The 144,179-nt window shown below is 37.8% G+C and overlaps 1 protein-coding gene across 1 annotated transcript; it reads right to left on the bottom strand.

Moving 5' to 3' along the window:
- Nucleotides 1-5,499: 5,499 nt before the first annotated feature.
- LOC149167107 (E3 ubiquitin-protein ligase RKP) lies at nt 5,500-94,671 on the bottom strand. The gene is made up of 11 exons (XM_089432869.1): nt 94,440-94,671; nt 92,166-94,072; nt 63,534-64,349; nt 40,252-40,415; nt 17,822-17,960; nt 17,568-17,651; nt 7,362-7,637; nt 6,975-7,106; nt 6,558-6,757; nt 6,169-6,373; nt 5,500-6,079 (listed from the first exon to the last, which is right to left on the bottom strand). Exons 2-11 carry the CDS (start codon nt 93,291-93,293, stop codon nt 5,705-5,707), a joined length of 3,519 nt encoding a protein of 1,172 aa, XP_089288995.1. The 5' UTR covers nt 93,294-94,072; nt 94,440-94,671; the 3' UTR covers nt 5,500-5,704.
- Nucleotides 94,672-144,179: the final 49,508 nt, after the last annotated feature.

Raw genomic sequence — 144,179 nt, forward strand, 5'->3', positions numbered from 1 at the left:
GATTTTTTCCAACTAATTAACTCAAGATGAATTAATTAATTATTTTACAAACCACTGCTAAGATCAAATTCGAATTTTAGTTCAGGGACTAACTAAAATTGGAATCTATCCCGAAATGCTATTTATAGCAAAGCTATTTTTAGCATTTCTATTTTATCATTCGTTGTTGCTATCTCCAACACTGGTACCTGAAATGCTATTTATAGCATTTCTATTTTTAGCATTTCTTATTGCTATTTTCAACAATATAGTCATAGACTTACTTGAGAGATTGATGTTTGCATCCTCCTTAATCTTGATGTTGATAGAGGATTTGCTTCTTGAGAGATTGATAAGAGAGCTTGATTCATGATCCTCCTTGAATAATTCAGTCCAACTTTTTTTTTGAGGATGGTTTCTAGAGCCTTGAGAGTGTAGATTTCTTCGATCTAGGATTTTGAAGATCTTGACCTTGGTAGCCCTTGAATCTGCTATGATCTTTCTTCGATGCTTGATGTCTTCTTGATTGGATGGCTTGGTGTTCTTCGACTTGCTTTGATCCTTCTATGAAGCTCGATTCTCGTGTGTCAACTTGCTTTGAGTGCCCCTTTCTGACTTTAGCTCCTAAGCTCTAATACCATGTTGAGAAATCTAGGGCATGAATAGTTAAAAGATTTCTCTACTTGATAATTGCTTGTGATACACTTTTTACTTCTTAGCTTTTAGTATTTTCCTCTTTATGTTATTATTATGTTATTTTCATCAAGACAATAACCAATATGCACAATAAGAGACAAGTGACACAGTATGTAGGCTTGTCAGCGAGGGCCAAAACCTCTCACCCCTTGAGAGGAAAACCCAATCAAAATTCTTCTTTTAGATCTTCAATTGACGCGTACCAAGACCATGACACAGACCCTTGACTCTAACATCCTCCCAAAAACCTTGTCACTAACTTTGATGCTCTACCTCTTACCTATCTCGACTTTCTGCTTGATCTTGAACTGCTCTCCTCAGCGCCTATAGAAACTTCATCTCTATACTTCACAGTGCTTCTTCTTGACTTCCTCTAGAGAATCTTGATCTCTAGGCTTTCACTGGCTCCTCATAAAACTCAATCTCTAGATCTCTATCTCGATCACCTAGAAGAATCCTTCTTCGTTGCCCCAAAAGAAACTTCTCTTTGCTACCACTGAAGAAACTTCCTTCTTCGATGCCCAGAGGTAATTCTACTTCGTTGTCCCAAGAAGAAAGTCTTCTTCGTTGTACCCAAAAGATAGTCATAGTCTCCTTTGCTATACCTAGAAGATAATCTTCATATTCTTTCTTTGTTATTCTCTTTGTAGCCTTTCTTCTTCGTACTTCTTCACCGAATGTATGTCGAGTTGCTTGTACTGAAACAGTGTGTCTTATATATACACCTTTCATCATGTCTTTTAGGCCAACATGATCACTTGTGTTTAGATCGACTTCTTCTAGCAATTTGACCTTTTGCAAAGTGTAACATGACTTCATTACATGACGACGACTCTAACATTTTGTGACTATATGACAAATAAATCCTAAAGACTCTCAATGGAAGTCTTGACTCAAAAATAAAATCTCTTGCTCATGAAACTCATGAAGCAAGCAATACAATAAATGTATTTTTCTTTACATCACATTGCATAAAACCATATTTACATGTTATTATGAAGACCGAACCTAGTTACACTTTTCAACACAAGGCACAAGATTTGTTCACCACAACCTAATAGATTTCACATGAAAGTGGACCGATTAACGGGGGGGTGTGCTAACTACCCTCTCAACATCACTAGAATGCTTAGGTAGTACATGTCTTCAATTTTTTATTCTATCGAGGTTCTCAAAATTTTATAATGAAAGGAGGCACTTTATTAGCCCTTCTTGCTAGTAGAGACATTGGGTTGTTTGTTGCTAATGAGGGGAGGTGTTGAGTGTACTGAAAAGTTGGATTCTCTTGGGTTTGTTAAAGCTTTTGTAGTGTTTGGTCAAATCCCAATACTCATGGCATCATTTACATTTAAAGGGCCATCGCTTATAGTTAGTTGACATTGAATTCGAGCATTGAATAACTTCCAGAAGACCCATTTTGAAGATTTATTTTGACATACATGCAAGCTCAACAATATAGATTCCCCTTGGGCATTGATCCATCTATATATCAACAAAGTAAGCACCCAATTGCCTTGAATGTTTGATTATCCCAATACACAAAGGGGAGATGTCATAACTTGGCTCGCACTAGTGCTACATAGGGCACATCATTTCGTGTTGAAATAAAAGGACTAACAATTTGTGTAATAGCCCTCTCAATCCCTATTAATGATATGAAGTATGGGTTCTTATGGAAGATGAGGAAATCATGCCCACACTGTTAAAGAGGCATAATAACTACAGTGGCAAATAAAAATATATAGGTGTTCTTTGGTTCAATGGTATTAGCTTTTATGCCTAACATTTTCCATAGATTGAAGGTCAAAGTCTTGTGAACTCATTGATCGAGGCTCTCTCCAAAGAGATCATAGCCTTCTTCCAAGGGAGGCTAAAGGGGTCTTCAATGCAAGTCGTTCGATTTATATTTTAACAAAACGACAACACTCTAGTCACTTTGTTTTAGCTTTTCTTTGATGCAAATGTTACAATCAACTAGGACACTAGAAGTATGCAGAAAAAGGAACCTCAAGAGGGGAACAATGAATGTCGCTTCCACCATCAAGCATTGCCATGATAGACATTGCAAACTCTCACAATGGAGAAACATAACCACAATAGAGGGGAATGTGATCACTTTCATTATTTTGTGGTTTTAAGCTTTTATAGTGTATTGAATTGTTCATATTGTCTTATTTCATCATTTTGGTTATTATCTTATATAAATTAATCTTATAATGGCTATTTAATTTTCAAATGGAAAATATGAATTCTTCATTACAAACTACAAAGATTGGAAAAAATTGTCTAACAATATTGGACACAAACCAATTATAACAAGTACTAAGGTAAATTGTTGGAGCCACATTATAGCATCAATCAAATTGCATTAAATCTTTTGCTTCAATCTCAATGAAATAATGCCCATAGATATGGTATTCAATATAGTGCAAGCAAATCAAATATTGGTGCATATAGTTATTTTCAAGTACCAAAATGGATACCATAAGGTGCAAGTTACGCATTGCAACAAATATGCATCTTTAAGTGCATGTAAATAAAATGGCAAGGTACAAGATACTATCACCCTCAAAGTATAACTCATATCCTAATAAAAGTATAACTCATATCCTAATAAGGCATATCTTCTCCCCAAGACACACAAGTAAAACTAATTAACTTTCATTATTCACCTAACACCACTCTTCCCAATAAGAGATGATTTAGCGAGTGCACCCAAACATCAAAGACTTTAAGAAGAATCATAAATAGAGAATCAAAAAAATTTATATTCTTGATATCATTGTCCTAACCCACTACGAGAGCATTGGTCCCTAGTAGACAGAGTCGTCCATTTCTATTTTTAAAAATGTATTGATGAATTTATATCCTTCAAGCTATCATTCAAATCTTTATTTAGTACTCTCACTTACGAGTATAATTCAATGCTAATTTATCAAGGCTCAATTTATTTCCAATTTTCAGACATGAGCTTGGTATTTCACAACATACAAAAATTACTGGACGTACATCTCAAGATCCATTATCCTTGTGCAGTAGCTTCTCATCCACCACCCTATTATCTGGATCTTCTTGGATGATTTTGTTTTATCAAATCTGTAATCAATTGATGTCACACCACGTGGTGCCTTTGGACAATACCTTGAAATCTTTTGATCCATTAAAACTTTTAAAAGTTCAATTTTTTTGTTTGTGACGTGTTGGAATTCAAAGGATAGAAGAATAGCATGCATAAATATGATGAGTGGTTACACTTGAATTAGAAAATATTTTTAGAGACTACATTATATTCTAATATTGTTTATGTCAAGAAAATGCCGAGGACTTTTTGGAAGTAAGATTGCCGCAAATCGTTTTACACAAGGCAGTCCCATATATGGCTAAATGCCACAAATTTATTTTCATTTGATCAAAGTTACTTTGATTATGATACAAATCAAAAGAAAATTTAGTTTGCCAAAAGTTTCGATTAAAATCACAATACAAATCAAAACAAGAATTCGGTCTCTTCCTTTGATATGAAAAATTAATTTGTTGAAATTAGAACAGGAAATCCAAACATAAACTAGTGATTAGTCAGTTCGCCATTCCTTCAAACAGTATGCACTTAAATATACCTTATGAACACGGTACATTCAAGTAAAAGAATTAACATTGTCTAACAATGTATTTTCAATGGGTCATCTAATAAACTAACATTATCTAACAATGTAGTTTCAATGGGCCATCTAATACAAAAATGTTAACAAGTTTTATCGCCAGTCAAGTTCCTTTTTAATAACCCCAATTTTAGTGATTGCATTAATTCAAAAAAAAGTGATCTTCCTTGTTCGGTGAAAACTTGCACAGACGTTATTACAACTAAAAGCTGGTTGGTCCCAATATTCAAAAGCAAAGTGAAACTTGTGACAATTGAAATTGATTATAATAATCTTATTTCAAGGAGACATCGAACATATAAGCTCCAATATCTTTTATTCGCATTCAAGTTCCTTCATGCTCAATATTTCTGTGAATTTGATGTCATTCACCCCTCGTAAAGCACTGAAGACTGTCTCTACTATTTTGTCACTTGAGAATGGTTATTGCCACAGGTTTCACATATAGAAAGTGAAACTTGTCACGGCTTAAGTAGACTGAATAGCACTACTTGATTTATGATGAGAATAACTAACAATATTGTTCATTATATAGCAGTACCCGAAATAAATTTAAAATTGTGGTATAATATAGTTGTTTGTCCAGCTTTGAATTCAAAACATAATCTAGACAAAATCTAGGAATACCTCAACGTTTTATGCAGTTCATCTGCCGACATAGAAGCCGCAGCATGTCAACAATATTTCTCTGACTGCTTTGTTACCAGAGATTTCTTGTCCAAAGAATTTACTTCCACCCAAACCTTCAAGAATTACAGCCCAACAAACTGGTTGAACAACGAATTCATGAATCTTCAATATCTTGTTTAAACTATTTATTCAAATAATGGAAGAAATTTGCAAGCTCTTGCAACAATTTCAATATGCAAGTTGCTGTGTCCAGTGCCCTCTAAAGCCCATTACCTCTTACCTTGAAAATACTATGCCGTGAAAAAAGGAAAAGACAATTGAATGTTTTAAAAATGGGCACAAACAAGTACCCCCGCATAGTTGTGTCCAATTTTCAAAACCTTCCCCTGTAATAGACCGAGAGAGGCATACTGAACAACTTTGCTCCAAAAATATATCCTTTCATTTACAACTCATACGTACATTATAAAACCTTCATGGTGGAAAAATTTTCCAGGGAAAAGAAAGCAGTGTGCTTCAACAGTACTAAAATCTCTAGCCTCAAAAAGTGAGTTGGCATTTCACAATATATTTACAACAACCTCAATGTTAGACAGCTTCACTAGTCAAACACTGAACTTGTGCCACATGTTCAAAACCCTCAATGATAGAGGATTGGCAGATATCTAGGCTTTGCATAGACTGTATTGTACATTTTAAAGTACACATCAACCACCAAAATATGAAAGAAAAAACTTGTTTTATGTTGGATCTTGCTTAATTAAAATTCCACCTTCAGCCACCAATGTATCTGTTCCACCTGAGCCTCTATACTGACTATCATCTGTTGAAAGGGTACTTGACATGGAACAAACCTCAGAAACAATGGAGTTACAGAAAAAACAGCGCTGGTTATTCAGCAGGTGCCGTGAAATACACCGAATACAAGACTTGTGGTTGCATGGAATAAATAGTGTGTCAATTTCACAGGCATAGCAGATGCAGCAAGTTTCTCCGTCCTCTCTGTTTGAATTTGGTATTTGTCTATCTGCTTTTGATTTCGATTTGACATTTTCTATAAAGCACCTTAGTTCAACTAACCTCGCCAGAGAAGGATCACCTTTGAAAACACCAACCTGAACGAACAAAGCAGTTCATCTAAATTGTAAAAAGACCCAAAAACATTCTAATTTTTTGAAACAAGTATCTAGTACACAGAACATACCCAGTTATATTCCAGTAAATACTGTAAATTGGATTCAACTTCTGGTGAGCAATCCATATTCACGAATGCTTGCATCAAATCGTTCTGTACACCATGACATGATGATACAGTTTTGTCTGCGAGGTTCAAAATCATTCCTACGAGGGGTGCCAAAATCATTCCCCGGTTTATTTTTTCTAAAGATTGACCCTGCTGTTTGAGTGTACTACAAGCCAGATAAGCATAAGAAAATGTCAGTAGCCAGACAAAGCAGTAGCAGAGGTACATATCATCAATGCATCAACAACTAATCAGATCATAAAAACAGGCAAATCATGTAGTATAAGCTTGAGAATGTGTGTGTTTGGTGGTGGTGGATAAAACCAATGTAATAGATGTCCACAACATACTTGTCAAAAAGTTCAGCATCTGCAGTTGACGTTGTATGATTTAGCACAAAAACAATTAATTCAGTCAACCTTATCATATTTGTTTCAGGCCCACAAAGAAAGGCTTGTGGCATTCCACAAGTGAAAAACTCAAGAACCCTTGCAAGATTACAAGAAAGCTCAAAAATGATGGTGCATTTCCTTTGTTGCAAATCTGGGACCTGCAAATAACACGGATATGACAAAGCGAATATAGAATAGGAATGTGAAACTCAAAATAAAGCTGCATATTCTGTAGAAACATTCCACACCTTAAGATAATCAGTTATTATTGTTGTACTATAAAAAATGGTGCAATAAATTCATCAAAATGAACTTGTATATAGTTTGTTACGTGACTACCTGTACTTTTCTTTACAAGTACAAATAAGTGTATACCTGGTAATGTTCTCCCATCTCCTTAAGTGAAACAGAAAACTCAGTAATAGTCCAACTCAGGGTGTTAAACAAGCGATTAAGGAAAGACGCAAACAGCTTTTCATCCAAGTAGCACTTTTTCCGCAGTAAATCCTTTACATCCAATTGAGCCAATCATAACATAGCATATTAGAAGGCAAACACTTGGCAATAGATATCATTATAAAACAAAATATCTGACACTCACAAAAGCAGTGAGCAGAAAATGCAGAATTTTCAGACTATTCTACAATGATCAACTCTGTGAATATAAATTATTCATGCCATCTCCAAATGTCAGATCTGTCAATAAAAACAAACACTCTACAATTTTAGAATATAAGGTTTTCCAACTGTTGACTAAATTACCTGAAAGAGATTAGACCAAGATTCTCCATGTTTTGATGTTCCAAATCCAGAACCCTTACAAAGCCGCAGAAGAATGTTTGTTACTGGAATCCAAAACCGATTATCAAATGCTGAAAGCAATGCACCAGGCATCCTTTCCACTGCTACTTCATTTCTTTCAAAGGCAACCATGTACTCTTTATATTGTACTAATACTGATATGGACTGCAGAAGAACATCTCTTAGATCTGCATTTGCTATCCTTGGATCGTTGAAATGTGTAACAAGAAAAGTCACCTGAGGAAATGGCATGTCGATTTGAAAAGTAAAATAAACAAATGTTACCCCAAACAATGAGTAAAAAGAATTTTAAAAGTTTCACTGTATGATTTCATAATTTGTTTTTCGTACTTCAATTTACAAAATGAATAACTGACTGTGCATACATAAACAGCATTGATTAAAAGAGAAAGCACTTGTATATCAGATCTAAGCTTCAACTCTATAAGCCCAGCTCACACCTGAATTGTTCAAAGCAAGAAAGTCAAAGAAACAACACTTACCAAATTCAGTATAGAAATGGATTTACGACAAAGGATCCCTACAACAGCCGGAAACTTTCAACTTACTCTAAATACCTCGTTGGATTATTCTAAAGCAATTCACTGATAAAAGCTCATGAAAATTAATAGCTTTCGGCCAGTATCCACCAGTGATGCAATAGAAAGATGTTATAAAAGGCCAGTTAGCTAGACAGTACATTCCTATAGAGTTATACCCCAGGCACAATACACTATATATATGTATATAAGATGACCCTTTCATCAGATCCTAGGGGTTCCCAAGGGTTAATTGAGACATCTAAGTATAAATGTTATGAGTCATTAAAGCCATTATATGTGGTCACAAATGAAGTTAGGTCACTGAGGCCAGTTTGAGTTCAGAGTCCAGACATGTTGTTAAACACCTATGATATTATTTTATTATGTTTGGGTGTGTCAGCAATGATCTTTGGGGTTAAAATCAATGTTGCACAAAGCAGGGACAAAGTGGGTGCATTTCTGAGAAGCGAAGCATCGGAAGCATCACTTGCCAAAAATCCTCAGAAGCAAAGCGCCCTGAAAGCATATATATATATATATATTATTGCATTAATATTTATAAAAGAAAAACAAACAAAAACATCCAGAATGCCAAATTACTTGCAGAACATATGAAAACATGCATATTTGTATAATTAGTTAAACCTTGTTTAATTATATCTTTAATATTTTGTTTTGGTTTCATTTTTTTAGTTAGTATTTAATAAAAGTTTCCATTATTTTAAATATTTAAATTTAGTTAGATTAAATAATAATTAAAATACAAAAAAAAACCCACAAAATTTGTTTTTTTGAACATAGACCATTCATCTCAGTTCTCTTATGAATATGATTAAACACTGAATGCAAATTTTTTTTTTTAACATAGACCATTCATCTCGGACCAACGAGCCCACAAACACACCCCACACTTCATTTTTCTCGGCGCTTAGGCATAATCCATGCCACACCAAGTATCCCAGCTTGTAAAGAAAAATGTAGTCTACTGATGCACAATTTACAGAAAGTTAGGCCTCCAAAGTCCCACCTGCTTCCTGTAACGGCAAACACACAAGAGTTCACACAAAGAACAAGTCCTAAGAGGAAGAACAAGTCCATTGATGAGACTGCTAAGTCTCTAATTCATGACATGAATTTTCCCATGTGTTTTTGGGTTGAGGCTTGTGACACATCCATCTATATCTTGAACAACTGTCTTCACAAGAACTTGAAGAACATGATAGAACAGGAGGTATTTACTGATTTGAAACCAAATGTATCACATTTCCGTGTGTTTGGTTGTCCAATTTATATTTGCATGCCGAAGGAGAAGAGTACAAGATTGGAATTGTTGTGTATCAAGGGTATCTTTTGGTGATACAATGGGACTTCCAAGGATTAAAAGGTCTATATTCTAATGTAGCGAAAAATTAGCAAGCAAAGGCATGGAATTTGATGAAGATGCGGTCTTTAAGTTCTCGACATTCTCCCTCAATTGTTGAGGAGAATAAGGTGGTTGTTTTTCCAAACATTGATTAAGAGACTCATGATAAGTTAGATCCAAGAGTGAATGAGGTGAGATTAGGATTAGCAATGCCCTCATAAAAGGCCTGGGGGAAAGTATGGGCACCCAGATCTTCAATGAGGGAAAGTATACCTCCTAGAATATATGCTAGTCATATAGCATTGGTTTCTTCCACCCATAAGCCTTCTAGTTGTCTTGAGAAGGAGAGGTGTAATACCTTGATGGAGGATGATGTGAGGTTGATTTCATGTTTGTAACTAATGTGAGTATTGTAGTGTACAAAGGCAATGTTGTTGGATTATCTCAAACATAGGGAGATGACCGTGATCTTCTTCCTGCTTCAAGATTCTCTCTAGAGGTATTTCTGTTGCAACAGATTTTGAAGTGCATGAGAGGCACTTTCATTTTTACAGGATAGTGGTAACCTTGCATGGGTTGTTAGTCATACCACAAGCTTGGTATCTCATGATTGATGAGTCAACTCATGTAAATTTCCATCTATATGACTTTGATAGATGTGATCCACTTGTCTTGGTCTTATATAGACATACCATTAACTTTGCATGACATTGTGAACAGATCTTGATGTGTTGTCTAGAGATTTTAACCCATGATGCTAACTTGATGGAGATTGGCAGGTTGTTAATGGCCCAAGGTTATGTTCCTCCAAATTCATAGGTGGTCAATTCTTTAGAGGTTCAAAATGTTGTGCTAGCATCCTATGACAGATGGCTAGAAATCCATTTTCAAGAGGCAACAATTGATTTCAAGATTGCAGCAGGTACATATCTACAGATAACAGGGTTTGGTGGAGTTGAAGAGGGAGTACACAAGGTGCCGACGAAAGCACTTTCCTTCTAAAGAGGGAGACTTAGCTTTTGGGGTTACACCGCAAGTGTTTACCTCATGTTTGGAGGTGCTTCATGAGATTTACAATGCATGGTATATGATTAACCCCTAGATGGTCCGTGATGAATTTGCACATTTCAAATGGCTTACTAGGTGGTTGCTTGACCTCAATTGTGTGCTTCCCTGAAAAACTTGATTAGGGCATTAGAGATATTCAAACAGATTGGTTATATTCTACACTTTGGCCACATGGACGAGATTACTTGCTTGGAGAAAACCCTCCATTAGAGGAGCAATATTTGGCATTTTGGAGAAGAACACTAAACCCTAGACAACATGGGGCAGCTTGGATATTGAATATTCCCATGGAGGCATTGGGAAGAGGTGTGCTAGTGTTGTGACAGTGTTCATAAAAGGGAAGCACACTAATGGAGTACATGGAACCATTGGAGACTTGGAGGACAAACATTCAACACATCTCATTTAGTGCTCTTGCATTGTACCTTGGAGTGTAGTGACATGTGTACCCTTTGAGTGTAATGCTCCACTGTAACTGCAATTCGCTCAATATGTAAGGGCTTAGGCCCATATATGTATTGTTGGCCTCCCTTACCTCTCATATATAGAGAGGAACTAGATAGTTCTTTCATAATTCACCTCCTTATTCATCTTGTGTTAGAGATGCCACTAAGAGGAGCACACTTTGTTAGTTTTTCCACAACCTATCACCTAGTATTTAATTCCAAGCAATAAATTACTGAATAAACACAAAGCTAGGTTCATAGAAAAAATATTTAGTGGTAGTAAACAATGATATGGACCACATGAATCACAAACAGATTTTTTCCCAACAAATCAGTTCATCATTAATAAAACTCAAAGCATACTTGGGCTTCCATCCTAGAAGAATGGCCCAACTAAGAAAATACAAACTACAATATTACAGACCTGATCCAACAAATCTACTCTCTCTTGCATATCTAGATCTCTAGATTCTCTGCACTTCCACAAACCTAGAACCTGCTCATTGAGATATTGCTCTCAATTTTATGTTCTTGTTGTATGTCATCTCTCCACAACCTTGTTTTTATAACTTTACAATGATATAAAACCCTAACCCTAATCTCAAAGTGATTGACAACCGAGGTTAGATCTTGCCTCACTTGAAATTGATGGCTAAGATTAAAACTTATTCGCTAAAGTAAATTAGTTTACTTTTCCTAAGTTTATATTAGCTCAATAACCCAACATATTAACATGTGTTTTTTCCTAAGTTAGACTTAGGCTAAGTTACATCAACAACTTGCTCAACCTAGAATAAGTGTTCTAAGGAGATGTGGGTGACTTTTGCACACATAGACACAATGCCTATGCAAAAGTACCTGCGTAACCTACAAACTTCAACATTCCCTCTTAGTGAGGACAGTAATTCTAGACGAAGCTCCTCCACCTAGATCTGTCTCCAATACCACCACGTCATCCACTATTGTAGTTGTTCCCTCTAAACTGGAAGGCTTCCCCGCTACCTACTTTGAAATCTGATTTTGAAGACCTGTTTCTCCCAACCATGCTCCTTGGTGTTAGAAAATCATTAAAGGCGGAAAGATTTTCTTATACTTGATAATTACTTGTGAGATTCTTGTGTTCTTATTAACTTTCTTATGTTCATCTTTTATCTTAGTTTATCCAACAATTACCAAAACAATAGCATGAAGATCAAGAACACCAAATGTAGGCGGACAGCCAAGGCAAAACCCCAATCTTGAGGAAAACCCAGTCAACAACTCTTCCTTCAATAGTTTTTCTTGAGATAATCCAAGACTCTTGACATAGACACAGACTTCCTCCACACCAAGTCATCCCTTTCCTTTTCCAGCGGATGATCACTTTCCGGTATTGTCATTGACCTTGATGCAGCAGTAGCAGCAACAGCACTTCGATGCAATAATATCTTTGACCTAGCAACTTCGATTTTAATGCAACAACTTCGACCTTGAAGCACTTGGCTCTTCAACCTTGAAGCAACACTTCTACCTTGGAGCATCACTTTGACCTTGACTCTGGACTTCGGCCTTGATGTCGTACTTCGACATTGATGTTGTACTTCAACCTTCATGCATAACAAAACTTCTTGATGTCATAGCAGAACTTCGACCTTGATGTCGTAGCCTAGAAAATCATACGTTTGAGAGAGAGAGATAACCCAAAACCTTTGATCCTTTAATTCTCCTTCTTCCACTGCAACTTCGCACTTTTTCAAGGCTTCTTCTAGGAGATCGAACTTGTGTCACTGATTGCCCTCCAAACGAATCAAACTGCTTCAATATATAGGCTTCTAGCGAGGTCAAATTACCTTTCTTGAGGTCAACTTGATCTTCTTGAGGCCGACTTGGTGTGGAGGTGACATAATTCATTTTTGAATTAAAAATAATTCTGTTTACATGATTAAAAAGCCCAAGAAGGGTCTCTTTAAATGTACAATGACTCTATTGACTTAGAATAAATCCTAGAAGTTCTCAATGGATACTTTGACCTAAAACATGATGACCCAATCTGAAACCCATGCTTTAATAAGTCATAATAATTTTCATTCTTTTTCATAAGTACATTTTATTATGACTCATACAATTATGAAGACAGAACCTATTTACATTTTTCAACACTAGGATCCTGCTACTAAGCATCCATCAATGTTAGCTCATACCAACTAGTCCTGACAGATCTAGAAGAGGCCCCCTACCCATCTTCCAAATTAGAATGTTGAGTCCTTGGTATCAACTCAGTCTTCAAAGCTTCCTGCTCAATATTTGTCACTAACATCGATCTTGTCCTAAGTCCTTCTAGCACTACTATGAGTTTGTCTTGGTCCTTTGAGACAGTCACGAATTCTGTCACCAATCCCCCACTGGTATGGTCTCCCTCTCTCCCTTTGAAGGTTGACCTCTGCCAATTGTGCTAGCAAACTTGGTAGTGTCCTTTGTACCATGTTGCTAGCTATAATTGCCAATTTGTGCTTGTTGTGGCAGATTCACTGCCCAGCGACTCTGCACATTATTTAATAATTCCATCAGGGACTCCTTGCTAGCCACTACATCATGTAGTTATTCAACCATTCCCAGCGCAAATATTTTGCCCGCAGTACGATCCTCTGCAACCAACCCTGGCTACTCCAATTGACCTACTACAATCAGTTGGCACTTTACCCTGTGATGACTATCTCTACCCTTACTACGCCCAGCAACACTTTGTTGAAACACGCACCACTTTGCTTATGACTAGGTCCCACTGCACAAACCCTTATCTCAGCTCGTCTCTACAGGTCGATACTTTTTGTAGCTGCATCTTTGACCTCTCCCTTCTACCACACTACTATAGCATGTGCTCAATGCGTCACTTAACATGCACCTACACATAAACTCAACAGTTGTTTTGGGCTCCTACAACCATACACAGTCCGCACTACACCGTGTCTGGCTATCAACTAGTTGGATGGACCCTATGGCACCCTTTCTTTGAGCCTTGTCTATTAGACATTGACTAGGTTCAATCCTCTATAAGACCCCTACCACAATCCAACCCTATATGCTCTTACAAGATCCACCCACTTGCGGCTAACTAGCTACACTCAACCCTATCTACTCCCCACTCGTGGCTTGCTCCTCGCGATTGTCTTTGCCCTTGTTGTTGATGGCTCTATCCACAACACAGTTAGCACAACATTGTGGATAGAGCCATCAACAACAGGGGCAAAGATAATCATGAGGAGCAAGCCACGAGTGGGGAGTAGATAGGGTTGAGTGTAGCTAGTTAGCCGCAAGTGGGTGGGTCTTGTAAGAGCATATAGGGTTGGAATGTGGTAGGGGACTTACAGAGGATTGAACCTAGTCAATGTCAAATAGACAAGTCGCAAAGAAAGGGTGCCGTAGGGTCAAATCCAACTAGTTGATAGCCAGACACGTTGTAATGCGGACTGTGCATAGTTGTAGGAGCCCAAAACAACTATTGAGTTTATGTGCAGGTGCATGTTAAGTGACGCATTGAGCACATGCTATAGTAGTGTGGTAGAAGGGAGAGGTCAAAGATGTAGCTACAAAAAGTATCGACATGTAGAGACGAGCTGAGATAAGGGTTTGTGCAGTGGGACCTAGTCATAAGCGAAGTGGTGCGTGTTTCAAAAATTGGTATTGTCTGAGGACGACAACTGCAAAATCCTCTACTTGGCAACTGCATTCAGCAGCTTTTCCTCATCCCTAGCGCACCTCAACAAGTGGCCCAGTTGTCTCCCCATGTTGGTTGAACTCAACGATCTACTCAACCAACGCTCAACTTGTCGCAGCTTGTCCTATAGGCGGCAACTCCTTATGTGACCAACAACCAGTTCGTCGACCTTTCTTTGCCTGTAGCAATCACTCTACCCAACCTGACGTTGGCTTCCACCTGACCGTTCCCTCGACACTCGCCTCAGTCGGTAATATCCTGCAACGGCTACAAACTCAACGTGTGTGACTACGTTTCATCTATCTTCTCCCATGCAGCTACAGTCTTGCAGTCTACCACAACCTACATGCTTTGCGTCCTGCGAGCGACTATCTTAGTGGTTGTTGGACACACACCTTTGATGCCAACTACTGTCGTGGCTCCCACAACCATTCGCATGGCTTTTCAGCATCCACACAACCCTCGGCCCCAACCCCTTTCTCCTTTTTTTGCTTCGGCCACAGGCCCCAACCATGACTTGACCCACGATTTTCTACTGTCAGAATGTCTTTATGTTAGGTGTGCCTTGTGCCAGTTGTAGCTCAAAAAATCGGCAGCTCAACCCTGTAGCATGACCAATCCTTTGTGTGCAGTTATCCTTGGCCCCCTGCAACCATTCCACGACGGCTTGTCTATTCAATGTGGCCCATCAGCTCTACACACCTATTACCCACCATCATTTGCTACACACCTCGGACACCCACAACTTTGGTTGTTGTTGTTAGCCTCGCTTGTATCTGCTTGTCGGCTTGTCGGGCCTTCTTCCTGTGTCAGCCACTGTCAGTCGCGGCTCGTGCCATATACCAGTTGTATATTTGTTTGCATCGGTTGCTATGGATGAGTCAGATGGCCCACAAAGGGCTATCAGTGACCCAAATCACCTCCTTTTTTTATGAAATCGTGCCCCCCAAAAGCCTAGTAAAAAAAAATTCTCAAGGAGCCAATTTACTTTGGCGCTTAAAAAAAAACAAATCGTACAATCACAGTCAAACTTGGCTCCGACCATCTAGTACAAACTCGACACCTATGATTCCAAGATTGATTCAGAGTTTCAGCATTGATACCATGTTAGATTTTCCACAACCTAGCACCCGATATTTAACAAAAGAAAATAACAATCTGTATCACTTGAATCATAAACAGATTTTTGCCCAAGAAATCAACTCATCATTAATAAAACTCAGAACTTGCTTGGGCTCTCGTCCTGGGATAATGGCCCAACTGAGAAAATATGAGAAAATACAGATTACAATATTCTGGATCTGATCCAGCAAATCTACTCTCTTATAGATCTAGATCTCCAACCTCTCTGCACTCCCTTGGACCTAGCACACGGTCATTGAGATATTGCTCTCAATTTTGTGTTGTTGTTGTGTCTTCTCCTCTCCTCAACCTTGCTTTTATAACTTTACATTGAGCTAAAACCCTAGCCTTAACCCTAACACTAACCCTAATCTCAAAGTGATTGACGGCCGAGATTAGATCTCTCCTCACTTAAGATCGATGGCTAAGATTAAAACTTATTCACTAAAGTAAATTACTTTACTTTTCTTATGTTTCTATTAGCTTAATAAGCCAACATATTAATGTGTTTTTTCCTAAGTTAGACTTAGGCTAAATTACATAAAAAATTTGCTCAACCTAGAGCAAGTGTTCTAAGGAGATGTGGGCGACTTCTGCCTAGACACAAACCCTATGCAAAAGTGCCTACCAGAGCTACAAACTTCAACACACTTCCTCTCTCTTGTGCATATTTATTTAGACTTTGTCTCTCTTTTCTTGCAATCGCGAGGGTTTCTTGGAGCTTCCTAAAGCATCCTGAATACAAGGGTTACGGTTCCATTCCTTGGAGAATTAGAGAATAGTGTTTTGAAATGAAAACCTAGGTTTTATTCATTGAGGAGAAGAAAAAGAGATGTTTGGCCTTAGAGGACATGCTTGTGTGATGATAGCTTGTTGGAGCTCCTTGGTGTTAGCTAAGGTTTCATTGTTCCTAACTCGAGTTTTGGAGAGCTAGAGGATTGCACTAGCCTTGGGACAATGTTATGGTATGTACATGGGCTTCATATTTATACATATATGTGAATTTTTCAGCGGTCCAAAATTATCTCTATTGCATATTTGCTTTTCAGCCATCTATTTTGGTAATTTTCAGAACTTGTATGCCTTGCTTATTTGACGTGACTTAAAACTGGAATTGTGAGTGATTTAACATTGAAATTGAAGAAGATAGGGAAGATTTGTTGTTGTATTTATAGCTGTCATAAAGTGGATTTCAGATCTGTTTTATACATGATAAGATCGCCCTAGAGGGATGAAACGTGTCCACACACTTTGGTGTCTTTTCTCTTGAATTGCCTAGATAATTGGGAGTATTAAGACGTGAAATATTGTCTACCCTTGCTGTTGTTTTACTTATATTTCATAACATCGCTAAGGCTGAAAATTCACAGGGTTAACATCCGGTAAACCTTTAGGAAAGAGGTGGAATTTTCTGAGTTGCATTAAATGCCCTTACACCGGAAAACCTCTACAAAATATGGGTACACAGCCGCACCAGCTAGTCACCCACTCAGTCATCCGTTCATCATAACCCTACTAGAAAATGTGAATAACTAATCAGTTAAAATCACCTCAAAGGCATGAAAGAAATTTATTATATTTTATATTGAAGGTGTCAATGTTGTCTTATATTATCTTTGATGCATCTCACAGACATAATTCGAGATAAAAATTAAACCTCAAGTTTCCATATCCACTAATATCTAGATCCATATTTGTTTACAATGTGAGGCAGAACGGAATCACAAGCCCAAAACAGACAAGCAAATAGTACTTTTGCTGGATGATAACACCTAAGCATTAAGAAATCTAATTGTTAGAAATAATGTTGCAGTTTATTAAAGTTATGAATAATTAACCATGGCACAACTCACTACATTATAGTCAACATATGATACACATCTAGCTTGATAAAGAAAAAGGGTAACAAGGGGTTAGAAATTAATAACATACAAATGAAGAGAGTCCTTGCTGCAAAAGAACTACCGGAGGAACAAAAGGAGGATCACTCCTGCGGAGTGCATGGAAACAATCTACCTGAGGAACAGAACGCTGTGTTTAGTTGATAATAAATTTGATACATTCTGCATCATCACAAAAAATAATCTATGCATGATTTGGTTATCTGAATTTTCTCAGGCACGTGTACAAGACTTGGCCATTCTAGATAATCTTAAGAACATAATCTGACAAGATCCAATGCATACCAATGTTTCAACATAGAACTCAGGTACGTAGGGAAAAACTTGATCAAGTTTGCTAAGGATCAAGAGTAATTGCACTATCCACATGCATGTTGCATACATTCCCCGTTGCTTCCACCTGGCTAGTAAAGAAACTTTATACCTGCAAAATCCAGTCATCGATAACCATAAAATGAAGTTAACAATTATTGAATTATGCTGAAGTTTAAGAGGCAAAAGTAGGATAACCACTCTTATCAAAACCAGACTGACCATCAAACTGGTCAACCCTAAAAATGTGAACTGGACTGGAACCGGGAAAAAAGGGGAAAAAAGAGTCAACCAAAAAATACATAAAATATTCCAAATTTGAGGAAAAACATATATATTCATGTGCATCCATATTAATCCATAACATTATGCACAACCATGCAAAACTTCTCATAGCAGGTAAGAGTGCATATAACCAAAATAGCATAAAGTGCGATCCATCTCTATACCAAAAATACATCAACAAAGAGAATCTAAATAGCCTCTAGAGTCCAAAAAACATCATGTTGCACCAAATAACTACATATCATCAAAATCATTGCCCATCTTAGGATCCTCATCATCAATACCACCCTCTAAGCATTAAAACAAGATAGAAAACGTTTAGCATGCCAAATAATTGGTTTTGCTCGAGTGAAGGATTACATTTCTACCAAGTTCATGGTAGAGGAGTTCAATAATCAACGCCACCAACATCAAGGTACATAGAGGGCTTGGTGCTCTTGATTAAATGTCAATTCCATACCTTCATACATGACAAAATCCAAAATGTTACAATCTTGCCACTCCTGAAATCCTAAAAACTGTCAAGTCTGTTGAATTATGAAAAAGATCTAAAACTCTACTTTCTCCATATGAAATCCAATGAGGTTGGAACCACTCTCAAACATCCTGAATCAATTAACGGCAATGCTAAAAATTTACGTAAAAGGATGAAAATGAAAGATACAAAAACAATGTCAACTTTTACTCTAAAAGTTGACATTCTCTTTCATCTTTCATTTTCATCTTTTTACTTTAAGAATTTAATATTGTCATTAAGTACTAGGGTGAGTGAATTGTAGGGTGGGGGATTCTCTTTACTAATGTTTGTAGGACCATAGCATTAGGTATTGGCTTGCAAATAACTTAATTTATTACTTCTTTATTTAAAATAGGCTTTGGGGGCCCCTAGATGCATCGTACAACATTGTACACAAATGGCCAGTTCAGTGCTTTAAGGCCCCAATTTGGTACGAAAATAGCTGATTTAGTATGAAACCGACCAAAAACGGTCCAAAACCTCAAACCTGACCATAGTGATCATGAAACCATTCAGATCAATATATAGATCCAGTTATAATAACACTGTGCATAGATGCATTTTAAGCCTTAGGCACAAAGTGTCACTAGCTGCCCAAATAGTATGTGAAGCCAAACTTGTAGCAATGAAGGTTTACTTTAAAGTTTAAACTTCATACAATGCCAGATAAGCACTGAAAGTTAAAAAGGCATTCCCTAGCCTAAATCCTTCTATATATAGTGGGGTGTAGTGCACTCATTAAATCATCACTTCATCATAAAGTGATCCAGTCTCAATGTAGTAAAGATTTTAGAGTGGAGTTTTATCCCCCAGAAGCGTTTCTCCACTAGAAATTGGTGCTTTCTTTGCTTGTGGATTGGCCTTCTAGATTGTGTATCTTGTGGGATTGCTCAAGAACCTTTTGCATTTTAGTTCAAATTCCAACATGGCATCGCAAGTGTTTCAAACTTTCAACACATCATGGTATCTAAGCTTTCAGATCTATAACGGTATCAAAACTTGACAGCAATCATTGACAATGTTAGTAGATTGTATGCATCTCGCCATGCGATAGATTGAGTCATGGATTCAAGACCTTCTCCATATACAAGTACTGAGGAATTGTGTTCTACTTAGCATTCTACTTCAACCCTACAACATTCACCAAAGAATTCAGTGTTTCTAGGTAAATCCCATTTCTAGCACCTTTCAAGGGACTTTCACCACACTTGGGCTTAGTTTAATATTGGAAGTTTTAAAAGAGACAATTTCATTTGGGGAGTGTTGACCACTACGTGTCAACTACCCATAGCAGTACACCCCCTTTTCTTCGCAAAAAGGGATAGCGCTTGATCGACATGTCCGTGCCATTCGACAGTCATCGTCGACTTGATCATATTATGTTGTAAACCCAGTCTGCATGTGTGAATTGTAAATAATCTTAGCAGATATGAGTCATGTATGTAAATTGCCTAGGTGGACCTAATTTCCTAGTGATAATCTACGTTCCGGAAGGTTTTTTGTCTCACCGATCTATGATCGGCAGAGTTTTCCTTCAGCCTAACCCCAAAGCCGGAATGGATTTTGTCATTAGAATCTTAGGAGAATCCTAGTGTGTTAATCTGCTAGATTATAGTTGTGTCGCAAAACTGGGTGGTTTATGAGGGTCTATGTCAAATGGGTTCTCCCCCTCGAGATGTAAAGTTGTAAAAGTCATGATGTAAAGTGTCTTGAGGGTTAGAAAATGTTTTAATCCCCTCATAAGTCCTAAGTCCTAGGTGATTTTTCCAAAGGGTAAGTTTGAGGATCCATTTAAAAATAAAAATAAAAATAATAATAATATTTTTGAGTAAATAAATGCAGAATTTCAATTTTTAATGCATTAAAAAATTCGACAGATGAGATTAAGAGATGTCTTGATCCTCATCGATGGTCGAGATCATTTTGACGTGGATCACTCGAACTAGCCGTTGGGAATTTTTCCTTTAAATAGGGTGCTAGAGGTCATTTGAGATCAGATTTGATCTGAGAGTCTGGTGCTAAAGAAAGCTCTCTTGTAGTCATATTTTGTGCAATAAAAGAAGACTTTGGGGTTAAAAATCTTGCTGGTGTTACTCTTCTGGAAATGTTGTAAGATTGTTTTATTTTTCTGCATAATTTTATTTTCAGCCATTGAGGATAGCTTAATGAAATTGATCTAGGCACAGGTATCTTGTCTGATCTTTGGAGTTTGAATGATAGTTTAGATTCTGAAATATAGTGGCAGGTATCTCCATTTGATCGGGGTTTCACTATCGTTTTTTCCCTCTATGTTAATGGTTGATTTTAAGCTGTGCAGGAAATCCTTTTTTTTAGATTACTGGGCATTAGGGGAAGTTCTCGGCTGAACCAGCCAACTTCCGGATTGTGTTTTCTGAAAGAGCCCAGCCAGTTCTTGGTCCCGGGCTAATCATTCGAAATTTTTTTATGAATGCATGCAGGGTTTTCTGAAGCGTCTTACATTAAACTTATACTCTGAAAATATTATTGTGGATTATTGACAAATCTGGCTGATAAAGAGTCGAAAAAAGGGAGTTATACTAAAGTTAAAGCTCATTTTATGCAGATACCAAGGAAGGGTATCGATGCTTGCACTGGAGACCCAGATGATCCCACTATACTCCCTAATGCACAAAGAGATCAACAAAGGGCTGATGGTAAGGCAGGCAAGGCAATCTCCAAGCCATGTTGGAATGTTGATGAAAATTATGAATCTAATGAAAAAGAACTACCATGATGATGAAGTTCAAGTTGGTGATGAGCATGTGTCATCTAGAGTATCAAAAAGCACTACCAGTCAGGCACGCAAGAAGCCTAAACTTGATGGCCTTTATGACATGTTTGATGTGAAGGGTAAAGAGGGTGTTGATCTTGCAATAGTAAGTTTTTTCTTACATGTGACATTCCCTTCAATTCAGACCATTCACCCTATTTTGAGCAAATGGTCCGCGTTATTAATGATGGACCTCCAAAGTATAAAGCACTTGGTTATGAGAAGCTTCAAACTGTTGGTGAACAAGGAAAAAGTTTGTCTTGAGAAGACAATGCCACCCTTAAAGGCATCTTGGAGTGTAGATGGATGCTCAATTGTCATGGATGGTGGACTGATTGTAGGAATCGTCCATTGATAAACATTATTGTCTATTCCATGTCCGGTCCTTATTTTCTCAGGGCCATTGATTGTTCTAGTCAAGAAACGAACATTATGTTTTTGAAAGACCAATTATGTGATATCATTGCAGAGGTGGGGCCATCCAATGTTGTTCAACTTATTACTGATGCAGCTCCAGTGTGCAAAGCAGCAAGGGCAGTGGTTCAAAAAGAGTACAAGTTAGTGACAAGTTTCAACTTTCAAATTTGATTTAGCTTACATTTAAATTACATGAGTTACATTTTTTATTTTAAGTACAAGTTTGATTTGTTTTCTAATTTTTAACAATAAACATTTTGATTTATTAAAATTTTAATTTTGTCCTTGATGTACCTAGGCATATTTTTGGACACCATGTGCAGTGCATTCTTTGAATAATGTACTGAAGGACATTGAGAAAATTGAATGGATTCGAGCATTAATTCAAAATGGCCGCAAAATTCAAATGTTCATATGCAACCATCATCAATCACAAGCCATTTACCGCAAGCATACCAAAATGGAGCATCTTAAACCAGTGAATACCAGAATTGCAACTTACTACATTTTACTTAGGCAGCTTGTGGAGATGAAGGAGGCTTTATCTGCCACAGTTGTCAGTGATTTATTGTGAGAACCAAAGCTATGTGAAGCTTTCAAAGAATCCAGTGTTTCATAACAAGTAGAAGCACATTGAGATCAAGTACCACTACATCCAGATCATTATTCAGAAGTGAGCGGTGAGGCTCCAATACATATCTACTGATGAGCAGGTTGTTGATATTCTTACAAAGCCTTTGCCCCAAATAAAGTTTATCTACTTCAGAGATAGGCTTGGAGTGGTTGAGAACCCCTCCCTCAGTGAGAGGGAGTGTTGATGTTGTAGCATCAAGGGGCAAATAATCTCCCTTTGGTCTTGGACCATGAAACCATGTAATATGGTTGGGGAGATTGGCCTAGTTAGCATCGAGGCCTCACAATGCTCCTGCGATCAGTGGACCATATTGACATGGGGTTTGTCTTGTCGGTTGAGCGAGTGCCTTATAAGATCGGGCAAGTATTTTTTTACCATTCAATTGCATGTGACAACATGTGGGAATCGTAAATGGGCCCCAAGTTTCACCATGGTTATGGTGGGGTTCCTGACAAGACCCCAAGTGACGACTTGGTAGATTAGTGACCTAAGGGTTTCATCATGGCTCGGGAAGGGTACCTGACATGACTCCAAGCGATGACTTGGAGATTGGTGACCCTAGGACTAGAAGGTGACTAGTTCCTCTATTTGATGTTGATGCAGGGATGCTTTAAATCTTTTCTTAGAATGGATAAATTTATTCATCATATGTACATCTATGAAATTCAAGAAGAATACCTCCCTGGCTAAGAGGGAGTGTTGAAATTATGTAGTTGCAATCAATATTTAAGTCAACAAAGTCAAAGGGAAATAATTATTATTTTAACTATTCAAGTCGGCTCCAACATGATAGGTCAACCCCACCTCTTGAATGGGTTTGAACCTTGGTCAAAACCCACTTGGTTCGACTCATATATATTGACATTCGATCCTCCTCATTTGGCATCATATCATCACCAATTCGGATTGTCTCAAAGATTTTTGCACACATGTGCAAAGGCAGAAGAAGACAATTTGACCGGCAAAATTTAACTTATTCTACTTTTGTTTGACCAACATTGACTTGGCATTTTCTAGGTTGCATTGACCAAATCTTTCATTGGTTTCTTGCAGTGAATATTTTGGCATCTTTGACTCAAGGTTGACCAATTTTTTGGAAAGATATTTTGGCATTGACTTTTCTATTTTCGCTGACTTTGACCACATGTCAAACTGGACAATTTGACCAAATTTTTTTGTGGAGCAACAGGGTCAAAATTCGGCCCCTTTGACCTCAGTTGACTAAAAGTAATAGAAGGTCAAGTTTCAACTCCTTTGACTAGATTTGTCTTGTGAGAAAAAGTGACTTTCTCTTTACTTTGACTTCGTTTGACTTGGGATAAGGTATGGTCAATGGGATGATATTTCATTGAAACATCAAATGTGCATTTTGATTAAATTGAACAATTTCTCCTATGAAAAGATTTGTTGGGTTTTTACTTGGTTCAGGTTTTCCCAGGATAGATTTTTGTGTCTCTTGTGTATCATTGTTTTACTATGATCTCGATTCTCTACTGCCCTACTATATTTATGGTTGAAATTCTCTGAAGTGTAATTGCTTTATCATCTGAATTCTGCTAAATAAGTAATTATCTAGCAGAAAATTTGTACTTGTTCTAATTACACTATAAAAATCAACTATTAACACCTCAATTCTCATATTTTCACTTTTTCCAATGTGAACACACCCAACTAGTTCAAGATATTCTAGATAAGTCTTAAGCCTTAAGTTATGTGCTTAAGTATCAGCCTATTAGTACTTTAATGTCCTAATTCTTCATTGAAGCATTTTCCCTAAGTTTCACTTGATGACATGTCACTAGGAGCCATAACTTAAAGTCCATGTGGTACACATGAGACTAGGTGCTCTCCCTTTGTCATGTGTTGAGGTAACATATAAAAAAGCTAATTCACCCTAGCCTCAATTTAGCCTTGCTCGCATTTGCTAATTCCTTCATGCTTTCTTACACATTTAGATACATCTGTAACCCTAGGAGAATTTGTTTCTCCTACATTGCAGCTTGCTAGCCAACAGCCCTACCATGCTCCACAGATAGCCAGCCTTAAATTCCTCTCATCCACAATTTGGTTAGTATATTCATTGATCTAGCCTATTCATCCAATGAAGGTTGGTCATATCAACCATTTTTGCATTCAAGTGCTTTCATTTAATGTTTAAAGTATGGAGAAGTAGTTGAAATTATATTATAGATTGTTATTGGTTGTGTACTCATTCCCTTACATCACCTTGGTGGTTATCACGTATCCCCACTCCAATTTGACCCTCCTGACGACCTTTTCTTTCACTCTCTAGGAGGGGCACAAATAGTAAGATTTAATGGTGGTAATGCTCCATGTTATTCATACTTAACACTTGTCAACATTCCCCTATATCTATTATCCCATCTCTTGATTGGTCATTGTCAATCGCTCGTACTAGTTCATTATTGGCCTTCTCCTATTATGAGGAGTTGAAGATATCTAAGGTTGATGATGCAATAAGAATGGTAAGAGCATGAGCAATGTTGAAATTCCCTTACACCCTAGGTCTGGTCTATGGCTAGAATAGCACACAAACCCACTAGGAGTGCTCAACGAAAACAACTTTGCATAGCAGAAATATAACAATTGTGAAACCAATAAAGTATATAGATATATATATGGCCCAACGCTTGTTTTACTAGTCCATCAATAAACAATCATAGGGCTCTCGTACCAGGGATCATGACCCTTTATGAAACTTGACACAAATTTGTATACACAATATACAACTAGGGCTTAAGGTCAACTCCTTTAGACCTTCAACCTACCCAACAAATCAAAGACAAAACTCACAACGTAATTGTTGGTTGAGCTCCCTTTTCATTCAGCGCTTTCAACACTGTTGTCCATAAAAGACCAACTCCGCTTGACTTTTGTCCTAGTAGTCCTTTGCCACCAAATCTCACAGAGAATTCCTCCTTTCAATACCATAGTTGTTCAACTGCTCACATTGGGCTAGTCCTTCAGTCAACCGTATAAATCAGCTTCATAACATGTTGTTCAAACCTCCCTTTACCAAACAATCTTCACAAGCATACTCAGCAACCCTTCATTATCAACAACCTATGTTGCCAGGAAACGTGGGTGCGGGGACGGGGACGGCATTTTTGGAAACAGGGTGGGTGGGTTCGTCGTGTAATGTAATAATATTAAATTTTAATAATTATATTTTATAAATTATAAATTTATAATTAATAATATATATGAAATTTGAATTTGTATATTTTTTCAACTTTAAACAAGAAAACTTTAATGATAATCATTTAAACATGTTTAGTCTCTCCCATATAAAAACACAATTTTTTCATAGGAGATTCTTCTCAACCTGATAGTGGTCTAGACTTTTCTTGATGTCTAATCATCCACCTGCCCCATGCATGGTGTGCTCTGTGGTAAAGCAATCCCAAAAAGTTAAAACAGTGACAGCCTTACCCTTCCACAAAACACGCTTATTCATTTAGGCATATTTTCCTAGTTTTAATCTTAACATGATGTTATCAGAATGCTGTGAGAAATTGGCAGATTTTGATACTTAATTTAGCCATATTCCAAAATAGCCCTTCGCCATTTAACAGCGTCAGCTGATTACAGCTTATGGCTGGTCTCAATCCTACTTTCTATTTGACCGAAAATGTCTGAACCTGTATGTGTGCATTTACAGTTTATAATTTGATGGTTATTAACTTATTTGGCTCGGGAATAAATGTTTCATAAATTCATTCCAAATTGATTTACAAGAATCTGTAGGCTCAAATTACAGAGTAAGAGGTCTCTTTTCCAGTTCTGGTTTCGATGCCATATAATATTAAAGGCATTGAAGATCCACAAATACAAGAGATTCATAATTTACATTGAGACTCTAACAAACCTTGGGCATAAGTTTAGAAATTGTTTTTATAAATTTATAGCATAAGACTAATGGAGAGACTGATCATAAGAGTCTCCTGCGGTAGGAAGGGACTCATGAAAGTGCAAACAACTACCCTTTTTTTTCCAACTATGGTCATCACCTTATTAAATATTTCCACAAAGATACAGCCAATATGATATGATATTCTGCTTGTGGGATTGTACACCCATAATGTTCCTTTTATAATATTGAGATATCATAATCATATATGATTTCAGAATACTGTGTCGCTCATAAGTTTTGAAAAACTTATCGTTGTTGATAAATTTTTACAATGATTCATTACCCTTGAGCAACATGTCATGCCCACAGAGCAATGCTAAGGCATGTGAACAAAGACAGTCTTTGGAAACTGTAATCTTTGGAAATGATGGCAAAAAATTTCCTTGAGAAACATTCAGAAGACCTTACAAACATCTCTGAAGGACAATCCAGACCAATGACCATCAATGACTCCAAAAATGATATCATTCGTTTATGGCATATATTCTATATTCTATGGCATATCATTCGTTTATGGCATATCATTTTTTAAATTTCAATAAAAAAAAATTATTTGAAAATTAAATTTTTAATATAGTTTTTTTATGAAGAACCCAAAGAACCCAACCCGAAGAACCCCAAGAACCCAAGCACACGAAGAACCCGAAGAACCCAAGAACCCAAGCACCCCAAGAACCCAAGAACCCGTTAAAGGAAAAGAACCCAATTTTTTTTTTTGAAGAACCCGATTCTTCTGGGTTTGTCTGGGAAGAACCCGTACCCAAATCTGGTACTTGGGTGCGGGAACTCGGGACGGGTTCGAGAACCCCACCCCTGGGTGCGGGTACCCGTGCAACACAGTCAACAACCCTCCTTCACTACCTTATTGACCTCTCCACAACCCTGAGGCACCTCAACCCTGCTCTATAAGGCTCTAAGGCCTCTCTGCCCGCGACCTACCTCAGACAGGGTGCGACCTAGTCTTTTTACCTGCAGCCCTCTCTCTATACGTCGGCCCTCCTGCACATAAAACCGAGGCCAAACAACCCTGCTGGCCTTTTTTGTGACAAACTTGAGGCCTCCTGCCTCCTTCTACGGCTTTGGCACCCCTTCTTCTAGAGCAGAACAAACTCGGCTAGCAGATACCACATTAAACAACAGACAAAATACTAATGTCCAACATTCTACTCTTCCTCCAACACACAAACAAAACTCCATAGTTTGCTTCTTCTCAAACAGAAACTTAGGAGGATACTAGGCCTCCTCCAAGACAGACCTTCTCTTGCACAGAGACAAACTCAACTCATCCTCCTTTTGTTGATATGCAGCTCTTTTCTTAGGCTTGTTGTTCTCACAAGATGGATTTCTATGATGAATGACTTCCCCATTGGTCTCACATATTTATAGTTCTCTAATTAGTTGTCTTAGGAGCCCTTAGATCCATTTAAGGTGTCCTCCACAACAACTAGAATAAAATATCAATTTCTTTGGGTTCTAAGCCCACAATTTTGGGTCCAAACCCACAAGTTTGGGTACTTTGTGTTGAAATATGTAACTAGGTTCGGTCTTCATAAATATGAAATGTACAATTAATTCTTTTATATTGTAAAAAGAAGGAAAAATTATTATTATTATTTTTGTAGCATGGGTTTCATGCTCAAGGTCATTTTATTTAGAGGTCAAGCACCCATTGAGTGCTTCTAGGGTTTGTCATAGAATCAAGAAGTCAATAAAGTCATTGTCATATGAAGAAGACCCCATTGGGCATATTGTAACATGTCAAAAGAATTATTTTTTTAAAGTGTCAAAATACCCCTCCAAGACCAAGTCGACCTGGAAGCTAAGAAGTCGGCCTCATTAGGGCATGTCGTCCTCCTTGGAAGCCTATATATATGAGAGAACTCGACCTCCTATGGACACACACTCATTCCTCATCATCCAAGTGAAGAAGAGGAAGAAGAAAGGCAAGCAAAGAAGGATAGAAGAGAGAAGGACGAAGTTCGTGGGTTAAATTATCTCTCTCTCTCTCTCTCTCTCTCTCTCTCTCGTGCAAAGATAAGGCTAGGGTTTTGCAGCGACAACATCGAAGTTGTCAAATTGCAAAAAAGAGTTCGAAGAAAAGACTTTTAGGTCACCCTCTAGCCCTACAAAGAGAAGCAACCCAAGCGAAGGAGCAAGGAAGCCTTGGAAGCTTTAAATTCACTCACACATGGGGAAGCAACAATTGTTGCAAGGCCGAAAATTTCAGACCTATAGTAGAGGCCAAAATTCTATAGTTAGGGGTCGAAATTGGGCAACTGGAAAAGATTTGACTGGGTTTGACTTGAATAGAAGAAGCACATCATCAAGGTTTGGCATGGTCTTGGAAGGGTATTGGCCTTGGTCTAGAGGTCTTGGAATTCGTCATTTGAATAATCTATAAGAGAAGAGATTTGTGGGCTTTCCCCTCAAGAAGAGAGGTTTTGGCCTTGGCTTGCAACCTACATCCTGTGTTCTTGTGTACTATTGCTCTTTATGTTTTGGTAGTTGTTTGATGATAAGAACAACATAATAATAAGTGAAGAAGCTAATAATCAAGAAAAAAAAAAAAATACATCAGAAGCAATTATCAAGTATAAGAGAAATCATCCTAATAGTAGCCCTATCAATTTCTCAACACTTTTCCCACAAAGTGGGTCTTCTCCACACAACTCAAGTACACATCAAAAGCAATTATCAAGTATAAGAGAAATCATCCTAATAGCAGCCCTATCAATTTCTCAACACTTTTCCCACAAAGTGGGTCTTCTCCACACAGGTCAAGTACACATCAGAAGCAATTATCAAGTATAAGAGAAATCGTCCTAATAGTAGCCCTATCAATTTCTCAACACTTTTCCCACAATGTGGGTCTTCTCCACACAAGTCAAGTACCCAGGACTTGTGGGAGTACCTCCCAAGATACACTATTTTCAACAAGCCAAATGCTAAAATGCAAAATAATGGCAAGGGATGTAAAGCAAGTAAAATCATAAGAACCCTTCTGGCCTTCTCTGTGACAGACTTGAGGCCCCCTGCCTCTTCTAGGGCTTCAGCCCCCCATCTTCTAGAGCAGAACAAACTCAGCCAACAGATACCACATTAAACAGCAGAAAGAATACTAATATCCAACACGTAGACAAAACTCCATGGCTTGCTTTTTCTCAAACAGAAACTTACGAGGATACTCAGCGTCCTTCTACAAGGCAGACCTTCTCTTGCACAAAAATAGACTCAACTCATCCTTCTTTTGCTGATTTGTAGCTTCTTTTCTTGGGCTTCTTGTTCTCACAAGATGGATTGCTATGATGAATGACCTTTCCATTGGTTTCACATATTTATAGCTCTCTAATTAGTTGTCTTAGGAGCCCTTAGATCCATTTAAGGTATCCTCCACAGCAATTAGAATAAATATCAATTTCTTTGGGTTCTATGCCCATAGCTTTGGGTCCAAAATCCACAAGATTGGGTACTTTGCCCACAAAGAGGGTCTTCTCCACACAAGTCAAGTACCCAGGACTTGTGGGAGTACCTCCCAAGATACACTATTTTCAACAAGCCAAATGCTAAAATGAAAAAAAATGGCAAGGGATGTAAAGCAAGTAAAAGTCAATTTTTATTTGAGATCTACCCACTTCCTATATATCCACTTATCCTGAAGAGTATCCATGCAGATCACGCCTGTCAAAGTAAAAGGTACTCCCTGTAAATATCCCAATAATGATGAAGCGATAAACTACCCATCATTAAAGGGGGATTGTATGATTATTATTGATAAATCCATAAAGCTTGTTAAACAAGCTATATCAAAGAAAGACAGAGAAAGGAAATTATTGGAGGCTTGGAAAAACAAAGGTGATGGAAGGTAACTCAAGCCACTAAGTGTTCCCTCTACAAAGGCACACTAATGAACAATGGTTTTCATATCCTAGTATAAGACTATGACAGCTTTCATGAAGTAAACACCAAGACATAACACCTATTACTTGCACCTGTCATTTGAAAGGGTCAACCTACGAACTATCCCTACCCTTAAGATTTGGAAGCACCTAATAAAGTCATATGATAACCCTCCCATACTTAAGTGAGGTAACTTGTACACAACCATAAGTTGTTGGACATTTGAAAATGATCTTTATGTGAAGTACTTTGATGGCTTTGGCATTCAGTATTGTCCACCTTGATGCTTCTATGGTTCTTGTACCCATGATGTTGATCTCACTTGATTCCTTAAGTATGTGATGAATAATTCCCATTGGTGAAACTAGGATCCCATAAGGGATGAGTCATGCTTCTCCAACACATTGTAGGATGTTTCTAGCCCCATCCCATGATGTTTATCTCACTTGATTCCTTGATTGTGTGATAAAATATTCCTACTGGTGCAACCAAGATCCCTTGAGGGACGAGTGATGCATTTCCAACACATTGTAGGACGTCTCTAGCCCCATCCCATGATGACACAGGCATCTAATGGAGAATGTTGGAGCCTTGTTGAGGAGTGTTAACTAGGGTGATGACTTTGCATTGATAATAAAATAATCCTCCAATCCAAGAACCTTGGACACTTAGTACTGGAGTTAGGGCATTGCCTTTAGAAATGGTACACCCCTAAGATGACTACATGCCCCCAGGCTGGCATTGTACCTTCTTGATGGAAATTGCACTTCTTGTGATGGTGATTGACGGTGTTGAGATGCACCCTCCACACATCATCCTAGATCCTATGCTATCCCTTGAGCACATCATCCTAGATCCTCTTTTGTGACTACATGAGTGCATTTCAGGATGACATGGGCTTTGGACAGCTATTTCAAGATATGACACCTTATTTGGATGGAGATCCATAACTTAGGGGATAAAACATGTCCCTTAAGTTGTTCCTTGCACCTTTTCATGCAGAGATATGCCCTTTGGAGAACATTAGACTCACACTTCTAGGATAATTAAGGATTAATATTATGTTATTTCATTGATTTTGCTATCATTGGGAGTCGTCCTATGACCTATTCACTTTGTATCATGGTTGTAATTATATTTTTAAGGCTTTTTAGTCTATTTTAGGGCAAAGTAACTTCGCTACCCTAATATAAATAAAGGGGAGTCAATTTCCCTTCGATCATTGTCACACTTGGATTGTTACACTTGTTGAATAGTGCTCTTCTCTCTAGTGCACAATGGAGGCCTTTTAGGGTGACTTGTCTTGTGTGGAACTTGGATGTGATGTGATATTTTTCCCTGGATGCTTGTGGTGGATCTTGGATGTTGAATGGTGAAGTTGATTTATTTGCTTTATCTTAATATTATGTTTCATGGGACGTATGTCCATCTGCTAAATTAGTTTATTCGGTACTTGCTCCATTATCCCTTGTTGAGCTAAACCCTTCCTCCAAGTATTTGAGGAATGGAAATAGGTTTTTCTATCCCTTAATCATCTAGAAAATTGAGAGTTTAAATTACAAACACTAGGGTAAGTTGGTTTATTTGCCTTAGTTTGTTTTGATTTAGAATTTCTCCTAGAGAAAACCTATATTGGCTTGTATCCTAGATTCCATTTTCCCTAGATTAACAAGCCACTAATCTTTAACATTTGTGGCATTCAATTTCAAACCGTAAATTCGTTTTATTTTTATTTCATTGTAAATTTGGGTTAATTTTAAGCAAAATCTTGTGTTATTAGCATTTAATAACTTGTTGATGTTTGCCTTAGAGACAGGGTTTGTTTAAAAGTGCATTAGAGAAGTTAATTTAAAAACTGTCATGAATTTTCTAGGGCTAACGTCATTCTTTCTTTGTTGTTATATTCTATTTGAACCATCAAAATTTGTTGCAAACGTATCCTTAATTTGCTCTTAAATTTTATCTTCATTTCATGTAATTTTATACAATTTTAACAGTGGAATTTGTTGTTGTTGTAATCTTTAGTTTTGTTGTGATTTTTTGCCTTAAAACCGCAGTATATAGCAGCCTTCTAAAGTCAAATCAAGAGACATCTTCCATGCATGATAATCAGACTTATCATGAAGCTTATCATCAGGTTTGAAGTAGGATGTGGAGGCCATTGACTCTTGTCCTTGTCCAACAAATCTCAGTGATTGCTCTTTTCATGAGCTTTGTCTTCACCTCAGCTTTGATACCATGTTAATTTTAGATAACAATGGTATGTTCTATGCTTAAGAGCAATTTACTTCAATTTTATTATTAGCCCAATATTAATTTCCAATTTAGTAGAAGACAAGCCAAGACAAGAGGACACAAGATATGGCGCCAGCCAGCGACAAACCCCAATGTGGGGAAACCCTTTGATCAATTCTTCTTATTATTCTTCAAAAGTTTAGCAGAGACAAAGAGTACAATATGTAATATTCACTTGCCCAATCAAAGTGAAGTTTGTCCAGTGAAACAGCAGCCACAGGAAGCCCTAAGCAGAAAGTCAACATTGGTCAACAGGGCAGAATTTGACCTCCAAAACTACTCGGCCAAACCCAGTCAACTTGACCTCCAACAATCCTCTAAATTAGCCTAAAATAGTCTTGAAAATGACAGTCAAACTTGCTCAACGCAAAAGTCAAACCTGCAGTCAATTCTCTACAGTCAACGTTGGTCAAACAATACGGATTGCCTCGATTTTTGTGCCCAAAAATGTGGCCTGCATAAACAGAATTTTCCCCAACAAAAATGCGGTTCAAACAAGTCAACATTGGTTGGTCAATGTTGGTCAAAACCTTCCTGAAATTTGGTCAACGTCTGAAACAAAAAATTGTTGTCCTTTCCTTCGCACGTGTGGAGAGAGAAGTTGCCCATAAATCTGTACCCAATAAGATGAGGAGAGAGATGTGTGAGAGGATGAGTGATGTCCAAATGAGGCAAAGGCACCTTCTATTTATGTGCAAACGTTGAGGATGAATAGACGTGACTGTTGGGCTTCTGAGCCTACATTAGATTGTTGGTTGACCTTGACAATTTGTCCATAAACAAAATAAATTCATAATTCCATTTGTACAAGTCATAATGAGATCTTTAGATCAATCCTACACCTCTCAAAAAGAGGAATCCAATAAAAATATCAGTTGCATCATATGAGTTGTCCAAGGTGGAGTTTGGCCTTAGTTGCCAAATTTAACACTCCCTCTCAACTAGGAAGAACTTCCCCTCCCCAACTGTCTGACAATCTGTATCATCCCTGTCTCTACTTTGCTCTGTTGAACCATGAAGAAAGAAGAAATGATCGAGAATGTATCATACCATTCTCCACTGACTGAAGTCAGTTTCCAATAATAGAGTGTGTCATACCACTCTTAACTTACCCGAAGTCAATTTCCATTGATCCCAAATCAATATCAACATCCTAGCATAGGGAGTACAGTAGTACACGATGCATCCATCGGTAGTACTATGGTCCCTATCCTGATTTCCTTACTCATTGGCCAAATGAGAGGTACTTCCCATGAGTCTTGGATTGTATGGGCAGTATGTGCTGGCAGGAGAAGGTGAACCACTCATCCTAATCATATGCCATAGGCGAAGGTGAACCACTCAACCTATGCATATCTCAACATGGGGTATCACGGGGGAAGGTGAACCACTCACCTTGTACATCGCGCACCCTTAGTGGAAGGTGAACCACTCACCCTATGGTCACTCATCACTCCAATAAGTACCCCAAGCCCCCCGGAGCTCCCAGAGCTCAACATCCATCTCATACGGGACCCTCATAAGAGGGTCTCTCCACGACTCCAAGTCGTTCACAGAAAGTTAAGAATTTGACCTTCCCCAGGGGCTTCGTAAGAATATCTGCGACCTGATCATCAGTCCCAATATGACAGAGCCTTATTGCTCCCCATTGTACCATATCCCGGATAAAGTGGTACCTGATATCAATATGCTTGGAGTTGTCATGAAACATGGGATTCTCATAAAGATAATCCACTTTGGTTGTCGCAATAGATAACGGTGGTATCCAACACATGTCCAAACAACTCACTAAAGAGCTTCCTCAACCAAATAGCTTCACAGGAGGCCACACAAGCAACAATATATTCAGCTTCAGTGGTGCTCAAAGCAATCGACTTCTACTTCCTGCTCATCCATGATATCGAAGCAGAACCTACATAGAAGCAACATCCTGATGTGATTTTACGATCCACCACATTGCTAGCCCAGTCTCCATCAGAGTAACCATGGAGCCTCACATTCTCGGCAGTGTATCTTATTCCATAAGTGATTGTGCCCCGAAGACATCTCAAGAGATTCTTGGCAGCTATCCAATGTATGTGATGAGGCTCGACCATAAACTACCTCAATGTATTCACTGCAAAACAGATGTCCGAACAGGAGTTCACCAAGAACATCAAGGCCCACACGAGTAGACGATACTCAGAAGGATTTCCCAAATCGAGCCCAGCAGCACTTCCACATAACTTCTTTAAGTTAAGTTCTATCGGAGTAGTCATGGACTTGTAGTCCACCATTCCAAATCTTTCGAGTATCTTCACAATGTATTTTCCTTGAGAAAGGAAAATCTCTCCTGGCTTTTGCCAGTCCTCTAACCCTAGATCGTAATGCATCAGTCCTAGGTCCTTCATCTTGAATTCAGAAGCCAACTCCCTATTACATTGATGAATGAGAGGGTTTGCACCTATCCGAAAGAGATCGTCCACACATATAGATCCAAGATGAGAGGTCTATCATTCTAAACCTTAAAATAAAGGTTTGGATCAGCTTCACTTCTCGTAAATCCCAGCTTCATCAGATAGTTGTCAATCCACTCATACCAAGCTCAGGGAGCTTGCTTCAACCTATAGAGGGCTTTCTTCAACCTGCATACATGTGTCTGACGATCTTGAACTTCGCACCCCTCGGGTTGTTCTACATAAACTTCCTCAAGTGAATCATGCAAGAAGGCAGTCTTGACATCCATCTGGTGTAAATACTAAATTCCATCCTTGCAAGGCAGCAAGGGCTATAATCGAATATACGGTGGTATATCAGGCAACAGGTACAAATATATCATCATAGTCCACACCTTCCTTTTGAGAGAAGCCTCGAGCAAAAAATCTAGCCTTGAACTTTTCAGCACTTCCATCAGCTCCATGCTTGATCTTGTAGAGCCATTTCGAGGTGACAACAAATTTTTCCTTGGATCCAGGGACCACATCCCAGACATCATTCTTCATAATCGACTCATACTCTTCGTTAATAGCATCCTTCCAAACTTGGTGCTTCACAACTTCTTCGAATGTGCAAGGCTCAGATTGAACAATAGTGCTCATGGCAGTTAAGTACCCTTGGTACCTATTCGGCTTCTTACTTTTACGAAATGTCCCCCTTGGTAAAACATGTCTCTTGGCATCTTCAAGAGTTTCCCTAAGCCATGAGGGTCTCCTTTTTGAGGAGGAGGACTCATGAGGGGGTGGATCAATGGGATCCATTGGTCCTTCAGCATCAGGTATCGGCTAATCCTGCGGTTCTCCCTAATTTCTTGAATTTGCTTCTTTGTCCTTCCTTGGAATAGAAAGGTTACGAATCTTCCCAAGGGTAGCATCCTCATCGAAGGTGACATCTTTAGAAGTTTCACTATAACCCACAAATGTTTCTTTCTTCCCAGAAGCATCCAATTTGGTTCTCTTTTCTTTCGGCACATGAAAATATATGGGACTACCAAAAATTCTAAAAGTGAGAAACATCAGGTTTCTTATCGGTCAAAACTTCTTCGAGAGTTTTGGAGTCCAATGCTAGATGAGGGCATCTATTTTGAACATAGATGGCAGTATTCGCAGCTTCGGCCCATAAAACTTCGAAAGGCTCTAATCATGAAGCATGGCACGAGTGGCTTCAATAATAGAACGGTTCCTCCTTTCAACAACACCATTTTTCTCGGGAGTATATGCGGTAGTAGTCTCCCTCTTAATGTCAGCTTCTCTACAATAGTCATTCAACTCATTTGATTCATATTCGGTTCCATTATCGGTCCTTAATATTTTGATCTTCTTCCCTGTTTGATTTTCGACCAAAGCTTTGAAAGAATGGAACCATGAGAATACTTCGTCCTTCTTCTTCAATAAATAAATCCAAGTTTTGCGAGAGAAATCATCCACAAAGATAACATAATATAAGTATCCTCCCAAAGAGTTCACGGGCATCATACCAAATAGATCAGAATGAACCAATTGCAATATGTCGATAGTCTTGCTATCACTAGAGGGGAATGGTCCCCTTGTATGCTTTCCTTCGACACACCCCTGACAAACACCTTCATGTTCTACTTTAAATTTGGGCATACCTGTCACCATCTTCCTCACATCGGGTAGAGCCTTATAATGTAGATGGGCAAACCTCCGGGGCCATAATTCGGATTGAAGAGATGTGTCGCAAAACATAGGTCCCAATGGAATTCCTCTAATTTGATATAGGCTATCAACCCTGAATCCAAGTGTAAATGAATCTTTGAAATTTTTTATTCCATTATCGAGATAGATACCAGGTTCTTCTTTAGATCGAGTACATATAGTACTTCTTGTAAATGAATGGTGTTACCTTGATTTAATTGAAGAGTAACATTCCCAACTTCCTTCACGGGATAGGTGGCATCATCTCTAAGGACAATTTCCAAATTTGTATCATTTTCAATCAGATTTGAAAGAGCTTCCTTATACCCAGTGAAGTGCCTTGAGGCACCACTATCAATCAACCAATTTCCTAAAGTGTCCGAAGGAGAAGCAGTAGAGAGGGAAAATATAAGATAAAAATATTTTTGGTTGTTATCAACAACATTAGATTCATCATAGCTAGAGTTTCTTGATCTTTTGGGAGGGTAACCATTTCCATGTTGAGTAGCGGGAGCATTCCTTTTTCCTCTGTTGTTGAATCTGCCATTCCTGTGATTTTTGTTGCCCCAGAAATTGTTGTTGTTGTGGTTGTCATCATCATGAGGTGTATCCCTTCTATTAGGACACTCCCTATCATTGTGGCCAAACTTGTTGCAGATGAAGCATCTTCCCTTCCTTCCATTCTTGAAACCCGGTCTTCCTTGACATTCCTTCTTAGAACCTCCATTGTTCTTCTTTTTAGCACGAGTGTAGAGTGCAGTAGGATCATTCCTATTTGAAGGCATATCTACGTCCATCATCCTTGTTTCTTCTTGAGAACATATCGTCAGCAATTCTTCAAAACTTGGAATCTTGTCGTTGTTAAGAATAGTAGTGTTGAACACGTGCCATTCACGAGAGAGTCCTCCAAGAGAAATGACAGTAAGCTCCCTATCAGCAAAAGCTTCTCCAATCGAAAGAAGATCATTTTTTATCTCAGTAATCCTCATGAAGTAGGATAGAATGCCTTCACCTCTTACCTTCTTTATATCCTTCAACTTGTTCTTGAGAAAGAGAACTTGGTTTGCATTGCTAGCTTTGAACATGCCAACCAACTTGTCATATATCTCCTTTGATGTGTTCAAATCGGAGACGTAAACAACTAAATGCTTATGAATAAAATCCCTTATGATCTTCTTTGCTTTGACTTCACCCTTCTTGTACTTTGTCTTAGCAGCAGCAGATGCATTAGAAGGAGGTTCAGTAATCTTTCCCTGCACATAGTCCATAACATCTTGCTCTTCTAAATTCAAATCAAGAGACATCTTCCATGCATGATAATCAGACTTATCATGAAGTTTGTCATCAGATTTGACGTAGGATGTGGAGGCCATTGACTCTTGTCCTTGTCCAACAAATCTCAGTGATTGCTCTTTTTACTCTTTCTTGGGTTTTGTCTTCACCTCAACTCTGATACCATGTTACTTTTAGATAACAATGGTATGTTTGCTTAAGAAAAATTTGCTTCAATTTTCTTATTAGCCCAATATCAATTTCCAAATTAGCAATCACATTAAAATGACAGTAAATGAAGATAGTACATAAATAAAACAGTAAAAGACAAGCCAAGACAAGAAGACACAAGATATGGCGCCAGCCAGGGGCAAAGCCCAATGTGAGGAAACCCTTTGATCAATTCTTCTTATTATTCTTCAAAAGTTCAGCAGAGAGAGTACAATATGTAATATTCACTTGCCCAATCAAAGTGAAATCTGTCCATTGAAACAGCAGCCACAAGAAGCCCTAAGCAGAAAGTCAATGCTGGTCAACAGGGGAGAATTTGACCTCCAAAACATCTCAATCAAACCCAGTCAAATAGAGTTGACTGCAGCTAGGGCTGACCACACGTGGATTGTTTGACCAGACTTTGACTGGGCTGAATTTGACTGTTTTGAGGGCTGTTTTATCTTGCTGTTTGGAGGCCGAAGTTGACTAAAGTTAACCAATTTGCTGAGGGTCAAACCTGCCCTGTTGACCAGCGTTGACTTTTCTGGTTAGGGCTCTTTTGCTGCTGTTATAAATTATCAGATTTGTAAATTGTACTCTCTCTCTCTGCTGAACTATTGAAGACTAAAAGAAGATTTGATCAAGGGTTTCCCCACATTGGGGCTTGTCCCTGGCTAGTGCGACATCTTGTGTCCTCTTGTCTTGGCTTGTCTTCTACTGTTTATGTTTATGTTCTATCTGCATTTCACTGTCATGCTGATGTGATTGCTAATCTGAATATTGATACTGGGCTAATAAAGAAATTGAAGTAAAATTGCTCTAAAGCATAGAACATACCATTGTTGCCTAAAATTAACAGGAAGCCCCCTTGACTTAGGTCCACCCTTTGTCTAAAGTGCAGAAGAGTGTCAATGGGCAGACAATGACCAACTTCCTAGTTCCACAAGTCTTCTCTTGCGTGTTACATCTTTGGGTCCGAAATTTTGCGGTAACACTGTCCAAGACAGCTTAACATACCAACAAGGAGAAAATTTATGAGAATGCTTCCGAATCTGGAGCATACATGATCATTAATTGACAGAAACATGAATATTTTATTAATAATTTGAATGCTGATGTTACATAGAAGGGCCCTTGGCTTACATATACCGCCTTGGGTGCAAGGGCATGATCTTCTGTTCGTGCCCTTTTGCCTAATTAATCTAAAATTACAAAATTATTAATTTTTTTACATAACAGAATCCAAATTTTCCTTGTCAAAAAGGTAAAGCTTTGCCTTCTTGACAAATAATGTGCCTTACATGAGACCAATTTGTAGTTTCCCCTCTCAACTTGCATCAATAGGTCGTTCCTATAAAATCTGACACTGTAAAAAGCATAAAGGGAGCAAACAGAGTACTATTATACAAATCCAGTTTCAGATGCAGTTAAAGCATACAGGTTCATCAAAATTTTGGCAGATTTTATCCGAAAATTAAAAAATAAAGGATGATCTAGTGCAAATGAAATGGGTTTATACATTCTTAACATAAACTAGCGTAATTCTTCCATGCAACATTAACATAGCAAGCAGTGGAAGATAGATAGGAGCATAAAAATAAAAATCTCAAGACACCTTTACAAGCTCATTATTTTTGCTGTATGAAAAATGAACTAAGGAAACAAAATTAGCAGAATGAATAGAAAATCAGAAACTCAGACAACAGTAAGTTCATAAATGCCTCTCTTCAAATGTTCCCATATCATCAAAGAAGAAAAAAAATTGCCCAATGATATACACTTTCCATCACTTACTTAGGAAGCCCCTCAGACCTAAACAGATTGATAAAGCTGCACATATAAACATCCACTCCTCAAGATTTCAAAAAATGCAACTTTGACTACACACCAAATATATGTTGGACAGGTGAAAAGATTGAACAGATCTTGCGACATTGATACAATCTCCAAACCAACATTTAAATAAAACAAAAATAACCAGAATAAAGCAATACAAAGCATAATTGTAAGCTTACCAAGTACATTGCCGTATGCAATCAACTAAATCCTCTCTATACACACTCCTAGCTTCTTTTAGACGCTTCAAATGATCATGGGAAGTTTTATCTGCTCTGATCTGCTTATCTGTGTCGTCCAAGAGAGAAATTGACTGCGACTGATGAGACATATAATATGATGCCTGCATCCAGGAACAAGGTGTCCAGTTAAATTACCCAAAAGAAAATATTAATAACCAGTGAAATTTGTGGCATAAACCTTTAAGCCATACTAACGTGAGTTAGAAGCAGATAGCACAGTGAAGAAGCTAATCAAGCTACCATATTTAACAGAAAATGACACACAGAATCCTGAACATTCATGGGAGATACTTTTACAACAAAGCACGAAAATTGAGGATGGAATGGAATTTTTCATTAGCTTTGTGAAAAGACTAACTCAATTTTATCAATCCAATATGCAATTTTCATAAAAAGGCATAGTATAAGAAAGCCCTTCTAAATTATGAAAATAGGTTATTTTAGTTTATTTTAGTCCCTGCATTTATATGAGGGATGCCATCTTCAAGAGAAGGGAAAACCAAAACGACTCAATCAAGAAAATCATCAATGCCCATAATGGGAAGTGTAGGATTTCTCTAGTTATTGCCCACCAAGCTAAGGGATTTATTAGCTCAAGAAAGAAGCATGTACTTCTCTTCTTCAGATAAAACCAGAAAGGCACCTAATAAATGGGTGTGAAGACATCCTTGGAACGATGTGTGTAAGAACACAAGTGTCAATTAAAAACGGTTTTACAGCCATAGCAAGAAGTATTCCAAGAGTCAAAAGGCATGACAAGTAAGGCAGAAGTGGAACACAAGATACATATACAGCTAGGTTCTCCCTTACCAAACATAGCACTATATAGAGAGTCCATAATATAGTTAGAGGAGGTGAAGAAGCAATTGCAAGAGTTGTTGGAACACGGAATCATAAGACCAAGTAGCTTTCCATGTGGTTCCCCTGTTATTTTAGTACCAAAGAAGGATGAGACTTGGAGAATGTGCATTAACTATAGAAATCTCCACAAGATTACTCTCAAGAATCGATACCCTTTGCTTAGAATCAATGAATTTTTAGATCAATTAGAGTATGCAAAATACTTCACCAAAATAGATTTGAAACCTAGAGACCACCTTCAAGACGAAGCACGTTTGTACAAATGGTTAATTAAGCCTTTCAATTTGAGTAATGCACCAACCACCTTTATGTGTTTAATGAAGGATGTGTTGCACCCATTCATGGATTCATATATTCTAGACAACATTTTGATCTTTGGTTCTGAAGCAGGGGTTATAAATATGGAGGAAACAAACCCTACTAACAAACATAAAAAAAAGTGTGAGTTTTCTAGGCAATAGCATTCTTAAGGCATGTGATTGCTGGAAATGAGTCGAAGATTGGTCCTGCAAAGATAGACGCCATCTTTAAATCGCCTACTCCTAACGATGTTATTGAAGTTAGGAGTTCTGTGGTAATTGCACCATATCCAAGGGAGTTCATAGCATCATTCAGCTATGGCAGCACCACTTCATGACGTGACAAACAATGGTAAGAGTTTCTGGTGAGGTAACAATCAGCAAATCATTTGAAGAACTGAAACAAAAGATTAGTCAAGCCGCAATCCTAGCTCTACCTAACTTGCAGAAGGCATTTAAAATGGACACCGATGCCAATGGGTATGCTATGAGTGCAATGTTAATACAAGGGAGGCAGTATGTCGTGAAGGTGTGGAAGCATTATTTATTAGATAAGAAGACCAATAGATATATATTGATCACCAACCTCATGTAATACTTGAAAACTCAGAAGTAAGCTCCATCAAGCAAACAATTTTAAATGGATGCAATTTTTGTAATAGTTTTATCTTGTGAGTAAATATAAGGGCACTGCCAGCAAGTTGATTGCTCTGTTATCAAGATCACCAACAAGAAAAATCATGGTACTGGGAGCCATTGTGCACATATAACCATTCACCCACAAAGCATGCATAAGGGAGTATACAAAAGACGAGGACTTCAAGGGGGTTTATTGGCACCTGCAAGATCAATGGGAAGAAGCTAACTTAGGCAACAAAGTTGATTACCACCTCCAAGATGGATTACCTTATAAGATGGAGAAGCTTTGTGTAGCAAACATATAAAGAATGATGTTGATAAGGGAGGCTCATAACTCAAAGTTTCCTTGGTGTTTTGGTGTCAGCTTGTAGAGGTAAATGTTTATTGGCCCAAGATGCAAGAAGAAGTCGCTTATTTTACCACAATGTTATTAAAACTGGCCAATCCAACCGGTTCAAGAGCTATAGTGATCTGAATGAATGGAACCAAAAAATATCTCCAGGCACATACCAATGCAATTTAAAGAGGTCCCCACCCTCTATTTTACTTACAAAATTCATTTGAACAATTTGAAATTCTTAAGTCAAGCTTCTTGAGCATATTCCTCATGATGGTTTAGAAAAATTACATATTTGCTTAAAACAGTTTTGATGTACATGATTTTTTTTTTCAAAAATTGAATATTTTATGTAATTTTGGTCTTCAACCGGATTTGTATTCCGGCTTTTGTCTAGTTTCGGTTCATATTTGGCTTCATGGCTAGACCGGTTCAGTTACCGGTCCGATTCTAATAAAATCGGTGCATTGGAGGTTGTATATTATGTTACAACAACAAGCTTGGAAACATGAAGGAAGGAGTATCGTCCACTTCCAATCGCTATAAGGCAACGGGAAAGCATAACCAAAGTCTTTGATATGGATTTTTCTAACAGCTCCCTATATATGGTAATCAACATGCTCAATAAGATGTGTGTTTTGATAGCTTGTAAAATGACCATCAAAGGACAAGGAAGCAATAAGCTCATCGTTTGAAAGCGTTTGACCACACTTTGGAATACCAAGGAGCATAATTTCTAAAAAGAGATACTAGAATTCTTAGTATCTTTTGCACTTCATTATGGGAGAAGTTGGATACTAAATTGAAGCAATCCATTGCGTTTCTACCTATTAGAAAATCAAAAAGATTCTCTTATGTGGATAATTACTTGTGATATTCTTGTAGTTTTATTAACTTTCTTTATGTTCTTTTATCTTCTTTTCATCAAGCAATCATCAAATCAAAACACGAAGATCAACGACACCAGATATAGGCACTCAGCGAAGACTAAAACCCAATGTTCCACCAAGACTCCAAGACAGGGAGACGCGGGTGCGGGGAGACGCACAAGGCGGACGTGTAGGAGTGCCCTCAAATTTTAAGGAAATTTAGAGGGGACAGGGGGGACATCGGGTTATATAATTTTTTTCGTTTTTAATATATATATATATATATATATATTTCAAATTCATATTCATATTCAATAATGAAAGCATAAATACAATGATACATACATAATTGAATTAAATAATGAATACATTGATCCATACTCATAATCCTTACTTATACAAACATGATTCATCCATAGACCACGAGATTCAATAATGAAATACTCTGATCCATATCCATCATTTTTATTCACCATTGAATAATCTAAATTGATTTATAAATTAAATTCATCATTCATCATTCTAGATTCTAAATTGATTTAAAATTAAAATTCGTCATTCAACATTCTAGAATCTAATTAGTATTAAGCAAAGTAGACTATAATAGACACTGAAATATGGGTTAGGATATTCCGACACATAGGAAATAGTTAAGTACAACTTGGTCTAGTATAGACTTAGGTATAGAGTTAGGTAAAGTGTGTTTCTTTACTATGTACATTTTGTAACTTACAATCCGACGGTCACGATATGTAGTGATCCGACGGTTCATTCTCTCCTCGGTATTACCGACACTTGATCTGTGGCTTAACACCCGATTGGTCCATGATCTCTATTTAAAGAGCATGGAGGGTCATTTGTAGGGTAATCCGTCTATGAGAGAAGCATATGTAAATTTTCATTCTTTTATTAATAAATTGCCTGAAGTGGCCGCGTTGGCTCAGGCCGTGGACTGTTTCCCTCTTTGAGGGTTTTAACCACGTCAAAATACTGGTGTATTGATCTGTGATCTGTTTGTGAGCAGTGTCCTTCGGTGTTCTGTCTCAGGAACTTATCCTATAAATTCCTACATGGTATCAGAGCTATTTGAGGGCCGCGTCTGTTGGTGATCCAAATCTGAAGCCGGTAGAACTGCATCCGACTACCGTTTCCTAGATCTACTGTTTCTGACTGCTTTCGGGCCGAGAGGACTGCTCTGTTGTGTTGGGAGCATCTGTTCCAGTGAGGAACCCCTTTCATTTCATGCGAAAAGGTTTCTGGTAGCCCTAGCTGCGTCATTTTTAAGATCTGGAGGTATACAGTGTTTATTTGAAGTTTACAGTTATTTTCTCTCTGTTTATTTCGGTTTTCGGTTTATTTAGCATTTTTTATTACCGGATCTATACCTTTCATTTCTGCATATGCTCTTTGCCCTGCGACTCTGTGCAATCTGGGCAAATCAGAAACAGAAAGGAAGGATTTTTCTCATGCGTATGCTCTTTTCCGCTGCGCCTTAGTGTGATCTCGGAAAATCAGAAACATTGAGGAAAATATTTAGTTTCCGGCTAAAGCTAACTTCGAGCCGCAAGGTTCGTTTTTTTTTTTGTATGTCCGTGTTGGGTTTTGTGTTTTTTGTTTTGTAGGGAAAAAAAGCTTTCTCAAAGCAAGCACGCAACCCAAAGCATCAACCCCCCCCCCTCTCTCTCTCTCTCAAACTTTTTTGTATAGCTCACTTGGTGCAAAGCTAATTTATGAGAGTAGAGGTCTTGGGTTCAAGTCTCAATTTTGTGGGGGCGGATTTTTCATTTCCGCACATTCCCGCACTTCGTCAGCGACTTCATCAAATTTTCTTCAAAAAGCCATAACTTCTTCATCCGGAAGCCATTTTCAGAACCGTTTTTTTTTAAACAGCCTAATTTTTCGAGATCTTTCCATTGAAACACTTAGTTTCAGCATTTATAGCTTCAGTTTTTTTTTTAAATAGAAAGTCCATGCCAAGTTATTCTTGACATCACCAACTACTTCCAATGGTGGTCCTACATTGTGGATTTACTTAGAAGTAAAGGTCTTTACAGAATAGCCACAAGCCAAGAGACCAAACCGAAAGATGAAGACAAGGCAGCTAAATGGGAAAATAGGCAAGACCAAGCACGTGGGTTGATAGGGATGTATATTTCTCCAGATCTTAGATTCCATATTGCAGAACTTGATACTCCTGATGAAGCAATGAAACAGATTACTAAAGTTTTTGGAATTAAAAATGAACTTAAAGCCCATCAACTTGAAAATGAATTGCTTACATTGGACCCCAATAATTTTTCTTGCATTGAAGATTTTTTGTCCAAGTTCAAGACCCTTAGACTTCTCTTGGAAGGTGTTAAGGTTAAGAAAGAAGATAGTAGTCTTATCTACTCCATTCTTACTAAGTTGGGACCAGCCTATTCTGTGTTTGTTTCCACCTTCCATTCTACAAGAGAAGCCTTCATTTCTCAAGGACAAACCTACAACTCCCCTTCCTTTGATTCCTTTTGTGATTCTTTAATAAGAGAACAAGAAAAACTCTAACACCTTGGTCTTCTTCATCTTGGAAACTCTTCTAAGAAAGCGTTAGCCGCCCAGCAGCAACCAAATCCAAAGAATCCTAAGAAGTTGTATCCTAAAAAGAATGGTCCTAAACCAAACAAGGGTCCTAAGCAATTTCAGCCTCAAAATGAAAAATCATTTCAACAAAATGATAAGACAAATAAAAACAAAGGGAAGAAGACTGATAGACATTGCAACTTTTGTAATCGAGATGGCCACTTAGAATCCAAATGCTTTAAGAAGATGGAAGCCTTGGAAGCAGCAATGAAGAAGCATAACATCCATTTGGAGCACTCTTCAACTTCAACTTCATCTTCAGGAATGGCACTTTCTGCATGTGGTTGTCAAGCATCTCGGTCTGGCTATGCACTAAATGTATCTTCTTCTTCTCATTCTCATGAGTGGCTCATTGATTCTGGAGCTTCTTATCACATGGCCAAAAACAAAGCCATGTTTTCTTCTTTAAATGATTGTAACACCAAAAATATATATGTTGGTGATGATAGATCTCTTAGTGTTGTAGGGACTGGAACTGTTCATCTAGACAATGGTCAGTTTAATGATGTATTATGTGTTCCAACCTTATCCTGCAACCTTCTATCTGTGTATCAGATAACCCATTCAGGTGAAGGTAAAATCATTGAATTTTCACCTCACGATGTTGTAATTAAGGACCTAAGAGATCCTAAACAGATTTTAGCTACTGGCATTGCTGATGATTCTACAAGGTTGTATAAGTTTCACAACTTTGGGTCATCAAATCTTCCCTCAGTATTTGTTGCTCATAATGATGAGGTGAGCAAACTTTGGCATGAGCGATTTGGTCACTTAAACTATCGCTCTCTTCAGAATCTATGTAAAGAAAATATGGTGACAGGTCTTCCAATGGTATCTTGCAGAGATGGTGTTTGTTTCGGATGTGTACTCGGAAAACATCATCGGGACAGTTTTGAAAAACGTGTCTCCTGGCATGCCTCAACCCCTTTACAGCTCGTGCATAGTGATTTATGTGGTCCACTTCCAGTTGCTTCATTCTCTGGCTACAAGTATTTCTTAACTTTCATCGATGATTTCTCCAGACGCACTTGGGTATACTTCTTAAAACTCAAGAGTGAAGTATTTAACATGTTCTTGGCCTTTAAGGCCTTTGTTGAAAAACAATCTGGACATCAAATTCTTAAGCTAAGATCTGATAATGGCGGAGAATATGTTAAAAACACATTCATCAACTTTTGCACTGAGAATGGAATTCAAATGCAACATCTTGTTCCATATACTCCACAACAAAATGGTGTAGCTGAAAGGAAGAATCGCACCTTAAAGGAAATGGCTAATTGTATGCTTCAATCTAAAGGACTTAGTCTTAATTATTGGGCAGAAGCAATTAACTGTGCAAATTACATAATAAATCGCACTCCTACTAAGGTTTTAAAGAATATCACTCCAGAAGAAGCATGGAGCTCAATCAAACCAGATGTAAGTCACTTTCGTGTTTTTGGAAGTGAAGCATGGGCCCATATTCCAGATGAGAAACATAAAGCTTTAGAACCTAAGAGTGAAAAATGTATTTTTGTTGGATATTCTGAAGATATCAAAGGATATAGACTTATTCCGCTTAAGTCCAAAAATGTTATCATTAGAAGAGATGTAAAGTTTGCTGAAAATATATCGGCCTGCGAGCCTAGTTCGGCGGATGTGCCACCTCTCCCTATCTCTTCTACTTTTGAAAATATTTCTTCTTCAGATGATGAAAGCGAGGATGAAAATCCTCCCCCACCTTCTCAAGATCCTCCTTCAGCTCCTCAGCTTCTAAAATGGGTCCGTGCTACTCGGGATGCAGCAAAGTGATCTTGTCGGTGATCCTACAGATCAGCGACGTACACGTTCTCAGTTTGATAGAGCCTCTTCTTTACTAGCTCAAGCTTCAGTGAATTATGATCCTGACACCTTTGCAGAAGCTTCAGGCCATCCAGATTGGGAAGCAGCTACGAATGAAGAATATCATTCATTATTGGCAAATGATACATGGGATCTTGTTCCTCTACCAAAGGGACGAAAACTTGTTAGATGCAAATGGGTTTACAGAACCAAATATGGACCAGATGGGAAAGTTGATAAACATAAAGCTCGTCTTGTTGCTAAGGGTTTTTCACAAGTTGAAGGCATTGACTATACTGAAACCTTCTCCCCTGTTGCCAAAATGAACTCTATCCGCCTTGTTCTTTCCCTTGCTGCCTCTTTCAAATGGGAAGTCCATCAGATGGATGTTAAATCCGCCTTCTTGCATGGGGACTTGCATGAAGAAATCTATATGGAACAACCTATTGGCTTTATACAAACAGACTCCAGCCTTGTATGTTGGCTTAAGAAATCCCTTTATGGTCTCAAGCAAGCTCCTCGAGCTTGGTATGCCAAAATGGATAACTTTATTTTAGAAAATGGCTTTTCTAGGTGTCATTCTGACAATACTGTCTACACCAAGAAAGTGGGCAAGTCTCTTATCATTCTTGTTCTTTATGTTGATGATCTTATCCTCACTGGTAGTGATCCCAACCTTATAAACCATGTGAAGTCTAGCCTTAAAAGGAAGTTTGAAATGACAGACTTAGGACACTTACGTTATTTTCTTGGTCTTCAAGTCTTGCAATCCAAGGAAGGTATTTCCCTTTCCCAATCCAAGTATGCCTGTGATATTCTATGCTATCTTCACATGGAAGACTGTAAGCCAGCCCCTTCTCCCTTTCAGTCTGGAGTCAAACTTTCAGTCACTTGTACCTCTCCTGAAGTTGATGCTACCTTATACCGTCAACTTGTAGGAAAACTTTTGTATCTAACCCATACTCGTCCTGACCTTTCCTTTGTTGTTGGCCTTGTTGCTCAGTTTATGCAAAACCCACGTGAAAGTCATTGGAAAGCAGCTAAAAGAATACTTCGTTATGTTCGAGGTACAGTTCAGTTTGGGATTCATTACAGTGCCGAAGCATCCCCTCTATTGGTTGGTTTCACTGATTCCGATTGGGCTGGTGACCCTGATGATCGGAAGTCTACTGCAGGTTATGTGTTCACTCTTGGTTCAGGACCTATTACATGGGCTTGCAAGAAACAAGGTGCCATTTCTCTTTCTTCAGCAGAAGCAAAGTATCGTGGTGCCGTAGAAGCTAGTAAGGAAGCCTTGTGGCTTCGTCAGATCCTGTCAGAGTTTGGCTTTCAGCAGCAGCATCCGACTACACTTTGGTGTGATAATCAAAGTGCCATTCAGCTATGCAAAGATCCAGTCCAACATCAGCGCAGCAAACACATTGAACTGCACATGCACTTCATCAAAAAGCTCATTCACGACCATGTTCTTGAAGTGCAATATTGTTCAACAAATGATCAAGTTGCAGACATCTTTACAAAGGCTCTCACAAAGGCGAAGTTCACTAAACTTCGATTTATGGTTGGAGTTCAAGAAGTTGTCACTAAGGGGGGATAGGCTCTAGTGCCTCCTTCCTTCTCCTATTGTGTCATATTTGTAAATCCTTCAATCCTATCCCAAGTTGTTCTTAAGGGGGGATGTTAGGATATTCCGACACATAGGAAATAGTTAAGTACAACTTGGTCTAGTATAGAGTTAGGTAAAGTGTGTTTCTTTACTATGTACATTTTGTAACTTACAATCCAACGGTCACGATATGTAGTGATCCGACGGTTCATTCTCTCCTCGGTATTACCGACACTTGATCCATGGCTTAACACTCGATTGGCCCATGATCTCTATTTAAAGAGCATGGAGGGTCATTTGTAGGGTAATCCGTCTATGAGAGAAGCATAGACTGGAATAGTAAATTGATATAACTAAAACTCAAAAATAGTGGAGTGATGAGTCTAAAAGCCACAATAAGTACACAAAGGGCTTGGTGCTCTTGATTAAATACTAATTCCATACCCTTGTACATGAAAAAATGCAATGGAAACATTGCAATCCATCGAATCCTGAATTCCTGAAAATTGTTGAAGTTCGCTGGATTTTGAGTGAGATTTAAAATTCTACTTTCTCCATATGAAATCAAATGAGGTCGGAACCACTCTCAAACATCCTGAGTCATTTCATGGTAATGTTAAAAATTTAAGTAAAAGGATGAAAATGAAAGATAAAGGAGAATGTCACTTTTACTTTAAGAATTTAACATTACCATGAATTGCATAGCATTAGTCAAATATGGTCAAATACTAGGTTTCCCCTATCATAAATCATTGTTTACAAACAAATTTGAGGGACTCAGCCCATTTTGAGGGGGGACGGCCAGTCGTCCCCCTTTCGGGGAGTGGGGAGTCGCGTCCCCCACACTAGGGAAACGTCCCCCCCCCCCCCCCGCGTCTCCCCAAAAGGGTGACGTGGGGAAATGTTTCCCCAAACGTACCCTCGTCCTAGGTGCGTGGGGTGCGCGCACCCGACCCTGGGAACGCGTCCCTGTGGAACACTGCAGTAAAACCCATCTATAGGGGAAAACTCGGTCAATATTTTCCACTAATCAAATTGAAACAAACCAAGACCTTAGACCAGACCAAAAGACCCTCCTCCTCCACCAAGTCAGCCTCCAAGATGATTATGGAAACTGCAGTAGTCTCCTCTTGTCTAGCAGCTTCAGCGCAGCAACAATCCACAATTTTGGCCTCCCGACTTTAGAATTTCAGCCCTACTGTAGCCCGAGAACTTCAACCCTTTGGCAACTCCAAAATTTTGTACGTGTGAATCACAAGAGAGAAAATGGTCTCGAAACTTCTTCACTAAGGTTTTTAACCTTCTTCCTTGAATTTCACACCCTCTTTTCTTCTCCAACAACTGCAAATCAAACTTGTTGTGTATGTGCTCCAAATGAGGTCGAGTTGTTGCCTTTATATAGTTGATTCTGCCTCTTAACTAGGCCGACTTGTCCAGGTTGAGGCCGACTTGGTGGAGGAGGCCTAAATGACTTATTTGACACTAAAATAAATTTCTTTCATGACTGATGAAGCCCAAGAAGAGTCTTTTACATGATGAAAAGGATGAGGATTCTTGATATAAACCCTAGAATCCTACAATGGAGGCTTTGACCTAAAGATCATTGACCCAAGCATGAAACCCATGCTTTAATAAGTCAATTTCTTTTACAATAAAATTTAGTTTTCTTTCTTTTGACAAATACATTACATTATGACTCAAATACAATTATGAAGACCGACACTAGTTACATTTTTCAACACCACCCTCAAAATGATGGGAAAACGAAGGTGGTGAATAGGACTTTCGTTGAACTACTAAGAGGCTACAATCAAAAGCGTCATAATACTTAGGATGCAAATTTGATTCCTATAACTGGACTATCCACACTTCCATCGGTAAGTCCACTTTTCAAACCTACTTTGGATATTTTCCATCATCGCAATTAGATATTGTATATGGAGTTGGACAACCTAAAACAAGGACATCACCCTCAAGTAATGCATTGAAGGAAAAGCCCATATATAGAATCATGTAGATGCATACACAGTTTTGAAAAGGCCTTCAAAGTGTTGGAAAAGTAACTAGGTTCGGTCCTCATAATTGTCTTTGCACTCATGTCATTATACATTTCTTATATAACAAAATAAGAAAGAAAATATTATTTTCTAGCATGGGTTTCGTGCTTATTTTAATTGGTCAACTAGGTTAACCATGTTCTTCATGCTTTTAGGATTTATCATGAGTCAAGAGAGTCAATATCAATTGTATGAGACCCATTACCGCATATTGTTTCATATCAAAGAATTTATTTGAGTCTAAAAAGTCATAAAACTCTCCAAGCATCAAGTCGGCCTAAGTCAAGAACAAGTGGACCCAGTTATGGTAAAGTCAGTGTGGAAGAGACCTATCCAAAGATGCATGTATATAACATAAAGATTCGACTCATTTGTGCACTCATTGTTTTTGGTTTTGAAGTATGACAGGAAAGTTTGAAAATCGAAATAAAAGCAAGGAAAGAAAGCAAAGAATGAGGGCTAAATTATGGATTGTCTGATCACTTGTGAGAAGAAGATTGGGTTATTCTATTATGTTGCAGAGCCGAGGTTTTAGGCCAAATTGCAAATGTGAAGGTGCAGAATGAGACTTTGCAGATGAGAAATTACAGGACCGAGACTTTGACTAGAAGGTTGACTTGATGCTTGAAGGAGATTCTGACTTTGGTGTTTGGGCCTTGAAGGTCTCATTTTAATTTGATTCTATAAGGAGATTGTTCGGGTTTTCCCCAAGTTATGGGGTTTTTCCCTAGTGTGGAGCCTATATCTTGTCTCTACTATCTATTGTGATATTCATGTTTATATTGATAATTGTTTGATGAAGAAAATAAACACAAAAGAATTAATAAGAAGCCAACAAAGTTCACAAATAACTATCAGGATAAGGAAAATCATCATATAATTACATTGTCTTTTATTTTCCAACACAAAGAAGGAAACAAAGTTTGGTTGCACCTAAAGAACCTTTTGAAGTATTGGAGAATATAGACAGCAATATTCAAACTCAATCTTTCACCCTATATGCAACTTCACTTCAGTATAATGTAGAGAACCTAGAAATATAGAAGTTGTTGTATTGTTTCTCGAAGGCAGTTCCTGGCTACGAAACTGCGTTGAGAAACCAACTTGACCAAATTTTAGGTTCAAGCTGGCCCTCGAACCAGAGGAGGTTTTTAAATGTTGTTCATTATTCCTGGACGGCAGCCTATCAAGCACAACGGCCAGATCTAGGATTTGTATAGGTGGTTGTTGATGAGTATCCAATCTTTGCTCATAATTAAATCCCTCTCTTGCAGAGGCCTTATCAAAGTGCCAACGTCCAACTTCGACGGAATAACATAGCTTTAAAGAGTTTGGTAGAAGAATAGAATAGCTCAAAAGGCGAGAGGTTTTGGCCCTGGCTCATAGCCTACAAGTTGTGTCTCTTGTCTATTTATGTTCATGCATTGGTCACTGTTTGATGAAGAATAACACTAATAATCTAACAAGAAGAAGATCCTAATCTAAAGAAGTAAAAAGCATTCACAAGCAGTCATTAATAGAAGAGAAATCACTGAATGCCAATGCCCTAGATTTCTCAACATGGTATCGGAGCTAAGGTGACAATCAAGGAAGGGCATCTAATCAAAGAGACACTCAAGGATCAAGTTTCAAGGAAGGCATCAAAGCAAAGTGAAGGATCAACAATGAAGAATCAAAACCTAGATCAAAGGAGGAAGTCTACTTCAAAAGAAGTCTTGGGATCATCAAATAATTGAGGCCAAAGCCTTATTTCTACTCAAGGCAAACAGATCTACAAATCAAGGAAACTAGAAGTCTACACCAACAAGAGTGTTGGATCTTGTAGTCTTTAGCAAAAGACTACAAATACCCTCATCAAGTTATCTACAAAGCAAGGTAGCTCGAAGTACTTTAAAGACAAAGATCACATCATCTTGGAGAAAGTAAAAACGCTAGAATCATTTTTTATCTGCACTCATTCACTACGAAAGAAGTCGAAATATCTTGAAGGCAAGAAGGCATTATCATCATCTTCAAAAGCTATAAGGCAAGCTCCCAATCATTGCAGCAAAGATGTTAAAATTGGCAACTAGGGCCAAACTCCATGTGGATCACCTCATTTATGGCTTTTGATATTTTTCCTAGATTCCTCTCATCGAGAAGTGTAGGATTGGTCTAAAGATCTTATTTATGGAGATATGAATTTATTTTGATTATGGACAAATTGTCAAGGTCGGCCAGCAAACTTATGTAGGCTCATAAGCCCAACAGTCACGTCTATTCATCCTCAACGTTTGCATATAAATACAAGGAGCATTCTCCTCATTTGGAACAATTGATTCACTCATCTTCCCTCTCTCTCCTACATATAAAAGGAGCGTCTCTCTCTCTCTCACGCGTGTGGCTAAAAGGAAGACGTCCTAGGGCAAGGAAGACACAAAAAGAAGGACGCTAGGGCAACAGGTCATCTCTTTGACCAGTGTTGACCTTCTAGAAGTGCAGATTGGGTGTGGTTGCTTCTCCTAGGCAAGCCACAATTTTTGGCACGAAAATCGAGGTGATCTGACCTTTGGTTTGACCAGTGTTGACTGCCCTAGTTTAGGGCTGCAGTTGACTTCAGAAATCTGCAAATTGACTGAAGTTTTGGGGTTGTTCAAGGGTTGTTTCTTTAGGCTGTTCGAGAACAAGTTGACTGGAAATTGACCAAGTATTTTTGAGGTCAATTTCAACTAGTTTGACCAATTTTGACTTTGCCGATCTAGGGTTTGCTGCTGCTGATATAAAATTACAGAATTCGGATTTTGTACTATTTCTCTCTGCTGAACTATTGAAGATAAAAGAAGATTTGATCAAAGGATTTCCCTGCAATGGGGTTTGTCCCTGACTAGCCACCACATCTTGTGTCTCTTGTCTTGGCTTGTTTTATGTTGATCATTTAATGTTCTATCTGCACTTTACTTAATGTATATGTGATTGCTATGGCTAATAAGAAGAAAAATAAGTAAATTGCTCTAAGCATAGAACATACCATAATTTAACAAAGCATCCCCTCCTTATCCTTGAAGAAGATCATCCGAGGAAGCATCAAAACATCCTCATCAATCACCATCAACAAAAGAAGCTAGATCTAAAGGCGTTGACATCATAAAAGGAGCAATCTCCTTTATTGAAGAAGGGCTTTTTGTTTGGAAGAAGATCATCCAAAAGGGGGCACTAATACATCTTCTTCAACCACCATCAAAGCAATCAAGTTGAAGATTTCACCTCTCAAGTAAGTATCTTTCATTCTATAGTCAAATTTCGCAAAATGACTTCGTTTTGTAAGGAGATCTATAAGCTGGTTGGGTCATCGAACTTCCTTGCATGGAAAAGGAGGATGGACATAGTCCTCGAAGAAAGTGAAGTCATTGAACATATCAATGGAAAGGTCTCCTCTGAATATATGGAAAGGGATCAAAGGTCTCAAAGGATTCTTATGAAATCAATTAAAGATCCCACATCCCTATATAGAAGGATTGGAGACATCTAAGAGATATATGATAAACTAGTAGAACTATTCTCTGAAGATGTGATAAAGAAAAGGCATATCACTTAAATTTGATCTACACAAAATGAAGGCATCAAAGGATGAAGGGATATCTTCATAAGATAATCATCATTGTTCTACATGCACTAAATGATGAACAAGGTAACAAATGTCTACGAGGATAAGAAGGTTATCCCATTCAACAACTTGTGGTTTCTATGCAAGATGGAAGAAGACAAGTTGAGGGCAAAAAGTATTCAGACATTTGCCGAAAGAAAAGAAGATCATAGCTAAGAATCAATGCTATACAAGAAAGATTGTCCTAAGCTTAAGAAGGGCAATCACATGGAAGATAGAGAAGAATTCCATTTCACTGAAGAAGTGGAGGAAGCTGAAAGAAGGAAGTCCAAGGAAGAAGACAAGCATTAGAAGTAAGAGTTTGTGACATCACCATATGAAACATGAAAGATGTTTGATAGTCAAATATGAAGGATATAGCTCTTGAGAACCTCATTGGAAACTGAAGGAAAGGAAGAAGTCATCTCAGACAAGTCTCATCATACATCAAGTCAAAAGGAAACATTTGTTGGATAGAAATATGCAAGATCCTCAAGATTCTCTAATGGAATCCTCATCGGAGGATTCACTAATCTAGAGTGGAAGCAAGTGTTTCATCAGGAACTCCAACATGTAGAATTCATGGAATGATGGTATGATGGCATATGAAGCAGATCAAGGAGTTGAAGATCTTTTCAATCAGAGAAGTTATTGAAAGAAGCATAGATGACATAAAAGTAAATGAGGTATGTATGCTTGTATTAATTATTATAAAGTCATGTTGTATGGTTGCAGGGAACATGGATCACAGCTCTATCTTGAGAAGCATGATCAAAGGTTAGGAATATCCTATGAAAAGATGTCGGAAGGCATGGGTCGCACTAGATGAAATCAACATAATATGTCCTCATATGAAGTATGAGGTGGTTGACTGCAATTGAGGAACTCTGACTGGAAGCTCTTGGGAATGGAATAAAATGGGTGAAGAAGGAAGAGATCATGAGATATGCAACCATGGTAAAGGAAATCAACATCCGGATTGCCAAAGAAGACTTGACTAGGAAATCTCTCAGGAAGATATGAAGACTCTGATGGAAATCTGGAAAAGATGGAGACCCTTGACAATGGATATCTTTGGGAGATATATCAACATGTATGCAAGATGTTGATGCAACCTGGAAGATGTCATGATGAAAGACCATCACAAAGGTAATTTTGATTTAAATGTTCATTTCTTATTTTTTAACAAATATCTGCATGGGCTTATGCAGGACTGCCAAAGGGAAGAACTGCGGCTGACTTTCAAGAGGACCATATAGAAAGATGTAAGATCCTTCCAAAAAATATGGCATGAAGAAGGCAACATGACATTAAGCAAGACCAAATGAAGACTAATAGATCACTTTATGATGAAAGGAATAATGACACGACTAACCCATGGATGAAAGTGATGGATGGTCTGTGCCCTGTGAAGAAGCCACAAAAGATGAAGACTCCTTGACAAAGAAATTCATGAAATCGAAGGAAGAAGCTCTTCAAGCAACTGGTTGAGGAGTTGTTGTAGGTCCCTAATTAAGAGGGGACCTTGAAACAAGCTTCTTACTTGGAAGAATCTTGGAAATTCCTAAGCCAAGAGGAAGCTTAGGTACATTCCTACTGTCGGAATGAGTACATTCCTTTATTGGAAATGGTATGTCCTCCCTAATTGAGAGGGAGAAATAGACATATCATTTTGGTCTTCACCTGGGAAGACAAAACGGAGGATTGGGTAATCATCTAGCATTTGATACTCTTTGAGGATGAGATAGGGCATCCAAGATAAGAGTAGTCATGGACCGATATTCTTTGAGGACTGGCTATCCAAGATAAGAATAGTCCAAAGAAGGTCATACTCTGTGAACACCCAAGTGAAGTATGTACCTTGAGAGACAATGATTATTGTGTCTATGAATCATTGGTCTTGCCAGCATTGTGCTCTGATCATATGGATAGAATTGTTAGCCAAGGCCTTGCTATGTGACAATGTTGGTTGATATGATGCTAGACATATCGGTTACTAATCTGACTCCTCTTATGAGAAATTCTTTAGATTGAGAATGACCAAGTACCATTATGAACACCTCCCTAATTAAGAGGGAGTGTTGTAAAATGTAACTAGGTTCAATTTTCATAATGACAAGTAATTATGATCTTTGTAAATGATGAAAAGAAGAGCTAAGTTGCACGAAACAAGGAAACGGGTACGAGTTTCCGAAATGGGAAGCGATACAAAACGTGATCTCCCCAAATTTTGGAAACGGGGAAACACGAATATATATATATATATATATATATATATGTGTGTGTGTGTGCAATCAGAAAGCATAAATGATACATTATAATTTATTACACTTAAACATTAAGATTTAATTTACATCACATTTATTCATGAATGATCACATAATGAAAATAAAAATATCGGAATATCCAAAAGCAACCTTTATTATATATCCAAATCTCAAAATCAGCGTTTATTTATATTAATATATGAAGCTGCAAGTAGAATAAAGACTATAAGGTTGCAAGAGAGATATCCAAATCAGGATTTTCTGCATCCACATCCCATTCTTTAGAAGGACCACTGTTGTATTGGGAGTCTCCTCCTGCATAGTCGAACGACCTTAGTGCTCTTGATTAAATACAAGTTTCATACCCTAGTACCCTACATGATCTTGATTATTGGGAGTTTCCCCTGCATAGAGGGCTTGGTTCTCTTGATTAAATACAAGTTTCAGACCCTAGTACATGATAAAATCCAATGGAAACATTGCAATCCCCCCAATCCTGAAATCCTGAAAAACAGATAAGTCTGCTGGATTTTGAGTGAGATCTAAAATTCTACTTTCTCCATATGAAATCCAATGAGGGCGAAACCACTCTCAAACATCTTGAGTCATTTCATGGTAATGTTAAAAATTTAAGTAAAAGGATGAAAATGAAAAATAAAGGAGAATATCACTTTTACTTTAAGAATTTAACATTACCATGAACTGCATATCAACACTAGGGCAAAAATTCACTTTTATAACTTTAGACACGCATCTAGAAGCAACTAGAAGTCACTAACATACCCTAAAAATAAATTAAAAAAACAAATTAAGTAGATAAAACAAACAAACAAACAAACAAAAACAAGTTAATGAGGAAACGTGGGTTGTACGGCCGTGAAACGCGTTTCCGGCCGTACTGCCTCGTTCCCCTTTCGGGAAACATGGCAGTACGGCCGGAAACACGTTTCACGGCTGTACCAAACGTGTTTTCGTGTTTCGTACCAATTTCCGTACGGAAACGAACCTCTGTACCACGTTTCCTGCAACATAGAAGAAGAGAGTAAAATTATCTTTGTAATGCCTTGCTTCATGGGTTTCATGGGAAAGAGATTTTATTTAGATGGCTCCCATTGAGAGCCTTAGGATTTGTCATTAAAGTCAAAGAGTCAATTTCATGTATGAAGAACCCTTCTTGGGGATATAACAATGTATATGATTCTATGAAAATGTCTAGAAGCCCTCCAATGACAAGCACTAGTTTTGCTCTTCAAGCCAGCCTCAAAACAGAAAGGAGCTCATGTTGGCTCACCTTATAAGGAGACACATCTATTTGAAATGTAAAGTCGGCTTATATTGATGGGCAAATGATTATATATAGGCGTGTAGGCAATCCGCATTTACAGAGTTCATAATTTGGATTCCTCCGTGATTTTCGGATGTTAACTACAGTTAACAAGTTCGGATCTCCACAGGGAGTCAAGTTCAGATGTCACTGAGATTTCGGGCGTATAGTAATAGTAAGAAGTGCAAGTTATCTTTGAGATTCGGATGTCTGTTTCGGATGTCTGTTTTAGAATAGAAGTTTCAGTGTTCTAAACAAAGAAACACAATTCAGTGAAGTTCTGTTCTCCTATATAATTCGGATCACAGTGGTAGTGACAAGGAAAGGAACAACAATTTGGATTTCAGAAGGAGAATCTCAGTGCCATAGTAGTAGATTATAGGTTGGTCAAGAAACCACAGTTCGGAGGTATATGGAGACCATAGTTTGGTGCTCTGCAGGAGCTATTTTTCAGTGATGTATCATTGCGTTTTTGTTGCTACAGTGGTCATATTTTGGTGACATTACTTTAACATGTTCCGCCATGTCTAGTATATATATACAGTTTGTTGAAGAGGAAGAGGAGTCAAGAAGAAGAATAGAGAACTAGTGTCTTGATCTTGGAGTGGCATATAGATTAAGGGTCTTGGTCTTGGTATTCGTCAATTGGAATCTCTATAAGAAGAATTTGTGTGGGTTTTCCTCTCAAAAGGTGAGAGGTTTTAGCCCTGGCTCATAGCCTACAAGTTGTGTCTCTTGTCTATTTATGTTCATGCATTGGTTACTGTTTGATGAAGAACACTAATAATCTAACAAGAAGAAGATCCTAATCTAAAGAAGTAAAAAATGTTCACAAGCAGTCACTAATAGAAGAGAAATCACCTAAAATGCCAATGCCCTAGATTTCTCAACACACTATTGTCATCCTTTCCTTCCATGAGGAAACATTAGATGCTCCATCTAAACAATGATTTGCTCTCAGTCCTTGGTATGACATCCTCCTTGTCCAAAGAACTACTCTTCACAAATATGATCTTTGTTCTTCACAAATTTGATCTCTTTGGTACTAGTCTTCATGTTGTTCTCTGCTCCAATACCATGTAGATTTTCCACGAAATCCTACAACTGCTATGATGAAAAATCTAAAACTAGTTTCTTTTCACCAAGACACAAAATTTCTCCACAATAGATAAGGAGTAGAATAAGAATGCAAAGATAAAGAACACGATCACACGATTAACACACTTTTTTCTAAGAAAACCCTCTCCTTGCTGTAGAATTTTATTGAGAGAATAAATAGATCAAATACAAAGCAATTTGTCTATTGATAACAAAGATGTTCTCCTATTGATCTAGCCTAGACTTGCCTGCAAACCCTTTGATCACAGCTCCTACTGCCTTGCATAGCCTCCACCCTATTTCCTAGTGCAAGAAATCTCCTATTTCCTAGCGCAAATTGGGCCCCTATTCTTTAAGAATTTCCTCCTGAATCCTAGCGCAAACCTGCAAGAAAGTCGCTCTCTCAATTCTGCATATATGCTCCTCCTTGATACGCAATCTCGACTCTCAACAAGCTCTTCTCACACAAACTCGTGCAACCAATAATGATACAAATACATGCCTTCATCCACTTTTAAGCTATTCAATCCATGCTATATCTCGCAAGTACAACTTTAGAACAAAAGTTGAGTTCGACTTGTGAAATAAATCAACTACTATTGTAACACATCGTTGCTTCAATCAACACTGAAGCTCTCCAACTCGTCCTCTTCTAAATTAGAAGAGCCTGTTAGAAGTTCGTTTAACTATCCCTCCAACTCTACACATGAATGAACTAACTCCATGAACTCATCCTATCACCACGAACTCATCCATGCTAAAGGAAGCATTGGTCGTGGTCTTTCTTGACTAAGGCGCGAGTCAAGAAGACCTTCCACGCTACCATTTTTACCAACATTAATGCATCATGATTCACCCATTTGGAGTTAGTAATGCATGGAATCCAATAGAGATCTCTAGAGGCATCATTAGAATTGAAAACTAAACCCTAAGAGCTATAAAAGGGTGCTAATTAGCAATTTGGTGTTCGATATCAACATAGTCACCAAGTGGAGAACAAAGATCACAAAGCAAAGTGGAGAAAGAGCATTTTGTAGGCAACCATAGCAAACCATAGTGTCTCAAAGCTCCACGGTGAGCTTCATAATCTCTGTATTTTGCCTTGTAGTCCCATTTAATTAAGAAGAAAGGCATAGTCCTTCATTTCTTGTCAGGTTTTCTTACATTGGGTCTCCCAGGGTAAATATTGCATTACAGTTCTCCATTGTGTCTTTACTGTTGTAGTTTTGTTCTTATTTCATTGTAGCTAAAGAGTTTGTATAGTGTGTTTATTTTACCAATTAAAGCACTAAAACTACAAAAAGAATAATTGTGCAGTCAAGCAACAACTCACTATAGCAGTTACAAATCTAACATCAAGTGGAGAAAGAGCATTTTGTAGGCCACTATAGCAAACCATAGTGTCTCAAAGCTCCACGGTGAGCTTCATAATCTCTATATTTTGCCTTGTAGTCCCATTTGATTTAGAAGAAAGGCATAGTCCTTCATTTCGTGTCAGGTTTTCTCACATTGGGTCTCCCAGGGTAAATATTGTCTTACAGTTCCCCATTGTACCTTTACTGTTGAAGTTTTGTTCTTATTTCAATGTAGCTAAAGTGTTTGTATAGTGTGTTTATTTTACCAATTAAATCACTAAAACTACAAAAAGAATAATTGTGCAGTCAAGCATCAGCTCACTATAGCATTTACAAGACTAACATCTGTTATTGGTGAGCCAACCATTGATAGCCACAACAGTGTATAGATCAGATCCATATAAACGTTTTAGTTTATACAGATAAATATCACTACAACTTAGGAACTACAAATTACAAAACACTATAAGGGTAAAATGAATTTTAGTTACAAGTAATTGAATGTTTTCTTGATTTTGTAGCGTTTAATGTAAATCACTTCTCAACAGTATAAAGCACAGAATTTTCAAATATACTGTGACCAAACGTATTCACATTTTTCTGCCATATTCCAATATTTTTGGCCAAGTTAGAACAGCGTAACATGCACAATAAATGAGGACGTGTTTCTATAATAATTTTAGATGATTCTAACTGTAGTGATAACCAAAAATAAAATATGATTCAAGAATTTTACAATATATTACTATATAGAAACTGCGCAAAACTAATTATGTAGGTATGACTCAGCTAACTGCACAAAAGCATTAATAATAATATTATATATTAATATAAACACATGATTTTAAACTTATAACTTTTACATAATTAATTATATATAAATTTTGTATTAAACTTCTTTGCGCCTAGACAAAATTTTATTAAATTACATTTCTGTCGAATTCAAACATAAACCCAAACCAGGTAACCTAGGGTATAGTAGTAAGTCAACTCTAGTGGCTCAGTTAATATTCTGGACTATTGGGCATTTTCCTGTTATAAATAGTTTCCAAGTTCAGCAACTAGCAGTAGAATATCACTGCTCATCTGTTTTAACAGCGACTACAGTTGAGCTTTTGTAATTCTGTAAGACCTACTGGACTGGCACATGTTGGGAGGCCCAAAAGAGATGATGGAGAAACTATGATTCAGAACCTTTATCCTGAGTATCCCTGTCAGATTTTGTATATATGTACCTTTCTGCCCAATCTGGATCCTGTTAATATATATATCTGATTTCGAATTCTGGGGCAGATTTGAGGGAGTGGAGGGCTCGGCGGCTGGGGAACCCTAGCCGCTTCTGCCCTCTGGTTCATGCCTTTGCCATTTTGATGTCTTGGCTTCGAGGTGCTGTCATCGTCGGTTTTATGCAGGTGCTCATCAGTTTGGCGTGCTTGGGTGATGGGAGCTTCTTTGCGGTTGTTTGCGCTTTGCTCACTGGGGTTCCTTTCTCCTCACCTTGCTTTCTCTGCCACCGCCGCCAGTACTCCTTCTCAGGTATCATCCTCACTTCTGCTTGCCACAGTGTTGTCAATGGTCGGGTTAGGGTTGTTGACCTGCCGGTTGTGGACTTTCAGAGCAGTTTGAGCCCTGTTGGTATTTCTCTGTGGACTGCGCAGAGTCCGTTCTGGCTCTTGGGGCTTTCAGCCCAGTTATTGTATGCCCTTTCAGACCTGCTTTATGGTTCTGTGGTTTCTTTTCGCAGGTTTTATGGTTTGACCTTTGTGGTCTAGTTGTAATTTCTGTTGGTTCTCTTCTGGGGGAACTGGTTTTTTGAGCTCTGTGCTCGGTTTTTTCTCTTTGCTCTGTGGCATTTTTCATCGAATGTGTTCAACATATACAGAATGTTATTTTGTCTTCTATCTTGTATGGAATAAAATTACTGTTTTTTTCTCAGGAAAAAAATATATCTGATTTTCTTAGCAAAAATAATGTTTCGTATGACCCACTTCTATTTGATGTTAAAAGGGTTTAAACTTTAAATAGATCCAATAGTTAACTTTTGGAGAAAAAAATGTTTCCTGAGGACTGCTTTTTCATTCTATAGTTTCCCTTGAGCCTCAATGACAATAACAAATGGACAATAGCTTTAGAAAGCCGCAGATAATAATGGGAAACTAACAAGAACAGAGATGGAACTTTAAGAGTATGAATGCATGTTTGCAACTCAGGTTCACAAAGACTATCACCCAAAAATACACGTAAGATGCATATGTAAACGTATCAGAAGTTATTAGTAAGGGAATCCACTTTCTAAAATAATTTAATAAATATTGAAAAGTAAAGAGAGATCCATAAAATCAGGCAACTGAACCCTGAACCTCATGACATATTCATAGGAGTTGATTGAGAATCCAAGCACACCTTAGGTAAAAGAGAAATTGCAACCCATTACTATCTTCATACCTGCTTAAAATTTGGAGCCAGACCCAAATGATAGAGCAACACCATTGTATCAAATAATTCTTCTTCCCTCAAGGCACCAGATAACACTTGAGTCGACCTTGATCCAGCATTTTTCTGCTGTTGGATTGGTTGATATCTCTGCTCACTTGAACTGGGTTTATCTACTATCTCATTACTGTAGCTACTTGATGTACATTCTGTGCTAACATTTGTTGGCCTTTCTGGAATAGCATTGCCATGACTGCTGGAACACCTGTTGACAAATTTCACAAGATTCTTCCCACTGCTCGAAAGAGATGCGGCTGCACCTGAACAGCAACAGGGTTTTTGCCTTGTAGAATGTGTGACATTACTCTCTTCAACATCCATGTCACCTTCATTCCATGTGATTTCTTCAAAATCTTCACTGGCAATAGGATGAGTTTTAAGAAGATGACTAAAAGCCCCACCCAGTCTAGAAAAGTCAATACGATGTGAATTTGCTTTTAGAAATAAGCCTACAGGAAAAGTTTGTTTTCCCCCCCGGTGAAGAAATCCTGCCCCAGTATCTATTTTTTGTCTTGGTCCCTTCATCATTTCACATGTATCATCCATACCAAAACCTTCAGACAAGAAACGCAGTAGTATTGTGTATGCAGAAACAAGAACTGAGTTATTTGAAAGACCAGGTGGAGGCATGTTACGATCTGCTCCTCTGTTCTTCCAAACAAGATTCTGTAAAAATGACGTGAACACTGAACCTGCTGATTGTGATGGGCTGGATGAGGGACTGAAGTTTATCAAAAGCCGACAGAGTTCCCATTGCATCTCCTCAACCTGAGAATGTAACAAGATCCTTTGATCAGCCATATTAAAACTCAATAAACAACTTCTTAACTTGAGAATATAGCTAGAGCTTGCAATTAATCTTGTTAAAAACTCAATAATCAAATAGTAGTAAGAATCCCATGATTATATATCATGCAACACAGCATAGTTAAAGCTCAAAGTAGCATATTCAAGTGTTTGATTTCAAATTGAGAACATTGTATTTATTTTGAACAGTAGATAGTACTCAACTTTACCAAAAAAAAAATTAGATACAAATCCAATAATATGGCAACAATCATTTGGACATCAAAATAGGCAAAAAAATTGTAAACCTATATTTGCTAGAAAATCAGAAAGGCAGAAAGATTTTCTTATGTTAATAATTACTTGTGATATTCTTGTAGTTTAATTATCTTCTATTTATGTTCTTCTTTTATCTTATAGTTCTATCAAGCAATCTTTGATAATTACTTGTGATTTTCTTGTAGTTTTATTATCTTCTCTTTATGTTCTTCTTTTTTCTTAGTTTCATCAAGCAATCATCAAAACAAAACATGAAGATCAACGACACCAGATGTAGGCACTCAGCTAGGGCTAAAACCCCTCTCTAGGGGAAAACCCAGTCAAACTCTTCCACTAATCAAATTGAGATAGACCAAGACCTTAGACCTAACCAAAAGACCTTCCTCCTCCACCAAGTCAGCCTTCCAATATGATTCAGCAAACTTCAGTAGTCCCTTCTTGTCCAGCAACTAAAGCCTAGCAACAACCCAAAATTTCGACCCCCAACTATTCCAGAATTTCAGCCTAGCAACAATCCAGAATTTCAACCCCCGGCTACTCCAGAATTTCGACATAGCAACTTTGCACGTGTGAGACAAGGAGAGAGAAAATACGACTTCCTTTTGCCTGACAAAGTCCTCCTTCTTCTTTGCTAAGGTTTTCTTCCTCTTCCTTGAACTTCGCACCCTTTTTCTGCCTCCAGCAACTACAAATCAAACTTCTTGAGTTGATTCTTCAAATGAGGTCGAATTGTTGCCTTTATATAGTGTTTGTGTGAGGTCGAATTCCCTTGATGAGGTCGACTTGTCCTTCTTTGAGGCCGACTTGGTGGAGGAGGCCTAAATGACTTATTTTATACAAAAATAAATTTCTTTCTTGACTCAAGAAGCCCAAGAAGGGTCTTTTACATTATGACATGGACAAGGACACTTGACATAAACCCTAGAAGCCTACAATGGAGGCTTTGACCTAAGAACCATTGACCCAAGCATGAAACCCATGCTTTAATAAGTCAATTTCTTTTATAATAAAATTTATTTTTCTTTCTTTTGACAAATACATTACATCATGACTCAAATACAATTATGAAGACCAATACTAGTTACATTTTTCAACACTCTCTCTTAACTAAGGTATTCATAATTACATATATACAGAGGTACATGGAAGATCTCAAAATGATATACTCTATGAAGAGTTCACAGCACATGCAGTGCTACAGATTAGATACCTTATCAGAGTACTCTAATCGGTTGGGACTAAGGTGTGTTCCAAGCTTCAGCCTCTATAAGTACCATCAGGCTTCCACTCTAACACCAACCCAAGGTTGTAGGTGCGTATCCAAGGTCAGAGCTCTATGACCAACGCCACCTTCCCTATTTTGGGATCTAGACATCAACACATAGGCCGACCAGATGTCCTCCCAAGCATCTTGTTGCCACAAGATGATTCATCTCTCCTTATCAACTAAATCAGATATATATCCACCACTCCAAGCATGCTTCAAATGTTCAATATTTTTACGGAGATATCCTGCACAATCACAACCCCAATCAATGATAAACCTTCGATTTCATCCCGATGCTACTTATATCATCATCATGTTATCCAAATACAACTTTTCGAAAGCTTTTCTTCTTTTTTCACTTCTTTAGTAGCACCAAATACAGCTTCAGTTTTTCTCAAGTCCTTTTCACGAACATCCATTTGTAGTTCTTTTATTCATTCTTCGGTTTCATTCTTTCTTCAAGGTACTCATTATGACTGTCATAATATGCCCTCCGTCTCAACTAGGGAGATGTACCTTTACTTTTAGCCAAGCTCTCTCTCAACTAGGGAGATGTACCTTTACTTCTATCCAAGCTCCCTCTCAACTTAGGGAGAACAACAACATCGGATATATTTCATTCTCTCTCATGTCATCAAGGTCATCTTGATCATCATCATTCTTATAGCTTCCTTCATCATGCTCATCATTATTGTCATCTTCAATTATGAACATCCTTAACATTTTGAAGACTATGTACCTGCAAAAGCAAGTACAACCAAATACACATATACAGAAACATGAAGTCAACTATATCAAAATCATGTTATTACAATTGAAGCATCAAATGTTGAATTTCCACAACCTTGGGTCTAGGTTAGGGTCTTAAAATCACCGACGCTACCAAACCAAGAATCTCAACCATAAACTACTTTGCACAGCGTAAATGTAAAGCAGTAAATCACATATGCACAAATATAGACAACTTTTTGATATTTCAACCCAACTTCTTTATATTAATCCAACTAATATAATACAACAGTCTAGGGCCCTCGTACCAAGGATAATGGCCCTCAATCATCCACTAGTACAAGATACTCTAACCATATGGTTATAGCATCCTCTATCAGCTCCTCTCAGTCGTACCCTGTACTTGCCCGATCCTTCAACACCCAATCAGCAGCTCCTGCCTCTATCAATGCTCCAAGTCCATCTGGCCACTGAACCTCGGCTGTCAATCTGGTCTCTAGTTGTGCCTTAGTCCATCAAGGGCACAACACATCGAGACTCCTGTCAATTTGTTCACAACTCCACTTGTGAACAATCTGCCCACGGCTACTCCTTAGTGACTCAAGGACTTCCGCCCACTATGGTCTTCCTGCACTGCTCCAATGAAGACCAACATAAGGCACAGAGGGCTGCCACCTATCACTGCAAGATGTCCATCTCCCACAATGAACACGAGCTAGTAGGACTGCCCACATCTGCTATAGAAGCCCTTCACACACAAGTCCCGGGCTCCACAAACTACTCCTGGTTGATCAGACCCTTGAGCTCAATAATCGCCTCTCTCGCAACTACCTTTGTCCATCAAGGTGTTGCTCACCGGACTCCAACTTGGACACTAACACGCTATCCTTCAGCAGACCATAAGTGCCCAATCACATCCACAATTGGTTCACTCTCACGGTGCCCTCCAACAATACACGAGGGACCAAATCCACGTTGTAACATCTGCACCTAGTTAGGGCATCCCGACACTTAGGAGACCCTTACACGTGGCTACCCATAGACTCCACCAATATACCCTTTGCTCTGCAATAGAGAAGTTATTGCACAAATCTGGGCATCAACAACTTGTCCCCTCCTAGGACACTCCTTGTTTCTATCCTCTTGCCTTCCAATCTAATGTGCTTGTTGTCCCGATCCACAAGGTTTTTCGGTTCGATCACCAGTTCGATTCTGATAACGTTGGGACTCTCTATTTCTCATATTTCTTGTTGATACTAGATAATGATTATGTTAAAACATAAAATGCATTCCCTTCTCAATAGGACTTGCAAACTTTTACAACTGTGTTGAAAACCACTACAAAACACTTTGGTTTTGTAAAGAGAATAGATTCACATTTCAAATTAAGAAGGTGATTGAATAGTAATTTATTCAAACATTCAGTGCCCAATCCAATTCACTACTAGTACTATCTAATGGTGGAAGCACTAGACTTGAATTACTCCTAGAAACCCATGTACAATATGTAAAAGTTGAGATCACTCGAAAAATGAAAAGAAGAAGAGGAATAACCACAAGGATCAACCCTTTGAAATGTTACATTTCTTGTTTCCTTCATATGGAAGCTTTGCTTGATGTAATGTTGTCACTAAAAGTACAATATTAAATCACCATAAACCTATATGTAGTATTATTATTTTTTTATATGCTTTCCTAACATATACACCTCTGTGGCATATCTATGTGTGGTCCCTCATCACTATTTTATCCATTTGCTTCTCCTATGATATGTCCCAACTTTTGAGCCATTCTTTTTGCATTCATGGATCCCAAGTTACTTTCTTATTTGTAGTGCTTCTTTGTTGATTTGATTAGGCATCCTTTCGCTGCACATTCCTTCCCCTTTCTTTCGATATAACAATAACCTCCATATTACTTTCCAAGAAGGCATCAATATACACTATCTAATAATCCCCTCCGAAGATATCCCAGATTGAGAGGAATGAGATGTGTGGTAAGAAGTTAATTGTTTATTGCAATTCTACTAACCGTCAAGGTCATCGAGAAAAACCTATTGATGAAGTTCTAGGTGCTCAAGAGAATAGTGGGGCCAATAGTCGAACTATGTTGTGAGCAAAACCTCCTTGAGAACCTAGTTAAGACAAGTCAACTAGCTACAAAGTTTAGAATAAGTGCAAGGTCACACCAATCTAGAATTTTGTCTCATGGGACTTTGCACGTTGCTTAGGGTCATCTACCACCAAGATCAAGGGAAAGAAAGAAGTTATAAGCCTAATAGGTTTTGCCTTGGGTGGAAAGTATAAAATTGTTGTCCTAAATCCCAACACTTCCATCAGGAAAAGAGTTAGACACCTCTAATATGTCCTAGTATGGAAAGTAAGTGGTGAGAGATCTATACAACGAGCCCTTACCATGATCTCATAGAACACAAAGCAACAAAAGTTAAGGTTCTCTTCTGACTCAATGTCCTGCACGTAACAAACCTAATAGAGCATCTCCAATCTTGAAATGTGAAGATCTATGTCAATCTAGTGTCAAGTGAACAAATTCAATTGGCCCAATGGAATCCTAAGGCTTTGTACCTAGTACTTTTGAGTCTAATAATAAGGCCATCCCTCAACTGCATCAAATAATCAAAATAGAAAGTCATCCTCAGACTAAGGTCCCTAGGAGGGGCACTCCAAGTGACTTGTATGCACTCTTTATGATATCCTTTCTCATCACCTTGTTCAACACCTCCCTGGAGGGTAAGCGGTGACCAAGAGCATCCAAAAGGAGGGAAGGCGATCAATATAATGGCAGCAAATTGGAGCATAGATGCCTCAAAAAACCATGTCACCATCAAAGTAAGCACCTGACAAAAGCATGACCAATCTCCTTGAAGGAAGTGTCGAGAAAGGGTTACAACTCTCTTACCAAAAATGAGTTACCTAAAAATCATATCCTCGAGAGAAAAGAGACCAATCTAAAGGTAAATTGGATCAGCACCAAACTCTAACTGAATAATGACCTATGAAACTACCCACTTACAATGAATAATGCATATTGCAGAATCAGCAATTGGATTTGTTACCCCTCATATAGCATAAGGATTACACATGTAATTTCATCACGCATTATAGGAATTTGAAGCGAGCTTCATGAGGATTGTACTTCAATTGGGTTGTTGGAGTACTTTGGAGTGGGGGAGATTCATTTCTCCTTTGTGATTGATTGTCATGGGTTAGTTCTCTCTTCATGGTCTAGCATAGTAATGAATAGCTAATGGTAATGCTTGCTACTTCATGTGATTTATATTGGCATCATAGTGTTGCGATTTATACATTGCTCATCATGTCTCATTGGTGTTACTCCTTGCACATATTTATGAAGGCTTTAGCAAACCCCCCCCCAACAACCAAAAGGGGTTGGACCCTGTTAATAATTTGATGATGTTATGGTTCTTGTACATTAGCATATTATGGTTGTGGCTTGGTGGTTGGAGGCCTCCTAGTGTAAATGCCCTAGGGAATACTAGCGTATTTCACACATGTTCCACCTCATTAAAACATATACTCTAACCTTTTGTGAAACATTCACCCTAGGCACATATATGGCTACTTTTCACACTTGGCTGTGTTTATCATGGGGATTGAAGCTTGATTCAGTGAAGCATTCATCTGCTAGGAACGTATGTTGGGACACCTGTGACCTCACATCTTCATCCATTACTTTATTACTTAATGAAGGGGGGGAACCTGCACCAAATACAAAACAGAGATCAAGTTGTTCCAGCCCACATTAACCTTTGGTAATATCAAGTATTTATATGCCTGTTCAAGGTGCCTTTTGTTTGATGTTTTCTGTGGCTGAGACAGATGTTCTGAAGTTCAGACTTTCACTGTAAAAACTAGTACGCAGATCAGGTTACATGCAGACCAAATTTGGTTATAGACAATATTTTTTTTTAAATCTAGGATAATCCGTAACTGGTGAGAGTTATCCTGAACAGAACCAGGACCAAATCTAACTGGCTGCCACTATAAACCTAGGCTACGTGCAACAGCCTGCAAGCCGCACAATAGCAGGAAACTTATGCCTCAACAAGATCCGAGACGTCTGCTATGGGGTCACCTACTCTTCTAGCCAAGACACAACAGGTCATATATATACTCAATGAGATTTGAACCCTCATCTTGTGGGTTTCACCCAGCGAAGCTTACCGTTAAACCCCATATCACTGTACGGTTATAGACAATATTACATGCTAAAGCAAGAATCATTTTAGGATCCTGTCCTAGTCCTCAAGAATTATGAACCCAATTTGCAGAATTGTTATAAAAAGTGCTAGCATAAATACCAAGATATCAACTAGTTCTTTGTCTCAAGGATCAAAAATGCTTGGTGGAAGAAACCCCTTTTAAGGTCAAAATCAATCACAACGTACCAAAGTTTGAAAGGAAGATCAATGCAAAATCACTTGAAGAATGGTCCAATTCCATCCAAATATACTTTGACGTTGAATATCTCAACAATGTCCAGAATACCAAGTTCATGATCATGAAAATGTCACTCACTACTAAAGCTTGGTGGGAAACAGTATTCCATAGGGACGCACCCCCACATTTTTCAGGCCCCAGGGACAAGCGATACTCAAGTTAGTGTTTCCCCATGTCCCCTTGTTAAGTTTTCCTTAACCCCAGCAAACAGCCAAAATATTTCCTAGTAATTCCTTGCAGTAAATTAAATTATACACCAGATTACTGAATAAAACGCATAGCTGGGATTTTAACTGGTAAATAAAATAAAAATCAGACGAAGCAAAATGAGCCAATTTCACACACACAGAAATTCCGGCCCTTCAAATTTGTTGTTCAATAAATAAATATCTCAACATACAAGGGCTCCCTTACCAGGAAAATGATCCTCTGAGTAAAAATACAAACTACAGCAACTACAGAACCTTTTTGGGCACCAGTACAAGCCATACAGTCTCTAAAAAATCCTCCTGAGCACCCACATGACCTGTTGTCTTCTTCCCTGCGTAGCCTCTATGGCCTATCACATGTAGGGTTGTAACTTGTCATATATTGTTTACACCCTAGCCATCACTCATCCAACTAGTCAGCTCACTTGTGCAGCATGTGTGGCACCTGCAGGCTGCAACACGTGTGCATCTTTCTCCTGTCCTCACATGGCACATGTGGGCCTGCAAACTGCTGCACAGCCCTAACACATGCCCTATCCTGTTGTATAGACTCTGCTGCTGCTACTGATCCACAGTACGGCCCTGATGGAAATGATTCCTTGCCACAGAAAAATCACTCTTGCATTCTTCCTCCAGCACCTGCACACTTGGATAAAAGTCCTCATCCACCCAATCACTACGATCCTCGCAATCTCACAATATCTTGTGCTCACAGTTGTTGTATCTTCCTCCTTCACCTAGCCATGATTTTATAAGCTTAGAGTTGTTGACCGAATCAATTACCCTAATCTCCAATGTGATTGACAGTGAATATTAGATCCCACCTCACTTGAGATCAATGGCTAGGATTCATCTAATTCACTAATGCAAATAGCCTTCACGTTTCATTAAATTAAACTCTTTTCTTTTAAATACACTTTAACTAATCCTTTAAATAAAGTAGATTTGTTAAGGTTGAATGCAAATAACCTTTGCATTTCATTATATTAAACTCACTTTTCTTAAAAAGACACTTTGGATGACTTCCACACATCTAGACACATACACCCATGCAGAAGTACCTATTCGACGCTTCAATCACCAACACTGCCTCTTAGCAATGAAGATACTTCTCAAAGAGCCACCTAGAATTGGCTTTCCCTCTAGTCCTGGCACAATGTCCCATGCATCATCCTTCACCGTGGCATTCCTCTAAACCTCCTGGTCAGCTGCCTCATTAATGATGTTATTCATCATTGCCATGTAGTTAGACAACTTCTTCAAAGGCCTACTCTCCCTGAATGTGCTCCTAGGAGCCTCAACATGCTCCTGAACATCCTTCATCGTCTATGTAAACCACGGATCTTCTGACAATACTGGAAGGAGCTAATCACTCGTCTGCCCCACCTAAAGGTTGACTCTCTAAATTGGAAACCTATTAACATCATTCCCCCTTTGGAGCCTCCTACTCCTTGTCCTACATCACTGCTAGTGGCAACTCACGAGACTTCCTATATGCCAAGTTCTCTTTGAACTTAACATCTATGCTCACAACTGTCTTCCTCTGTGCTGGTATGAAGATCATATCAGCCTTTGAAGTTTCATTGTATCCCAGAAATATCCCCTTCTCTCCTGAAGGATCTAAGTTCGTCCTCTTCTCCACAAGCACATGGATTTATATTGGACAACCAAAGGTCCTCGAGTTTCCTATTTCTAGCTTCACCCTAGTGAAAGATTCCTCTAGAGCTAAGTTACCTGGAAACGGAAACAGATCCAAATTTGGGTATGGATCCACCAGATTTTTGAAAAGCCAAGATCTAGATACGATGGGGAAACGCCACGTATACAAAATATGCTAATATTTTTTATTTAATTTTAGAAAATATATTCAAAGTTAAAAATTCAAAACCATTCATGAATGCAACATTAGAACTGAAATCATTAGTTAATTCAAAAATCTAAAGAAATCATCATGCATAATGCTTTATACAAAAAGTAAAACTGTTAATACACAATTCATTGTCTCATCAATGATCCTTCTATTGACATGATTGCTATTGGAAACTAAGTTGGAAATTGTCATTGGGCTGCTAAAGTATATTGAAATAATTGTGCTAAGCATAGAATATACCATTGTTAACCAAATTTAACACACAACCACCCTTTGTACATCATATATTATTATCTATGTATTGTCTTAAAGATTTCTTGTTAGCATTATCAAAATTTGAAAATTAAAATGTTAATGTGTCAGACCTTTGCTAGTAGCATTATCATGTGCTATACAGCTTATAGGTAATTAATAACTTATACAACTATATAGCCTACAGATTACTAATAAGTGATCTAACTAAAAATCTAAATATATTTGCTTTTCAGGGTTTCAAATAGGTGGAAAATATCGTTAAAAGAAATAATAAAAAGATAAACCAAAATCTCTAATGTTATTTTCTTGGGATCCGGCGTGTGAGAGCTAGTTGGCACAAGATCCATTTCAATAGCATGGAATCCATTTACAGGTCTGACGGATCCATTTACGTGTCGGATCCTACGTGGATCTGGGTGGATCTGTATCCATATCCGTATCTAAAACACTGATCTGCGAATCCGACATCAAGAACCCGTGGACCCGGTAACATAGCTCAGAAGTCTTGCCCCCAAATACCCTGTAAGGACTCCTTTTCTACACATATATTGTCGTGTTACATGCCTCTACCCTAAGGAACATAGGTAGATCCTGGCCATGTATCATAACCTTGGTAGAACCGATGATGGACCAATTCTTTCTCTCCTGCTAAGGGTTGTACAAGACTATCAGTTCCCTCTTAATCCTTGCCTCCTTGTAGAAATTCTTGAAGTCATTAGACGTGTACTCAACCTCATTGTCTGACCTCAAGATCTTGATCCTCTTTTCTGTCTACTTCTCCACGAGAACCTTAGACTCCCGAAACCCACTAAAGACCTCATCCTTGGTCTTCATGAAATAGGTCCACATCTACCTATAGTAGTCATCAATGGACGTCACATAATACAATGATCCCTACACAGACACCATTGCCATTGAGTATAAGATCTAAGATCCCCTTGGACTTGCTCTCACTGCTACGAAAATCAGTCTTGGTATTCCTGCCAATTGCAAACACCCTACTACTCACACTGAAATCTTGAGACCAGTAACAATCTCCATCAGTATCGGTAGCACCCTGTACTGCACGTGTCCCATCCTCTTGTGTTGTGGCTCACACAGGTTATCACTTTCATGTACCAAGGCCTAAATTGGCTAACCTTATAACCTATATAAATTCCCCTCTCTAGCCCCAATAACCATTGCTATGTAAGCAGTAGATCCTACTGGATGAATGAGTACTTGCCCTTTCTGAAACATGACAACAAAACCTTTGTCCTCCATAATTGAAACTAAGAGGAAATTCTTCGCCAGTCCTCATACATATACCACATCCTCGGCTTCCAACAATCATCATTGCATACTTGGAATCATCACCAAGCTTTCCATGAACTCCTAAGTCTTTCTCTGTTAGATTGCTAAATAGCTCCCATGATTTTCCGTGTACCATGAAGCACCATTGTCCAGGTAACATGCACTCTTTGTGATTGTGTTGGTAGAAAGGAAAAAAACTAGTGAGAAGTCCTTTTCAAACTTCACAGCAAACTCATCCAACTGAGCTTCTACTATGTTGCTCCTTGTTGTGGCTTTCCCTTACCCTTATTCTTCTCTAGGCACTAAAATGCATAATGTCCATTCTTGCGGCATATGAAACACTTGATCTTGCTCAAGTCTTTCTTCTTCCTCAATTGTGAGGTTGACTCCTCAATATTACTCTTGTAACCCTTTCCTTTGCCCTTCTTGGCCTAACTAACCAGAGCCAGGCTCTCATCTCCATCTCCTTGCTTGCTTGGCTTTAGACTCCTCCTGAGCCTCTTCCTAGATGCAATCATCCAAAATCCTCTTCCAACTCAAAAGGTGCTCCTAAGCACGGGTCCCCTTGATAAATGGTTCCCATGGCTTAGTGAAATTGCTCAATACCACATTTATGAGTTCTACATCCTCCACTTTCTCCCTAATTGTTGCAAGTTGATCACATATATGTGAGATCTTCACGAGGTAGCTAGTAAAACTAACAAATCTTGACACCTGCACAGATATGAGCTTGTTCTTAAAGATCGTCTTCATGTTCATGTTGTCACTCTAGAACAAATCCACTAGAGCCTTTAACATCTCCCTAGCCAACTACTTCTCTACATTGTGAGGGATCAAATGATCCTTCACAACATCCAAAATAACATGTTGAGCTTTGATGTCCTCCCTTTTCATCAGCGTTGTTAACTGCACTAGGTTTATCGGTGAAGGAATTACTTTATCCACAATTTCCCAAAGGTCATTTTCCTTCAACAACAACGTAACCCTTGCCTTCCAAGGCAAGAAGTTCGAAGCCCCACATCCAACATGTCTTCAAACTTGAGACTTGATGTTGCCATTTTCTAGATCCAAACAAAATTGTCATGTGCATATTCCTTCAAGCACCCACAAGATTTTATTGCTATTGGTTTATAAGTATGTTGATATCTTCTTGCAGATTTAATAGAAGATCTGCTACAAACTATTGTGGATCTCTGTCTAGTCCTTTAAACACCCACCAAAAAAAAATATTGCTACCAAACAATTTGACTGGTATAATCTCCCTCTCTCCCTTTGAAGTGTACAGCCTCCACTAATCTCACTATGAGGTGATATGTTGTACAACCTTGAGTCTCCCTCTCAAAGTGAAATCTCTAATACCATGTTAAATTTCATTAATTCACAACCAGGAAATTACTAGGAAATAATTGCCCTAAAGCGTATGTCCTCTACCAATCTCACAACTCAATGATCTATTGTGCAAACTTAAAATCAGCCACCCTCTTAGTGTGAAAGCTTTGATACCATGTTAAACTTCATTAATTCATAGCAAGGAAATTACTAGGATATAATTTGCATGTTTGCTAGGGTTAAGGAAATTTAACATCCCTTTGGGGGAAACTCAGGGAAATGCATGAGGAAACATTTTTCCGGTGTGGGGAGCATATTTCCCAAAATATGGGATGTTTGGGTGTCCCCTTCCCTTTCAAGGGGGACGCATGGTCGCTCCCCACTACATTTTTTGGCCACAACCCAAGAAGATGGAACAAAAATATGGGACATAGCTATGAGGGGTCTATGACCATGTAATCAATGGTAATATTAAATTCTTCAAGTAAAAGTGAAAAAGGAGGTGGTCACTTTTACTTAAATTTTTAACCTTTCCATTAATTGTTTCGGGATGTTTAAGAGTCGTTCCAACCTCATTAGACCTCATATGGAGAAAGTAGAATTCCATATCCCATTCAAAATTTAGTAGACTTTACAGTTTTCAGGATTTCAAAATTAGCAAGATTATAACATTCCCACTAGATCGCACAATGATGAATTTTTATGGGATGAATTGTTATTGTTGGGATATTATCGTTATTATTATTATATTTTATAATTTTAGAGATGGGGACCCTTGTGCTAGCGACATTGCCCCGCATTGCCCCCCATGAGTTTTCCTAAAATTTGGGGTGGTCCCTCACATCCCCCTTGTGCATCTCTCTACTCCCACACTCCTCTGTCCCGGAAACTTCGTGGAATATAGGGAAACATGACCAATAGCATGAGGAGAAAAGTGAACCATTATAACATCAGATTACTTCACGAAAGCAATGCATGAGAGCTACTACTACCCTATGCAACATAAAAACATCAATGTGGCAAAAGCTACAACAACATCATGATCGAGCAATGGGTGATTACACAGATGAGTTCAACATTCTATTGGCTTGCTTGTTCAATAAGGATGGAGAGAAAATTATTGCTCTCAAGTATCAAAATAATCAAAACTGATACACCAAAGTTCTGACCATTCAAAAAACTACAAACACCATTAGATTTGTGCAATGGATTGAGCAAAAGTGATGCAGGAGCATCCGGCACTCTTCATTAAAGGAGGAATCCAAAGCAGAGGAAGCAAGGAGGACGTGGACCATCGGAATTAAACCGGAGAAATCTGTTAAAACAGACATAAATTTGTTGGAAGTACTACACACCTACATGCGGACTCTTAGTTAGAGCATGAGACTACATGCAAGATTCCTTCTGCATGATTTGCTCCTTCTTTAACTCCGCAACTGGTTAGTTCTTCTACATGATTTACTCTCTGATTTGCTCCTTTAACTCCGCAACTGGTTAGTTCTTCTGCATGATTTACTCCCTGATTTGCTCCTTCTTTAACTCCACAACTGGTTAGTTCTTCTGCATGATTTACTCCCTGATTTGCTCCTTCTTTCACTCCGCAATTGGCTAGTTCTCTCCAGATCTTGTTGTAGGTGTTGAGTCTTCTCATTGATCACCACTATGTTGCATTACCTTGGGATCTTCACCCAGTAATGTTATATCATGAGCATTCTAATCTATTTTCTAATGAATCATTCTTTTGTTCTTTCGATTTTCTTTCAGTGTTTTTGCTCTGCAAAGTTGTGTGTTCAACCTTTACTAGCTAGATTCATCTGTGCAGGTTTTCTAACACATTTACATGGTATCAGAGCCCACAGGTTGCTAGATAAAAGGCGCACCAGTACTTTATTTGCTAGATTCATCTGTGCAGGTTTTCTAACACATTTACAAAATTGATGGAACGGATAAAGTCTCTAGAAGACTTATTTAATGTAATCTGCCATATGTATACGAATAGAGAGATTTAGGGGAGGAAATAAAGGATTGGATTTGATCAGATCCTTCTCAGTGATCCAATCGACGGTTTCCTATATATATATATATATATATATATATATATATATATATATATATATATATATATATATATATATATATATATATATATATACAGATATATATGTGTTATGGACCGGAGCGTTCTGGAGGGAGAGTAAGATAGAGAGTAACTAATAAAAATTGTGTAACAGAGATAGATACAATGTCGTCAAGAGGGAGTTTGTTCTAAGGCTAAAATGCCTTAGATTTGTAAACATATCGTGTATAATAAAAAGTGTGTTCAGTGTTGATATTGTATGTCTGTGTGTTGTATTTCTTGAACTGTTCGAGTATGCGTGTTGTAGTATTGATCAACCATCGATCACTACGAGGATCGATGGTGATCCATTAATTAACGAAATATTGTTATGTATGGTGTGTCGTGAGAACAGAGATGGCAGAGCGGAACTGGATTAAGGCGCAAAATCCATCAAATGGTGGATGAATGAGAGAATGCACGAATTAGAGAAAACACAACGAAGAAGTGGTTTCTTGAACCATAAGTGGATTTCGGGCGAAAGAAACACTGTAAGCGGTATTTTCCGATTGGCTTCGATTCCATTTAGTGGTGGACACGTAGCAGCGAGGAGGAGAGAGGAAACCACTTTTCGGGCGATTAATCCTCGCACTAGTTGTGCACCCGAAATCCCTAACAGCTGTCGAATCTAGAGCAAGGTGATCGACGGTGGAGGATTGTCGTGCAAGTTTGTTGATTGGTTGAATCAACAATCGTCGGATCGGGATTCAGATCAACGATCAAGATCTGATCACTAATCGTAGAGGTGAAGGGTTTGCAGACAGTGCGATGGAATTGTGATACGTCGATGGGCGATTAAGCAATGCGCCAATAGCCATTGGATCGACAAATGAAATGGACGGCAGAGATCGGTTTGATTGGCGATCGGAGAAAGGAAAGCGCAGCGGAAAGGCGATGGCCGATAACAGACCCGACGATAATTATAATCGCGGGTGTATAAATTTTGAAGTCCGGCCTTAAGGGTTTCGGGCGCTTGTTCCTGTGTTTCCCGGTGTATTCCCGTGTTATTCTGACATGTTGTATGGTCCGAGTTAAAGACTTAAGGCCTCAATTAAACACTTCCAATAGGTTTGTGGGCCATAACCCACAGGCCTCAGGATCGAAATTTATACAGAAAGGGGAAATTGGTTTACCCCCAAATTCTCCTTTCATCAAGTGGTATCAGAGCAGGGAAAGGGAAAGGTTAAGGGTTAGTTTTCCTGCGATAAGCAAGAAGGAGTGCAAACAGAAGGAGAAAGAGGTATAGTTGTTTAAAGTATGGAGAGTTTATGGTCTTTATTGTCGTGCAGATAGCGGCCGCGGAAGGTGAGAAGACTTGCAGCAACCTAGAACAAGGAGTGCTCAATTGGTTCTATAGGAGAGAACCAGAAGGATGCCAAAAGACTAAGCTCAGAGGAGAAAGTTTGGTGAGGTATCCTATAGCAGAGGAAGACTGTTACTGCAAAGGTTGGTTGCAGCTCACAGAAGATCATGAAGGCAGTGCCACTAAAAAGTGGGTAGAATTGCTAAGGACAATGAGAAGCATATGACCAGGAGGTCAAAAATTATTGTGCCTTGGGAGTCTGATGCAGGAGCATTTGGCACTCTTCATTAAAGGAGGAACCCGAAGTGGAGGAAGCAAGGAGGACGTGGACAATCAAAACTAAACCGGAGAAATCTGTTAAAACAGACCTAAATTGATGGAACAGATAAAGTCTCTAGAAGACTTATTTAATGTAATCTGCCATATGTATACGAATAGAGAGATTTAGGGGAGGAAATCAAGGAGTGGATTTGATCGGATCCTTCTCAGTGATCCGATCCAAGGTTTCCTTATATATGTGTGTGTGTGTGTGTGTGTGTGTGTGTGTGTGTGTATTATGAACCTACGCGTTCTGAAGGGAAAGTAAGATAGAGAGTAACTAATAAAAATTGCGTAATAGAGATAGATACAATGTAGTCGAGAGGGAGTTTGTTCTAAGGCTGAAATGCCTTAGATCTGTAATCATATCGTGTATAATAAAAAGTATGTTCAATGTTGATTTGTATGCCTGTGTGTTGTATTTCTTGAACAGTCCGAGTATGCGTGTTGTAGTATTGATCAACCATCAATCACTACGAGGATCAATGGCAATCCATTAATTAACAAAATATTGTTATGTATGGTGTGTCGTGAGAACAGAGATGGCAGAGCAGAACTAGATTAAGGCGCAAAATCCATCAAATGGAGGACGAATGAGAGAAAACGCAGCGAAGAGGTGGTTTCTCGAACCATAAGTGGATTTCGGGCGAAAGAAATACCGTAAACGGTATTTTCTTATTGGCTCCGATTCCATTCAGTGGCGGACACGTAGCAGCGAGGAGGAGAGAGGAAACCGCTTTTCGGGCGGTTAATCCTCGCACTAATTATGCACCTTAAATCCCTGACAGCGGTCGGATCTAGAGCGAGGTGATCGACGGTGAAGGATTGTCATGCAAGTTTGTTGATCGGTTGAATCAACAACCGTCCGATCAGGATTCAGATCAACAGTGAAGATCTGATCACTAGTCGCAGAGGTGAAGGGTTGGCGGACAATGCGATGGAATTGCGATATGCCGATGGGCGATTAACCGATGCGTCGATAGCTGTTGGATCGGCGAATGAAATGGACGAGGGAGATCAGTTTGATCGGTGATCGGAGAAAGGAAAGCGCAGCGGAAAGGTGATGGGCCGAAAACAGACCCGACGATAATTATAGTCGCGGGTGTATAAATTTTGAAGTCCGGCCTTAAGGGTTTCGGGCGCTTGTTCTTGTGTTTCCCGGTGTATTCCCGTGTTATTTTGATATGTTGTATGGTCTGAGTTAAAGGCTTAAGGCCTCAGTTAAACACTTCCGATAGGTTTGTGGGCCATAACCCACAGGCCTCACGATCGAAATTTATACAGAACGAGGAAATTGGTTTACCCCCAAATTCTCCTTTCATCAAAAAGCACAAGTCCAAGCAGATCCCCTTTCTTATAGTAAAAAATTTGATCAATAGCAAGATAAGAAGAATGACACAAAAATGAAACAAGAATTAAAGGAACAACAAAAAAAAAAAAACAAAACAAACAAACAAACTTGTCAAAGTCCAAACAAAATGCACAATCTAATGATCCTTCCACACCAACAAAAGACAACAACATCGACAAGCACCAATAGCATAAGAAGAAAAATACAAATATGTGGTCCAACATGAATAAGACTCCAATAATGATAACAAGGATTATCATATCCACAAAACCCTCTCATAAAATCTCGAGAGTGACCAAGTATACAACCAAGACAAGCAAAATGCAACCTTTGCACTTGAATCCTTCAACATCGTTTCTCTTCCAACACATATTGATTTGGCTCCCTCAGCCATAACAATTAAACTAGAGGAAGAGCAACAATAATTGTTTCACAGCCAATTTTAATTCCATCAATACCCTCTCCACTTCATTGCCAACAATGGAAAGAAAACTTTCATTTCCACTGCCACTACAAAACATTTATAGCTTCCAACACAACCATACCCACAGCCTTATAAGATTCAATGGCTCCAACGAAGAAATTAGATCATGTCACTAGGCAGTGTACAATACACCCTTTATCCTTAAAGATGAGGTTATGTGTGACGTTGTGCCATGACATCTATCGCTTGTTGTTCAAGCAAAATTACAAGTGGGAGGGACATGGCAATTACAAATCGCAACAGTATAGTATTAAAACTAGTGCAAGGGCAATATTGTTCCTTTGTTCCAAAGATAAAACATAAATGTAGTGTTCATTAGTTATAGGTACATAATGCAATAAGTTAATTAGTCATGCTAAAAGTTGTTCTATCAACTACATTTTCAATTGTCACATAGCATAATATAGCACTTGATATCCACCATTGCACAATTGCGCAACAACATAATGTTACTCTTCTTGTGGGGCATACTAAAAAGTCGCAAAAACCTCTCGCATTTCTAGTCAAACACAAAACTATACAATTCTCCTCAAAAACCCTATAACTTATTACAAGGTAAGTAGACTTTGAAGAGGATGCAAAAGAACTATAATTCGTCCTCACTTCTATCCGCAGTTACTTCTCATGGGGTGTCCCCTCAACACAACCCTTATGTGGGTCTAAAAGCAATAAATACCTCACCCCTCCAACTTCAAGATTGGATGTCCTTAGGTTTCCTACAACCTCGAATGGTGTACACCACCCTTTCACATAATCGAATGAGAATTCTTCATTCAAGCCACATACAATTCTCCCCTGTGTTCACACCTAACACCACACATGCCTGAACGGATGGAGCATAGTTAAGAATCAAGGGCCATGCATCACATTTGTGTCTTGATTGCAACACCATCAACACTCATTACAGATTTTCACAGAGGTTTTTCAGCAACCTTTGACAGCATTGTCAAATCAACATAATTCCCTATATAGACCAAGTAGTATACACTTGAGTAAGTAAAACAAAAGCTCCCTAGATTAGAGGACGGTGCACTGAAATTATTACATTAGCATTGGCAACCATCACCTGTAGGGTAAACATTTTTCTCCCTAACACAATAGGGTCAATTGCTACTCAAATTGGGACCACTTATTCGTGCATCAACAAAAACCTAGTTCACAACAAACGTGCAACATCCCAAATCATCATGAGTTGGATTCTCTCTACAAATTCCTTTTAATAAGGAATAAACATGTCATGTCTCTGCACCAACTCCACTACAAATTCCTCAGCATCATTAATAAGATCTCACAATTGATGAAGTCAATGCAACAACCAAGTCTAGTGATCAAAGTTCGCCACATAAGTGCCAGAACTTTTCATAGCCAAAGAATCTCTACCTTATCCAAAAGTTTGTTAACTCCTTGACCAACTTTGGAAAAAAATGCAACAATGAGGAGCTTGCAGTATATAGTTGAATGAATATGTGTGCCTCTCAAGCACTGTAAGCATTATGAATCATACAATGTTATACGATTGTAACAAGGTCCACACAATCGTGTCGTAATCAATATTCAAAGGATCGAGCTCATTACAATTGATGGCAACAATGATCCCTTACATCGCTTTGATCGCTAACTCTTATGTAATCCATTTGTATCAGGAATAGAATGGTACAATGAAGCCATCCCTTCCGTTATTCTAGGTTGCTTTCTTTTGCCTCCTATCTCTTCACTCTATGTTATGTTCTCACACTTAATCTCTTAAGTCTCACACCTATAACAAGTTGCAACATGCTTAAGCACATAAGCATGATTATGCACTCCAAATCACTTTCGTTTGATCAAGTTCCTTTTCACAGGTGTTAGCTACCCCAACACAATTGGGCATCACAACTTGCTCGGTAGTTATACATAGCACAATTGAGTAATTGAACCCATTGTTAAATTTTGAATACCGACCAAATTTATTTTCTCACGACAAATAATTTTATTCCCAACAATTTATTTATTTAGCCAAATAAATACTGAATTAATTTAAAATAAAATCACTGGTATTTTTAACCTCTAGAACAATATATGTAGCGGAATTTAAATCAGCAAAAATAATTCACCCTCAACAATTCTCTGTCATCTATTAATCTGGAAAATTTAGGTTTTCGACCCACAGATATACAAGGAAAAATGCAATAAATGGAACCTATAACTCGGCCCCAACGGGATGAATTCGGCCACTTGGAAATCAGCATCTCGAAGGAATCGGCCTGGAAAAATTCAACCCAATCAATCCATTGGTAAATTGAATTGCGCCATGTTGAAAATGTAACTAGTGTCGGTCTTCATAATGTAACGTAAAACCATCATTGATGTACTTATTATATTCATTATTATTATTTTATTTTATTTTTGGTCAAAGCATGTTTTTCATGCTTACAGAGTCAAAAGAGTCAAAAAAAAATTATTATGACTCAATAAGAAAATTGTATTTGAGTCAAGTCCCATTTGGACTTTTGAAAGAAAAGAAAAAGAATTTTTATTTTGAGTCAAAAAGTCAAACAAAGACCAAGTCACTATGTGGTAGCGATTCAACCCTCCTAGACAGCTATATGTAAGTGTCAACTCGACCTCCTGGAAGATCATTCATTCATCATCATATACATCATCATTTTTTGTGCCTAATCAAGAAAAGAAAGATTCGAAGTCAACAAAGAGAGAAGGAACTTAAAGGAGAGATAAAATTTGGGTTTTCTACTAGGTCACTTGACACGGGACACGCAGGGCACAAAAATTCGAGTGTCTGATACAGGCACGTTGACCCCCCAGAACAGGACACGCTATATATTATTTTATCAATATATATATATAGCAAAAATTAATACTAAATAGATATTTCTTACACAAAATATCATTCATGATACAAATTCAGACATCGATCTAGATTCTACATTATAAATTTAAAATTTTGTAAGTTCTACAAAGTAAAATTATGCATACAAATACAATTGTGACTGATTCATCATTGATCCAATAGGAGAAAGATAAGTAATTGTAGATTTCTCATTAAGTCATCAAAATCAAAATGGGTTACATAAGTAGTAGTAATGCCAATGGCAAATAGAAATAGCAAATACAAAACAAGTACAAGGTAGTAGGTAGCTCATGACTCATGAGTCATCAATCATCATCATCAAAATCACCATCACTGTCACGGTCACCGCAGCTCTCCTCTACTACATCCTCCTCCTTTGTATCCAATGTCATCTCTGCATCTGTTGGTGTGGAGGATGACCCCTTAACAGTATCACTATCATCAAAAGTGACAAGCTCTAGCACTAGGTCATTAAGACCCAAGTTGGCCAATGCCAACTCAAAACTGTTGTCCAAACCCATATCATCAGGAAAGACGTCCCACATCTTTTTCTTTCCCTTCAACCACTCATCCCTCTGCCTGTAAATAAGACGAAGGTTGGTGTGCACATTGTCTCTACCCTGGACTTCTCAAACCTGCTCTTCTTGACACTAAACAAATTCTGATATGTGCTCCAATTCCTCTCACAACAAGAGGACGAAGTCACCTGAGAGAGGAGCCTCATGGCTAACTGATGTAGAGGAGGGCTTGTTGCCTCATGAGTTTCCCACCAAGAATAGGGCTTCTTAGCCCCCATGTCTCTAATCACATCATAGCCTACAAATCGCAAAGGCATCCTCCACCTCATCAAGGGATGCTCTATCCTAAAATATGCTCCTCAATGCATCCTTCCTCCCCTGTGAAAGTTCACCATCCATGTAAGGAGGGAATCTGCGGGAAGGTCCACCATTCAGCCACTCATGGTTGTAGTATTTTGGGTTCAATGAGTGGGCCAAACAATGCAAAGGTGTGAAATTCTTATCCCATTTGCTAACAAGAATATCCTGTATGGTGGTGAAGAAGGCCTTTGATGATGTCTCATACTTCAAGCACTCACTCCATAAAATAATGGTCCTCACGCACTCAAATCATGGAATCTCATCCCTCATGAACATCTCCTAGGATGGGTTGGTCTATATCTGCAAATCGTAGCAAAGCAATGATAGGATCCATGATCTTAACACTGAGATCTACCCTCTCCCACGAAGCATCATCTAACACTATGTCCTTGACTCTTTTGAGGTTGCTTGATCTGTCTTTCTCCAAAAAGATCAAAACTCTGAAATAACCATGGCCCCAAGAGTGGTCTTGACCTCCCTCAACCTCTTCAACATGATGAATGAAGAGGCAAACCATGATTTATAATCTTCAACAATGATAGATGGGTGTACTCCTTGTAGATTGTGATGGCATTTGTATGATTTTGTACAAAGTTGTGGATATGTCGTGCATCCTCAATAATACTTCCAATCCAAGGCACATCAGAAGCAATAGATTTAAGTGTTAAATTCAAAGAATGGACAATGCAAGGTGTCCAAAATACTTGTGGATATTTCGCTTCCACAATCATACCAACAGCCTTGCAAACAAGTGCATTATCTGTGATGGTTTGCACACAAGAATCAACACCTAAATCTTCAATAACTTTAATGAACAACTCACCAATATATTGTGCATCCTTGTATTCTCCAAGTGCATCCACTGATTTCAAGAAAACTGGTCCATTCAAGGAAGACACCATGAAGTTGATGAGTGGGTGGCGTGTTGGATCTGTCCATCCATCAGAAACAATACTAACCCTAGATGTTGGCCATGTTGATTTAATAGGTTCAAGCATTTTGTCCACCTCTTTCTTTTCCTTGGTCAACAATGTGGTTCTAAGCTTCTCTGACCTAGGAGGCACATACCCTATGGAGCCCCTTGCATTAGAGCTCGACACATCTCAAAAAATAAAGGCGAGTCTGCAACATTAAAGGATATGAAGTTTTGATAGAAAAAGAATGCAATGGTGAGATCAAGCTCTTCCCATCTCTCTTTATGAAAAATCTTGTCCATTGGACCAAGTGCCACTGCCTTTCTTTTTGCTGTTTGACCCACACCCCCAACAAAACTCTCAAATGGAAATTTGTTGTTGCTTTTCCTCAAGAATGGAAGGGGATCATCATTCTTGTTTTTTTTAGATGATGGAGCCACCCTTACCACATTGGCCACTTTTTTCATTTCTTTTCTCTTAGCTAAAGACACATGTACATGTTGCAATTCCACAACTTGGTAAGGCCAAAAAATGAGTTTTCACGCGGTAATAAGTGCTCTTGAAATGATTGTTGCAATAGTTGCATTTCCAAGCAACATTGCCTCCTCCCTTCAACTTGTTGTCTGGCCCTTGCTCTCTTGTGACATACTTCCACAAGGGATATTTGTTTTCTTGAGCCTATTGTCTTTCTAAATTCATTCTGCCCTCAACATTTGAAGTTGTTGTTGCAGCCCCACTTTCAATAGAGGGAACATTTGTAGACCCTGATGAAATTAGAACAGGAGGGGCATCACCAATGGGGACATGCTTCCCCTTCCTTTGCCCCTTCCTTGCTGCCCTTGATTGAGCCATGAATGTTGTAAAAAAAAAAGAAAAAATGCAAAAACTTGCAAAAAAAATGCACATGCAAATTGTTGTAGCAAAAATGCAAAAAAAAATAGAAGCAAAATGCAATTACATGTTGCTTGAATCACCTCCAAAATGCTCCCAAACCCTTTGCTAGAAGCTCCCACACACTCACAGCAAAAGACACACTCAAGAATGAGTGCCAAATGAGCCCAAATCGGGTTTTATTGGCTACGCAGCACGCCTTTATGGGACATGTGTCCCAAAATCGAGACACAATGGACACAAGCTCGGGATTCGTGTGTCTGTCAAATCCCATGATCCAGGACATGATGGGCACGCTCATAGGACACGTGTCCCAGCGAATCGTGTCTGATTCGTGGAATTTGGGACACGAGGGGGGCTTTGGACGAATCCAGTTTCTTAGGTTTTCTATCTTGTCTCTGCTCACACGTGCAAAGATTTTGTGGCATCTCTGCGAAAATCATAGGGCTGAAATAGGCCTTCACTGCAGGTCCAAAAATTCTGTGATTTGACCAGATTTCAAAAGGGTTAGACCAATGTTTCCTTTCGTTGACTTTCACTTAATTGGAGGGTTGACTTGGATCTTTGTGGCAATTATTGGTCTTGGTCTTGGGTCTTGGATATCTCATTTTGATTTGATTCTATAAGAGAAGGATTGGTTTCCCCTTGTGGGGTTTTGCCCTGGCTTGGAGCCTAATTTCTGGTGTTTTTTGTCTCTTGTGATGTTTATGTTTTGCACATTTTTATAATTACTTGACGAAGAAGATAATATAAGTAATAAGAAGCCGACAAACATTCACAAGTAATTATCATGTGAAGAGAAACCAAGTATCATCTCCAATACACTTGGTTTCTGAAGATGCCCTCCCTGCGTGCTATCATTGCGCCTCAAGAAAAAACTCGGCCCCCCCATAATTCGGCCCTGCAATCTCCTCAACTCAGCATCCTCGATTCGCCCTCAATTATCCCGTACTTCTCCTTCTCTACGCTCCAATCCACTGAGCCACTCGCACTAGAGTAAATACCTCTCTTTGTGGTGACTCGCTCTCAAGTTCTTGTGTTGTGTCTTCACCTATTTCCTAGGCTTCCTTTATGATCTTCATTAATTCCAAATTGTAGAAATAACTTGAAATTTGCAGTTGTTAAATAAATCACACTGAAATCCATAGACATAAATTTTTTATACAAAATTTTGCGGAAGGAAAACTAACAATAGAAACACATGCAATCATACAATCACATTGCACATAGTTTTTACTAGGGAACCCAAATGGGAAAAACCCCTCCTCTCTTTGTATTATATCAAATGAGAACAACAATCAATTACAATGACTGCTTCAATGCTTGAAGCTCAATCTACATTGCAATTCTGATCTCCTCCTGATTTTGCTCTGACCAATACTTAGCCAAAATAGGCCTCCTACTTCCTCCTATTTCCTTGCACAATTCTTGCTCCTAAAGAATAGGGAAAACTCGTATTTTCAAGCGCTTTTCCTAAGAGAATGAGCTCACCTGTATACACAAACTCTGTACACTCGAAATAGTATACAATACAATTACAATTGTGCCTTTTCCCTCCACATCACTAAGCAATTTGAATTGCATGCATGACTAGGGCTATTTTTAGTAAATTGACTAGTTAACTAAGAGTTCAATGAGTTAACAACAATTACAACTACTCAACTGAACTCATACTAACTCTATTCTAGACTAGAGCTCAGCTAACTAACTTTCACTAAAGATAACACCTCTAGACAGCTAGATCTTAGCCACCAACTTGCACACAACTCTACTACTAGCCCACCAACTCGAATTGACTGACTTAACTAAGTGATTTGGCCATGTCACTCCTGCTAACTGCCTGCCAACTCATCTTGCTGAAGTGGAAATTCAAATTTCTTCATTTGACTAAGGCACAAGTCAAATGAAGCCTTTTCTTGCTACAATTTAACACAAACCCCTATAACCCTAATCTTCCTTCTAGAAGATCTTGGAGATCAATGGTTGAGATTATTTCTAAGTCACCTAAATAATTAAATTATTTATCCTTGAAAAATGACTTAATAGTCCACAATAATTAATTAACTTTAATTATTGTACTTTTCATAAGCTAGACTTAGGAAATAATACATAAATCACTTACTCCACCAAGTAAGCACCTAGAAAGGCAACAAAATCATCTCCCACATGCTAAGAGTCTAAGACAACAAGCTTATGCAAAAGACCTTCCAAAGTTACCACTAACTTCAACACCCTAGGCATAGATTAAGCACCTAACCCCATGAAGAGGTTCATAGTAGTAACATTAAAACAGGGACCAAATCAAGTGTGAAGTGTCAAAGATTCTAAAGAATTTGAACCCAAACGTGCTAATAGATTGGATTTAATAGCTTGAGCAATATTTTAACATGTAGAGCATTGTTGAAGATGACCCAAGAAGAAAATATTCCACTATAACAAAGACAAAATCAGATGCAAACTTGTAGTGGGATCACTCGCTAAGTAATAAAGTGAATCCAGGCAAGGAGAAAATTAGAATGTGATATAACATGAAGATAGTGTTTATGCATATGGTTCTAAAAAACATACTATCATTTGTTGATTGAAAAACCCTGGCAATTTAACATCAAAGGGTTCCCTGATGGAGAAGTAAACAAATCTAAGGTACATGTCAACAATAGAAGTCATTTTTGGAAGCCTTTGAGAGAAGATATATACAATGTACTTAAGCCTTATTGGTTATACTCTAGGGATGAAGTTTATGGACCTTGAAGGATGAGGTGTGTTACTCGTTTCTTAAAGACGATAAATAAGATGAAAAGCACAAAAATTGTTGGTAGAGATTGGAAACATTATAACTATGATAGTTATAATGATGCCAACAAGATTGCCACAGAATAGGGAATTACTAACCATATTGATTTGATACCAAGGTCAAAGATTCCCAATTAAGCGACTTGGAGACTAAACCCATGGGACAATGAAGAAATATCAAGAAATTGCTTGATAAAATGATTTGACAGAGAAAGCATGATCTTATGTAAAACCCCAACCTTGTGAGCAGTAAAGAAGGGAGGCATGTCACATATTTGCATTGATTTCCGATACTTCAATAAAATTACTATTAAGCACCATTGTCCATTGCCTATAATGGATGATATGCTAGATTGTCTAAATGCTACTAAAGTGTTTTCAAATAATTGATTTGTCGAGTGGGTATAAGTTTCAAATTAGAAGACAAGAAGGTGAAGAATGAAAGGCTAATTTGAAAAGAAGGGTAGTTTATAAGAATAGTTTGTGATGTCATTTGTACTTTCAAATATTCCTAGAACATTCATGTGGACAATCAATCAAGTATTATTTGGGTATAAGTTTCAAATTAGAAGACAAGAAGGTGAAGAATGAAAGGCTAATTTGAAAAGAAGGGTAGTTTATAAGAATAGTTTGTGATGTCATTTGTACTTTCAAATATTCCTAGAACATTCATGTGGACAATCAATCAAGTATTCAAATAATACAACGGTAAATTTGTAATTGTGCATTTTGACAGTATTGTAATTTTCAGTAGGGTTGTGGAGGAATGTGGACAACATTTAAAGATGGCTTTTGGTGTTCCTGGGAAAGAAATATTACTTCTAAATTTAAAGAAAAGTGAAATTTGTCAACACTAGTTGGTGTCCCTAGGACTTGTCATATTTTGCAAAGGGTTAAGCATGACTGAAAATAAGATGAAAAGAATAAATAACTAACCCACACCCCAAAGTATTGCAAAGATCTATTTTTCATGGCTTGCCAAAATTTTAAAAGAACTTCATCATAAATTTTAGCAAAATATATGCTCATTGACAAATTGCACCAAGGGAAATATTTTTTTTGGACAAAGGCAGCAAAGAATTGTTTTTAATTGTTAAAGAAGAGCACTATGGAGATTTCAAACCTAAGATGCATGATACAGGAAAATAAGTACACATTTCCGAAATGCAAACACACTGGAAACATGACCCCCCAAAAATTTGTAAATGGGGAAACGTGATATATATAAATATCAAGAAAGTTGGAAGGTAGAAAGTTGATTGTAACAGTTGCATTCGGAACTACCACATACCTGTAAGTTGTAGTTGCCTGTGACAGTCATAATTGTAATTATCAAATTCATGTATAATATACATAAAATAGTCCTTGATAGGAAAAGGTAAACTGTAAAGGTATATTAGAGTGAGGCACCAGCAAGGAGTCAACAGTGGCACTGCACAAAATGCTGAAAGCATTCTCTGTCAAAAGTATCAGACTCTGATTCTACTTGAACTCGCTTGTTTGCAATATTTGCAACTTCGCTTGTCGACTTAGCCGAATAAAAAATGCATAAAATATTCAAATTTATTATATATATATATATATATATAAACATCAATATAAACAATTAGACACCAAATAAGCAAGTTCGTTGATTTACATTGCATCTTAGGGTGCAAATAGGAAAAATTACATTGAGATGTATAAGAAGTAAGTTTTCTGATACATAGAATTAAAATTCTACAAAAGAATAAATAAGCATTGGGGCACAAAATGGCCTCCAAAGTCCAAAAGTAATAACACTACGACCTAATGAGTAAATGTTTCCCTGGAGATAACAGTAGGTGAAAACAATTTGAAGTATTTAATCTGAAGTCTAAATTTAAAGTTAGACACATTAGAACAACTCAACTGAGTTCAAGAATCTGAAGTTCACTTTCTCTTGCTGAATCGTTAATGGCTTCAACAGTTGCTGCTATTTGATGTTTTAAGTCAATTGACCCCATTGGGCAACCTATAACATTCCTGGAAATAAATCCCAAGCGGCATTCCAACAGATTCTAGACTGGAGCAAATGATATAGATTTCTCATTTCTGTAAATAAATAAATAAGATATTGCATGAAAAGCATTTTATGAATTCAAAACAATCATTATTTAATGATTAATCCATAAAATATCCTTACAATTGTGCAGAATAAATAATAGTCACCTTGTTGATTGCCCTTGATAATGCCAAAGTTGTCTGTCTCATATTACTTTCTGAAGACAAATCTTCACGAGAACCAGGCCACCACACAGTTGGCATCAACGTCTGCAAATCCTGCTTATTTGGCCCTTTTCTTGATAGCAAATCTTCCATTGAAGACTCAAAATCTGATGATTTCCACCAATGCACCATTAATTCCTCACGTTTAAGAATATGGCAGGCTAGGGCCAGATACGGATAAGATCCAGTATATGGACAGTCTACAAGATTGATCATTGACGTTTTGCAACCATAAGAAAGAGCCTGCATGGTTGGTATAATTAAGTCCTTGAATTCTGGAAACGACAATAAAAGGTCCATAACCTTATCCAAACTTGCACCATCATGAGGGGCTTGGGTTCCAAATGTTTCTAACATGAAGGGAACTAAAGCTCCCCAAACAACATACTCTTTGATGCCTAAACCACCATCCAACAGAGAGAAAAATTGTTTGCAAATCTCTTTGCCAATAGGATTAAGTAATCCCACAAGTGGAGTAACTCTCTTTAATCTTCTCAACTTCTCTACTGAAGTTGAAGTACTTGCGTCCTGGCTATACAGTTTAACTAACCTTGTTAGACATTTTAGCAAGTAGACAGCCAATTCTGATACAACCGCAACATGCTCTCCAACCTTCATCTTGGGAGGAGCTTGGACAGGGAGAAAGCCCTCGATAGGGTACTTGAAAGGCCTTGAACCAAAATTTAAATCACAGCGTTCACCTTGAGACAAGGAAATTGCAGGGAAATATCCAAAATTGGAGTCGAACTTCCTTACTCCATCGAAAGCTACACCCAAAGGAATACCATTTCTGTAAAATGAAATTTCACTAGCATCCAAATTAATGCAGCATCCTATAACATCTCCAACAACCCATAACTGCCCATAAGGTTGGGACTCTTTGTTCCACTTCCGCATTCGTCTTCCATCATAAGCATATGAATCCTCATCATCACCAACACCTTCATGGCGAGTAAACGGACATGTAACAGTGGCCCAGCCGAGTTGCTGAATCCCAGCAGTCTCCATAGTTACTTCATACATCCATTTTCCTTTTGACACACGAGCATTTGCCCGAGCACTACTGAACATCGCCTGGCTTTCGACAAGCAATGAATGCTTGAAAAACCTTATATCACCAGAAGCACTTCACTCATCCATTCCAACACCACCCTTACCAAGGCTATTCTCAATTATATGAACCCCATCCCACTGACTGAAATCCGAGCTTGGCCTGCTGTAAAGTTGCTTTAACTTGACTTTCAAAATTGACTCTGAGATGCTCACATCAAATCCGTTGTTTATCAATAGGAAGGAATCACAAGGCACCTCAAATATATGTCCTAGAGTTCTTTCAAGTTCCCACTTCTCATTTTCTTCGGTACTAGACAGGATAGCAGGCTTAGAAATAGTATCATTAGCATCCCCACCAGATAAAACAATAGCCAGACCCGCACTGAAACCATATTGATGTTGCTGCTGCTGCTGCAGCAACTTCGCACCGATAAACGCCTCTCCAGCCATCAAAAGATTTTGCTAGAGGGGAGGAGACACTTTTCCTCCCCACTGAGAGAATCTAACAAAGGAAAGATGAAGGAATTCAGCAAACGGTACTACTGTATAGAAGATGCACTTCCTCGTTGACAAACATAGCGCACTTTCTATATAGACCCGCCTACTCTTTGGAGAGGATAAAACTCGGGTCTTTGTAAATTCAACGAGCCAGAGCCGATTCCCCTTTAATAACGCAAATTCATTCGGCCTTTCTAATTGGTTGCATCCATGTCAATTCAAGTATCATCCAGTGATCTTATTTAACTGCCCAAAAGCCAAAAACTGCATATGTCCCTGCTCAGAAAGTTCCCATCTTCCTGGTTACAGTAATATCAAATCTTTAGATCCCCGGAACCCAAATTCCTAACATTTAATAGCAAACCCAAATTTAACAATTCTTGTGCTTGCTGATCAGTATAAATGGGAGCAGCCATACTTTAAGGGGGGAGAATTCGCTTCAACGATGGTTCTACGATAAATAAAAAAAACCCCTCTTTGCAGTAACTTTCAAAAAAATACAAAAAAATTTAAAGTCCCCGCGCTAATCATACAAAATTGGCGGTCCTCCGATCAAGAAAATCCATGAAATTGATCAACAGGATAGAGGGTCATGAAAAATGCATCTGAGAACAGCGAAAAAAACTATGGGAGTCAACAAATTAGGCGGAATTGATCGGAGAATACCTCTGTGTACACAGGATTTCACCGTTTCGGTATTGAAAACCGCCCGCCCATCCAGCCAAGAACGCAAAGTTGCACCGTAGCATTGATTCATTAACCACATCCCGGCAGGAACTGAACGGCGAAATTTAGACGAAATGTAAGCATTTGGGATAAAGACTGAATGGCTAGGGTTTCGTAATCCCCATTCCCACCGCACGCCTGCTTTCTAATTCTAAATTTTCAATAATAGAGAAAACGAGAGGAACGCAAAGAAAGCCAACGGGGCCGTGCCAGTCAGAAGGGCGGCTCTCCTTACAGTGTCGTCTCTAAGAGCGCCACGCGTCGGTCAAGTGAACCATTCAATCCGGGCACGTGTCCTTCCAGCTCCTTCTTTCTCGCGTTCTTTCCGTGAGTTTCCTTGCCATATCAGATTTAAAGTCAACGAACGTGCGAAGAACCAAACCTGATTGGCATATGAAGTTAAAAATTAAATTGAATTCGCTTTATGTAGTTCGATTTGAACATATCTCAACTTCATTGGCGGTGATACAAAAATAATAATTCTAGAAATCTCTGCTACACAGGGCAACTCATTTTAATCCAAAGACCTCGTCTTCACCTGTATTATTTAGAGATTATATGTATTATTAAGTTAGTGGATATAATAGTAAATATTAGTTTTTAAAATATATAATTAATATTATCATTTATATTTTATGAATAATTTTATATGTTGGGTTTGGAGTATGTCTTAAAATTGTTTTTGTTTAGTTAAGAGTTTGTATTTTTGGACTAAGGAAATAGGTTAACGGCCCAAGACCTAGAGGTATGTGGGAAGAGTGAAATCCCTTACGGACCACCAGTTGGTTATTCTAGGTGGCATAGTTTTCCTTGAATAACAGAGTTAATGGCCCAAGACCTAGAGGCATGTTGCAAGAGTGAAATCATACCCCCTTGGACCACGAGTGGGTTATTCTAGGTGGCATGGTTTTCCTTGAATAACGGTGATGAGTCAGCCTACATCAACGGTTGGTTTGACAACTAAGTTATGATAGGTTTTCCCACATGTGGTTAAAAACAAAAAAACAAAAACAAAAACAAAAACTTTGCGTATTGAATAATTATGCAAGTGAGATGGTTTTTTAAAGCTTATAGATATTGAAAACTTTAATGGATGTAAATTCTTAAGTTGATTTGAGTATTTTTTTATTTTTTGTATTATTATCATTAATGCATTTTTATTATTAATGTATATTTTTTACAGTTTTATATTTTTATGTCAAAGATTTATTTTCATGTTAATATTGTTCTTTTAAAGTGTGTATATGTGTCTCTAAGGTTTACAGTTTAGGTGGTTGGGCAAACTATTTGTTCTCATTTCAATCAGTGTTCAATTCCCACAAGTGACATGTTGGCTCATTGTAACAACGCTAGAAGTGTAGACACCCTTAGGGGTAGAGGCCCACTCTAATGTGCCTAAGAACAACTTGACCCTTGTTGAGTCATAAGTTATTAGTATATTTGGCTAACAGGATGTTGGATATACTCTTGGGTTATAGTGGCAGCTAGTTGGTTTGATCTTACGCCTAGCCTAGATCACTCTAATGAATAACTAATTCTCATTGTTAAAAAAGAAATCACCATCTAATGTATGTGTTATGAATAATATGATATACATAACAATTACAAAGTAGACATGATTTATGAGTTATTACTCACGCCAAAATCTATATTTGTCAATCCAAGAATAGGTTTTGGGATTCAAGTCTTTTGGTTGATGTAATATCATCTTCACTCACTCTAATATTATCATCATCAATGCATGCACAGGACTACAGACGTTATGGAGATCGGCTAGGAGCATAGCCCAGATCGGAGTTTCTAGACCCCTGAGGCAAACGTGCGGCAGGAGGAAAAACTGATCGCGGACGAAGCCGAAGCAAGTAGACCTCAAGGCAACGTATCTACGGTAAGGGAAAATCTATTCTTTATTTATCCTCCCTATATACCAGATCTAGTACAAGATGCATCTGCAGGGCCGATGTATAGAGCTGGATCGAGCACCCTGACCACGGAAGGAGGTCAGACACTCAGATCCGCCATGATGCTCAATAAACAGAATAGTCCACACCAAACCCAACTCTAGATGCCTGATAACAAAAAGTCTCCTTCCAGCTCTGGATCACAGCCCCAAATCATAGAATGGAACAGGCAACAGACAAATCCAAACAATATGGGCGCAGATTGGATACAAATCTTCATCAAATTGATAGGGGGCAGACATCACTGCATGCAGCTCAGTAAGGGGCTGAATATTCAAGAATTAAAGAAGGAAATCCATAATCAAATTGGAACCCCCACAAAATACCAAAATCTGATATATACAGGACGTAGTCTACAAGATATCCATACACTTCAGGAATATGGTATCAACAATGATTCAACTGTCATTCTTAATCTGAGATTGTGTGGCGGATGCAATGGAGCCACCTCAAAAGAAACAGGTTCCTTTCGCAACGCAATCAAAGGAAAGGAAAACATACCATCCAAGCCGGCATCAGCACCAGAGCTACCAGGTCCCTATATTGTGAAACAAAAACTGGAATCTTGAGTGATCCAAGTAACTTCGCCGGAGGTAACTAATCTACACATTGATCTATCCACAACTGCTAATAACTGTAGATTTAATGGGTTCTAGCCAAAATCCGATGCCCTGCATCATTGGATTCTCACAACATGGTCACCTGACTGTGAAATTCACCTATGCTCAAAAGGTTTTTCATAGTTAAATTCAACACAGAACAAGAATGAGACAATATTATCAATCAGGGGCCTTGGTTTTGGGGCAAGACTGGCCTCTTCACCACCCCCTGGTTTCCTGAATTTGATGCAAATACTATGAAAATCTCAACAATGCCTGTTTGGGTGAGGCTACATAACCTCCCCCTACACTCCTGGCATTACAAAGTTTTATCAACCATTGGAAACTCCATGGGGAAGATCCTAAAAATAGATGGAGATAGAGTTAACCAAGGAATCTTCACCTTTGCCAAAATATGTGTAGAAGTGGACCTAAGTTAGGGGCTACCAGACCACATTACATTGAACTATAATAATACACTGAGGACACAACCGCTGGACTATGAAAATACAACATTCAGATGCCATAGATGCATGCAAACAGGGCATCTCCACAACACCTATCCACTGGCCAGGAAGGACCCCAAAGGGAATAAGAAACAACAAAAAAAACCCAATGGATGGCAGCACACTGATTGGCGGGAAAAAAAGGAAATGCAGACAGAACCTACAAGGAACTAATCAGAACCTGACACACAAATGGGACAGAAATATACACAGGAAGGAAATGCCCCAGATACCCAGTTGGGGCCTAAAAATATGAAACAACAATAAGAAATTCAGCTGGAAGTAAGCGACATCAAACGAACTCATGGATTTGAAGGATCGGAATTTGATAAGGAACAACTAATAAACACAACGGAAAACCAACTTGCCATAACTGCACCCCCCACTTCCAACTTTAAAGGTTGGCGAAGGGTGGAGAAGAAGAAGGGCAGAAAAGTTTAGGCCAACAGGAATTTATTTTTTTCTATATTGTAATCTTTGTTCGCCTATGAATACAGGGACAACCATCTGCATATGCTTATGCATCTACAAAATGTAATTTTTTCATATGAATAAAATTACGACTTTTTCTACGGGAAAAAAAATACTATCATCATCAATGATTTTATTAGAGTGCATTTGTAATCGCTTTTAGTTTGTTGTTGTTATCTATGTGGTATTATAACCTATCTTGTGATATAGTGGCTCATCTATATATTAAAATTATATTCCCTATTAATACTTTCATTCTAAATTTTATTTGTGTTGGTTAACCTCAACGTGGGGTGTATGTAGTTGTAAATAACCCAATATACATAAGAATTGGGAGATAGAATGGTTTATAAAGCAATGTTTGCACCAAAAATGATTTGGAATGGATCAATCTTTGTGTATTTTGGGTGGAAAAACACGAACTATTAATTTTCGGGACTCGTTTTAGGGGGGAAGTCCTGCTTTAGTGTTTTGGGGTCCATTACCTTTTGGAGCTTATTTAAGGCCTTGAACAATCATTTTTAGGGTCAAAACTTTGCGATCAAAATTCTCAACTTCTCAGCATTGTTCACGGATTAAGAGCTTTCCAATGGCATGAATATCACCTCAATTAGAGTTTACGTGTGGAATTTATATCTCCCTCGAGTTGACCTATCTAGAGGACCACCATGATACAAAGTTGATGCAACATCAGCTCTAAGCTAGCCATGTGGACTTTCAAGAAGATTTTAAAGGGTGTAAAACCCTTACAATAACTTGGGGTTGAGGCATGCAAAAACCCTAACCCTAATCTTAGATGGTTATCAAGTTATGTTAAAAATTAGGCCACTCGGAAAGGAAGGGGATCCAATTTTATTGTATTGTTTATTGTTTCGTACTTGAGTAGAGCATCTAGGAGTGGGATATTGAAGCATAATAAAGGATGTAGAAGATATAGTAACAACCATATTGGGCACAGTGTCCATGGCAACTCCACAGTGAATGCCCCTTTCTTTGTATCTGTAGATTGTGTCTCATAACTTAGAAGTAAATAATAGATAAAAGGCCTCGACTTCTAGCTAGGTTTCCCCATATTGTATTTTCCTATAGTACATATTGTGTTCATTGTGTGAATGGTGTGTTATATGCTTGTCTTCTTTCATTTCAATTGCATTTCATGCATTAAGCTATTAACATTAAATATGAATCTTAAGTAAAGCATTGCATAAACTCGTAATACTTATTGTGACAAACCATTCCAATGACATATCCACGACAATTAAAAAAAAAAACTTTGTCAATCTTGAAGTTGGTTTTGACCATGTGGATCCTCATATTAATGTGATAACATCTTCCCTTACTCTCATAAAAACATTGTGTTGGTCCTGATGATGAACCATACTTGTTGCTTTGAAACGCGTCGGCCAAAATTTTCTCTTATGTGATTTCTACCAAAAGACTTTTCTTAATTCATTATAAATCATAGAAACCTGAATACAGAAATTGTCAATAATATAAGTATCATGCCTTATAGATCATTTTTAGTTTGTAAATCTTATATATAATATTACTTAAATTTTTGTTACAATAATATATACTTATTAGAATTTAATTCCAGACTAAAATAAATTTATTTTCCATTACAAAAAATCTATTTCTTACACACATTACATAATACAAAAAAATCTACCATTATTGATTAACAAACCCATCTAATTTTAATGTCAAAATTTTTAATAAACATTATTTTTAAAATACTTCCATATTACAAACCTAAAAATACTTTAAACCCAGTCTAATTCAATTGTAATATATCTCACCACCATACCACTAAATAACAAAGCAACTAGACAACAAATAGAATACATGTGTATGTACTTGGCTATGTAATGTATACATGGATGTTGTGACTTCTTAGTACATTGAGTTATACCTGTACCAATGTCCTCAGGCCTCTCTCAAGGTTTTGGGCAGAGGTCCATAAAAATTATATCACCAAAACCATAAGCCAATGACCTCTCAAAACCATGTTGTTTGATATCCTATTTATATTTAACCCTTTAAAAAAACGCAATGGCAATTATCTTGTTTCTTTGTCTCATACTCTCACATGGATAAGCATTTGTCCCACGTGAATTTATATGTGGGTGGATATTTTTCATTGGTTTTAAGAATAGTCCCATCTATTTTAGTGTGGTTGGTTGTAATTTATTTTTATAAAGACTAAAATATAAGTAAAAAGAAGAAAGGAACCTTTTAGTGGCAATTTATAAATGTGATGTTCCTCTTAGTGGTTATAAAATGATTATGGTATTTGTTTAATATTTTCCAAATAAATACTAAAATATAAGTAAAAAGAAGAAAGGAACTTTTTTAGTGGCAATTTATAAATGTGATGTTCTTTTCAGTGGTTATAAAATGATTATGGTATTTGTTTAATATATTTTTTTTATTTAGGATTTCGTATAAGGTATATTTGTGGGAATAATAAATAATTAAATATATCAAGGTTGTTTTTATTTTTATTTTATTTTTTATATTGTGGAAAAATCTAGCATGATTTAGTTGTCAAATTAACAATTACATATATCATGGTTGGTATATTAAATATATGGTTGGTATTTTGGAATAGTTCTTTAATTTTAAATAATGTCTTTATGAGTTGTATTTTTTTTGTGATGTTTTCCATTCATATGGAAAGACAAACAAAATAGTGACTAAGAGCTTTGAAATTTTGGATTCAAACTTTGATTATCTATAACCATTACAATATGTGACTTCAACATAATCATCGTATATAAATTCCAAGCAATTTTTGTTTAAATCTTTGAATCATTTAGGTTGTAGAATTATGAGCACGTATCGTGGTCATGTTTCTCAAGTGTTTCTATTGGACATATTTAACGTTGTAATTATTACAAAATATTATAAAATCATTGCAAGTTGCTTTCTCTTATTTGTCAGTGTTATATAAGGTGGCATTGGGGTTGCATGTGGTGATTTAAGTGGAACAAATATGAGGCTATGGAATGGAAATGAGTTGCCAGATAGAGTTAGTTGTGTTGTAAGGGATTCATGGATGGGTAATAAACTTTGGCCAAATGGTTTTTGGAGGAGAGAATATTGGTTAAGAGTAGAAAGTTGTTGGGAGCACAATATTGTGTCGCATAAAGGGATCATTGTTGGAGGGAAACGATGTTCATGGGACTAGTCTGTCTCCAATGTTATAAATTATTTATGAAGAATTTTAGGTTTCTTCTTATTTTTTACTAGGTGGGGTTGGAAAAAAATATTCAATGGTGTGACTTTAGGTAAATATGGAGCACTAAATGTTTAGCCAGAAGATAGGCATAAAGAAAGTTGAAGGTTGCTACAAATCACAAGGCAACAAGGGAGAAAAAATTAGGAGGATTGTTGAGAAGAAGAGATTAGTTAGATTAGAGAAGGAAATGTTGAAGGAAGAGGAGAGAAAACAATGAGAAGGGATCACTTGATTGGTTGAAGAAACAAGGAGGTGAAGGGATGAAACATTAGAGGTTGAGAAAGTGAGTGAAAGAGAGATATTTTATGAATTGGGGTGGGAAAATAAGGGAGAGGCATGTGGAAAGTAGACAACATGAGAAGCTAGAGGAAAAAAGGCGGAGTTTGTGTACGAATGAAACTTACTATTAGGAATAAAATCATAGAGCAATAAAATCAAAATGACTGCAAAAATAAAACATACAATGAAACAATACAAAGAAAACACCAATATACGTTATTCACAAGGTTTGGAGTATTTCCATGAAGAAATAGCTAGTCCTTCCTTTTATTTCGTCTAATAAAATGAAGGGATTACAACTTACAATACATCCACTATAACCTCCTCTTCTCTATCTCAAAGTATCATCTCTCTCAAATACACTGCTATCTCAAAATAATACACAAACACAATATAATTCGCTCATAAAAATAAGGTTTCATTTTAAGGCAAAAAACCCTAACATAACTATATCGTCAAATCGATGACCTAATGATGAACGGTCCATATTGACTATGAAATTACAAGGAATTTTTTCCAAAAAGTCCCCCAAAACCCCACTAAGGGGGCTCTAAAGAATTGTCATCACCCCTACCCCCACCACCCTAGACCTATTGGTGACAATAGTAGGTGGGGAAGCCCCCGTACACCCCCTTCTAATGAATCGAGGTATAAATATTGCTAAAAAAACAATACATATGGATCAAAAAGATAATCAAGTTCCACAACTAATAATCTCCCACTTGGAGACTTATTACAACAACTGCATTGCTACCACACATGTTGGACTATGCTTCAACTTTAGAATTCGTTAGTTTCTCATCTTCATAATTGAGCTTGAAGACCAATTGAAACTGAGCAAAAACTCAGTGTCTCCTTGGTTACTTCCTTTGTTAACATGTCTTTAGGATTTAGCTAATATGTATCTTTTCCAACTTCAATTATTCCTATTCAAAAATTGATTGTATGGAATGATATTTAAATTGTATATGTTTAGTTTTAGAATGAAAGGTTGGGTTCTCTGCAAGATGAATGACACTCTTGCTATCGCTATATAAATTTATATTCTCCTACTTCTTCCTTTTTTCCTCCATGAACCCCTATAACCAAATCATATCTTTACTAGCCTTCATAGCAACAACATTGTAACACCCCCTCCCACCCCAGTTCCTTCCAGGTCAAAGGGGAGGTGTTAATTTATCCTAACCTGACCTCCATGGTCTCATTATGTAAATGGCATTATAAAATTCCTACTTCTCTAAAGCTTGCATACTTTATTTTAGAATACATCGACGTACTTAGTTGGTTAAGTGTTTTCCAATATAACCCAACTAGTCGACCAAATACGACCAATCGACTTACCACAAATGGTCAACTTAACACAACTAGACAGGATCAGTGGAAACGACCCAACTAATCAACTAGTCGACTTACTAGTCGACCTATCAGAAGCAACCAACTCAACACGACTAGTTGAGACCCTAATTTGGGCTGGTGGAAACTCAATGTTGACAACGAGTTGAAACCTTTTATCTAGGTCGACAACTAGTAAGATTAACACCTATAATTGAATAACACCCTCAAAACATCCGTGTAGGGTAACAACAACAAATATGGTCGTTTAATATAGTCGTTACAAAATTCACTGTTTAGTGTTTGGGAAAGAGCATGTTTGGCTAATTCCTATCTTCTGATTCTGTATTTACAGTCAGATCTGTCCTTTGAGACACCCATATTCTTGTATTAGCCTTTGTAGCAATTTTAATACAAGAGGACAAGCCTAGTTGGAGAGGTTTGGTCCAGCAGATGTAGCCCAGAGGGGGGGTGAACTGCTTTATCATTTTGATGTCTTTATTTGTTGAAGATGATATGCTAAACAAAACTGATATAAAGTATTAAACAACAAATAGATATAACTTGCATACACACATAATCACTTATTCAACTACAGAAAGTTACTTGTCTTATTCCGCAAGACCTTAACCTTCAAGTATGTGTATGTCCAAGACTTCTAAGTGTTTACTTTGTTATTTCTTTAGCCAGAGCCTGTAGAGGGCCAGGTAGCCTCTGGAACTCATCCTCTTTTTAGAGGTGACATGTCCGGTGAATGCCCCTACAGTCTATCTCTGTATAAGAAATAAGAAGTTTATACATTTTTAGAGGTCATTTGGAGTGTCTAGCTCACAGTTGAAATTATTGGAAATGGATACCTTGCACCCTTAAACAAGTACATTCCATTTTCAGATCAGATGGTATCAGAGCACTAGGTTGCTTGACTGACATCACTAGCTTGATTGTGTAGCTTGAAAGGTGTCTTAAGCAGTGTTGGAGATTGACTGCCTTATTATTGTGCAAAGTATTTGTTGTTTGAGTTTGTTGAAGCTCTTTGGTTCATTTTTATAATGACAACTTCCATAAGTGAGTTCTCAAAATCGTCCTCCTTCACAAGATTCTTTGATGAAGGCTTGAAGCAAGAATTTTTCATCATGATGAATATGGTGAGAGAAATGTATGAGGATGAAAGCAAGAGCTCTAGACTTCAAGAGCAGTTGAATTCCATGAGGCAAGAGAATCAGTTGCTTTCTAACCAATTGCAGGAAATGGAAGGCCAACTTCATATTGCAAACATGAAGCTGGAAAGGATGCATGAGTTGGAGACACAACTCCTTGTTGACAAAGAAGCCTTAGCCAAGTATCAGCTGGAAGAAGAGGTAAACAATTCTAGTTTGTCTTCAAATTCTGATAAGAATGTTTATGTTGGTTCTTTTGAGAAACATACCAGAGGCATAGGGTCCAAGTTGATGTCCAAAATGGGATATGAAGGAAAAGGATTGGGAAAACATGCACAGGGTATAGTTGAGCCAATAATGGTTGAGGTAAGGCCTAAGAATTTGGGTCTTGGCTATGGACAATCTTGTGGAGAAAGTTCTAAAGCAGCCATGAAGGCAATTGAAACAGTTCCTAGAAGGAGTTTCATTTCAGGTTCTCTATCTCAATATTGTAAAGGTTGTATCCTTGAGGAATGCAATAGTTTGAAACATACTTTGCAGGAAGAAGGTGTGCATAAGCATGCACTTGAACAAGAGAATTGTGAAAGCTCTAAAACCATTGAAGGGATTCATGGTGTTCCAAAAGGAGCTTCTTCTTCGTTTGGTTCATCTCCTCATGAAGGTAATGAAGGTGAAAGAGAAAGGTATAAATCTGATTTCAATCATATTTCCTTTGATCATGTAAAGCATGGAAAATTTCCACACAAGCATTGGAAAAGAATTGCATGTTCTTTTTGTGGTTTGTTTAACCATAGTGTTTATAGATGTTGGAAAAGAATGGCAACATACAGGAAACTTTTGAAGGAAAGGAGGCAAGAAGCCAAAGTTCCAATGAACAATGCAAATAATGCTGTCAAGAAGATGAACATGTGTTGCACTTATTGCCATAAGCAAGGACATATTGTTGAAAGGTGTTGGACTCTGAATCCAACAATGCTTCTACGAAAATTGAAGAAATGGGAGAAAGAGTATGGCAAGAATGGGAAGGAAGTTTCCATCATTGATATGTGTCAGGATGATACACATGTTGATGTTGATGTGCAGTTAAAGGAAGCGCCTTTGAAATGGATTGGTAAGAAATGGTTAGAATTCTTATCCAATTGAAGTTGCATGTCTTTTGATTGAATGCATTTCTTTGTTAAGGGAATGCAAGTTGCAGGATGGAAAAGCTGAGTATGAGACTCACTCTATTGCAGCAAAATTTATATTCATTCAGCTTTGAAAGTACATGTACATGTGATCGAGGATCTTGTACTTACATTATTGTACTTAAGAGAAAGTTGAAGAATAAACTGCATGCATGAGAATGATATGCATGAGCACAGGGATCATGATGATTTCTTTGTATTTTAAACATGTATGTGTGATTAACTTGAAGGGTTGATTACTTTGTTTTTAACCATGCATGTAATGTAATATTGACTTGGAAAAAGTTAATTTGATCTCCAAGATTGTAAAGAGGAGAAATGATGAGGTGTTTCATCTTTGTAAAAGCCTTCTCATTTGGGAGGCAGCTCTTCTTCTGGAGCGAAGGTGCCATGGATGGGCATCGTGACAGCTGGCAAGCGCACATGTTCAGGGGAATATTTCAGCTCATATATCAGAAAGTTTCATTGCTGGTTTCTGCAAACTTTCAGTTTGTCTGGCGAACAAGCTTGGTCGGGATTCGACGAGTACTTGGTTTATGCAGCAACATTCGCCATGACGACAGTTGATAAGGCAAGACATTTTGGCATCAGTATGCTCTTTTGGCTGAACGGAAGAGGATTTTTCTATTCCTCAAGTGCTGTACAGTTCAGTTCAGATGTTCAGTAAGCTTTTGGGGACCAAAAGCCTTCTCATTTGGGAGGTGTGATTAGGGGCTCATGTCCTAAGTGTCGGAAAATGCTCAAAATTTAAAGTGTTTAGAACTAGTTCAAAGTTGAATGAATAGAAATTTCTCGTCTTCCCGATTCCGGCGCCGCAAACGGTTCGAAAAACGGTCGCCGTATGAGGAAGTTATGGCAAAAAGAAGAATTTGTCCATAACATTAGAAATTTTAATTTTTCAAAAAAAATTAAAAAAGGAATATTTTGCCTGACACGAAATCCGAGGCAACCACCAAACATTAAATGTAACTGCAGTTAAGTTGGCGGAATTTTGGCAGGAGCGCCAAATTTTGCGGACCCGCCATAATTGGCGAAGCTAACTGGAGTTAACTAAAGTTAGCTGGAGTTTTTCTAGGGGAAAACTGGAGAAACTTTAAATGGCCATAACTTTGGCTAGGAAAGTCGGTTTTGGACGATTTTTTTTTTTTTTTTTTTTGGGTATTTTCAACCTTCTGAAGCCACTGGTGCAGGTCTTACAGTCATCTAAGGTAATTTGTAGAGGTTTTGGAGCCGTGAAAGTTCCAGGAGCCACCAGGGCCAAATCAGTTTGGGAGCTGCATTGGGAATTGTGCAACCAGTGAATGTGGAACGAAGGTCATTCCTGAAGTTTTCCAGCCTTCTGAATCCATTTATGCAGCTCGTTTTTTCCTTTTGAGGCATTCTTTTCACTGTTTAGCTTCAGGGAAGCTTTCAGGGCCACTAGGGCCATTTCAGTGTTGAAGCTGTTTGGGGGCTATATTCATCCATTTTCGGTGATTCAAAAGCCTATGTCTGCTATTTTCGACCTTCTGAGTCTAATGGCAGAGGTTTCAGAACCAATTGAGGTCATCTTCACCTCGAAATTCTCCATGCAAGTTTAAAGGGCCACTAGGGCCAATTGGGGAAAGTACTGTATGAGGTACAAAATTCATTGTTTAGTGTTTGGGAAAGAGCATGTTTGGCTAATTCCTATCTTCTGATTCTGTATTTACAGTCAGATCTATCCTTTGAGACACCCATATTCTTGTATTAGCCTTTGTAGCAATTTTAATACAACAGGACAAACCTAGTTGGAGAGGTTTGGTCCAGCAGATGTAGCCCAGAGGGAGGGTGAACTACTTTATCATTTTGATGTTTTTATTTGCTGAAGATGATATGCTAAACAAAACTGATATAAAGTATTAAATAGCAAATAAATATAACTTGCATACACACATAATCACTTATTCAGCTACAGAAAGTTACTTGTCTTATTCCGCAAGACCTTAAACTTCAAGTATGTGTATGTCAAAGACTTCTAAGTGTTTACTTTGTTATTTCTTTAGGCAGAGCCTGTAGAGGGCCAGGTAGCCTCTGGAACTCATCCTCTTTTTAGAGGTGACATGTCCAGTGAATGGCCCTACAGTCTATCTCTGTATAAGAAATAAGAAGTTTATACATTTTTAGAGGTCATTGGTAGTGTCTAGCTCACAGTTGAAATTATTGGAAATGGATACCTTGCACCCTTAAACAAGTACATTGATTTTTTATTATTGTTCGTTATATTTTTAGATTATTTCTCATTAATTGAATTTTTAATAATATTTGATTTTAATAAATTAATTTAAATATTATTTTACAAAAACTAGTCGTTACTTAAAAATATATGTTAATATCATAATGTAAATATTATATTTCAAAAATCGCCATTATTTGAAATTATGGTCTTTACATTTCTCTCTATTTAAGTCGTTTGCATGGTCTGCCTCTTCATCTGGTCCTAATGATGAACCACATTGGTTGGTTTGAAACACGTTAGCCAAAAAAATTATGTTATGTGATTTGTACCAAAAGACTTTTCGTAAAACAATAAATATGTTTGATGCTCTCTAGGGATCCCTGCGCTACGTCGACAACATATTTTATTTTTTAATCACTTTATTTGTTTTATTTATTTATTTGTCTTTCTTAATATCTTTTAATGTTTAATTTAATTTAATTTTTAAAATTAATTCATAATATGTTTATTTTAGTATTATTTCATTAATTTTTTTGCATGATATTTTTTATTTTTTTATATCTTTTAAATTTTTTTTTTTTCAATTTTGATTTTGTTTTTATTTTATTTTTAATTATGTTGTTGTTTTAATTTGTTTATTTATTTTATTTTTATTTTTAAATTTTTAATGATGTTTTATTTGCTATAAGGCTATACGAGAATGTAATTGCCAAGCTAAAGAACAATGAGGGGTGGTCAAAAGATATTAAGTGTAACATCGGAGTTAAACAAGGTTGCCCCCTCTCCCCTACTCTATTTGGCATTTACATCGATAAGCTCGAAGGTTATTTAGAAGAAGCAGGATGTGGTGGCACAATCTTAGCTGGAATAGTCATTATCCTTCTTCTCTATGCTGACGATATTGTTCTTTTGGCAAGGTGCCCTTCTGATCTTGATAAGCAACTCAAGCTTCTTAAGGATTTCTGCTCTACCATGGGTATGACTGTTAACACAGACAAAACAAAAGTTATGATTATCAAATCTAAGAAGGACACTTGCGCTAATTTTACATATGACAATAATAACTTGGAGGAAGTGTATTCTTACAAGTACCTAGGAATTGATATCCATCACAAGCTCAACTGGAACCATAGCATTGAGAAAAGGATCAATGGGGGATGGAAAGCCTATTTTGGTCTTGAAAATAATTGTAAAACAGCAAACCTCGTAATGTGGGATAAAAAGAAGTTCCTCTTTGAAACTTTAGTCACTCCTGTTATCTTATATGGCTGTGAAGTTTGGGGCTGCAGCATCTCCAGAGAATCATGGAGGAAGATTGAGCAAATCCAGAAGCGTTTTATAACTTATAACCTGAAAATTAAAAGTAATACACCCTATCCTATTCTCCTTATAGAAGCAGGCCTTTCTTCTATTGAGAGCCTAGCTATGCTCAGGTTTCTGATGTACAAGCACAAGCTCAATAACATAGACAATCATAGACTTCCTAAGCTAGCTTTAAATTCCAGCCAAAATCACCTAAGGCTTAACCGAGGATGGCATAAGGACACAAGGGCCTGGTTAAACTATTGGGAGATCAATGAGAATGATGCTTTGCAAAACATAAATAACATTAAAGATATTGTTACTTCTAAGTTCAAAGAAAAATTGTGGTGTGAGAAAGATTTAGCGTCTAAAAGAAAATTAAGTTATTATAAGAAGGTCATCAACCCCACCCTTGAAGATCAAAAGTATCTCTCTATTCTAACTAGCTCAAAAAAGAAAATTAATATAGCAAAGATTAGAACGAATTCTCATGAGCTCCATAGTGAAACTGGCCGCTGGGCAGTTCCTAAAACGCCATGGATAGAAAGGATCTGCCATATTTGTGAGAATAGGAGCATCGAGGATGAAAACCACTTCCTCTTAGAGTGCCCTGCATACAACCACATTAGATCTCAATTTCACAACCTTTGTTACAATACTGACCTTCCTAGCCTTTTACAATGTCAAAATTATAGTGAACTCGGGAGGCTTCTCTCCAAGCTTTTTGAGCATAGGAATAAAATCTTAAATCAAAATAAATAATTTGTCTTTTTAGGTCCGATAGATCATTATTTGGTCTCAGCGGACGTTAACCATCATCATCATCATCATCATTTATTTTCAATTTTTGAAACATTTGTTTTATTTTTTATTTTTTTATACATGTATTCCATTTTTTTTTTAAGTTTTGATTTTAATGGGTTTATAATGTTTTTTTTTCATTTTTTAAACTTTTTTTTGTTGTTTTAAAATATTTTCCACTTATATTTTTTAAACAATTTTTTTTATTAAAATTGTGTTTTATTTTTTGTTATTTTTACTTGAAGTTTAATGTGAATAATCATGTTTGGAAAATAATAATAATAATTCAAATATTATATCTTTGGAAAAAAAAAAAAAAAATTTCCTAAAATTTGTTATTTTTTCAAATTTTATGTTGAACTTTTTCCATAAAATCCTTTGTTTGATTATCATTTTTAGCGAAAATGCCTCGAAATGTGTAATTTTTTAATTATATGTATATGTAAAATGTATATTTTTTTGTCAAGAGTTTAAAATTATTTTTTAATGATATTTATTTTATGTTTATTGAAGTATTAATTAACGATACACATTCACTCCAAAAGAAGTTTGCATCTCAAGAGTTTTGATCCCACTTGGCGCTTGGTAGATCCTAAGTTAAGATAGATCTATGCTAGTTTAATTCCCCACTTTAAATATATTATATTTCATATGAATACTATGGGTTATCAATACCATGGGTCATTATTATTATTATTATTATTTAAGAACGAGAAGATATTTCCATTAAAATATACTAGAATACATGTCAAAACCTAGTACATATTGAACCCATAAGTCTACTTCAGCCTTCCAAAAACTCCATTGATCTCTATTACATTTTACACTCGTTCTAGATACATCTATTCTAAATCAGTTCTCCTTATACAATCTCCAAAAAACACCTACAATTGTTATATACTTGCAAAACATATTAAACTATTTTAGACATGGACCTTACTGCATATTCCTAATTGCAACAATACCCTGGTATTCATCAGTTTCAATCTCAAGCTGAGGAAGTGCGGCCTGCTCCATGCTAGTGCTCATGCTAGTTCCACCTTCGTCCTATACTTCAAGATTATCCTGCATCTATGCCATTCCTTCTAATACATTGTTGTGTCCCACAATTGTCAAGCCATCTGATGCCAATGCCATCTCGCCCATTCGAAGAGTCAACATATCCACTACCAATTGAATCCTTTCCATTTTGGTTTCCAGAAGCCCCAATTTTTAGGTTATCAGCTCATGATGCACTCGCGTATCTGAGAGGAGCATTTTCGTCAGTTTGATGGATAGAGATGCCACATAGTCTAACACACCCTCATGTCGCTCTATTATGTGATTCCCCTCACTGGTGTTGCCACTGCTATTTATTGTAGCATTTTTTGGTTTTGATAAGTTAGAATAAATTAGACAAAAAATGAAAATGTATTTACAAAATGTTAAGATAGGATATGGACAAAAAGAATATTGAATAAAAAATGTTAGGAAAATATTTTGATAAATATGCATATCAAATAAAATGTTAGGGTAGATGCCCTAAAAAGTGAAGGCAAAATAAAATGTTAGGTTAGACAGAAAAGAAAAAGAAACAAACTCTGAAAGTGTTGCAAATCTAAATGTCACCACTTTGTTCTAAATTCATTTTGAAAATAATAGTTGTGTGTAGTTTGTTTAGATGCCACAGTAGGTTATTTTATCCAATTATACAGATGCATCATAATTGGATTTGTTTTAAATTAATTCTTATAGGTAGAAAAAAAATTGGCTCAACAATTTAATTTGAGCCAATGGAAGAAATAAGGTATAGAGATAGATTGTTTATAAAAAGAAAATATTGGGTTGCTAGTTCAAATGCACTCTCGAAGGATAAGTAAAAATGTTAGGAATAGAAGGGTACGTAGAAATGTGAAAGTTTGAAAGTTTGAAATGATTATTTCCTAAGTATCGTATCACATTGCATTATTCAAAAGGGAATGAACCATTGGGTGGACGAAAGTGCGATTTGTGATACCGCTATCAACCATCGGATGAATGTTGATTCCTGATTGTAGGATCATATCGCATCGCATCGTTCATGAGTGCATGAAAAATTGAGTGGAGGAACGTGCGATTTGCAATATGCTATCACTTCATTCATTAAATCACCCGGACCCACAGCCGCCGCGTCCGCTATCATATCACGACCCCACCATTCATTCCCCGCTCATACATGTTAAACTCCCTCAACCTCACCTCTCATCCCGCATACTCCTCCGCAATCATACGGCCCACACTCCCTTTCGGCCCTCATTCACCATCCGAAGTTTATCGGCAGGGCGGGGGAATGGGCAGTCTTTAATACCGCCCATATAAACCACGAAAGTGCCTTTTAGTCTTTTGTGACTAAAAATCCCAAAACCACAAACTGCTCTGTCTTACCCCCGAACGCGGTATCCTTCATAGTCATTACTATCACTCCATGTCACACTCCACTTCATATCTCTCGTCCAATCATCGACCACCTATCTGTTGCCCATTCATTTCCGCTCTCGTGTATTTATAACCAAATGTCCATTAATTAACCCATTGAATAATTAATGAACTTTCAAATGCTTGGTGCCACCCTTCCATTCCATTATTCTCTTTATAAGCACTCTGCCATACATTTCAAAGGTTACACAGTTAACTTCTGCGACTGATAGTATTATTCAAGCTCGCCTGCTCAATAGCTCAGCCACTGTCCGACATTCTAGCAACCATTTGTCCTGTTCACAAGCACACCTTCCAGGTCCACTTGTCACTTACCTGTCTCCACTCTGTTTACTCTTTTGTTTGTCATTCTGTCATTTACAGTCCACAGTTTTGTTTGCCGAAATGCCTCCCAAGGGAAAAGCAATTGTAGAAGTGTCAAATCCTCTAATTCAACCATAGATTGATTTCCGCCATACTCCATTAGTTGACAATGATTGAAAAATCATTGAGACTTCTTCTCAATTTGATTTATTTGAAATTTATTATTGGTGGGAAGAGCAGCTAATTAACCAGAGTGATGAAATTGGGCTCTGGGAATCCCAATTACCCCATTATATTTTTCCACAGATACACAGATCTCCAGAGTTTGTGAGAAAATGCCATGAATCCTACAATCCTAGCCAGAAAGCCATTATCTCACATACTGGAGAAATCCTCTATCCTATTAACGTTGATTCAATTGAGAAAATGTTGCAAGCTCTTGCCACTACACCAACTCATCCTTTTTCTCATGAAAACCTGATATAAGCTTATAACAAATTGGACTTTACCAAGAGATCCCAAACCCTGGAACTATTTTTAGTAATTGGTAGTCCTCTACCAAAGAGAAACCCCCCTTATGATTAATCTATGTTTCCTGATAAAACCAGGCATATCACTACTATCTTGTCCTATTTGCTTGGTTATCACTCTAATTAGTCTGTCAATGAATCCATCCTTGGTTTCTTATCCATGTTTTATTTTGATTCTATGCTTACTGTTATTTATGATTTTGGTCATTTCATAGCTGAAACCATACATGAGCAGTTTGTCAAGTTTAACACTGAAGAAGTATTCAAGTATGCTTCAGTACTTGTGCATATGTTTATATATTTTCAGGGGGGCAAATCCCCATTTTCTTTGCAGAAACTTGATGAAGAAGGATCGCCACAGTCAATGATTTTATGGACTTCAATGGGAATGAAGGAGAAAGAAGAATTCACATATAAGCAGTTCATAGAACTATTTATTCATCTAGCCCTCAGCCTTATGAGCAGCACTCCATTACCAAGGATCAGTGAAGAGATTATCAAAGAACTTCAGTTTATAGATCAGGCTGCAACAGGAGATTGGTATTGCTACTAGAACTACACAGAAATCAGGGTTTTTGGTTGTGAGCTTCCACCATTCAAACTCCCAAAGTACCTTCCTGTTAGAATCTTTGCAATGGAGTACTTGAGACAAAGATTGACTGCAGATGAACTACATTTTGTAGCTGACAAAAAGAAATCGCAATTTAAGTTCAAAGCTCAAGTTGGTCCCTTCATTTGTAACACCAAGACAGTCAGGGAGGAAGCTGATAAGTTGTTAAAAGAAATGAAATTTTCTCTCAGTTTCTCTTGGTCATATGACCCATTGGGAATCATCTCAAAACTTAGGGTGGAGAATAAGTTCACACCATATCATCATACAGCTAGGCCTAAGATAGAACAGTTCAAGAATCAGTTGGAATGGGCAGAGAATACCCTCTAGGAGGTTGAGGAGCAGGTAGTCTCTACATCAAATATGCAAACTCCAATTGCACATGAAAAGGCAGCCAAGAGAGAGAGGGAAGAACAATCTTCACTTGCAACAGAGGCAACAAGCCAAGGCTTCAATGTATTTCACAGGAAAAAGAAACAAAGAGTCTTTATGAATGTTGATTCACAATCTGGTGAATATTCTATACAATCGCCAACTCAGTCCACCACCTCTCATGAACAGCAGATAATCCAACATGTTGGAGGCATTCCAAAGAATAAAGAGGAATACATCTTCCATGTCTTCAGTGAAATCAAAAGAAAGAATGAGGAATTGAAGTTAAATATTTACACCCAGTTCTGGAAGCATTCTTCCAGCTCTCAAGCAAGGCTTCTTTCAGTATTTGACTCTGAGAAAGGGAAGATGCAAATGGCTTTCTTACATGCCCAAGTTCCCCAGACCAGGACTGCAACACAATATCATAAACACACTTCTTGAGTTCAATGTTCAGGATGTGCATCCAATTGATCAAATTGAGATGCACAAACAAACTGGACAGATGATTGGTTCAACCCTGACAAACACTATTATGAGTTTGTCAAAATTGCAGGTTACATTGGCCAACATTCAGTCACAATTAAAGTTGGAGAAGGTCTCCTCGTTAGCAAAGGATACCAAGATTCAGTCCCTGGAAAATCTAGTGCTAAGGATGGGATATGATCCATCAAACATAAATGCTACTGAGAAGCTCATTAAGAAAAAGAACACTGAAGTTGCAGCACTAAAGAAATAATTGAAACTACCAGCATCTGAGGATCTAATGGCTAAAGAAATCGAGGAGACAAAGACTCAAAAGTCAGACATGATGAAGCTCGTCATAGAATAGAATTTGCAAATAAAACAAATGGAGGAGTAGATGGAGAAATTGGTTAAGGAGAAGGAGGAAGCTATCAAGAACATTCAAACTTCAACAGATGCAATCTCTCTTACAGCAGTTCCCATCACCAGAATTTCTACTTTATCCACTACATCAGCAACAGGTATAACAGAAGGAGCTGAGCAGCTTACTAAAGTTGTTCAGAACCTGTCTATCCAGACAGGAGAAATCAATAAATTGAAGGATGAACTCAAAGAATTACGGCTTTTGAAGTCTATATCAGACAGTACACACACAACTGAAACAAACAGACTTAAAGGTCAAGTGGAAGTGTTGAAGAAAGAACTCACAGATTCCTTCATAGGAAACAAGTTGGTTTTAGCAAAATAAATATTGTAGGAAGAAATCACAGAGGCAATCAAGGAGATTTGGCCCTCCATTAAGATAATATTCAACTAAAAGATCTTTTGGAGAAAGCTCAGGAAGCAGTGGAATCCATAAATAGGTAGCTGGAGGATATGCCAGAGACTGCCTCTGATATAATCAAATTTTTGAATTCCAAGGATGATTATGAGCTTGAGGAGTTAAGGATAAGTGACAGAACTGCAACAATATTAGAAGTAAAGAAGGTTATCACTAAAAGAAATATCAACCTTTAGCTACAAGAAAAGTGCAACAATGTTAACAACATGGTTCAAATATTCTTCAACAAAATTGAACCTTTGATCAACAAAGGTTTACCTTCCACGATGGTTATTAATGATAAATTGATGCCAATTTAAGATTATGTCAAGAAGTCAACAAAGGTAGGCACCCATGCAGCTTCAGTAGCCAATATCTAAGGATCAGCAACACCAGCTCTCATAGTAAAAGCACTCAGGGATTCTTTCTTCATCCTAGATGAAATCAAGCATATATTTTTGGTAAAACCCACTTTTACCAAATACACCGAGATCGATGAAATCTACAGGGGGGTAACAAAGATTTCTATCCTAGATAAGAAACGCTAGGAAGAATTAACAGATTTACTGGATTGAGGATAATGGAACAACATTTAGTTTTTGTGGGAACAGTCATCCAACTCCAACCATTTTTCAACTTTTTCAGCAATAGTCATCAAACAGCGTAACACTAAAGCAGTACCAGATCATTAGACAGTTTTATTTTTGATTGTGTAAATAATCTATTTTTGTAAAAGAAGTTTAGGATATTTTTCGTCCTATTGTTGTATAAATAACTCTCTTCACGAGTTATTAAGGGTTGCACCCTTGAAGAAGCATTTCTATACATCTGATGTAATTAATCTTTTTGGATCATTAATACGAAGCAAAGGATTCTGAATTCTGTTTTGCACAGTTTGTGTTTCCTGTAAGTGTTTCCAGTGTCATTCATTATGTTTTTCTTCATATACTTGTGTCTTGTAGAGATAACTAGGTAGGAGTAATTGTATTTCAATATATTCCTATAAGCTTTCTGAAGTGATAATATATAAAGAGAATGAGTTAATGAACTGTTTGTTTAATTAATTCCCTCAAAATTAATAAATCACCAACATCTTTTGTAAGCTCATGTGTATTTTCTCAAACCTATAAACATGGTTTAAAGGTTTTCATACTTATGATTATTTAGCTTTCAATTTGAAAACTGTGGCAATCATAATATTTTTTTTGTTTCTGCTCATCATCATAAAAGTTATTACACTGTGTAAATATTTATAGCAGCCCTCTACTGAGATATTGATATTATTCAAGAGGTTAGGCACATCAGTTCTATATCTGTTTCATCCATTGGTCTCCCAAATTAAAACAAAACCCCCAAAACATTTATCTTAGATGCTCTGGCATAATAGATGACCATTATTATCTGAGAGGTACAACATCAAACTAGCGCCACTACTAGGGACTCAAATTTCATTAAGTTTTCTTGGGGCAATGATATGTATTCTATTCCTTTAAGGTGATTAAAGGTCTAGCAAGGTTAAAATCTTTCACCTGGCGACTCCACTCTCTCAAACTAGTGCCATTATCGGGGACTCAAATTTCATTAAGTTTTCCTGGGGCAACGATATGTATTCTATTCCTTTAATGTGATTAAAGGTCTAGCAAGGTTAAAATCTTTCACCTGGTGACTCCACTCTCCTAAACTGGTACCTTTTAAGCACACCAGATCTCGTTCAGAGGCTGACTTAGTTGATCCTCTGTCAGACCCTGAAAAAATTCTGAGAAAAGTTTGTTTTAAAAGGGGACATCAACCCTCTTCTTCTTCTTCTTCTCAGCCTTGCAGTCTGAATATTTAGCATCATTTGATCCTTATAGTAACATTCTATCCAATCCAGATTAATCCCACCTATCACCTAGGGTTGTTGAACACTTAAACAAGGGAGTTGATTTTAAATCAGCATTCCTCATTCATTCATTTGAAACTCATCGAGAACCCTCGTTACCACCAGGATCACCTAAAACTGAGTCTGACTTTGGTGTTAATTTACCAGAATACAAACCAACAGATTTCATATCCCCTACCACTTATTCATTTCCTCCCACTTCTAGACAACCTGAAGCTTCTACTTCTGAACATCCTGAAGAGACCTTCTCTGTGTATTCAAATCCACTCTTTGAAACAAAGGAGGGTAGTCATCCACAGGTCCAGAAGTTAGTTCTTAAGACTCCTTTGAAATCATTCAGGAGATCCCCTCCTTCTTCACCTCCAATTAGTTCTTCACCCCCTCAATCGCCTTCTTCAACCCCTTCTTCATCTTATTCAACCTCGTCATCCACCCAAACACCTCATACACCACTTCTCACTATGGCCTTCCAACCTATTGTACAATCTAGATATGCAACTTTAGTCTTACCTCCTAATCTCGATGCACTACCAGCTGGATACTTGAAATACCTTCCCAGGTATAATAGGGAAACTGGTCCTTCTACTGAAGAACATCTTCAAGCCTTTTTAGACTTTGCAGATAACATGAATATTGATCAAGAAAATGTTTACATGAGGTTGTCTGTACAATCACTTGAAGGAAATATAAGAATTTGGTTTAGGCAGTTACCTGCAAATTCCATTAGAAATTGGGAAGAACTTACAAATATATTTAAAAACCAGTGGGGTGTGAAAAAAGATCCTCTTTACTTTCTCACTAAGTTTGATGAACTTAAAAGAAATTTTGGTGAACCTGTATCAGACTTTATCAAAAGATTCAATAAGCTTTATCATAAAATGCCCCCTGATTGTAAACCCCTTGTAGCAGCAGCAAAGTCTAGATTTTCTAAAGCCTTTGATGATGATTTTGTTGTTATGCTGAGAGAGAGAACTTCAAGAACTCTTGAAGATATGCAAACAAATGCTATTGAGGTAGAAGCAAACAGGGCTGCTTCAACTTCTTTGAAAGCTAAAGAGGAAAAGGCCCAAAGAAAACTCAAATCGACACAAGAGGTTTCTAGTTCCTCTAAGACTAAAACTGAAGATTCTAAAATAGATGAAATAACTTCTCTTCTTAGAAATCTATCTAATAGAATTTCCAAGATTGAGACTCAAACTAGGACAATTCAAAAAACAGTTTCCAGACCCCAAAATCAAAATCAAGGTCATATAAAAGAAATCCACAATTGCAAATTCTTTAGAGACCTAATAATGATCAGCAGATTCCCACTCCTTTGTTGATAGATGATCAACATCCTGATGATAATACTATGACCATCATTGAAGATATAAATAATATGGATACTTCCTTTGATCAAACAGTGATTATTCGTCTTACACAACAAAAATAGGTTCAAGAAGATCAAGAATCTTCACAGGTTTCTAAATACCATGCCTTCTCTAAATTTTTAATTGTAGAGTTGAACAAAAGATATGACCTTAGGCCTAGGCCTGGCCCTGGAAGACCTCCAAAGGAAACGCCAGTAATTGAACCTCGTGCCAAAACTGCTCAAACTCAAACGACTTTTATTCGACTATTAGATCAGTCAATTGATACTCCTCAAAATGACAAAAATGCATTGATTACATTTAATTTTGAAAAAGAGTTAGAAAGAGTTAAAATCCAAATTCCTCTTTTAGAACTTCCTAAAAACCCTGGGTATAAAAATCAGGTCTCCAAATGGATACAAAATACCTCGGTTGATGCACAAGGTGATATCACCAGTTTGCAAGATGAAAAACTAACAATTGTTTTTGGCCCAAGCTCAAATATGATAGATGAAATAGTGCCTCCTTTATATGTAACTCTTAAGACAAATGATTCTAGGTTGTATAATTGTATGCTTGATTCTGGAGCATCACATAACCTCATGCCAAAAACTATCATGGATCATTTGAAACTTGACATAACTAGATCCTATCATGACTTGTACACCTTTGATTCTAAAAGGGTGCCTTGCTTAAGATTGATTAAGTATTTAGTAGTCACCCTTGCCCAAATTCTAGTGAAAAGTGTAGTACTTGATATAGTTGTCACAGATATCCCTCCCAAATTTGGAATGCTCCTTTCTAGGAGTTGTTGTGCCAAATTTGGGGGAACTCTTCAGATGGATATGTCTTATGCTACTATTCCAGTTTATGGGGGAGAACAACTAAGATTATATAGAGAGGTGAGATTTGTGCACACTGTTTGCAAAACAGACCAACCAAGGAACCATCCCAATTATGTAATTACCAAGATTTTGGTTGCTTTCAACTCTCTTCAAACCAAGTGCATGAAACTCGAGTGAAAATTGAAGATGTAATTGAAAGTCTAGTACCAAATCAAACTGATATATGGAAGCTATTCTTTGATGGCTCCTGTACAAAAGATGGATCAGGAGCTGGAGTAGTTTTAATATCACTAGAAAAAAGAAAACATTACCCAATCATGTAATCTCGACTTCGAAGTTACAAATAATGTGGTTGAATATGAAGCTCTCCTTTTGGGATTGCAATTAGCCAAAAGCTTAAAGGTTCAAAACTTAAGTGTTTTTACTGGTTCAAAACTTATTTTCAAACAAGTTAAATTATTTGCCAAAATAAACACCCTAGACTTAGGTCTTACCGAAATGAAGTATGGGATTCAATTGAAAACTCCTTTGATTCTTTTAATTTGACTTATATTCCAAGAGATCAGAATATTCATGCAGATGCCTTAGATGTTTCTGCTAGTTCCTTTAAAATTCCTGATCAGACAAATTTACTCTACCAAATACAAGTCAAGTATAGACCATCTATCCCAGACAATCTAAAACATTGGTAGATATTTGAAGATGATGAACACTTGAAATCCTTTATGCAAGTTGTAGATCAATTTTCTGTTCTACAAATTGATGAAGATAGATCCGAAATAAATGAAAATACAAGTGAGAATGATACTTCATATTTTAGTTCAAAAATTGTTGATCATTGCATTATTCAATTGTCTAACAATTTTATTCCCAAAGGCTTGATACTTTTAGAAAAATTGTTTGATCAAAATGATGTACTCTGAAATCCTCAGTCCATCTCTTCGGAAGAGGACATAGAAGAAATTAACATCGGAACAAATGATGATGTCAAAAGCATCAAAATCTGTGCATCTCTAGACCCTGAGATTAAAACTCAATATCTTAAGATACTTCAAAATTATAAGGATGCTTTTACTTGGACCTATGCCGATCTAAAAACTTATGTTCATTAATACAGCATAAGATCCCTTTGAAGCTAGAAGCAGTACCTTATCAACAAAAACTTAGGAGGATTAATCCATCCCTTCTACCAACTATAGAAAAGGAAATTAAGAAAATGTTAGATGCCCAGATAATTCTCCCTCTTAGATATTCTAATTGGGTTGCAAATTTAGTTCCTGTTAGGAAAAATAATGGAGAAATTAGACTTTGTGTAGACTTTAGAAATTTTAACAAAGCATCATTAAAGGATAATTACCCTTTGCCCAAAATGGACCAGTTACTTCAAATGGTTTCAGGAGCACAAAGAATTTCTATGCTTGATGGGTTTTCAGGTTATAATCAGGTAAATGTTGATGCAGCAGACAGGGAAAAGACAACCTTCACTACACCCTGGGGTACATTTATGTATGCTAGAATGCCATTTGGCTTATCAAATGCTGGAGCAACATTTCAGAGAGCTATGGATGTAACTTTCATGGGTCAGGTAAACAAATTTGTGGTTATTTATCTTGATGACATTACTGTTTTTTCTAAATCTGATCAGAAACATCTAAAGCACTTGATCAAGGTTTTTGATAGGTGTAGAAAATTTGGGATAACATTGAACCCTAAAAAGTCTCTGTTTGTTATCAAAGAAGGAAATTTATTGGGCCATATAATCTCAAAGGAAGGAGTGGTAATTGATCCCAAGCGTGTGTCTACCATTGAAACATTGACCTTGCCTAGAAACAAGAAAGAAATTCAAGCTTTTCTGGGTAAGATTAATTTTTTAAGGAGATTCATCCCAAATTATGCAGAGATTGTAAAAGATATAACTGACATGCTCTGAAAGGATCATGAAGTTAAATGGACTGTCTCTTCCAGGCATGCATTTGATCAGATCAAGAAAGCTATCTCTGAAGCTCCCACCTTGGCCAGCCCTGATTATACTAAACCATTAAGTATCTTTTCTTTTGCCTCAGAAACAACCATTGCTGCTGTTCTATTACAAAAGAATGAAGATTCCCATGACCAACCCATAGCCTTTTTTAGTAAGGTTATGAGAGATGTTGAGCTTAAGTATGACATAATCGAGAAGCAAGCCTATGCCCTCATTCAAGCCCTGAAATCTTTCAGGATGTATGTCCTACATTCACCTATTACTGCTTATGTTCCTAATGGTGCTGTAAAAATCATTTTAACTCAACTTGACACTGATGGGAAAAGAGGTAGGTGGATCACTCAAATACTTGAGTTTGATCTAACTATCAAAACAACAAAGATAGTAAAAGGCCAGGGATTAGCCAAGCTTCTAGCAAAATCCAATTGCAAAGTGCTTGGAATCAATTCTATTTTAGAATTACAAGGGAAGAATCCACAAGAACCTTCTGTCCTTGCACAAGGGAAGAATCCACAAGAACCTTTCCTAATTTTACAAGGGGAGAATCCACAAGAACCTTCTCTTCAACCTGAAGGAAAGAATCCACAAGAACCTTTACCTTCAAATCAGATTATCCCTTTACATATTGATGACAAATTTCTATTGTAAGATTGGTATCAAGACATTGTAAATTTTCTGCTCCATTTTGAATGCCCAACATCATTCTCCAAAGCCCAGTGTAAAACACTTAAATTGAGAGCAATCAAGTACTGCATTTAAATTGAAAGCAGTCAAGTACTGCATCATAAATGCAAATTTGTACTGGAAAGATCCACTGAATATTTTGTTATTATGTTTAACAGAATCAGAAACTGAAGGAATCATTGATCAGTTCCATGCAGGATTTTGTGGAGGACATTATGCTTGGAGAGCAACATCATACAAGATTTTAAGGCGAGGGTTTTATTGGCCAACATTGTTCTTGCAAGTAGGAGCAAAAGTCATAGGTTGTGTTCCTTGTCAGATGTTTGCTGGTGAGCAGAAACTAGCAGCTCTTCCACTGGTACCATCAATAATCTCTGCACCTTTCCTTCAATGGGGATTAGATTTTGTTGGAGAGATCCATCCCACTTCAAGTAATCAGCATGGATGGATCCTCACAGCAACAGACTACTTCACTAAATGGGTAGAAGCAATTCCGATAAGAAATGCTACTGATTCAGTAGTAATTAAATTCATTTAAGAAAATATCTTATCTAGGTTTGGTTACCCAACTCAAATTGTCACAGATAATGCAGCAACATTCTCTAGTGTTAAAATGATTGAATTTTGCTAGAAATATCAGATTTTGTTGCATCATTCAACTCCATACTACCATCAAGGTAATGCCTCGCAGAATCCTCAAATAAAAGTCTGGTAAAGGTAATAAAAAAGACCCAAGCAGATCATAAAAAGAGTTGGGACTCTCATTTAATTTATGCAGTATGGGCAAACAGAATAACTCCAAAAAGATCTACTGTGAAATCTCCTTTTCAGTTAGTCTATGGGAAAGATGTAATTTTTCCCACCAATTTGGCTTTCCCGGGTTTAAAATTCTTGCAGGACTCAATAGATGAACCTGATGATTTTTCAAGAAGGATAAATAAAATTATTGAACTAAATAAAAACAGAGATGAAGTTCAATACAAATTGAAGAAATATCAGAATAAGATGAAAAGCCTGTTTGACAAAAGAGCCAGGGAAAGGGACTTCAGGGAAGGTGACCTAGTTCTAAGATGGGACTCCAGAAAGGAGGAAAAGGGAAAGCATGGTAAGCTTGACAACCTATGGTTTGGTTCTTTAGCAATTGCTGAAGTAAAGGGTAACAACACTTTTGTGCTACAAAATCTTAAGGGACTATATTCCACTTATCTTGTAAATGGAAGGTTTCTCATACATTTCATTCAATACTGAGAATTTGGAATACATTTCATTTTAAATACTCTGGTTTCTTTTACTTTTAAAGCTGTCAGTGAGATTTTTTACAAGAAAGGACTCCATAGCCCGAGGAGAAGGCACATGGATTTGCAGGTTCTCTGCATTCTATAGGAGAAAGCGGTCCCCAGTTGGAGCCAATGTTGTAGCATTTTTTGTTTTGATAAGTTAGAATAAATTAGACAAAAAATGAAAATGTACTTACAAAATGTTAAGATAGGATATGGACAAAAAGAATATTGAATAAAAAATGTTTAAAAAATACTTTGATAAATATGTCCATATCGAATAAAATGTTAGGGCAGATACCCTAAAAAATGAAGGCAAAATAAAATGTTAGGTTAGACAGAAAAGAAAAATAAATGAACTCTAAAAGTGTTGCAAATCTAAATGCCACTACTTTGTTCTAAATTCATTTTAAAATAATAGTTGTGTGCAATTTGTTTAGATGCCACACTAGGTTATTTTATCCAATTATATAGTTGCATCATAATTGGATTTGTTTTATATTAATTCTTATAGGTAGAAAATAAATTGGCTCAACAGTTTAATCTGAGCCAATGGAAGAAATAAGGTATAGAGATAGATTGTTTATAAAAAGAAAATATTGGGTTGCTAGTTCAAATGCATTCTCGAAGGATAAGTAAAAATGTTAGGAATAGAAGGGTACGTAGAAATGTGAAAGTTTGAAACGTTGAAATGATTATTTCCTAAGTATCGTATCGCATCGCATTATTCAAAAGGGAATGAACTATTTGGCAGATGAAAGTGCTATTTGCGATACCGCTGTAAGCCGTCGGATGACTGCGGATTCCTGACCGTAGGATCATATCGCATCACATCGTTCATGAGTGCATGAAACATTGGGCGGAGGAAAGTGTGATTTGCGATATGCTATCACTTCATTCATTAAATCACCCAGACCCACAACCGCCGCGTCCGCCTATCATACCATGAATCCACCATTCATTCCCCACTCATACATGTTAAACTCCCTCCACCTCACCTCTCATCCCACACACTCCTTTGCAATCATGCGATCCACACTCCCTTTCGGCCCTCATTCATCGTCCGAAGTTTATCGATTGGGGGGGGGGGGGGGGGGGGGGTGGCTCGAAATAAGCAATCTTTAATACCACCCATATAAACCACGAAAGTGCCTTATAGTCTTTCGGGACTAAAAATCCCAAAACCAAAAACCGCTCCATCTTACCCTCGAATGCGATATCCTTCATAGCCATTACCGTCACTCCACGTCACGCTCCACTTCATATCTCTCGTCCAATCATCAGCCACCTATCCATTGCCCATTCATTTCCTCTCCCGCGCATTTATAACCATATGTCCGTTAATTAACCCGTTGGATAATTAATGAACTTTCAAACGCTCGGTGCCACCCTTCCACTCCATTTTTCTCTTTATAAGCACTCTGCCATACATTTCAAAGGTTGCACAGTTAACTTTTGCGACCGACAATATTCTTCAAGCTTGCCTGCTCAACAACTCAGCCATTGTCCGACATTCTAGTAACCATTTGTCATGTTTGCAAGCACACCTTCCAGGCCCACTTGTCACTTACCTGTCTCCACTGTGTTTAATCTTTTTTTTTATCATTCTATCATTTACAGTCTGCAATTTCATTTTCCAAAATGCCTCCCAAGGGAAAAGCAGTTGTAGAAGCGTCAAACCCTCTAATTCAACCAGAGATTGATTTCCACCATACTCCATTAGTTGACAAGGATTGCAAAATCATTGAAACTTCTTCTCAATTTGATTTTCTGAAATTTATTATTGGTGGGAAGAGCAGCTAATTGACCAGAGTGATGAAATTGGGCTCTGGGAATCCCAATTACCCCATTATATTTTTCCACAGATACACAAAGCTCTAGAGTTTGTGAGAAAATTCCATGAATCCTATGATCCTAGCTAGAGAGCCATTATCTCATCTACTGGAGAAATCCTCTGTCCTATTAGCGCTAATTCAATTGAGAAAATGTTGCAAGCTCCTGCCACTACACCAACTCATCCTTTTTCTCATGAAAACCTGATAGAAGCTTATAACAAATTGGACTTTACCAAGAGATCCCAGACCCTGGAGCTATTTTTAGCAATTGGTAGTCCTCTACCAAAGAGAAACCCCCCTTATGATTCATCTATGTTTCCTGATAGAACCAAGCATATCACTACTATCTTGTCCTATTTGCTTGGTTATCACTCTAATCAGTCTGTCAATGAAGCCATCCTTGGTTTCTTATCCATGTTTTCTTCTGATTCTAAGCCTACTGTTATTTATGATTTTGGTTATTTCATAGTTAAAACCATACATGAGCAATTTGTCAAGTTTAACACTGAAGAAGTATTCAAGTATGCTTCAGTACTTGTGTATCTGTTTATATATTTTCAAGGGGACAAATTACCATTTTCTTTGCAGAAACTTGATGAAGGAGGATCGCCACAGTCAATGATTTTATGGACTTCAATGGGAATGAAGGAGAAAGAAGAATTCACATATAAGCAGTTCATAGAACTGTTTATTCATCCAGCCCTCATCCTTATGAGCAGTACTCCATTACCAAGGATCAGTGAAGAGATTATCAAAGAACTTCAGTTCATAGATCAGGCTGCAACACGAGATTGGTATTGCTACCGGAACTACACAGAAATCAGGGTTTTTGGCTGTGAGCTTTCACCATACAAACTCCCAAAGTACCTTCTTGTTAGAATCTTTGCACTGGAGTACTTGAGGCAAAGATTGAATGCACATGAAGTACATTTTGTAGCTGCCAAAAAGAAATCGCAATTTAAGCTCAAAGCTCAAGTTGGTCCCTTCATTTGTAACACCAGGATAGCAGGGGAGGAAGCTGATAAGTTGTTAAAAGAAATGAAATTTTCTCTCAGTTTCTCTTGGTCATATGACCCATTTGGAATCATCTCCAAAATCAGGGTGGAGAATAAGTTCACACCATATCATCATACAACTAGGCCTGAGATAGAACAATTCAAGAATCAGTTGGAATGGGCAGAGAATACCCTCCAGGAGGCTGAGGAGTAGGTAGTCTCTACATCAAATATGCAAACTCCAATTGCATAGGAAAAGGTAGCCAAGAGAGAGAGGGAAGAATAATATTCACTTGCAACAGAGGCAACAAGCCAAGGCTTCAAGGTCTTTCACAGGAAAAAGAAACAAAGAGTCTATATGAATGTTGATTCACAATCTGGTGAATAGTCTATACAATCTCCAACTCAGTCCACCACTTCTCATGAACAACAGATAATCCAACATGTTGGAGGCATTCCAGAGAATAAAGAGGAAGACATCTTCCATGTCTTCAGTGAAATCAAAAGAAAGAATGAGGAATTGAAGTTAAATACTTACACTCAGTTATGTAAGCATTCTTCCGGCTCTCAAGCAAGGCTTCTTTCAATCTTTGACTCTGAGAAAGGGAAGATGCAAATGGCTTTCTTATAGGCCCAAGTTCCCCAGCCCATGACTGCAACACAATATCAGAAACACACTTCTTTTGAGTTCAATGTTCAGGATGTGCATCCAATTGATCAAATTGAGATGCAGAAAGATGATTGCTTCAACCCTTGACAAAAACTATTATGAGTTTGTCAAAATTGCAGGTTACATTGGCCAACATTCAGTCACAATTAAAGTTGGAGAAGGTCTCCTCGTTAGCAAAGGATACCAAGATTCAGTCCCTGAAAAATCTAGTGCTAAGGATGGGATATGATCCATCAAACATGAATGCTACTGAGGAGCTCATTAAGAAAAAGAACACTGAAGTTGCAACACTAAAGAAGTAGTTGAAACTACCAGCATCTGAGGATCCAATGGCCAAAGAAATTGAGGAGTCAGAGACTCAAAAGTAAGACATGATGAAGCTCATCATAGAACATAATTTTCAAATAAAACAAATGGAGGAGAAGATGGAGAAATTGGTTAAGGAGAAGGAGGAAGCTATCAAGAGCATTCCAACTTCAGCAGATGCAACCTCCCTTGCAGCAGTTCCCATCACCAGAATTTCTACTACAACCACTACATCAGCAACAGGTACAGGAGAAGGAGTTGAACAACTTAGTGAAGCTGTTCAGAACCTATCTATCCAGACAGGAGAAATCTATAAATTGAAGGATGAACTCAAAGAATTACGGCTTTTTATGTCTATATCAGACAGTACACATACAACTGAAACAAACAGACTTAAAGGTCAAGTGGAAGTGTTGAAGAAATAACTCACAGTTTCCTTCATAGGAAACAAGTTGGGTTTAGCAAAAGAAATTCTGTGGGAAGAAATCACAGAGGCAATCAAGGAGATTTGGCTCTCCATTAAGATAATATTCAACCAAAAAGATCTTTTGGAGAAAGCTCAGGAAGCAGTGGAATCCATAAATAGGTAGATGGAGGATATGCCAAAGACTGCTGCTGATATAATCAAATTTCTATATTCCAAGGATGATTATGAGCTTGAGGAGTTAAGGATAAGTGACATAATTGCAACAATATTAGAAGTAAAGAAGTTTATCACTAAAAGAAATCTCAACCTTCAGCTACAAGAAAAGTGCAACAATGTTAACAACACAGTTCATATATTCTTCAACAAAATTGAACCTTTGATCAACAAAGGTTTACCTTCCATGATGGTTATTAATGATAAATTGATGCCAATTGAAGATTATGTCAAGAAGTTAACAAAGGTGGGCACCATTGCAGCTTCAGTAGCGAATATCAAAGGATTAGCAACACCAATTCTCATAGTAAAAACACTCAGGGATTCTTTCTTTATCCTGAATGAAATCAAGCATATATTTTTGGTAAAACCCACTTTTACCAAATACACCGAGATGGATGAAATCTATAGGAGGGTAACAAATATTTCTATCCCAGATAAGAAATGCTGGGAAGAATTAACAGATTTACTGGATTGAGAATAATGGAACAACATTCAGTTTTTGTGGGAACAGTCAGCCAACTCCAACCATTTTTCAACTTTTTTAGCAATAGTCATCAAACAACGCAATGCCAAAGCAGTGTCAGATCATTAGTCAGTTTTATTTTTTATTGTGTAAATAATCTATTTTTGTAAAAGCAGTTTAGGATATTTTTTGTCCTACTGTTGTATAAATAACTCTCTTCACGAGTTATTAAGGGTTGCAACCTTGAAGAAGCATTTCTAGACATCTAATGTAATTAATCTTTTTGGATCCTTAATGTGAAGCAAAGGATTTTGAATTCTGTTTTGCACAGTTTGTGTTTCGTGTATGTGTTTCCAGTGTCATTCATTATGTTTTTCTTCATATACTTGTGTCTTGCAGAGATAATTAGGTAGGAGTAATTGTATTTCAATCTATTCCTATAAGCTTTCTGAAGTGATAATCTATAAAGAGAATGAGTTAATGAACTGTTTGTTTAATTAATTCCCTCAAAATTAATAAATCATCAACATCTTTTGTAAGCTCATGTGTATTTTCTCAAACCTGTAAACATGGTTTAAAGGTTTTCATACTTATGATTATCTAGCTTTCAATTTGAAAACTGTGGAAATCATATTATTTTTATGTTTCTGCTCATCATCATAAAAGCTATTTCACTGTGTAAATATTTATAGCAGCCCCTTGCTGAGATATTGATATTATTCAAGAGGTTAGGCACATCAATTCTATATCTGTTTCATCCATTAGTCTCCTAAATTAAAACAAAACCCCCAAAACATTTATCTTAGATGTTCTGGCATAATAGTTGACCATTATTATCTCAGAGGTACAACACTATCCATGATGAACACCCAACATGAATTCTTTCCTTTGTTCTGAGAATATTTGTTGCGATTCTCTGAATTTGGTTCCACAGGGACGTTGATTGGCTCTTTATATTTTTCAACCTACTCTCCATTTATGTCTCCTGACTACTCCTTTTGATGCTACAAAAATTCCCAAATTGTGTTCGGACATGGAAATCCAACGACATCGTGGGAAGTAGTAGTGAACGAATTGATGGTGAGGAACACACGCTTATTACCAACATTTCAAATAGAGTAAGAATTAACTTACCTACTCTTCTTTCCTCCTGAAGTTGACAATCAGGTCTCCACCTGTCCATCCACCAACATTGCATGATGACCATCAATCATATGGATATATGATTGCGTCCTTCGGTGATGAGGATCTGCCTCCACCACATGAGGAGGTTTAATAGTAGTGTCACTAGAATGGTAATTCTGTTGTCTAGGCGAAATCACTGATTTCTATGTTGATAAATGATTAGCTCCTCGATACCATGAATTTGAAATTCACCTTTCATGGAATTGGTTTGGTGAAATAATACTTGTTGTCAACTTTCCTTACCCCTTGTTCCGGAAGAGCCCCTTGATTGGCTAAAGAGTCTGTCACTGTATTAAAGTTCTCTTAATATGAAATAGTTATACGTTCTCAAATTTTATTAAAAGAAGCTTAATTCGATGTAGAATTGGGGTTAGGGTTTGTTGAGAGCTTGCTTCTACTTTGTTCACCTAGTTTACTACAATCACTGAGTTGTCAAAGACCATCAAATGATGAATTCCTTTCATGAGAGAGAAGTCTAGTCCTTGTTGTTGGAACTATGATGTTCATGGTTGTATCTAGATTGCGTTGGCCTTAGTTTCATGATGACAACTAGCTTATGTTGGCATTGATGTCAACCCTATGATGATTTAGTTGATGCATTGAGTCCATCATTGTAGGTGATTAGTTTGGTTGCAGCTAGTTGAGTTGACATTGAGATGATTGTGTTGGCATTGATGTCAACCTTATGATGTCACAGTCATGATGATGATGGAGATGTGCTTCAAGGTTGTACATAGGAGTTGCAGCTCGTGCAGGAGATCCTACAGGTGTTGGGGTTGATGGACAAGCTTTAGAAGAGTTGTGTTATTAGATGGAGGTCATCTGTTGTAGGATATGAGTTGTATGAGTTTGATGTCGTTGTTCAGGGACTTATATTGAGTGACATGATGAGATATTTCTTGTGGAATATGAGTAAGATGTCCTCAACATCCTCCTGAAGTTTGGTTGGTAGACATTATGAGGAAGAAAGGAAAAGGATGACTAACACAAATTATCAGTAGGCCATAGAGCATTACTAACGCTGGCCATGACTTGGAGAAAAGAGGTATAACATAGTCCATCCAAGCAAGAAAAGTGCTACTCTGCTTTGAAGAGGTTTTCCTTCAGATTCCTCACACATATTGTGTGTATTTCGACACAAAAATCCCTAGAAGCTTCTAAATTAATTGAATAAGGTCGAGAATGGTTTGAAAATATCCTCCAGTGATCCGGACTTATGCAGGAATGCAACATAATACAAATATAAACATAAACACAAAGATGCAAAAGAAATAAAACTTCATTTCATTAACATCAAAGAACTTAAATATGCTTACATATAGAATGGAAATAAACTAGCTCGGGCGATGATAGCTTATCTCGGAGAAGAGATGTGGCGGCTACATGCCTCTGAACTGTGTTACAATTAGGCTCAAAGGCCTATTTATTGTTGAGAAACAATGTAAATCCCTAAACATCTAAAAACCTAACCCTAAGAGATGAAATGCCAAAACTATGGGCCTAGTTGGGGTAAATTGGTACATCAACTTCCCGAGGTCGTAACTTTGGCATATGATCTCTATTTGACGCGCAAGATACCTTGTTAGAAAGATCTATCTAAGAACTATAACTTTCAACTACAAACATTCCTTAAATATAAATGTTTGGTTGTTTTCCAAAAAAAAAAACACATCATTTAGGGCCTCAAAATGACTCGGGAAGTTCAAGACTCGAAAAAAAAACTGCCAAAAATAGTAAATTGTGCTATAATTAAGGAAACTGAAAAATTGAAAGAAATAATGGTGGGGGTCCAAGTGGAATAGGTGGGTGGCCGCCAAAATCCACCTGGATCAGTCCTCCCCCATTAGGAAGTAATGGTCCCCATTGCGCTGAGTGCCTCCATGAGATGGGGAAACTTCCGTTGAACTTGGTCCCTAGTGAGCCACTTGCCTTGGTGCAGGAGTTAGCCAACTTTGACAACCCGATACAGTTAGATCTTCTGTTGGCGAGTGTTCTTAATCTGTGTGTCCATGATCCGATCATTTGTGGCCTATTCCATGCAGTCTATAACAACCCTTGGTTAAAAGTTCATGTAATAAAAGTTTAAAAAAGGAAAAATAATACCACGGTTAAGGGACACTTGTTCCACATTGAATGTTGGGCAAAGATATCCTAATGGGCATCATTGGATGTGTTTATGGCTACTGGAAATTGGCAAAGGCATTATAAAGGCATAAAGGTATTTTTGGCACAATTATTTATGAAAATAAAGGAAAATAGGAGAAAATGAAGGTGAAAGGTCACAGGTTGCATGTGAGGAGGAAAAATGAACGAAAATAATGGAAAATGAAGAAAATAGAGGCATCATTGATAAAAAGGCTTATGATGACCAATTCATGGCTTTTGGTTAGTTCAGTTTTGGAGCTCTCTCATTCTCTCTCTCACTCTTGGACACTTAGAGTTTCCTTGGAGCTTTCTAACTTTGGAGCAAGGAAGGGAAAATCAAGCAAATGAAGGACAAGGAAAGGAAAGGAAAACAAAAATCAAGGAGAAGCAGGATCAAGCATCTTCAACAGGAATACTTGCAGGAAACATATTGCATGTGTGATTTCCTAGCTAGTTTTGACATGCATGGCTTTGCATGTTGGTATATGGTTCTCTTGCTGTCAATGGCATGGTTTTGTTAGGTTATGACAATGGTTTTCAGCCTTGCCTTGCCTTTTTCCAGATAGTCATCGTGTGATGGGATTGTTTTTTCAATTTTGATCTTTGTAATTTCCGGATGGTTTCGAAATCCAGGGCGGAGGTGGTTTTAGGAAAATTCCCAAAGGCCTAGGAATCCCTTGGCCGATTTTGGCGGCATACACGGTAAAGCCTGAGGGTGGAGTCTCGGTTTAGGACTTAATGATCTGGTGTGGATTACAGTAAAGCCTAAGAGACTGGTGTCTCGGTTTAGGGCCTAGTGGTTCGATGTCAATTGGGATAAATTATGAGAGACAAGGAGATGGAAAATTCCTCAAGGATAGTGATGGAGTCCAGAGTTATTCCTAGCTCGATTTGGTTTTGTGATCTTGGTGTCGATTTTGGTGAGATTACGGTTTGATGAGGGTGGAGATGGTTTAACCTTTGGATTCCCTAGGTTGTTTTCTGATTTCTTTATCCATGAGATCCCACATTCATGCTTGAAATATGGCACAGGGGTGACTATTGAAAGAAAGATTTGGTGCAGCCATGTCTACGGTCGGGTGGTACATGGAAGTCCCGAACCTGGTCGGATTTTCCTATGTTTAATAAAAGCTAAGTTTTCTTGATTTTATACTTGTTAATATGTGGCTTTAATGGTTATTATCTCATTGTTATTTATATGGTTTAATGTTGGTTATAAGCATGGTTATGTGATTGGTTATAATCATGGTTATTTCATGTATTTACTTGTAACTAAAAGGATAATGGATGCAAGACCTAATTAATGTCAAAATAGTTAATGGAAGAGGGTGATGATCCTTCTTGTCAAGTCTCATATGATTTATCAGTCATTTATGCTCTATCTTGTATTCATTTCCTGTAGATTCCATTGATGTCAAGTGTTTAACCGAATGTCAATCCCGGTTGGGGATGGTTAGGCCTAGTTCTGGAGTCAGTTTTTGATTTGTAAGCCTTGTCATTAGAAAATTATTGATTCTGAAAGCTATAGGGGTTTCTGGGCTTGAAAAGTGTTACAAATCCCATAATCGCAAGCATAGTTATGAGGAGAAAAGTCCCCAAATGCATGCATACCCATGTTGTGCGAGCGTTTGAAGGTTTTTAGATGCACCCTTGTCCATATCAAGGGAGCATCCAATGGTTTAATGGTCTAAAACTTAGTGGGACCCATGGTCTTCTCAAGGGAATGATTGGGATGCATTCTGGGAGTCCAGTAGTAGGTACAAAAGTTTTGTGTTGTGGGTTTTCGTTGATTCCATTTCCTTAACTGACACATAGGGAGTCGAATGATATCATATTAACTTCTCGTCACATGTTTATCCCGGTTCGCCTATTACTTAGGTAGATATGGGAGGATGACATTACAAAGTGGTATTAGATCATGGTTCACCCCTCAAATTGGATGGGTTGTGTGTTGGTCATGCATTCATGTCGGTTACATATTTGTTTGTTGTGTTGTAAGACCATGTGCTTGTTTCATTTGCATGGTGTTGACCATGATTGCAGTAAGGTCGTCATGGGAAGTTGATGGTGTTGTTGTGGAGTGTGTTGTCATGAGTGTATGGTTGATTATGCATTGTTATGCACGTTAGTATTCACATGTGGTCAAGTGTACAATGATGTGGTGGTTGTTGTCATGCATGAAGTCATTCTATGTGTAGTTGATATGGTCATGCATTGATGACTAGCCTCTAGATAGAATGATGGTTATATGCTTATATGCTTATGTGTTATATTTCTATATGTTGTCATGATTGTGTTATACATTTATTATGTTGATTTGTTGATCCTGCAAATGAGGTATCCTCCCTGAATTATGCTAAGGTGCATTGGTTCATTGTGTTTTGGTTTAGCTGACATGATATACCTTGTAAGAATAATATCAAAGATGACTAGCAAGATGGTAGACTATAGTTCCTGAGACTCTCCCTATAGATCAGAGGAGCAATTTGGTGTCGGGAACTCTTTTGATTTGGCAGACACACTGAGAAGTTTAAAGGTAGAAATAAGGAGTTGTAAGGCAAACAATGACATAATCATATAGGCACGGGAGAAACAAGCAGAGGTAAATGTAGTGATACTTTAGAGTTTGTCAGAATTGCAGTGATAGGGACCACTTCAGATCAGCCATGAGTAGGAGGACAAAACTAACGGGGCATATGGAAACAGGTCTCATGGTGAGTACAGGTTGGATGGAGAGGACCCGATCAGAGATGGCATGTCCTTGGATACTCTAGATATGAAGGGTGATAGACACAGGTACTATTATAGTTCTAGTTCGGACAAGCATTATGATCATAATCGTTATAATCCCTACAGGAGGAATGACAAGGGATATTTTTTAGAAGAGTTTAAGAAATCAAAACCACCTACATTCGATGGAGAGATGAAGAAATCACAGGATGTAGAGACATGGTTGCTTGGTATGAGGAAGTTCTTCATATTACATGATAGAAAAGATAGTCACTTTCAGCCTTAAAAGGAAAGAAAATATCTGGTGGGAGGATGTGAAGAATGTTAAAGGTATTCGGGAGGATGACTCGACTTGGAGTGAGTTTGAGAGGCTCTTAAAGAAGAAATATTTGTCAGAAAGGTACTATGATGACAAAACTAAGGAGTTTTATGAGTTGCAAATGGGTTCCATGACAGATGATGAGTATACTAGCAGGTTCTTGGAGCTGTTGAGATATGTGCCTTACCTCAAGGAGGAGAAGGCCAAGGTTCACATATTCATCAGTGGACTGCCAGTAGCATACAAAGGCCAGATTAAGTTCGATGAGCCTAGATTGCTGGAGGAGGCCATATAAAATTTGAAACATTGTTATGAGCAGTCAAAGTGAAAATTTGAGCCTAAGCATGACTTGAAAGGAAATGAGAAATTTAAAGGAAAATGGCCACCAAAGTGGGGAAGACCTCAAGATGTAGGTGAGAAAGAAAATGTGGTCCCTTACAAGAAGTTCAATACAGTTGAGAAGGGACATGGAGAGCAGTAGACTAGAGGCGATGGTAGAGCACCATTGCAGTGTTGGATATGTGGCAAGGATCATCGTAAGAGGGATTTTCCACAGTATCAGGGTGGTAGACCCCAGATCTATAGTGCTCAGGAGGCGCATACAGTTGGGGATGTTGGTCATAACATTCCTCGGATTTATGCAGTTGTGGACAACAAGCAGGCGAATCATCAGGCATCTATCATTGAGATGGATGGTAAGATTTGTGATCAAGTTGTTTCTATTTTGATTGATCCTGGATCTAATTATAGTTATATTAATCCTGACCTAGTGGATAAGTGTGGTTTGAGAAAAGAAGTGCATGAAAAATATTGGTTGGTATAGTTGGCTACAAGTACAATGAAAAGAGTTCACCATTGGGTAATAGCTTGTGCTTTTGAGTTAAACGGTATACCTATATCAATAGATCTGAATGCACTACCATTGGGATCGTATAACATGCTTTTGGGTATGGATTGGTTGTACCTTCATAGGACCAAAGTGGATTGCTTTGACAAGGCCATTAAGTGCTTGGATGATAATGGTGAAAAGATAATTTTTCAAGGAAAGAAGAAGCCTACATCACTAAGGATGGTTACCGCTATGTAGGCTAAGTGTAGTTGCATAAAAGGTTGTGTGATGTTTGCAGTGCATATATCTAGTGACAAGGGTAAAGATGTTGAGGATGCATAAATCTTCAAGAGGTACCCTGTATTGCAATAGTATCAGGATGTGTTTCCAGCAGAGATTCCAGAGTTACCTCCTCATAGGGAAGTAGATTTCTCTATTGAGTTGGTGCCAAGGGTAGCACCAACATCGAAGACACCTTACAGGATGAGTACCCTAGAGCTAGTAGAGTTGAAATTATAGTTAAAGGAGATGCTTGAAAAGGGATACATTAGGCCAAGTGTATCACCTTGGGGTGCACCAGTGTTGTTTGTAAAGAAGAAATATGGTACTCTCAAATTGTGCATTGATTACAGGCAGTTGAACAAGGTGACGATCAAGAACAGGTACCCATTGCCGAGGATTGATGATTTGTTTGATTAGTTGAAGGGAGCAATAGTTTCCTCTAAGATCGACTTGATATCAGGGTACCATCAGGTACGCATCAAGGAAGAGGATATCTACAAGACTGTCTTCAGGACCAGGTATGGGCATTATGAGTTTGTTAAAGTTCCATTCAGTTTGACTAATGCACCAACTACATTTATGTGTTTGATGAATAGTGCGTTGCATCCATATTTTGACAAGTTGCTATTGTACTTATTAATGACATCTTGATATACTCCAAGAATGAATAAGAGCATGTCGAGCATTTAGCAGTAGTGTTGAGATTGATAAGAGAGCATAAGTTGTATTCCAAGCTTAGCAAGTGCAACTTCTTTTAGACAGAGGTGCATTACTTGGGACATGTTGTTTCCAAGAAGGCATAGTAGTATATCCAAAAAGATAAGGGCCATCATGGAGTTGGCAACTCCTAAGAATGTGGATGAGGTGAGATCATTCATGGGATTGGCAGGTTACTACAGGAGGTTAATCAAGAACTTCTCACACATTGCATATACTATGACATCCTTGCAGAGGAAAGGTAAGAAGTTCAAATGGACAGAAGAATATGTAGCTAGTTTTGTGTAGCTGAAGCAATTGTTGACCAATGCTCCGGTCCTGAAGATTGTAGGTCCGGATAAAGAGTTTGTAGTGTGTAAAAATGCATGTAAAAGAGAACTTGGTGGAGTCCTTATGCAGGAGGGAGAGGTGGTGTGCTATGAGTCCAGGAAGTTGAATGAGCACGAGCAAAACTATGTGACTCGTGATCTTGAGTAGGTATCTATTATTCACGTCTTGAAGATGTGGAGGCATTATATTCTTGGTAGGATATTTGTATTGATGAGCGATCGCAGTGGGTTGAGATACTTGTTTGACCAGCCGAATCTAAATGCCAAGAGAGCTAGATGGTTGGATACCCTTAGTGAATTTGACTTCAAGATCAGATACATTAAGGGAAAGGAGAATCGAGTTGTAGATGCTCTTACAAGGAAGGTACATGTGAATCATATAATAGCTATGAGCTATTTTGGGACAGAGTTACAGGATATGATCTTGTAGGCAGGACAATGGGATGATAGGTATATGGAGATTATGCATAGGTTGCAACAAAGTACAGGTGCAGGTACATGTGTAGCTACAATTACATGTACATGTGTAGGTACAGGTATAGGTACATGTGTAGGTATGGGTACAGGTACATGTGTAGGTATAGGTGATCAGGATGTAGATTATCGTCTTGCGGTAGATGGTTTGGTGAGATTCAGGTGTAGGTTTTAACCCCGTATAGAAATTACTTGCATACGAATTCTAAAAACAGAAAATAAACAATGGTGAGAGCATAAAACATAAAACAAATATACACAAAGATTTTCCCTTGGATCCCAAAATTGGGACTACCAAATTGATTTTTCATTATATTCCTTTCAAAGTTACAATACATATATATATGTCGAAGCATCCATAAACCCCAATCCATTAACCCTGGATTGGAACATAATTGTAGTTCCCTTAACCGGATCTACAAAATACCATGGGTAGAAAACCATCATGCCCAAAACCATGTGCGAAAACCACGCACAAAACCATAGGTAGGTCTGCCCACCTAATATATGGTCCAATTTTTTTTTGCTTGGGGCGTTGCCTCAGACCCCATAAAGGGGGGCTACCGCCCCCCTTGTTGTGCCAAACGCAACGGACAAGGGGGGTTATTTCACCCTTGTGCATGAGGCTAGTCGTGGAAAGAATATAACACACACCCAACATTCTCCCACTTGTTGTTTCCTTTCCACGAGGGGCCACATGAGAGCTTAGTCATTGGTCCAGCCCCTACAACACCAATTTTTTCTCTACACCAAGAAAGTTTCTCAGGGCTCACATACTTCATCAATCATCTGCAACATTCTTCAAAGTGTCCACCTTTACCAGCAACACCTTTTTTTCCTCAACCATATCCCTCACAAAGTAATATTGAACATTAATGTGCTTTGTCTTTGAATGATAAGCAAGGTTCTTTGCCAAGAAAATTGTACTTTGGTTGTCACAGTGTATCCTTATAGCTCGCTATACTAACCCAATACTTGAACACAATCTCTGCAACCAAACTACTTCCTTGCTTTCATGAGTGGCTGCCATGTATTCTCCCTCTATAGTTGAAAGTGCCACTACAGTTTGTCTCTTGCTCATCCAATTGACTGCACCTCCAAACGGATTAAATACACACCCACTTTTAGATCTTCTCTAATCCAGATCTTCAGCCCAGTCTGCATCAAGAAATCCACAAATGTCCAAAACTCTATCCAATCATGGTCTTCCTTGATACCACAAACCATAATCACTAGTGCCACACAAATACCTGAAAACCCGCTTCACTGCTGTCCAATGCTCCTTCCCTAGTTTTGACATAAACCTGCTAAATACTCCCACTGCATGTGCAATGTATGGTATAGTACAGACCATTGCATATATCAGGCTACCGACTGCACTTGCGTATGGAACACGGGACATGTCCTCTTCCTCTTCTTGTGTCTTGGGACACTGTTCAGTAGATAACTTTACACCTACAAGAATAGAAACCTTCACCGATTTACTATCTTGCATATTAAAGCTTTGCAATATTGTGTCGACATACTTCCTCTGGTTTAACCAGAGCTTCCTTTTTGCCCAATCTCATTTAATTTCCATGCCCAAAATATAGTTTGCAGCACTAAGATATTTCATGTCGAGTTTGGAGGACATTTGGGTTTTCAATTCTTGGATAATTTCTTTGTTATTGCCAATCAACAATATATCATCCACATATAAGACCAAATAAATAACACAGTCATTAATTAATTTAAAATAGACACAGTGATCTTCTTTGCTTCTAGTGAAGCCAAATCCCCGTATATATGTATCAAATTTCTCATACCACATCCTTGATGACTGTTTTAACACATACAAAGAATTTTTTAACCTGCATACCAATTATTTCTTACCCGTGAAGAAATGTTGTCTTCACATCCATCTGTTCTACCTCAAAATCAAAAGCAATAACAACATATAGAAGTAATCTAATAGAAGCTACCTTGGCAACAAGAAAAAAAATATCACCAAAATCAATTCCCGACACCTAGGAATAACCTTTTTCTACCAACCGAGCTTTGTATTTCTCCACCTTGCCTTTTGCATTCATCTTATTCTTAAATACCCATTTGCTGCCAGAGATTTTCCTTCTAGCCGACAAATCCACCATATCCAAAGCCTCATTTTTGTGCAAAGATGTCATTTCATCAACCATGGCCTCTTTCCAGAGTTTGCCATCCTCTGAATCTATTGCTTCCCTGACAGTTCTGGGGTCATCATAAGTAATATATAAAGCAAAATTTGAAAAGAAAGAAACTGGACTATACATTTTTTACTGCCTTCTTTCTCGAACTGATTTTCTGACATCTGGAGTTTGTGGCTCTTCATCTTCTGATTCCTCTTTTGTTGTAGAGTATGATTCCTCCTCCTTTAGCTCAAACTCTATCTTCTCAGGTTCCTTTGATAGGATTTCATGTTTAATGGAATATTTCACCTCTCTAAACACCACATCGTGGTTGTACACAACCTTCATTGTTTCTAGGTTCCAAAGCTTATAACCTTTTAAACCATCCGTATACCCAATAAAGATGCACCTTCTAGATTTAATATCCAACTTGGTTCTTTTCTCCTTTGGAACATGTACATATGCATCACATCCAAATACCCTTAGATGTGAAAGGGAGGGTTCCTTACCAGTCCATACCTCTTGTGGAGTCTTATCCTCCAATGCTGATGAAGGTGATATAACATGCAATATCCACTACCTCTGCCTAGAATTCTTGTCCTAACCTGGCACCACTGAGCATGCTCCTTGCCTTTTCTGTCAACGTTCTGTTCATTCTTTCTACAACTCCATTTTGTTGAGGTGTGTATGGAGTAGTCTTCGGCCGTGCTATACCACACTTCTTACATAACTCTTCAAATTCCTTGCAAAACTCTCCACTGTTATCTGTCCTTAGCACCTTTATCTTCTTCTCTGTCTGGTTTTCCACCAGAGCCTAAATTCTTTAAACCTATCAAGGACTTCAGATTTATTCGTGAGGAAATATATCCATGTATTCCTTGAAAAGTCATCTATAAATGATACATAGTACACTGACTTACCTAGTGATGGAACCGACACAGGTCTAAACACATCACTATGCACAAGCTTTATTATATGTTTTGTGCTCTTAGCACCAAAGGGGAAACTCACCCAATTCTGCTTCCCATATAAACAATTTTCATAGAAATCAAAATCCAAAGAGAAATTAGACATACCTTCTACCATACCAATACCATGAAGTATTCGAAGGCCCTTCTCTCCAATATGTTCAAGCCTTTGATGCCATAACACGATATTTTCTCCAGAGACCACTAGATTTTCTGCTCCACTTTCAGGAACCACAGAACTGTTGCACCCATCAATAATAGTGCTACCCTAAAGCTTGTACAGAGTCCCAATCCGAACTCTTCGCATCAATACCAGTGCTCCCCAAACCATCTTGTAGGTAAATTTATCAAACACTGTTTTTACACCTGCATCATCCATCTTGCTTACAAAAATCAGATTTATGGCCAATGCAAGAATATGCAGAACACTCAAAAGTGTTCTAATCCTTCCACCTTGCAACTTCATCTTTACTTTTTTGCGATCGACGATTCTAGCCCCTAAGAAGACATCACCACAATCGTATTTATCATACTCGCAGAACCACTCCCTACGGCGAGTGAAGTGAAAGGATGCACCTGAGTCAATCAACCATGCCTCATGATCTACATGTGTATTTGAAGAAGAAGCCAAGTACACATCCCCACCTTCATCTGAGGTGGTTTTCACCTCTATAGAAGGAGCATCATTGGATCTCTTTCCTTTCTTAGGAGCTTTAGATCTACAGTCCCTTTTGAAGTGTCCTTCCTTTCCACATTTCTAGCACACATTTACAGATTTTCCTGGAGATTTAGATCTCTCACTCGAGGATTTTTTTTGTTTTGTTTTGGGACTGTCCTCGTATAGACAAGGCATCACCATTCTGGCTCTCTGTATTTTTTCGTCTCATCTCTTCCGACAGCAAGAATGAGACTATTTCATCAAACTACAAGAAAGTTGCATTACTACCTATTGCAACACCAGACTATCCCACGAATCTGGTAGAGAACACAACAAATTGATGCACTTATCTTCATCTGAAATTTTTATATCAACAAATAACAACTAGCTTACCACAATATTAAAGGTGTTTAGATGCTCTGTCGCCGAGTCTCCATCCTTCATCATTAGGTTATACAACTTTTTCTGTAGGAACAATTTATTCACTAGAGACTTAGATTGGTACAAAGTCCCTAACTTGTCCCACAAAGCCTTCGCTAAAGCTTCCCCTGACACATTCAAGAATACTGAATCTGAGATACACAACCGTATTGTGCTCTTTGCCCTCCGATCCAACTTCGCCTAGTTTTTAGCTAACATTGCCGTTGGTTTAGTACCCAGATCTACTGCAATCCACTGATATTTATCCACCAACAGATCCTCCATCTTGAGTTCCCACAACTCAAAACTCTGACCATTAAATTTCTCGATCTCTATCTTTCCACTATTCACCATCTTCTTTCACCACAAGAATTGATCTCACAGATCTCCCACTGAACATGGTCTACCACAGGCCTTATAAAAACCCCTCAACATCAAAGGCGTCCTCTTGAAGCCAAAACTGCTCTCGTACCAAATGTAGGTTTTAACCTTGTACAAAAATTACTTGCATACGAATTCTAAAAATAGAAAATAGATAATAGCGAGAGTATAAAACATAAAACATATATATATATATATATATAGTGATTTCCCCTGGAGCCCAAAACCGGGACTACCAGATTGATTTTTCATTATATTCCTTTCAATTTTACAATACATATATATACATGCCGAAGCATCTATAAAACCCAATTAATTAACCCTCGATTAGAACATAATTGTAGTTCCCTTAACTAGATCTACAAAATACCATGGGCAAAAAACCATCATGCCCAAAACCATGTGCGAAAACCACACACAAAACCATAGGTAGGTCCGCCCACCTAATATAGGGTCCAAAACAAATTCCCTCGAGCGCTGCCCCAGACCGCCCCCCTCAAACCCTGCGACAGGGGGTTGTTGCCCCCCTGCTAAACCCGACACAACAAACAGGGGGGGCTATCGCCCCCCCGTCTTGACCCCCCCCCCCGCGCATGAGGCTAGTTGTGGAAATAATATAACACACACCCAACATCAGGGATAAAATCTATGTGTCGAATTAAAGTGAACTCAAGAAGTTTATCTTGACGGAGTTTGACGTCAATCCATACTCAGGTCACCCAGGATATCAAAAGATGTTGACAGTAGTGAAGAAGTTCTACTATTGACCGAATCTGAAGAAGGAAGTGGCAGAGTTAATGGTTAGACATTTGGATTGTCAGTAGGTAAAGAAAAAATGTAAGCATCCATGTGGTCTACTACAGCATATTCCGATTCCGAAGTGGAAATGGGAGGTCATTTCCATGGATTTCGTTATAGATCTTTCGACGACAGTGAGACAACATGATTCTATTATGGTCATGGTCGACAGGTTGAGAAAGGTAGCTCACTTCATTCCAGTGAAGACTATATATTCAACTAGTGAGGTGGCACAAGTTTTCATTAAGGATATCATAAGATTACATGGTGTTCCAAAGAAGATTGTGTTGGATAGGGATGCGAAGTTCACTTCCAAGTTTTGGAAGGAGTTATTTACGGATTTGGGTACAGAGTTGGCCTTCAGTACAACCTATCATTTGCAGATAAATGGACAGACATAGACAGTCAACATGATCTTGGAGGATATCTGAGGATGTACGTGATGCACTAAAAGAGAAGATGGGACGAGTATCTTCCATTGGTTGAGTTTCCATACAACAATAGTTATTAGGAGTCATTGAGGATGAGTCCTTTAGAGATATTGTATGGGCGAAGTTGTAATACTCCCATCAACTTGAGTGATCCAATGACCATGGTACTTATTGGACTAGATATGTTGGAAGACATGGAATAGGAAATGCAGGTTATAAATAAGAATGTAAAGGCAACACAAGATAGATGAAAGAGTTATGCAGACCAACACAGGGAATTTAAGGAGTTTCAGGTTGGGGAGCATGTGTATTTGTGCATCAAGCACAAGAAGAGCTCTTTGAGGATTGGATCATGTGCCAAGTTGGCACCACGGTATTGCGGGCCTTTTGAGATCCTTGAGAGGATTAGACCAGTGGCATATTGACTTGAATTGTCTCCAATAGTGAAAGTCCATGTTGTTTTTCATGTTTCATTGCTTAAAAGGTATATAAATGATGATAATCATGTTATTGATTGGTCTATATTGTAGGTGGAGCAAGAAGGAGAATTTCAATGGAAGCCTTAGTGCATATGATAGCGGAAGCAACTCATGCTCAGGAACGAAGCCATAGAGTAAGTTAAAGTGTAGTGGAAACACTTTGGGCTCGCAGAAGCTACATGGGAGATGGTGGATTAGATGCATGCCATGTATCCTTCTTTGTTTTCCAGTGGAGGCAAAACAATTTTTATATGATGTTTGTTATATGTTTGGCATGTGTTTTGTTGATTTTTTGGTGTATGTACATATGTATGGATGTAAATACTACCATGAGTTGAGTTACAAAGTTCCAATAAGTAGTATGGTTGTTATCTTGTCATGTTGTCATGATGTTTCACTTTTGAGCATGTCATTCATTATAAATATTGCAATGAGCTAAGTTATAAAGTTTCATGGGTAGTATGTTTTCTTTTCGGTGGTTTTGTTGAGGCCTTGGTGTGGTTAAACATTGAGGATGGTGTTCCCCAAGGGGGAGGGGTTTGTAACAACCCCTGGTTAAAAGTTCATGTAATAAAAATTAATAAAGACAAAATAAGACCATGGTTAAGGGACACTTATTCCAAGCTGAATGTTGGACAAAGATATCCTAGTGGGCATCGTTGGATGTGTTTATGGCTAAGGGAAATTGGCAAAGGCATTAAAAAGGAAAAAATGTATTTTTGACATATTTATTTATGAAAATAAAGGAAAATAGGAGAAAAGGAAGACGAAAGGTCACATGTTTCATGTGAGGAGGAAAATTTAAGGAAAATAATAAAAAATGAAGAAAATAGAGGCCTACTTGATAAAAAGCTTATGAGGTCTAGTTCATGGC

This window comes from Pinus tabuliformis, chromosome 5_1 (genome assembly GCF_031772625.1).
Source record: "Pinus tabuliformis cultivar Carrire ecotype Pingquan chromosome 5_1, CPIR1, whole genome shotgun sequence".
NCBI lineage: Eukaryota > Viridiplantae > Streptophyta > Pinopsida > Pinales > Pinaceae > Pinus > Pinus tabuliformis.

What these genes read in the sequence shown, in the direction of transcription:
- LOC149167107 (XM_089432869.1), bottom strand. Translation starts at nt 93,293, where the DNA reads ATGTTCAGTAGTGCTCGGGCAAATGCTCGTGTGTCAAAAGGAAAATGG. An exon ending in TATCAAGGGCAATCAACAAG is followed by an intron (nt 64,350 to 92,165) that starts GTGACTATTATT and finishes TTACATTCTCAG; the next exon opens with GTTGAGGAGATGCAATGGGA. An exon ending in GATGCTGAACTTTTTGACAA is followed by an intron (nt 6,374 to 6,557) that starts GTATGTTGTGGA and finishes TCTGGCTTGTAG; the next exon opens with TACACTCAAACAGCAGGGTC.